The sequence below is a fragment of the Anguilla rostrata genome, chromosome 6, assembly GCF_018555375.3.
Source record: "Anguilla rostrata isolate EN2019 chromosome 6, ASM1855537v3, whole genome shotgun sequence".
In the NCBI taxonomy this organism is placed as follows: Eukaryota; Metazoa; Chordata; class Actinopteri; order Anguilliformes; family Anguillidae; genus Anguilla; species Anguilla rostrata.
In genome coordinates this window covers 45401528-45545706 of record NC_057938.1, presented here as the reverse complement: position 1 = coordinate 45545706, position 144179 = coordinate 45401528, and the positions used below count along the sequence as shown (strand labels likewise).

General features: G+C 42.4%; 3 protein-coding genes across 4 annotated transcripts; 1 reads left to right on the top strand and 2 right to left on the bottom strand.

Annotated features, from left to right (window-relative positions):
• Positions 1-51587: 51587 nt before the first annotated feature.
• marcksa (myristoylated alanine-rich protein kinase C substrate a) lies at positions 51588-55297 on the top strand. The gene is made up of 2 exons (XM_064339990.1): positions 51588-52014; positions 53259-55297. Exons 1-2 carry the CDS (start codon positions 51919-51921, stop codon positions 53976-53978), a joined length of 816 nt encoding a protein of 271 aa, XP_064196060.1. The 5' UTR covers positions 51588-51918; the 3' UTR covers positions 53979-55297.
• Positions 55298-58913: 3616 nt separating this feature from the next.
• On the bottom strand, positions 58914-71622 carry LOC135257353 (histone deacetylase 2). Of its 2 annotated transcripts, none has more exons than XM_064339987.1 (14): positions 71452-71622; positions 69477-69589; positions 68929-69046; positions 68548-68622; positions 68082-68220; positions 67688-67829; positions 66034-66126; positions 65337-65445; positions 64829-64969; positions 63297-63405; positions 62696-62826; positions 62101-62256; positions 61284-61341; positions 58914-59360 (listed from the first exon to the last, which is right to left on the bottom strand). In XM_064339987.1, the coding sequence occupies exons 1-14, from the start codon at positions 71504-71506 to the stop codon at positions 59330-59332; spliced, it is 1470 nt and encodes a 489-aa protein (XP_064196057.1). In that variant the 5' UTR covers positions 71507-71622; the 3' UTR covers positions 58914-59329. The 2 variants fall into 2 exon arrangements, with proteins under 2 accessions (XP_064196057.1, XP_064196058.1); XM_064339988.1 differs by lacking the exon at positions 71452-71622 and adding an exon at positions 70731-70750.
• Positions 71623-74484: 2862 nt separating this feature from the next.
• Positions 74485-126487, bottom strand: LOC135257352 (heparan sulfate glucosamine 3-O-sulfotransferase 5). The gene is made up of 3 exons (XM_064339986.1): positions 125609-126487; positions 77193-77334; positions 74485-76649 (listed from the first exon to the last, which is right to left on the bottom strand). Exons 2-3 carry the CDS (start codon positions 77297-77299, stop codon positions 75719-75721), a joined length of 1038 nt encoding a protein of 345 aa, XP_064196056.1. The 5' UTR covers positions 77300-77334; positions 125609-126487; the 3' UTR covers positions 74485-75718.
• Between the last annotated feature and the right edge of the window lie 17692 nt (positions 126488-144179).

Here is a 144179-nt window from a genome sequence, read left to right as displayed (position 1 = left end):
GGGGAAATAGCAAACTTTGCCACCCCTGCGGATAATTATCCAAGTTTTAGACTTCATCTTGCACGGCACTCGCATAACTCTTCTGCACAGCTCGCTGCTTTTATTTACAAAATGCATTTATCCCGAAAATACAAGGCGGTTTCTGTAAACTGCGGACAATTTCTGAACTCACAATTTAAAAGACAGCAGTCTCATGTGCGCTTGCAGCGGCGGCACATATACTCATCTGTTGCGCTCACCTGGAATTCAGAAACTATTTTCTTCACCACGGGCTAAATTGTACTACAGGAGGGCTAGCACCAACAGGAAGACAGACTCATCTCTGCTGATGACAAAACTGGTAGACTGGGAGCCAGACACAATATTAATGACCTTAATACTGTAAGTGAATGACAAACACTGGCTCACAACTCAGCCCCGCAGTCTAGCTTGCAATGATGGCCTGTTGACTCAGAAACATTTCGACATATTTGTGCAATGAGTCTGCGTGTGTCTCAGCTGATTTTTGCTGGTATCATGAAAGTGACAACAGTCACCGAGTCAGTGGCTAGAAATATATATTCCTGCCATTACATATCTACATTCATGCCGCTTTCTCGATTGCCATAGAATAGATGAATGTTGATGTAAATATACAGCAGAATTAATTGGGGAAAGGACTGCTGGACAATGTGTCCGCTTTGCTGAAGAAGACAAAGCGGTCCCTCGATGTGTAACTGTTTTGTGTAGCCGTTAATCCTCTTATAGCTCAATTATTCCGTATGAAATTCTTCTGGGCACCTTAATGGTGGAAGACAAAAAAAAGCTTTTTTTCATATAGTGGGAAATGTTTCAATCTGCATTCATCAAACAGTGTTTCATGGCTTCGCGAGCCCTTTCAGCTGCGGACGGCGCAGAACATGCCTGCCTGTTGCACGGCGAAACCTGGCAACACCAGAGCCCTGCGTTGGCAGAGGGGGTGACGGGAGGAAAAGAGGAAAACAACGCGGAGCGCTCTTCCACATGCTCTAATTGGGCACCATAATTACAGCCTCCCGTCCTGATGGGAAGCAGACGTGCAGCGGGAGCTTTTAATAGCTCCCCGAAAAAAAAACCCCGGGCGCGAGGAGCGTTCGGCTCCCGGCTTGCCGAATGTGCGGGAGGCGTCCGCTGCGGTTCCCCCCGCGCTCGCCCCGACGTTCCGCGTGCGGCGGGCCCTTTCGTGGCCGAACCCCTGTCCCTCCGGAGCCCGGGGACGGTGAGGCCCCCGCGTGGCAGGGGAGGGGGGGGGGGCGGGTGGAATTTCGGATGGGTTCCCACACTGGCAGAGGCCCCTGAGAAGGTCTGAGCTCCGGAGAGCACGGCTTGTCAGTTCTGGGAGTGACTTTGTGATTTGCGGGGTCTAAGGAAAGGAAATGAAAAAGGACAGAGTGCTACCGTTGCGTTCAGGCTGTTGTAAACACATCCATAGCGCTCACAGCATTCAAATGTTTTCATACATTTACCTCCAATCACATAACTGAAATTAATGCGTAAATAAAGGGGTAATTTATAACACTCTACAGATTTTCCCCCAAAAAAACCATTTGAATAATTGTCATATGTGTGCCAAAGCTGACCATTCATGTTGTGAGAGCTGACATGATTAGCATCAAAGTCTCTCTGATGATCTTTACCACCATCATACCAAACTGACCTTCAGACACCTTTTTGTAACTTTTAAATATATTGCGAGAGAAAGGCTGGCTTCCGAAGTCAAGTGCAGGGCATTTACATATGAGTCCTGTCACATGAAGGAAACTTGCGTTGTTCTTGTTTTTATTTTAGGAACATCACGGGTGCCAGGGCACCACAGCCATAGCTGCAACACCATCTCTGCCATTAGCAGGGAAAGGAAAAGGGGAGCAAGAGAAAACAGCAACGCAAAGTTCTGTTTTCCTTGCACAAACTGTAATAACAGTTGTTGGAGTCATAAGCATGAATATAATTATTTTTTTGTTCATCCTGTAGGGAAAGTTCCTTCGTAATTACAGAGGTAGCAACACAATTTTCCTTTGCTGTTTGTCCGAATGAATTATTCCAGTCGTTCTATGAATAGAGAACATGGAAACTACTTGAGGAATCTCTTTATGTGGTATCTTTTAGCGATTTGTTTTTCCAGGGCAAGACTCGCTGACCAGTTTTGACAGTGCATCATTATGCTGATATTAGAGTCTGTTTCCTGAGAGCACTATTTAGAGTCACTTTGGAGTGAAGTAGAGACCAAAGGTCTTTGCCATAACTGTTTTACATTAAGCTGACATTTTGTGAACCATACTTATGTGAACAAGCGCACAAAGGTGTAATCATCTGAAAGCCGATGCATGAGTCAATGCCACGTGATACACGGAAGCATCCTTTGTTTGCAAATTGGTAAATTTAGCAACCTTTTTATGTTGCGCTGCTATCATACAGAATTACATAGCTCTCAACAAAGAAGACACAGAACAGAGTAGGTAGCTCAAATGTGTGTGTGTGTGTGTGCGAGCGTGAGCATGTGTGCATGCTTGTGTGTGTGTGTGTGTGTGTGTGTGTGTGTGTGTGTGCGCGTATGTGTGGTGTGCACATGTATGCACATAAAATCTGTGTGTGTATGTGCCTGAGTGTTCATGTATGCACGCATGTGAGTGTGTTTATACCTTATTTACAGCATCCAGACAATATCTACAGTGGAACGAAGTATGTGCGTGGAAGGGCTAGTAGATGCATTGTTGATTCTTATCTCATGGGCAGCTGTGGGCAGAGCCAGTGTCTAGAACATGGCACGCCAGTCTAATAGATAACATACAGCACTCATCACATGACATCTGTATGCCAGGGAAAGTTGCAGCAGTCCAGGTAAAGGAGACATTAACTTCGATGGAAGGAATCTGCACACCTGGCAGAACTGATTGCAGACGTGTGCTAAAGGGCGACTGACATCTCCCACGCACATGCATCTCGCTGGATGTGCGCTTCATTTAGGCAATCGGTTGACCTCTCCCTGCCCTTTTGTCTTCTTTAGCAAGGCATGCAGGAGCGATGCTTCTAAGGAGCCATCACTTTAGTTCCGTGATCACTCGCGTTGCAATCAGAAGAAAATGTATTTCAGCGGCGGTCTAATAAACACGAGAGCATTTATATTCAAATGTGAAATGTTTATTATGCACTTGGAAACCAATATGTGATGGTAATGTAGACATACAGCTTCATTGTTATTCTTCCCATTATGCATTTCAACAAGCTGTCCAGACACATGTTGCATTCATTAAAATAACGGACACATAATACTGCATCAAATATAGCGCCACAGATCACCTAACTGCTGTGAGGCTTTCTTTTCTGTTTTCACAGCTGGTTGTTCATGTTTGAGGATTAAGGATGTTTTGAGTAACTCTGGACTTCAGTGTCGCGGTTCTGAAGCCAAAACAAAGTACCTGCTGTTTTTTCTTCTTTCTTCCTTACTTCCGTTTACTTCCATTGATCTCTCTCTGTTCTTCCTGCCATTGGCTTGGATGATGCTTGCCACATATGGGTTCATATCCACAGAGTGAGTAAAATCCCAAGTGCTGAAATTTGCATGGTTTCTTAAAAAGGAACGCGGCTTTTCTACGGTTAATAAAGTGCCGTTAAGGTGGATCGTGACGCGTCCGTTTATTGGGGCCATTACATTACATTACATTACAGGCATGTGGCAGACGCTCTTATCCAGAGCGACGTACAACAAAGTGTATAACCATAACCAGGAACAAGTGTGACGAAACCCCTAGAGAGAAGTACCGGGCCAAACCGGAAGTAATCTTGCCATGTAAACAGAGGGAGCCACACTGTTCCGTGCTGGCAGTATTAGTCCTGACACAGCACAGCCTGACTTTACTCAGTTCTGTTAGCCATTGGGCCTTTTTGCCATGGGAGAAACACGAGGGGACAAAGGGAATTTATCATAAAAAATGATATGTTGTTTCTTGCCATAAGAACAGTGGTTGGAGTTCTGTTAAGTGACAAATCAAATGCTGCAACTATAGTTTTCCCACTGATTTCTTGCTGTGGTCATAGTGAAGTTTGGTACTTTCCTGGATCAGTCAATAAAAAGTATGTCGGTTACACACATCCAGTTCTGCTGTTGTCCAAAGTGCACCTGATACCTGCATGGCTCCATACTGGATAACAGTCCAACTGATTGTGAGAGAAATTGTTGGTGTGGGCTTTCACAATCCTAGGGCAGCGAGAAGGATGTGACTTCAGTATGTCAGGCCAAGGCACAGGATGTGACCTCACCATCCCAGCCAGGAAAAAGGCTATGGCCTGTCTGTCTAAGGTCGGTGAACAAGAAGCATTGCGTGTGCAGGTCGAGACTGTTTCCTCCCACCCTACTAGCTCCTAATGCCTCTAGCAGAATTAAAGTCATTTTGCTTTAAATAGCAATGGTGTGGTCAGACCCTCTTGTGTATCGGAGCATCATATCATATAAAGACAGAAAACACAGGGGAGAGCACGACAGGATTCAGGGTTTATGCAAATCCAACTTCCTGTGACTGATTACAAGAATGCCATAGAGGGAAACACAGCAAATGTAAAAAAAAATATTCTTTTTAGAGATCTTGCAAAGTGGGACCTATGAACTAGTAAACAATTCAAAATTAAACAGGAATTGTGCAATGGTGGCTTTTCTTCTTCTGCAAGGAAATCACCTCAGAAGTTGTGCAGAACTGAAAGTTTGGCCTCAGCTGATTTCAAGCACTTCCTGTTGGCATAACCACAACAATGCTACAAATCAGAGACCTTTTCTTTTGCTCCAGTTCTCAGTTTATCAGTCTTTAAAATCTTTGAGCATGAGTACTTACCCCTGGTACTGATGTCTTTATTGTCTTCTACTGTTCTGTTAATATTCTGGGCAGATACCAATGTCGTAAATCACTATGAGTGACAGTTTCTACCCTTGACATTATGAAAGGGAAAGAGTAACCTGCCAACAAGACTATCATGACATTTTGCTTTTATAAAGGACTATTATTTGAGTTAAAAATAGATTTCCACCAGGAGTTGTAGATGACAGAGTGTAATTAAGTTTTGTTGTAATTCAGATGCTGATTCGCAGACATTCCAACAAACAGGGATTGATTGAAGTTGCAAGTTTATTCAGAGCTAATGGAAACGTAGAAAATAGAGACCAAAGATAATGCAACTTTGTTGCATTACCTTCAATTCTCCTTTAGCTGTTTGTACAGAAAGAATGGCAAACGTTTTTCTGATGTCCTCAGCAAGAATTTATAGAGTGAGAAAGATCCTGTAATTTCCGAACTTCAAGTGTATACACAAGGACACAAGTATACACACGCACCATATCAGTTATCTCTTTCTCTGAAGTTTACATATATCTTTGAAATCAGCTGACCCAGAGCCCAACTGGTTCTACTAGTTATTGGTATGCATTTCTCTGTGCCTGCATTGGTGAATCACCATGCTAACATTTTGTTACGGTAAATTGCACTTCAATCGACTTCACTGGAAATTACCTAACTTTTCTCTGGACATCTTTAAAAAACTCCATGACATTCCACAATCAATTTCAACTACCATATTATAGGATTTAACCCGTACATTAATATGAGACTATGAACTATCAAGGATTAAACCCGGTTCAACCTTATTGTGCCAGAACACTACGTTTTGAGTTTTAAAAGTGAAGATAATCAAATTTGGAGAATATGCCCAATGCAGCTGTTTCCATGCCACAAACTCTCTTGATATTTATTTTGATTTACCCTCCTGCTGGTTTTAAATATCTTGCCAGCAATTCCTCTTTGCATGGATAGACCAAATGTAACCCTGAAACTGCTAAGATGGCACTTTAAAGCATTTATCTTTTCCCAACTTCTCATTTCCTCACTCTCTCATTTCTCCTTAGATAGTTTTTGTGGTTGGAAATAAGTTAGAAATAACTTGGAAATAACTCTTGGGCAAGAGATTCAGATATATAGCCAGACTGATTTGCAGGTCAGCGTACCCCATGACAAAAAACGTGGGAGGTGTTCATGTTTTGGTTAAAGAAATTTAAGCATTCATTGGTATCTGGCCATGCTTACATATCTTAGCCATTTTTGGTGGGTTGATCCAGTCCCTCAGCATAAGGTCAGCAGTATGGTTTGTCACAGTGGAAGGAGGTTGCTGGGATCAGATCACGGAAGCCAGTGGAAGTCACAGATGTGCAGATAAGTGCCCTGACACACATGGGGTTTTGGGGAAAACAAGCTCACACAGCTGACCTCTGTGCTTCTGGTAGCAGGGATGTCTGTAGATTGACCATTCCACAGAGATGGCCAAGGGTGGCCAGGGACCAGTGTCAATGAGGTTTTCGCAGGCATAATTTTTTCTCCACATAATTTTTTACCAATCAGTCTCTATACTTTAACAGCTAAACAAAGTTTGATTATATATTTAGGCAGGACCAGTTCTAAGCACAGGCGATGTAGGTGGTTGACTAGGGTGCCACCCGTATCACGGTGGGTTTGCTAACAATTCTGAGGGGAGGGGGAGCACCAAAGGAATGAAAAATATTGTAAAAAATAGGGAAATGGAACGTTGCGTTGCATTCTTGATCCCCCCGCCCCCCGCGGTCTGTGATCGCTACTGACCCCACCGCGTAAAAACCACCAAAAGATCTGACTGCAAAATGCTGAACATAAAAGTCCACAATGTAAGCTTCCCAAATCAAACCATTCAAAGGTCATTGCAGACTCCCATAGGTTTCTGAAAGAAGCAGTAAAGGCACATAAAGTGAAAGTACGCAGCAGGACGCTGGGAAGTACCGTGCTTACCTGGGACGACCGATCCACGTCAGTCATCAGTCAGCATAACAAATCATTTGGCACTCATGTCATTAACTGTCAGAGTTCACTGCCCGCCTGTATTCATACCAACGCTTTCGCTGTCTGTTTTTAAATTGGTTCATTTTCTAGCACTCAATACTGTACACTTTCACACTGTACGCTTAGTTTATTTTACTAAATACATGTTTTAGATAACCCTGACCAGGAATATGCGGATATAGGTAAGGTATGTTTTTTGTACCCATTGATCAAAGGGACCAAAGATTTTGGATGGTTTAATCTATAAACACTAACAAACCAAATAAAAATACAAGTACAAGTCAGTATTGCACAACAATTTTCTATTAAAAATTTCTATTAAAATATTGCTGTGCTGCAAGTGGAGCAGCTGGTTGTTGCTTTAAGCTATGATTCTACATTGTACTCTCAATTATCGGGCTAAATTGTGACTCCTCCCTCTGAAACTATTGGAACTAAAAATCCTATTATATGAGTAGAGACTTAAACACTTGTCGTGATTGAAGTGCTAATATGTGGTAAAAAGGCTTTAAAGAAACACCTTAATTAGATTTTACCGGATGGATTGGCTGTATCAAAAATCTGACTGAATTGTTCCTTCACAGCTGCAACAGAAAACAAATTTATTTGTAAAACAAATAAAACATTTATTTGAAACAAAAACACAATTTATTGTTTTGTTTGAGTTTATATTTGCTTAATTACAGCACAGTTATGTATATTTGTTTATACATAAAAGGCATAAAACAAAAGCACCACTTCAGTGCTTTCTTACATTATTTGTATCAAGCTTTTTCAACAGCTAATTGCTTTGCTATTACTCGGATGCCTTGTGTACTTATGTTCAGCATGGATTAAAAATTCTTTATTGTGAGCTGGTAATAGATAAACAAAATCATATCTGTGAACAAATGAAACAATATCCCAGAGGGCTATTGTTCTGTAATTAGCAATCCATTAAAGAATTTCTGCAACTATTACAAGAGTTTTGTCATTGCAGATGATCCATGTGAAATCTAAAGATCCATAGCTCTGTGACATGTGAGGACTACTGTTATGAGTCAAATCAATACTCCTGTGAACCTGTGACTAAAGCACCTATATTTAGATTTCAACACTGCAAGTGCTTATGGATGTGACCCTGGGGTTTTCTCCATGAAATATGTTACATTAATGGGTAAGCACCAAGGCCCTTCTTTTCTCCTCACCTGCCCATCACATTTAATTAGCCGATCAATGAATTAGTTATGTCCAGGGCCTCTCACGGAGCCCAAGGTGTGAATTTGAAAGAGCAGACTTTGGGAAGGGTCAGGCTGAAAAAAAAAGGAGGGCTGAAGGAAAGCAAGTAACTGGTATAACCAGGCACTTCCATTACTACCATCATTTCCTTCAGTGTCTAACCATTAAGGACTTTTCATTACATTTACACAGTAAAATGTCCACTGTTAATTCAACTCGAACAGAGTATGTATGTCTACAATTAAAATTAAACATTTTACTGTGTACCTTTGTTTCAAGAACTTAGTGTCATAACACGTCACGTTTTCTACAAAATATAAAACTGATACATTTGGTCTAATTGATTATCTAAATGGCTGTGGCCAAAGAATGATTAACACTGCTGGAGTAAAACCTGCATTTGAAAAGATACATTTTTTCTGATGATGAGACAACCTGAATGCTAAGCTCAGTATCTCTCAGTTTTGAGGACCTTGAATTTAACATGCATCCCCCCCCCTTAACCTTTATTTTTTAGTGTTATTCTGAATATGTATCTTAAACCAATAAAAGCCTAGTTTGGTTACATTGCTGAAACAGAGGGATCACCAGACCTCCTCCAGTCAAGGTGTGCGTGTTCCCAGCTCTGCCCTGTTTTTGCACGTCGGCAAAAAAAAGCGGCGGCACTAATTAGAGAGCGAAATGAATGACATCATTATCCCAGCATCCCAATTCTGACGCACTTGCATGCTGGTAGATCAAAGTGCTGCCCGGGACGCCGCCCACTCCATCAAAGGCAACTGGGTCTCTCATTGTGCGAACCCAGCTCTGGATAAAGGGCCTGCAAAATTACAGCTATTTTTACTAAACGCAGCCCATAAATCTGCGTGATGTATTAAGCTCAGGCCCACGGTTCCATAACCAACTGACCCACTTTGTGGAAAAATTGGTCCGTAAAGGTAAAAGAAGCCACCGCAGAAATGATTACACGTTTTCATGCATTTAGAGGTGTATGGCGGTTGATATGTCACAGGAGTACCAATATAGCTACCCTGTAAAAAGTCATTTTTACGTCCTCCTACTTCCGCCTAGAGCAGCAAACTTGTACTTTTCATTGGCTAGATCAGGTCCATCATAGAGCCAGCAGAACCAGGACAAGACCCTCCCTAATATACAATCAATTTATTCTGGGAAACAGTCTGTGAGCTGTTGTAGTGAAAACAATGTGTTATAAAAATTACAATCATAATCTCCTGTTGCATTTTTGATGACTCCCAGCTTATAATTTTGACATACACATCATGCATCTGCAAATGATTGCCTGCATTCTCAGCCTCACACTTTAGCGTATTAATTTAAAAAAATTTTGCAAAAGGTGCAACTAATTTCAAACACAACAATCCTGTCCCAAGAACAAATCCATTTCAACAGAGGCTGGATGAAGACAGGTTTACTAGCTCAGGATAAGGGCGTGCCTTCGACTGGGTACCCCTGCATACAGAGGAGGAAAATTGCAGTGGGAAGCGCTTGGATGTCATCGTACATAGCTGCTGGGTTCACCATCTACAGGCGGACCGTACGCCAGCTTCGTCCGTTGCCACCGCTGCTTTTGGGGTCCTCGGGAGGAGAGTGGCAGGGGCAACGAGCACCCTTATCTGCAACCTTTCAAGAGGACAACAGAGCCAGCTGTCTGACGTATGCCTGCACGCAGACTCTGTCCCATTGAAAGCATGGATAATGCAGGGGAAAGTGACACAATGCGAGAGTCAGATCTACATCCCGTCTCAATGTCAAGTGTTGGCATCGTTTTATTCACCTAATCCCTTTCTGAATATTTGTCCTTTTTGGTGGGGTTGGGGTGGTGTGGGTGAGGGTGGATGGGGGTGGGTGGATGATCCCAGCCAGGGTGGAGGGCTGTTGAGGGATTAAAGGGCTAAATACTTCTTTTTAAATCATTGAGGCAAAATGAAAGAGAGAATAAAAAGAATTGGAAGAGTGAAGAATTAAATGGTTTTGGGGGAAGTACTTTATAGTTCAACTGGATATACAGATTATCCTGGTGTGCACTTGCGTGTCATTTGGAAACTTGTGCTTCACATTTCTGTGGTACAATCACAGCACAGTGGCTTATGTGCCTTCCTGTATGCAGAGATGCTTGATGATGACAAAAGCATGAACATGTTCTTTGAAATGCAGACAGGTGCACAAATAATTCATGAGCCAAGCTCGAAATAACCCTCTATTCAATGTTTTAATACAGCCTTCTGCGCAGTCAGGCTGTGGTCCAGCCTGACAATGTCCTATTTAGTTAAAATCAAGAAAAAAAGAAAAAAAAAGAAAAAAAAACTCATGCGCAGCCAAAAAAAACAAACAGCGAGCTCATCTATTTGCACCCAATGTCTATTAATTCTGTTTGTTTGAGCAGTGCAACTGGTCCCTTCACACCAATACATATACTACCTCGAAAGGCGACAGCTTGCTCGGACAAAGAATGGCGAGGCTTCACAGAATGCCTCCTACCGACACTCTGCCTCCTTGCATTGTGCGGTCTTCTGGGCACAGGCCGCTGTGGCAGTAAGGTTAGTCCGTCAAACCTGTTTGGTGGGAATTCAATACCGCCGGCGCCAAAGAGCGGCGGAACAAAAAGAAACGTTTGCTCGCTTGCCAAAGAGGAGCGACTGCTTTCTGCTTTAAAACAAAACAAAACAAAACAAAATTGCAAAGGCAAAGCGCCCACATGTTGGACAGGGCTAACGGAAACTCTGGGAGATGTTTGAGGAGCAATGGGGCTGAGAACCCATGACCTTAAAGAGAAGCTCCGAGTCTCTCAGGGTGTCGATGTAGAAGAGGCCCCTTAGCAGGAAAGCGCCTATTGGGAGGTGGCGGAGGGGTAGTGTGGGTTGGAGCCGAATGGGGGTAGGGGGTGGCGGGCGTGGTGGCTGAGATCACCTCACAGGGAGAGGATTACGATTAAAAAAGGTGAATAAGTCTAAACAAACAGAGGAGCGGTCGCCCCCGGGCCCTCCAAGTTTGGGGTCAAGGGTTCAACCTCAGGCTGTGCTCAGCTCAGCCGACCCATCACTCGAAATTGTTTTCAAGGGAGGGGCCTGGCACTGGGCAATGAGGGAGGGGACAGGCGAATGACAATACAGGTCAGGGGGGGGGTAGCAGGGGGAGCTGCTCCCTCTTATTGAACTCACTAGGGGAAGAGAGAAGTTTCTCAGGGTGCACACCAGCAAGACAGTAGCAGAAGACTAGCATGGTCTGCAGACTCACATTGTACATCAGGCCTTTAAAACTATGGTGACTCCAGCCTGTGCTCTAGCATGTGTGGCTGCCGTGTGAAAGTGGTAAAAGTTCGGTAGCTGTCAGCACCTTGCGCCTCTGGCTAGTAAGCTCGTTTATACGAATTACCGTGAGAGGGGGATGACATGCTGGCAGGTGCACAGAGACACCCCTGCAACGAGTCTTTGGCCAAGGAGTAACAGTCTGCTAGAGAGGCGAATGACGGGCATCACCTGCCTGTTAGTATGTCAGACTGGTATCTCTCTTCAGGGATCCCATTGGAAGATTCAGCACAAATGCGGGACTTACAGTGTAAACCTTTGATTTACTTGCCCAGGGATATTTACATGTGTGATGCATTCACAGGTGTTCACTGACTCTAGCCCCTACTGATAGACCTGGGATAGGGGAAAGAGCTGACTCAGCTGTCAAAACCTATTCATCATGGCCGTTCCTCGGTAACTGACAGAGTCATGTACCCAATAGTCACTGTTCCTGATTCCTCTATGCTCCCCCTTTTGTGCTTCCTTCACTGACAATCAGTAATTCAGTGAGGAAATCAGATCTTTCAAGGCATGCTGAGGCTCATATATAAGTTTGAATATATATATATTCAGTCGCTATGAAAAGAGAATCAGTGCCATGCCTATTACAGTAATTTTATTTCCTTTTCTCATGAGGCGGCAAGATGGATCATTTGACACTTGAGAAGACTATGCAGGAGTGTGGTAAATGGGAATGATAAATGGATTCACTGATTCTTTTCTTAGTTGCCCTTTAAGATTAATCATTGGTCTATAATACAAGTCATTGGCCTATAATACAAATGACAGTTATCCCAATGCTGTTCTGTACTTTTTGCTGAAGTGATTAACAATCATGAGCGATCTCTTTATAGCAGCATGGTCCTGACAATATAGAGCATTGTTACACTTTGACTAGATGAGTTCTATAATTAGGAAAGCTGACAAGCATCAACAATAGGAGATACTGAGCTATTGTTTGTCACACTTGCCAGAAATTTTGTCTGACAAATCTGATTTGATTCGATTTGATATCAGTTATGTCACTTAAAATGTCTCTGGAGAAATAAAGGATCTCTTTAAAAAATGAATGTAAAATAAAATCTTCCATAGACAAATTTATTTATTTATATTGAATATCAGAGCTACCCTGTTGAATGTGGTATAAATAAAATTAAGACAAAATTCTGGGTTTGAAAAATGTTCAAATCAGTGGTATATGAATGTAAATAGCCACAAAAGACTTCAGACGATTAACCTTGATAGTCACTGTAAATAATCATAATACATGAAAAGGCAGTCTAAACATCACTGTTCATACATGCTTGCATGCTTTGAATGCTATGCTGTGCAAATCTCTTGGGTAAGACTCAACCTTTATTATGACATGTCAAGAAAAGTAAAGTCATCTAAAGGAAAGTAGTATTTGTGTGTGTGTATATGGGAGTATCAAGATCTCTGTGCTTCATATTTAAAGCATATTTAGAAACTCTGAACATTTCCTTGCATTAAATCATAGGAGATGTCTATGCTTTTAATATACTGATATTAATATTATTGCCATGGTATGAATCCATTGGCATGGACAAGCCTGTCGAAGGACAAAATAATGGCAGAGACAAGATATCAGGAAGTTAACACCCGGAGAAGGCCAGAAGAAACTTAGAACAGGCTCGTTGTAAATCTTGGTCGTATTTACACACCAGCTGAACTACGACAGAGGTGTGAAAGCATCACAAAAGTAATATTTCAATAGAAGTGTGAATCATGCATTCATAATTGGTGAAAGACACAAGAAATACTAAACAAGAAACTTCCAGATCTTCCTTTTACTGTGACTGCTATACAAAACACTGTTCCATTAATCTTATAATCCTGTGTGATAATTATCACTATTTCTCCATAATGCAAAAATAACAGCAGTAACAGCGTGCTAAATACATATGAATAACTCTAACAGACACAAAAACACAATCACAAAACACTTTAACAAACCAACGAGGTTGAGGTCGATGTACCTAATAAAGCATTTTGAAACAAAGTTGTCCTGGCAGCGGAACTCATCAGAACGGGGACGAATGGCAGCAGCACTGTTCATTACTCAGAGCGGCTCGCTGTGCTCTGTTCCCATAACGCCCTGCGTTTCTGAAGGTCTGGGTTCAGTGACTTTTTACACGGAGGCCCCGCTCGTTTCTGAAACTCGTCTCCATGGTGAGAAGCACTTTATTAATAGCCATGGTTACTGGAAAAACCAGGATCTCGCCGCCCGGGTTTCTCCTGGGGGGCCCCGGCTCAGGGGCGTCTGCCCGGCAAAGGTGTTGGCGACCCAGAGGCCGTTAGCCGCGCCACGGACTGGCACGGCGGGCATTCTGGAGCGGGCACGGGCAAGACGGAGCTTGTTGGCCATGTCATCTGACCCCGGCAGTGGCAGTTGGCGGGATTATTTTCAGCCAGTGTAAACACCCAGTGACAGTGTGGGATTGTGATAAAAGTGACGCCGGGCAGTTTAATTCAGCGGCTGGGCTGGCAGCGAAGGAGCACTTGGACAGCGTGGGCCAGCCCTGTAATGAGAGCTCAGCCTCTGGACTGTCCTCTCTGGTTTGCGCAAACAATGAGAAACGGCAGCGGTCGGGTGAAGTTGTGTCCTTTCTCAGAACTTACCGCATCGCTGCCAATAAATAGCTCCCATTACAATGAGGCTTTTAAAGATGTTTCTTTTCTCGTCAAATAGTCCTTACACATGATATCACATAATAACTCTCTTGGGCTATTTCTGGCAAAGACAAATGTAAACATGGTGATGAGATGCAGTTTCTCTGAAAGATGTTTAATTGATTTCTGGGAAATTGTTACTTCGTGTCTGTCTAACTAAAACGAATCATTAAATGAAATAATTTTCATTAACACATGGTGAAACTCCCAACAGTTTTGAATGTAATAAACACAAGTGTGTTTTTTTTTGCTGGTGGAGGTGGCAGTGATATTCATATTCAGAATGAATCATCGGTAGCTGACACCGTTCACGTTAAAAAAGATATTTTAAAGGATTGTTTTTTTTTCCTCCAGCAATTTAACGTATGGTTCAGCATAGAAGGTGGAGACTTCAGCCTTAAAGCTGCTAGCATAATTCAACATGTGAGGGAAAGGAGAGAGAAGAGAGAAATGAAAACAGTAAACATGGCTGGCAGAGCAGCACAGGAGCATATGGCACGGGAGGAGGAGGGAGGGGAGGCGAGGCGGGGGGGTGATCCGCGGGTGATCTGCTTAAGAGCGGAATGAGAATTCGGGACGAGAGAAAGGCTGAGCCTGCCGCGCTGTCGCTTCGGAGGACACCGGAGCCCGTCTCCCGTTCACACGGGTCCGACTGGTCTCGGCAGCCGCTACGCCATATTGGAAACGCGTCCGAAGACACGTTTTAATTATTTGCAAAACAAAATGGAGGATGCCGGGCGAATGAGAGAGAGAGAGAGAGAGAGAGAGCGAGGGAAAATGAGAGAGTGTGGGGGGGGGGGGCAATGCAGGAGGGGAGGGGCCAACCATTTGGTGCTCTACAGGTCGGGAGATGCGTCCCCTCTCCCCTCCTGTCGCCCGCCGCCAGTGCATCGCTGGGGCATTGTGGAGCGGTTGCCATGGAGATGTGGGTCAGAGCACTGATGTGAAAGCACCCTGTGGATTTCAGGCTGAAAACAGCCCAGGCTGGAGCCGGCAGTAAACTCCGGTAGAATCTAGGTCACTGGGATTCTCAGCAGAGGCAGCAGCCCGAGTTGTGCGGAACTTGGTGGGGGGTGGGGATGATGGGTAGGTGGAGTGCAAGGGTGCTGCTAAATCACTTAAATATATACTGAGGCAAATGATACGTGTTAAATCTTTCTTTCAGCGTTCAGCCATTTCTCTAACCTGGGGTTATTTGAAGTTTATCGGTTACCGAAGGACGAAGGTGTTTCTCAAAGAGGCAGATGCTTGCGACGAGAGTCACCGTTAATGCCAGAACGTAAATGGTGCCCCAGACATTCACATGAGTCATCCTCTTTTTTTTTTGCTTTCAGCAGTTCACGGCTGTATCTGTGAGCTGTGTCCCCTGACACAGCTCATAGATACTAGTTCTTCCTTGAATCAGCCAACTACCGAGGCTTGATTTCACTACGATGCTTGTTGTCAAATAGTCATTTTTTGAAAAACTTTTTAACTTTAAAAAGATGCATTAAATAGTAAATAACTTAAGATATATTTTTAATTGAATTTAAAAATCTCTACAATTTAAATTTTAATTGCACTGGTGTGTTTCCAACCCTGTCCACGTCAAATTTTGGGGGAAAATGCATCAGGGCAAATTTAATAGACTTTAAGCAAGCAATGAGACCACAAGTCTGTTTTTATTGTTTTTGTGACATATTCTTTAAATATTTGGCTAAATGCCTCCCATATGTTCATATGTTCTAAATCACTGACCTAAACTGAATTAGTAAAGAAAGCCTCTTTTTACTATTATAATACACTGTCGACTGTGTTTGTAAATTAAATGAAATATTTAAATCACTATAGTCGTCATTAACAGAGGGTGGGAGTCACACAGATAATGACAATAATTTATATAAGTTACTTCAGCAGGTTTTTTTTTACTAAAACCCTTCATTTCATAACTGAAGACTGAACAAATTTAGCATCATTACGGGGGAAACATGGGTGCTGTACTGTCACAATCAAGTGCACCTGGCCTGTATTGGGTCGGGTGGCTTTGAGCCTTTCAAAAATGGTTGTTTCAATTTCCACAGGTACCACAGATCCAAGATCTATAAAGGTCAGTAGCCAACTGCTACTTTCTCTAGTCCTACACAGCAGAATGGTTAAAGTAGTGTGATAGGGTGCACTGTGTCTTATATAAACACCATAGAGTTGAATTAATACTGAACATGTTATTGTGTGCATACTTTCCTTTTTAAATTTTGTAAGATCTGCTGTAGGAACAGAGCAGAGCAAAATTCAAGTGTTGTCATCCAGGGTTGCACTGCATATGGAAGGAATACACTGCAGTGCTCAAACAAAAACATCCTAATCTTTCTCTTCATAGTGTGACAGTGTCACAACAAACAGACGCCTGGTTCTACTACTGATACTACAATTACTACTTCTACTTCTGTTTTTTTACAAAGACAAGAAACAGAAAGTAATGAGGTAACACAATAAATCTGGCAGAACCCTTGAACTATAGCTGTAAAAACTGCCTGTGTAGGAAAAGTAGGCAAAAAGGTAAATGGACTTCAAATCCTGCTGAGCTGTTCCATCAATCACAATACATAACCTGAATTTTATGAGTAAGTAAGCTGCGAAAGTAATCTGCAGAACTGCAAGTGAGACATTTTATGTAGATTTTATTTTATTTTTATAGCTGGATTAGCATTTTGCCTGTAGAATCACAGATTAATGAGCTGGTGATGGGTTCTCGGTAAATGGCCCAAACAGGCCTTCATTTAGAAAGAGTGTTTTAATTTAAAAACAGGGGCATGTGTCTGCTCATGGATAAATTACTAGTTACAATGAGTTCTTACTGTGTTCTTACTGTGTATTGGTGCATAGTGTTTGCAGTCATGGCTCAGTGGAGAGTATAGGTCAGGGTTTCTACAAGAGTTTATCAGCGTCTTCATGACGTTTTCATTGTGATTGTCTCTTCATTCGTATATATTTTCAGAAATGGCAGAGGAACAGTGAGCACTTGGAGAGAAACATTTTATCCCTAATTTGGTCGTTATGAAAATAAACAGCTAATGGAAATATGTGTACGGGTCTAAAACGCCTATGTTGCACAACCCTACATAGGCATAGGCTAAACACGACTGAAATTGCAAGAACATAATAAGGCTGTGCCACAAAAGTGGAAATAAGGCATAAAATATTGCATAATGTACCTGCAGAGACTGTTGACAGGACAACTGAAACACTCAATATCTTGCCATTTGGAGATTTGGGGGAATTCACATTGCAGAGACTTTCATTCTTCTTCTCTGTGCAGATTTTTTAAAAAAGAGAGACTTCCTCTCACCAAAAGGTCAACTAAACCCAAGAAGCCTGGTCTAATTCCAGCACAGATTGAAACGATACGCTGGCTTAATTCCTGCTTTTATGTCTAAATGTTAATGTAGGACATCAATTACTTCTTTATGGGGAGAAACGTGATCACTTAAAAAGATCCCAAACATGAATCTATCCTGTGAAATCCCCCCTATAAACTGGTGCCCTGGTACAAGGGATGAGGTCATGATTCAATATCTGTGTCTAACTGAATTGGTTGAGCATAAATGAAAAGTGGCACAAAGTTTAATCAGTACTCCATTATACCTCCAGCATGGGACTCAGAGTTTGCTTTTTTTAACAACTTGGCTTCACATTTCAATGAACGACAAAGGCATGCATTTTTTCCTGTTTCCTGAATGACAAGAATGATTTTGCTGTTGTTGTTGCTTTATTTCAATAAATAACATGTGTACGTGATGTGGTGTGATGCAAAACAGTGAAAATCCCAGAAAATCTCATTTTTCATAATATCACATAGAATTTTCACCCCCGTGCTTCAGTTAGCAAGCTAATTTGAAATAATTTCACTCCAAATGTGTTGTCATTCTTTAAAAAACACACCCGATTGCTACCTAAAATATACTCTGAAATCCAAGCTGTAGATATCACAAACACTTTGCATGCTGATTTGCTTTATTGTGGAATTTGCATCCATTTTAGCAAATCCCCAGACAAGCCCAAACAGCCAGAAGAGATGCTTCACAGTGTTTTCTGGGGCTCAGTGGACAAGAATGAAGTGAGCCGGCTTATATTGGATTTATGTAACCACTTCCTTGTTTTTCAGTGTTCTTGCATACTAAGCAGAATTGTAATGCATGATATATTACAGTTTGGGGATTTTGGGAGGTTCCCTTCTAAACTAGTTCTTGAAAGTTAAGGGTAAACAGCATGGTTCATTGATTGGGTCTCCACCTTAACTGACCTAAGTCTCTATGAAGTGGTTATTCATTCATTTATCTTCCTTCTTTCTATCAGCTCATCCCTCTTTCCACCAAGGTTACTCTCTGACACTTTAGCCAATTGGAAATAATTGACTTTATTTTTCTCCACTAAACATCACAAAAAGAAGGTTGCATAACAAATGAATAGGCCAGTGTCATGGACGGCTTTTAAGTATGCCCCCTTTCCAAAAGAAAGAGCACATCTGTGAAAGAGCAGTCCAGGAGCTGGGCTGGACGAGGCATTGTCATGCTGATGTGCCACCATGAACACGAGGCTAATTGAGTAACTTCTTCCAAAAACTGGTCATTTGAAAGAAAAAGAAGCACACTGCCATGTATTATTAGTCTCCTCCTGAGTGGCTGTTGTTTGCGGTGTAAGTTAATTTGCCTTGGAAATTTTGATTGCAACTGCACCCTTCAACTTGTACACAGGGGCACATATTAATTTGGGTAAAACATAACTTGGTCTTTAGGCATTAGAGCACTGCTTTAATGATATATACTTAAGTGTCAGATATATAGATGTGGATGGATATATAGATAGATATATCAGATATAAAGTGTTTAGTTTGGCCCTTGGTTTGATTTGTGATCTGTATAACAAAGTAAATTATATCCTGATGGTTTATTTTATAGTTAATGTGGTTTTTTTCAGAAATAATTTAAATGAAATTCAGGCTTGAATCATATAAAACAGCTGTGTATTTAAGTTATAGAACAGCTGTGTAATAAAACTTGTGATCATTTAACAGCCATACACGCTCTTTCAAATGTAGTAGAAATGAAAAATCACAAAGAAGATATATACTAAATGGGAGATACAAAATGATTAGTCCAAAAAAAGCTATGTAGAATTCGGCGCTCAAACAGCTCAGGATTTGCATGTTATTGCTGGGAGAAAGAGAGCCAACCATAGTTTGAATGTGCACAACACAATGCAAAATACATGCGGAAAAGCTCAGATCATTCTAAAGCATTGCTTTCACCTTTGACTCAGTCTGTAGTAAACAAGGTATTGAGTGTTGTCTCAGAAAGCCTGTGTTGTCCTAAAAATAAGCACAAGATCAATCATCTCTTTGGTCTCTGAATAGCACAGACTGAGGAACCAGCATTAACAAATGTTTGCAGATACTAGTGTTTGCTTTTTTCATGTTTTCAAATTTCCTCTCAACCAACATTATTTTTCCTCATTCGCAGAGAATATGCAGTACAGTAGGCCCTCTTCAAGAGTGGGATAAAACAAAAATCCTATGAAATATCAAAGTTAGCTGTCTACACTACACTACACTACATTAAATAAAAATGTTTATAAATGTTACACGTACGGACTAATGCAAGTATTGTGCTGAAAAGATAACAACTAATAGCAATAATATTATTTTCAACAGTTTATTTGGCTAGCAATGCTAATAACCTTGCTCTCTAAACCAACACTGGTGGAACCTTCTACATGGTGCATCTGGACCTGAACAATTAGCAGACGATGAGTGGCCCCTCTTGATTGGTGCCTGTTCTTCTCCACAAATGAAAACACAGTGGCAAACATGTCAGTGATAGAAATGTTAGCATGCAGATTTGGACCATGCATTTCGAACAACAGACAGCATACCATTACTACAATGTGTATAAAGTGATTTAAAGCCCATATTGCATGTAGGACTGCTGCACAAAATTGCAGACAGATTTACACCCAGATTCTGTCTGTCCTTGACCTGATCAAGTGTAGCTTTCTTCACTCCATAATTCAACATTTTATTTCACTTCTGTGACTCTCAAAAGCATAACTTAATCTAAGGAATGAAAAAATGTATTTGGTATTCTTCACTTCATAGACGACTGAAGCCTAGAACACAAAACATTTTTTACAAGTCATCTATCTATATTTTCCCCTGATTCTTGTAAGACACAGCCACAGGAGCATTGTGCTGCTGAATGGTTGTTTTTGATGGATTGATGCCAGTCATTCCTTGCAACTCAGCTTGTGAAAACAGGCAATAAACATAAAAAAAGAACCTGCCACATGGCCATAGTTGCTCACAAGAGCTATTGTCATAGCTCATTGGCAACTGGCACACATCGATCCATGCCCTGTTTTGCTGATGTTGGCAAACACAACAATAAAAGCAGCTGTCATGGCTTTTATGAGAGTAAAATCACATTTATGATTTATACAGTTGTTTGTCATTAAACTATAATGTAAACATTGTTGAAATCCAAATCTTGTCTTAGTATTAATATTTTACTGGTAGTACTCTTATAACCGTCTTCTAGGAATTATTATAGTGTGTAGTTTCATGATGCCTGATATACATTGTATATATACAGAAATAATACAGCACATTCATTCTCCAAAGGATCCTCACTAATGTCTTAACTTGTAATACATTGCTAATAAGCCTAATCACTGTGAGGACCTGACAGTCATATCCTCTGTGGTACATTAAACGTTGCCAGCTGCCACATTTAGTTATTATTCATTTTCATTTCAGAATAAAAACAAAAGGATTTACATAAGCACAATGTCAACATCCTTGTAAGAACAGATTCAGCATCTCAAAATATCTTCACCATGGAAACTCACTGTTCTCCAAAGAAATAATAGTAATCATAGTTAATATGTGTAATGTCTACCAAGATTCTTAAGTTGCCTAGTAACTGGAATGGTATGGTTTCATGATAGCTTTTGGAAGAGAATACTGTAAGATATTGGTTTCAGAAATAGAATTCAAATTCAAATTAGAACGAAGATTGCTGAATAAAACATGATTTTTGTCAATAGGATGCCAATATGTGGTCACTACTGGCTGATGCTAATATTTTTAAATCTCTCTCTCTCTCTCTCTCTCTCTCTCTCAGAGCAAACACAAGCAATCATGTACACCTCACCCAACAATCCTCGAAGGACTCACATCAGATAACTGTTAAGAGAGGTCAAATTCAGATCAGAATTCAAATTAACAGCTCAATCAAAACTAATTAATTAGACAGACTGGGTGAAACCCAGCAGACACAGTGGGCCCCACAGGACCAGGATTGGACGAGGGAAGCAGTGTTCAAGAAAAAATGACATCATTTTGCCTGAGAGGAATAATCTCAGGAAAATGTATACCTAGGCACAGCACATTTACAGTCTTGCACATAAACTAAATAAGCACAAACGTACAGTATGCATGCATATTTGCCCCCACTCTACAAATCTGTGCTCTTGGGTCTGCAAGTTTTCAACTTAAAATCAGCACCCATTTCAAACCCATGTTACCAGCTGAAGTGATTTAGTTGTGAGGTCAACTGCTTTATTTGATTAATGAAGTACAAAGTAACAACAAAAACCAGCAGAGCCTGTGGCTCTCCAGGACCAGGGTTGCAGACCCCTGTTATAGCTGTTACCGCAAACTCATTGTCATTCTACTGGTCCACAAACCCATTTAAACCCAGCTGTTCCGCATTTCCTTTTTTGCAGACAGTAAATAATTAAATTAAATTAAGCAATGTCCATCTGTTGCTACAAGCGTATACATCATTTAGAATGGGACCTTTGCTCTCAATTTTTAATCTTTAATATCAAACTAATAGTTAAGGTGTAAATTGATCATTGACCAAGAATATTGTTATTGCTTTTTATTTTTTTTATTTTTTTTAGATTTACTGCCAGTGATGTTTTATGTTCGGTCATGTTGTAAACCAACTGTCTGGCGTCACCCAAGCTTGACCTTTGCTTCAACTTTGCAGCCCATTCAGTGAACCTGAGTAAATCTACACCTTCACGAGAATACACAGCGCGTCAGGCGAAGAACAAGCGCTCTAAGTGTTCTCACATTAGTGTGTACTTGAAGAGAGTGGCGTGTCACTTTGTAACTGATCCGCTGACGGTGTGGGGAGGTGTACCGGTTTCACCCAAACAGCCAGCAGGTGGTGAGGAACAGCAGTCATTCCGGAGAGCGCGAGCCGTTCCTCTGGGCGCTTTGATAGCTCGCTGTTTTCAGGTCAGGTAGCACATCTGGTGGCAAACGTGCTCCTGCGCTATAACCTTATATAATGTGTCCTCGAGGGCAATGCAGTTGAAGCCAGCAGGCCTATCACCTGTTCTTTCATTACACAGGTTGAATTTCTTTTTATTCTTTCTGAATTTGATCCAGACCATAAGAAAAGGTCTTGAGACTTTTTTTTCATGGTTGCCTTGAACAGTAAGCTCCTGCACTTCTCCGATTCATTTAATGAGGTTGATCCAAGCAGCGCGTCTGTGGACTCATACATGCGGTCCCGTGTTCCCGAAAGAAACAGATAAAGTTATTGAAGTAGTATCTCAATGACCACTGAGATTAAAGGTGGTTTTGGCAATGGATGACAAAGCAGACCAGAGCACCTTGCCTGCACAAAAATAGAACATGTTCAAGTGGCATATGAGCAAATGGAAGCATCATATGTGTGCACGTGTGCCAGATTGGAATGTACCCACATCTTCACATCATTTTTCCTTTTAATTCTCTGTATGGCCATTAATGAGAACTCCTGGCTTTCTGTTTGAACAATGAACCCTATTTTCATAGGTATAAAAAACAAAGTTGGCTTGTGTAAACGCTGGGGTTTTAGAGCACTTGCACTTTGGAGTTTGCTATTCACATGCGTTTTATAGCAGTTGCACTCGGTTGGTGTTATGGGAGCTGGGTCAGCCATTTAAAGTTATACACAGTAAAATTTAATTATCACTGGACATTTTACTTTGTAGTTTGGTGGAACAGTCTTTTTAACTGAACCCACATTATTTTCACATTCATTCAGGTAAAGGAGGTTTGCTATAAGATAATATGTATACGGGTAAACTAACAGTTTTAGATAAAGCATATGAGCAACACAAATTATTAATTACTAATGTATGTTGTGTTATGTTGTGTTGTGGTATACAGTGAAATTTCTACAACTGTTTGTAACCTTATATGTCAGTGTAAATGTCAAGTACTGGAGTGGCGACACACTACATGATTCGCAATTTTAAAACTTTTTTGGTTGTCACACTGACAACCCTGATCCTGCCGTTTTGGTTAATTTGCGCCTGTCACCCTAATTCTCTGTCAACTCGATAGCAAATTACAAAACTCATGTAGTACTTTACATTACATGAAGTCCACACAGGCACATCATGTAGTCATCATCTTGTAGTCAAGGCAGCTCCCACAGAAAACATTTGAAGAAAATGTACCCAGAACACCTTCTAAAAGTGGACCTGGTAGAGGTCATAATTTATCTGCCATCTTAAAATAACAGCACACACCCAGCCTAACACAAATCAGTGCAATATATTCTGACAGAACAAAGGCACAGCAGAGAATGGTTTCAGACAAATTGTCCAAAGCACCACCTACAGCTGTAAATACAACTTGTTCTTCGATCTAAAACATTCTGCTCATGCAGAATTTAGATATTTAAGTCTTTGTGCCGATAGTTCTGTCACTTACAACTAAATTTCCCTTTCAAGAATTCAGTATCTAGTGACGGGCCTATCACAGGAGAAACCAGGAGTCTTCTCATTCTGTTGGGCTACAAAATCTCTTCAGGAAAAACAACCCATAAACCTTGATACAAAAGGTGATGGTCAGCGATGAAAATTAATCCAGATACCTTTTTAGGACACACACAGCCCTAGAGGGATATTTAGGATAAAGAAACTTCAAATGAATGCTGTTTTTTCCATTGCTTGTTATTTGTAAGGGTACTATGCACAGTGCTTTAAACCTTAATCAGACCCTTTTTTGTTCAGTAGCACCTTGCAGGTGTGCTATATGGGCATTACATACATTACAGGTTAAAATGACACAGCATGGCCATATTATCACACAAATAATGTCAGGGTCTGCTCTGTCATTGTGGGCAACTGAAAAAATAACCCTGACTATGAAAAACGACAACAACAACAGCGACAACAAAAATGCTATTTTGACCAAGCAACAGTGTAACAGTAGTGGGACAATTATAGACGAGCACCTGTGAACTTCAAAGAATACTCTGCCTGCTGCCAGCTGCTACCTCTTTTCATTCTGCAGTCCACCAGCTGAGCTGCGCAGAAATAGCATCAGGACGAGTACACTTTACGCGTAGCTGGCACAGGCAGCCTGGAGAGGCCTAACTGACCAGTGGAGTCACTTGTGTGTGATGAAGCGAGGACCCTGCCTCCTTGTGCGACTCTATGGTAATTATGTACCACCCTGTGGGCCAGCTGGCTTCAGCTGACGCTGAATTCAATGCCAGGATTGAATGCTAGACCACAGCACGAGCCACTGCAATGAGAAACAGTGCCTAAGCAGGTCACGTCACACAACAACCTCAGTTAGCATTGTGATGATAATTATTTCATTAACACTTTTTATAGAGGGTCTTGTGCAAATAAAACCGGAGTCTGACCAGACTTGAAAAGTACAAACGTATATAAATATTAGTATTTCTAATTATACACAAGTCTAAAATAATGCCACTTGAGAGGCAAAATTGCATAACCATAACAGTTAACACTCAAAAATAATATACGCTACAAACCTAAGAGGCATATGATTAAAGGTGTGAATTAATCAGAACTTATCCTTAAACCAGACATGAATCACAGGCCTGTTTCTCCCCACGGATTCCCTGTAGGACAGAACCTACATTTCAATTTGTTTTCAGTTCGGGTCCATGTTTTTCAATTCTGTTAAAAGCACCATCCATTAAAACGGGTGGTACTTTTTAAACAAAATTTCATGCACCAGTTTTTCTACTATGTTACCCCTTGTCCAATCTGACACTGTTTGGCCCACTGATGACTTTATTCCTTCAGGGACTCAAAGAAGCTTTGATTGGAGCATTGCTATTCTTCCCATTGATGCATGGCCAGGGCAATTAGTCAGCTGTCAAAGACCAAATGCGGAGGACCTGGGGAGATTTGACTCGGGCCCCTTGCTGGACCCTTTTCGAAAAACCGTTGAACAATCGGCATTTGAAATTCCGAGGATGTGTATGTACTTGCGCCTATGGCGATTAACAGTGTTAGCATTCCTCTGCGTGAACAATACAAACCAGTCTCTGACAGGCAAAGAGTGGACAATCGGCCCTGATGTAGTATAAGAGAGTCCCAGCCGCTGTCTGGAGGGGAAATGGTCTAATTGGGATTGGGCCTTTATTCACAGGCCATTGAAAGAAAGCACTTCATGTGTATAAAACATGTATTATATTGGCAGGGTCCATGAGAGGTTTCCCATAAGGTGTTGGGCTGTGGGTTCTACCATGAGACTTACCCTGGCTTATGTAAGTGTGTGTGTGTGCGTGCATGCATGAGTGTGTGTGTGTGTGTGTGTGTGTGCGCGTGCATTCATGAGTATGTGTGTGTGCGCGTGCGCACGGGCGTGGGTGTGTGCGTGTGTATGTGCGCATGGGCGTGGGTCTGTGCATGCGTGTATGTGTGTGTGTGTATGTGTTTGTGTGTGTGTAGTCCTTCCCTCCCTTCAAAATGAATCATGAGTGTGGCAAAACATAATGCGATCAACCAGGCAGAGCTTCAAATATAATCTCAATGAGCGTGTTCGAAGTTTGACCCCCATAACTCCACCTGTGATACGACAATGATTGTGTTCACAATCACTATTTAACTCGACCAACAAGCAGAGAGAAGCTTTTATTCCCCTGTGCCTGTACCCATAAGAGCTTCTCAAGTTGTACATACTGCATAGGGAATGGATCGGGCTAGTGGGAACATTTAGTGCCTTACTGCCTTAGTCAGGTGGTATCACAGTGAGCACTGACAGGATGAAAACACCACTAACTAACCAATGGTTGAGGGACAATTTTGAGGACGCAATTCGTGGATCAACATTAAGGCACGTTTTGTAATTGCCAGGAAGCAAATGCCTATTACATATCATCCATGGGGCCTCTCCCACACATTGCTTAATTGATACATAATTTCTTTATAATTCATTCAGCACAATGAAAACTAATCAGGCAGTGACTTAATTACGCGTGCCAGTTTGCAGAGGCAGCTGGAGTGTTATAGAGTGAAAGTTGTGTTTTTTTTCCACTTCTTCAAAACAAAATATGGATAGCAAATGACCTGTGAATAACTGTGTGAAATATGGGCTCTGATACGGCATGTGCTGTGGTGCAATGAAAACTCCCAGTCATGGTCCAGGGGATCCCGTGGAACTGCACCTGTGGCCTGTTGCTCTCTCACACATACCCTCTGCCTCAAGGTGGATGCACATTCTCATTACATAACCACCTTGAGGACGAAAAAAAACCTTAAACCGAAGCTTCCGTGATTGGAGGGAAAGAAGCTGGGCGTGCCGTGATTGGATGAAGGACATTTTCCTCTCAAAGCCGTTTTCTTTCGGAATAAAGAAATGTGAATGCTGCACGTGATGTCTTAAAATAAACACAACAGTCAGTGGGCGAAGAGATTTAGCAATGCAGCCACTTCTGCTGCTGCTCCTTTGTGGCTGATCTTCCTGCAACTGCAATACCATTTAGTTACATTTTGCTGTTCAGACATCTGCAGAGATTCATAAAAATCATTTATGCGAAGCTTGCATAAAATTAATCTTCGGTTTTATTGATACACTTTTCATTCGAGGTTTTTCCTCCTTTTCGTCCTTGGATTACGACGGCCTTGATGCAGCGTACACAATTTACAGCTTAGTCATTTGGCAGACACCAAAACGATGTAAAAAAAAAAAGGTGCCTTTAATATGGTAAGCAAACACCGCTAGTCAGACACAGGCAATGCTACAATCAAATCAGTGCCACTGTCGAGTTGCATGTCTCAAGACCTCCAAAACAAAAGGAACAAAAAGGGGGGGGGGGTTCATTTTCATCCCAATTTGCATTCTATGCAGCACCTTGAAGAGCGAGACGAGTCCCTTTCTCCAGAGAGGATGCCAGGCAGTCACGGTGGCGGTTGCACAGGGTGCCCTGGGTACCATGAGCTGGCGCCGCCCGCCTGGTTTCGTGGCAAAGCCGAGACTCACGGAGCGGACAGTCTCATAGGCAGCGCACGCCAGGACAGACGAGGCACGTCGGACAGGGAGACGACAGGCCGGCACTGCGTCTTCAGGGACAGGGAGACGACAGGCCGGCATCGCGTCTTCAGGGACAGGGAGACGACAGGCCGGCAGACGGCTCGCCGGTGTCTTCCGGTGGAGCTGATTAGACGGTTTTGTCTCGTTATTAAACCCGTTCCCCTCCGCGGTGCCTCGTGCCGCGCTGACAAGGCTATGCAACTTGACTCCTTAATTCGAGAGGCTGGCACCTCACCTCCAGCTCATTAAAGTGCACCGTGAGCAGGCTCGCTGTGGATATCTTGTCATAATTTAAAGGTTATCTTCAACCTCCTTGTCTCTGTATTTTCTGGAGGAGAGAGAAAGTCTTATCGCATCCTGTCTGCCAATGGGAGAATTAACACTGAGTAATTCCGGAAAGTTATATGTGTTTGTTTATGAGGGTAAACACATATGGAAAATTACAAAGGAGACAGTGTACCATGAAGCATTGAAGGCGATGGCATTTTTGGTAGAGGAATCCCCACTGGTAAAAAAAAAAGAACCATATTACACAAGATTGCATCATGAGGGTTTTATTCTCTAATCTTTCCATGGTGAGCTCACACAGTCCTGTGGCACTCAATTCCTGTCCTGCCAGCACGGACGTCGACTGCCCATCTATCTCTTGCCATCTCTTCATCCCTCCGGGCCCACCCGTGGCTTTTTAGCTCTGGTGTCAGCTTAGTATTGTATAAGTAACTGCCACAGAATGCAATGCCTATAGTAAGCCAGCAGTGAATAATGCACCAGCCCCCCCCCCCCCCTTGTTCCATGCACCCCAGCCTGTGATGAGATACATTTCCTTGTAGCTTTCACACCTGGGATGGTGTGAAAGCTACAACCCCACCCTTTTCCCCATGGTGGAGTGGGTCATTCGAGGTGAGTGTTTTATTTCAGCGCACTTTTTCAGCAGTGACTATAGAAATAATTAATGGCTCTTCCCGCCTTAAACAAAACATCAGGTCATCACATGTCCTCAGATGCGCTGTTGGTAATAATCTGATGGAAAGTGAATTTTAATAGATATGATATTATTCTTCTTGGGAAGATGAACTTAAGACCCTTATATCATGTGAGGCTAAAACATAAAGCACTTTCCATTCAGTTGTGGCAAATGGGGAAATTAGTAGATGTGGTCTCTCCTGTATTTCAGAGAAGACATTCACAATTGAATAGCCATTCACAATTGAGTAGCCATTTCAGATTATGAAATACATTTATGAAATTTATATTCCTTTGGAATTTATTTGGTTACATATATCTGTCAAAGCCTGTAACAAAAATGTAACTTCCAGAACAGGGGAGGGGGGGTATTTCAGTTTTTTCTGAAGTGTAATATATTTCTTTCAGTGCTGTGAATGATTTTAAATTCCCTTTAATCTTTGCAGGGTCTATTATTCATTATTTATGCCGTCTATAGGCTCTATCGTGAGGAAGCATAGCGTGTAGTGTTGGGCTTTCCCAGGCTGCCTTTATGATTGACTCATTAAAATCCTGAGCTTTCTGGCTTTAAAAAGCTTGAGAAACAATCATCTTCTTGAGCAGGATTCATGTGCTGATATCTATCTTTATTCTTAGATCACACGAGGCTCAGTACAGTGTAGAGGAAGGCATGATTGCTGCCATTGCGTGAAGGTCGCCTTTTGAAACAAGTCCGTCGTCTTAAAGTTGTCAGCAGGAGGTGCGTTTGCAGCAGGCCCATTTTGACACATCCCTTGAAAGTCAAGGGCATCCAACCCAGCAGCAGTTAGACCAAAGTATCGCTGGCCAAATCCATTAAACAGATCTTCCGAGAATAAGATCTTAGGGGCACAGTAAGCCTTACGCTGAACCACATGACTGCGCCCTTTGAGTACAGACTCAAAAATGTAGCTCTCGGATTCAGTCCCAAAAAGGAAGGTTCGCTGACTTCTACATTCCGCTCAGCGAAGTCTACACGATGGACATCACTAACAGTAACCAGCACATGCCAGTCAAAGTGCTGTAATTCCATCTGCAAATAATGGGAAAGGCTTCCGTTTGTCTCAGCGTCGTCAATCGTGTGACGACCAAGTCACTTTCGATTGGGTCAGCAATGAGCAACCGAGCTGCGATTGGCAGTTTTTATAAATTTAATGAGCGCTGCGGTGAGATGGCCGACTGCAACGCGGCCTAAGATTCTACTCCACATCGGGTGGCCACCTGGCCCCTGAACGACGGCTGCGGAGCGACAGGGCGAGATTCTATCTGCCCCTTGATCGGGAGAAAGATGAATGAACGGCGAGATCAGAGCTGACGCTGATGGCAATTAACCAGAGTGTTCTCTCGTGCCCTCTCATCTGTCTGCCTGTGACGCATGGCCAATAAAAGGAAACATCTGTAATTGATGTAAGAAGCTCTAAAAATGTGGAAAGCACCACTTACTCATTAAACTGCTTCGACAAACCGTGGCCGCGTCAGTGTAAACTATGTGATATATGCACTAATTCAAATTCCTCTGTAGGCCTCTGGGACACATTATTCTCTGTAATCACTTTTATCTCACATCTACAATAAACAGCCATGGAGATTGAAATAAATGCATTATTTCCTGACCTTTTTAATAGTAAAGCTGATTTATTGCTTTCCTCTATGAGGCTAATTGATTCGCTCGGTGGACAATGATTTTGTACCACGTCAGAAGTTTCAAACAGAAGGCAACGGGCGTTTTGAGGGGGAGGGTGCTCGGCAAACGCCGTTGCCTTGACAAACGCACGCAACACTCTCTGTTCTAACTGCCTGACGGGGGAGAAAAGAAAAACGGTACGAGTGAAGACCTGGGAAAAAGTCCGTGTCCTTGAGCAGTCCACGGCAAATTGCACTCCAAAGCTCTTCTGCAGACAGCAGATCCGGTGGTATAAAGAGGTGCTTGACCAGCCGAACAGAAACAGATGTTAAACGAGGGAAAGAGGCGCTTTCCGAGCTCTTATCCGGTAAACTCCGGTGAGGTATAAGCTCGCTACTCCCGGCTTCGCTGCCCCGCGCTAATCTACTCGTGATAACAGAAAATCCACTGAACCGTCCTCCGGTTAGTCTGAAATGCTCTTGTTTGCTTACCCCAACGTTACGGCCTGTTTGATTATTCCTCGGATGAAACTGGCCGTATGTACACACTGTATGTGATACAGGGATGTTTATCCTCATCTATAACACAAGCCTCACAGGATGAGCCAGCTCACCATGATACCCCATGGTAAACTGATCAAAATCCTCTTTGACAGGATAGTTCTGCAAATATAATAAGGGATGAGGGTAACAAACTCTCTCTCTCTCACTCTCGCTGTCACACTCTTGTCTTTTTCTCTCTGTCTATCCGACATACCCACCCTCCCACAAACAAACACACACACACGGGCACACACACAGACACACAGACACACACACGCACACACACAAACACACACACACGTTCTCACCAGCCTGGCGTCTTACGCGCAGATTCAGTCGCAGAGCTGAACTAATTGCAGGGGTAATCTGGGATGATCTGTGCTGTCGGCAGTGAGGACGGTATTGATCCAGCCTGGCAGGCGAGTCCCTGGGAGACTCTTCCTGCATGACGAGCCTGTGAGAGACGCTGTGTGCAGGGTGACACACGGGCTCATTGTGTAGCATTACTCAATCACGTTTATTTGCTTAGGTTACTTCCCTGAGATCCGCGAGCATTCATTAGTTTGACTCATCTGTCTCCATTAATCGTATCAGGAAAGACTGACTCCTCTTAAGAAGTTTCAGTTACGAAACGTACAGGTGTGCCAGGCCTTGAAGCACATTTTGGATTCATACACTGACAAATCCATAACAGTGAGCTCTGTCTGGGATTATATTTGCCCCTGTTTAGATCATTTACTACAGCAATTAGAGCGGTTAATTAACCATTAGCGTAAGTTAATGATTTTTGAAATACAGTTAAATGCAAAATAATTGGGACAGTGGCACAGTTTTTTTTTGTTTTGGCTCAGTACTCTAGCACATTGAATTTGAGGAAACCAAAGGAGGCTATTTTGAGGAAAGTCTTGTCTAAGATTATTTTTAAAGAAGTCATGTTTTTGTGTTATTGTAGGAAGAAATTGAAAAAAAAAGTCTGAACTTTAGTTTCTTATTCATGAAATGTGCATATATTAAGTGAATTCTTCTCTATCTAAAGTTTTAAAAGAAACTACAGGCAGCCAAATATTATGGCCTGTACTATATACAGCCTATGTGCAAAAGCAATAGAATGATCTATTTAGAATGATCAGTCTTAAACATCATAAACAGTTAAACATGCCATATTAGAGGCTGGCAAGGCAATAGTTACAAACCTCTTAAAGGGAATGTACAGTACATATTGACTTTGGTTTTATGGTTGACGCAGAAGGCAACGTGAGAAAAAAATAAATAAAGCCTACTGTTCACATTGTTAGCAGAGCTCAGTGTCTTATAAGGGCAGTGTATCCAGAGTGAGTTATAATCTACGATCTAAGCAATTGTTTGCTATCGCTAGCAGGCAGGCTTTTCTGTCGTCACAGTTTTAGATTTCAATAACAACATGGATTTTCCTGAACAATTAAATGTTTGATTCAATATTGTTTGATTCAGCTGTGTAATAATTCACCAATCTAATAAGACCAAACACTTGGCTAAGTGTCTGCATAAAAAGACGACATGAATACAACACACATACAGTATGTATATGCCTTCCTCTTTTCGGCCTACGGTTTGTGTTTATTTACTCCTTTTGACATCTCTGACATTACAGCTGACCCATTACAGTGATATATTTCAAGTGATCTGAATGTGTTATTGTGTTCAGGTGTATTAATATCATGCAACCTGAAAGTCATCATGAAATCCATCCATCCCAATTGCAACAGAGATGATGTCATCCCTGCTTGTCTAAGAGGGTGACATCATTTGCTTTTTTTCTAATCATTCCTGTTTTGAGACACAATTCTGCTCAGTTTACACACCTGACAATCAATCCTTTATGAAATATGGATAGCTGAACAAACAAACAGGAAACAATTCAATATATTACGAAACTTACTGGTCAGAATGGAAATCAAATTTAATGGATGGAATAGCAAATGTTTATGTTAGCACTGTTACAAGCTTTAATTGTTGTACAACAGCATCGCTGTGGTGTTTGCACATTGTCTAGTGCAGAAGATTAACGGCCTTGTCTCTAGCTTAAACATGAAATCCCATTAACAGAAGCACATTGGAATCAGATCTCAATTACCTGTGAGTAAACCAAGACATGGATCTAATGCTGATCTGGATTTTTTCATTACGTGTCATAATTCACCGTGCACTAATGGCATTTATGTCCCTTTTGATATTCAACCCTTTCATGCTTGATCGAATCGGTTCCACTGCACGTCGACTAGTTGATATTCTTGTGATATTCAACCTGTCATAAAGCAAGAGACTCATGTGTGCTAATATAAAAGGAAAGATCCTTTTGGTTTATTGTGCAATGCCGCTGTTTAATATTTCTTACTCTGATATATCTTAGGTAGCCTAATCTATGGCTGGAACATAATGTTTTGCCACTAAAAATGTGACATATTGTTGTACGTGTGAACTGCACTCACCAACTATTTGGGTGTGATTGCTCAGTAACTTTATTTTACATCAGTACCTCAGTGTGTGAGTTGTTAATATGTTGTGGATAACATTCAATGTTAGGATCTACGCAAGAAGTTATATGTTGAGATAGCTCCTTCCCATTTAAAAAAAAAAACCAAAACTAAACAACTGAATTATGCCCTGGAAACTAACTCTCCTTGCTGCCTCACTCCAACCCTGTACTGTACAGGATGAGAGCCAGCTTTACAGCATTACAGTGAAAAAGTGAAACAGTCGACTGGGTCCAATTTTCACGGCTGCCGGTCACTGCAGGCAACTTGAGTGGGGGTGGGGCGGGGGGAGTAGGGGTGGGGAAGGGGGTGGGAGGGGGGGGGTGAACAACCTAAACAATCACTCTAGTTATAAAAACAACAGGTGCTCCAGAGCAGTACAGGGCCTAGCACTGCTATCCAGACAGTTGCCTCCACCACCCAAAACAATCTCTCCAAGGTGAATTCGGTGCCAATTTGAATGACTGCCAGTAAGTCTTTCCTTCCCTCCAGGCCACCCCCCGCCACCCCCCTTCCCCCAGCTGGGCCTCGGCAACAGCTGAAGCCGGGTGAAGGCTGACCTGATAGCAGAGTCCCTCAGCCCTGGCCTCCTGGAGTCCGCCCCCACCCCCTCCCCCCGTCCCCCGTCCCCCCGCATACCCCTGTCTCCTCCCATTCCCTCCCCTCCCCCACGTCCACACTCCTCCTTCCATACCATCCGCTGCTGGGACAGGCGCCTCCCGTCCCCAGAGGTGCCAGCGGGCCGGACAGAGGTCCCGGGCCACGTTGGGGTCACTGACCCAGTGGGCCGGGATAGGGCCAGGCCCAGCTGAAGGAAGCGGAGGGGGGATGCACATGTCAGTTTGTTTCTTTTTTTTCGGGGGGATTAGCGGATTTAGCGCCGCAGCACAAATGACAGGTTTAATGGGCAAAGGAATTAGGGGCCTAACTTGTATCTAAATGGATTGCAAAGTGCTACAACACACCGCTTTAATGCTTTTTGGTTTGTTTGTTTTTTTTTCGGCCATCCGTCAAAAGGAACAGGAGGCGGAAAATGCTTCAAGCCTCCTGACAGAATTCTGGAAAGTGTTTTTCTCAGTCGTAAATCGGCTTTACGGCGATATAGCCCATATGCAACGCAGCTTTGCCTCCGCAGTCAGAGAGAAGACTCACAGTGTATTTAAAGCAGTGTGGAAAGTGGCATGTTGGTTAGATCACTGGACCCATAACCAAAGTGCAGGGTGCAAGGGTCGGCTAGCATATGGAACCTTGTGGTGGAACTTCAGATGGAATATACCTGTAAATACCCATGGCCAATATAACACACACACACACACACACATACATACATATTCAGTTCACCATAAAATGTAAATCCACGCATAGCCTTCTAGGTCTTTCTAGGTTCTCGAGTGCGTCTTGTGCATCTTGGAAACGGCGAGGATGAGACCCAGACTCGCAGGGTCAGTGTGACAAAACTTTTTGTCAAATAAGGTTTTTTTCTTTTCTTTCTTCTCCTCCCTCATAAATAAAGGGAGGAATGCGGTGGGAGAGAGGCGGCGGCGCTCCAGAGACCGCGGGGTCAGACCGGCTGCAGCTGAGGAGACTTCCTCATGTCTGATATCAGGGGCTGGAGCGCATTCGGTCCAAACAAAAAAAACCCGCCTGCTGCACGACTTCCTATGGGATTCTCCCGTGAGGCCGCATTGGCATCGCTGCTCGCCAAACGCGCGCTGCTCTTGGCAAGCGACGCTAACGACAGAAATAATCACAATAGATGGTCATGAATGTGTATCGTTTGAGAAAACAATGGCGCTTGCTGCTTTTCTGCACGGGAGGAAGGCTTTCAGAGGGAGGCTTTTTTTAAAATGACGTAGGATACGCTTTACGTGCAGCCGAAACGTAGGCGTGCAGATGAAGCGTAAAACGGTAAATTCACAAAAATGGTTCTGCTCGTAATCACTGGGGCTGCGGCTCAATCAAAGCTCGTCGAGAGCTCTCCTCTGTCAGAGGGAGACAGTCGTGCGCATTTTAATCAAAAGGCTGAGGCAAACAGGATTGTTTTGAGATGAACTTTGCGACTGCAGCCACTTCCTGTTTATGGAGAAGGAGGAACTCCTTTCACATCATGTTTGGCTGTTTTGAAAAGCAGCCTTCCTACCAGATAGGCAAGGGAAGTAGGAAGAGGCCAACAAAACATTTGGTTGCGCCTTCTTTTTTTTTTTTTTTTCCAGCTGTCGCTATCACCTCTCCATCCGATGTCACCGTTGTCATTGTCAACCTGCATTCGCGTTGAAGTGTACAGTCATAAAAAGGGGACAGAGACAGACCACGCACTGCTTGCGAATCGCCTTCGCAATTGAGACGCGACCTTTGAAAACAAGGGGGAAAAGATGGAGGCTGTAGAATTCCGTGCGCTGTCATGGAAGCTGCGTATGTTCTCTCCAGCTGAGTTTATATGGCTCCAATAAAAACCGATACAAGGAACTCTTTCGCCAGGAAAGCCATATAAAACATGCCCGAAATACCCCATCATTGCTTTGACTGAGGGAGGCCATAAAGGCCAAAGATTGTAATGGCGGTGTTCTGACTTTTGTCTTGTCATATATCTTTAATTAACTCTGTGTTTACAGACATCGCTGATGAGGTGGGTGCCGCATCACTGCCGGTGAGTTACTACCTGACAGTTGCTGCCTCACCGAGCTTTGCGAGCTTTTCTTTATATAAACGATGCTAAAATATATTAATGAAAGTCAATATAGCGGCACATGTGTTCAGCTCTCAATGTATACATTTTCCAGGTGGATACTTGCGATTTTTTTCCCGATCTACATATATTTTCCCTCTTAAATGACTAAAGCACAAAGATCAGGTTCTGGTTGGCTGATGTGCAGTTGGTATAAAAATCCTTGCCTGTGTCATTCTGCTGAGAAGGTGTAACTGTTACTGTTTAGACTACACTGAAAAGAGAAATTGCTGTTGATCAGAATGTTCTGGACAAGGCCATCTATTCCTGTTTAAAATGTGTAACCGCAAATAAATAGTTCATCACCATCACGTGACGACGTTTTAAACAAACCGTTGTAAAGCAAAGCGTCTCACTTCCCCAAGCTTCGCCGGTATTTGCTTTTTATTGTTTCGGTTCGTGTTGCCAATGTGAAGAGATTGCGGAATTCAAGCTGTCGTTGGTAATGCGCCTTCGGGGGGGAGGAGGGGGGGCGGGTGGGACGCCCGGGGCGACACGGCACTGACAGACGAGGATGGATTGCGAACGCGACAGCTCCCTCCGCGCTCGTTGTGATGTAACGGCTTTCGCTTCGCGGCCAGGCGGCGAGGGCGGGGCTGAGGGCAGCTGAGGGGCTGCGACGGGCGCGCGCATCTGCATGCACAGCTGCAGCTCTAACGTCCCCGCTTGCTGCCCTGTCACAGACCCCGCGTAAATCAGGGTGACTAGGACAGGCCAATGAGCGCAGCTGCGCTACTTAATCGACTTCGCTGGCTCACAGCACCTTTTTCTTTTACTTATTTATTTATTTGAGCTAAAAATGGACAATGGACATCATTTAACACGTTGCCTGAAGGCATAGAATGCCAGAGGTGACTGGACGGCTTATCAATTATGTTGCCGTTTCTCTATTTGCCCCAATTTGAAAACATTGCGGTAAAACAAAATCAAAACAAAAATTACCAGGTGCTTCTCTGCTCTTAATGAATTTGCATTCAGTACGACAACATCAGTTGAATAGAATGAGTTTATGTTTTACCCAGGAGGCAACTCTCAAATGAATGGAAAGTAGCTGCCACAATAACAGCCAGCGACATGTACAGAATTTTCACACGAGACTGTGTAAACAGAGCAGTTAAATAAGCATACGTGACACAATAAAGGAACAATCGACCTGGCTTGTATTTGTGAAAAGCAGGCCCTTTGGACCTCTCCTAATGACATAAATATGTGTCTGAATTTTCGCTTGTGAATCCGACATGGCTGCAGGGCTGGAATGCCTTGTAGTTCGAGGGAACGGAGGGTCACACACTGAGCACTTTGTTCACGTTCCTGCGCCCCCCGAATTCCAGCTTTAAACGCCGCCGATCCCACGCATCACACGCAGCGGCAGTCCTGTTTACAGAGGTCGAAGGTCGGGGATCCTCAACACGTGTCGGCCTTTAATTGAGAGCGACCGCGGGCGATGAGCAGGGGCAGGGGAGAGTCCCCGCACCGCGTAAACAGACCACTCCCCCGTCCCCCCGCACCCCCCTGGGAGCCACCGACGAGGTGGCCGGATCCGGAATGTCGGCGTGCGGGAGAGGTGGCAGGGGTGTCGCCGCCGGCCCCTTCGAACGGAGCCACGTCGGCGGGCCCGGCCTTTTCATCTGCGGCTCGCACGCCGACCTGAAGATCTTGCACAACACGGCTCCGCGCTAAGGAGAGGAGCTCTCATTAAAAACTCATGCAAATGCTCACGGCTTAAGACGAGGGCGGAATCCATCATTAATGCGGGCGCTGGGGCTATGAGCGGAGGGGGAGGGGGGGAATAAGCCCCCAATGCAAAGAGGAAGAAAATCAGAAGCTTCAAGCGGAATTCCAAAAACAAAAAAAGAGCTCGTGCTACACCCGTCTTGCGAAAAAGCCTACGAGGTTCACTGCCCCGCTCGTGAAAGGGGAGCATATGAGGATTGATGAAAAAGAACACAGTGTTCATCCAGGTAATTTCCATTCTCTGAAAATCAGACTAAGTAGTGCTGATTTTACATCAGAACCTATAAATATGCTACAGGACAAAAAAGAACAGCACTGCGTCAATGCAAACACAGTACAGAGAGCGCCAACCAACATGGGGTGGACACAGTATTATTTATTGTCTTACTTATGCGTGCAGGTAAAAGAAGGATTACGGAACGATACTGACAAAATTATGTGAGAGGTGAACGCAATAGCAAAAGGTAAAAAAAAGATAAGACAATAGTGCACACGTAATTGAAAACAACCCTATAGTCCTTCAACTAACCCCGTGGGGCTTAAGAGTGCTTCCTGTGGATATTAGCAGACATGACCTGCGGAGTATGTATCCCAGATGATGTCTACTGATATCCACAGGGCCCTGACTTATGGGGATCTGCCCACAAAATAAGATGACAGAGAGGCTACATAAAATGATTTGAAGGACACCCTCCTATTTACGATATCAGTCATAAACTGTGGGAAAATATTTTTTATGGAGTTTCCAACTTCAAGCCAAGTTCATGTCAAGAGAACACTTTGAAATCTGCGCACCTCCAGCATAAAATAAAAGCAGTGAAAGGAGAGAGAGACCCCCACCCAGACTCACCCGGGAACACTAAAACCCAGATGAAATGCACTCAGTGCACCAGGGCTATACTTTAAGGAGAAGCTATGGCCTGACCGGTCACCAATGGGCCTGTAAAATGGACAGGCACATTCCCACATATGTTCATTCATTCATGGCGTACAATCTTATTTCCTGAACGAGAGTACCTGATCATTCACCGGCGCGGATATTTATGTTAGGGATGACGGGCGAAGAATCCGAAACACGCGAGAATGAGTGGAAGAACAGAGAAACAGCTCCCAAAACTCCCACACGGACACTGTAACCACTGTAACAGGTAATCCATTTGTAAGCGATACGCCTGCCTACTGATTGGCGCTAGCTGTCCTGTAGTTCACAGTGTGACTTTTAGCACACTAAAAAATATTAACTGACTCAAGAGCAGCTGTATTTTAAACATGCGCCTGAGCTGCAGTGCTACACCATGCGGGTGTGTGGTATTACGCTAAAGACCACAGCACAAGGGTGGCCAGCCCTGATCCTGGAGAGTTATGCTGGCTTTTGTTACAAATCAGCATTTAACCGACGAATTAACTCTGCATTATGGAGATTGATTAAAGCAGCTGATTACGCAGTTAACTCGGCTCACCTGGTTTCTCGGGTCTGCACTGGCAACTGATTTCGAGTGACAGCGATTACCAGCAGACCCCAAGCCGTCGTTCTCCAGGACCAGGGATGGCCACCCACGATGGTACAGCACAAATGGCAAATCCAAGTGGGAGAATGGAGGGGAGGAAAACCATAACACTCGACAAACTGTAGCAGCGACCCCTGCGGCGGCGAAGGCACGCGCGAAAACACGACGATCTCACAGCGCGCGGGAAGACGGACGGCGGCGTCTGGCAGCAGCCGGGCGCCCCCGTAAATCACGCTGCTTTCAGACGGACGGCTTCGGCGGGCGCGTCGCGGCCGTGGCGACGGCGGCGCTCCACGTGGCGCGGAGGAGACGAGCCCGGCGCGCTAAAGCACTTACTCAGCGAAAAAAAAACACATGCCGGTTCTGTTCCAGAGCATCTGTCCGCCGGTGGCGTTCCTGCGGCCGGAACCGGTGCTGAGGCAGCGGTCCGCGCAGACGAACGTCTGATCGACGCGGCGCGCGGACGACCCAGCCAATCCCCGGGAGGGCCTGCTTTTAATCAATCGCGCCTCTTCGCGAGGGTGGCACCCTGAGTAGCACAGAGGCATGTGGCAGTCGTGGTTAAGCACACATATTGAGCTCCACATATTTCTGTTGCATAATTATATCGCTCTGCTGGATAGCTTCTAAATGCTTTTTCTTTTTTTTTTTGCTCGCTTTGAATGACAAGTTTGAATCTTAGGACATAAAGAGTGAGTCACAGTGTAATGAAAAGAGACAGGAGAGATAGCATGGAGTCGGTAATCATAAAAATGTTGATAAGTTCACGTAGTAAACATATAAACTTTTTGTACTTTGGAATTTTGTGCTTACGCTTGAAAACGCGGCTTGCTTTTAAAGGCTTTTCCTGTGTTCCCTAATGAGTCACACCTCACGTCATCGGCTTGGGAATGTGTGGCTATTGCTTCCAGCTGCAAGACATGCACACGAGCGCGCACACACAACTGTTACTGAATTTTAATACTATGAATTCATATTTGCCTTAAGGAGGTATGGAATTATAATGCACGTGTTTTATAATGCTTTTTAAAGTAATAAGAATTTAATTGATTTAACATTTTTAAAAAATATTTATGGAACGATACTACATTTGTTACAGCCTATAACACATACTTTTTCAGTATGGAGTGCTATGTACCCTGAGATACGACTGACCTTTAAATACTCTACCAGGGAATAATTTTATACAGACCATACATGATTAAATATGTAAACATTTATTTGAGGTTATAGTTCACATTACTGTATTTTTTTCCCCAACTGTGCATCGGATCAGAAATCGGCATGGGAGAATAACGATTTTCCATAATTATTATCACAAAGCCTTGAGCATAAATGAGCAGTGAGGTGGTTCCGTCTGAATTTCAGAGGAACTGAACGCAGTTATTCCCTGTGCTGCTGCGCTCCCACACACAGATGTGGAAAGGGCTGCAGCTGGCTCAAATGGTCTTTAATAGGACCCTGCATGTGAATATAATCGCCGCATGTTAACTGCTGGGGTCCAGAGGGAAGGGAGTGTGGGAGTGTGCATTCTGTTGCACATCCAGATCCCCCCATGTACCCCCCCCCCCCCACCCCCAAACCCCACACCCATGCTCAGTCCTTCTCAAAACCAGCACCACACACTGTAGCTTTCCAGATCACATTGCTGCATGTACATACACCTGTAGCATTAAAAAGGTGTTCACAGAGGCATGTATGCCACACGTTCCTAAAAAAAATGGATCCATCACAAATTATTGATATCAAAATGAGTGAATACTAAGCTGTCGCCACAAAGTTTCAGTCAATCTGACGAAGCACTTTTCCTGAGAAATGTGACACATTGTTTTGCTACAACACAGGGTCATGTAGTTCGACCCTTTGTTTCTTTGTCTAACCAAATACATTCCTGTGAGAAAGCTTGAAATGTGCAAACACTTTGTGCTATATAGGTATGGGGTATGCCCTGCCAACCCTGGCAGCTGATACACCAACCACAGCAATGAATGGTAATACCATTTGGAGAGGTGTAGAAAGTCTATGCCAGAGGCAAATCAGGAATTGTGTGTTACTGTTTGGACCTTAATCAACATTTGGGCTGGAATAGAGGCACACCCAAAACAGGAGATTCTCCCCTCAATGGCCCAAAGAAGGTGGGGTGGTGCCCAGAGGAAGAAACAAAGTGATGAGAACAAAAATTAAATAAAAAGAAAAATCAGGGCTCGACCAACAGAGGGGACTGAAGGCCTGCAATTATACAGGAAAGCAGAAGCCGTTCCTCTCCCCCGACACACAAAACCGAGGCTTATAAAACACATATCATATTTCCCCATCCTTTGTGCTGTGGTCAGTATTCAGTTCCCCCGCCTTTTGTTCCAGTAGGCGTGCGTACAAATCTCATTTTATAAACCCGCGGCATTCGCGTTGGCCTTCCCACAAAACGCAACGCGGCACAATTAATAGGATTCCCGAGAAGGGACGAGAAGCTGTGAGCCAAACATGTATGATCGAGGAAAGACCGAGCCTTAAAAAGGCTCCATTTACCGTCTGTCCTGAGCCATTTAGCCCGGCCACTGAGTGCCTCCCTGCTGTTTTCTGTGAAGCCTTTCACAGCACACAATCACTCAGCCCCTCTACTTATCTCCTTCGCTTGTTACTCTGCCTCCGTTTTGTTTAATTACCCAACGTTGACCCTGAACAAATGTACTCTGGCGTTCCTTAACACTGGAAACAAAAACTTGAAGTTCATTGGCTAGTTGATTTCTTTTTCCCCCCTGCCATAGCAGAACAACAAGCAATGAGTTCACAGGCGAAATGAAAAAAGGTACATTATCATTCACAGAGCTATCCACTCTTCTATGTATTTGACAACAAGTGAGAAAATACTGAGTCTTATCAGTTAGTAAATATGGACTCCAGTCCCTTATCAGCTCATACCCAATATGGTGCATGTTATGACTCATTCTGAACACGACTGTACTAACATCGATTCCAGTTTAACACACCTGTACACAAAGCTATTGACAGACAAAGCATGACGGACGGTCACGTTGAGAAGGAAAACACCCTAAGCCAGGAAGAAGGGCAACTAACACCACCACAATGAAGAGTGCCTTACACACATGCATGTTTTTCCTTAACCTCGCTTGTGCTTCACCTGTACTCTCCCTGATTATCCACACTGAATCTGCTGTTGCTTGCCTGAACTTGAAAGTAAAATGAACGGTCAATGCACCTGTCTCGGTTTTCCACAAAACCGGTTTACATGTTACATGTATGGCTCGCTTGGCTTACTTTAATTCAATGGGAAGAACACACACATACACACAAGAACATATTCCCAAAATGAACGTAACTACCCACAATATGCTTAAAGCTTGCTGGAATCATATAAATAATAGAAATGACGGAGGGGATTGAATTCTGCTGGTTTTCTGTCTGTCTTTTTGCATTTTTATTTTAAATGTAGATTTTTGGAGTTCTGTCTAAAACAAGAATGAACATACAAGAATATACAAAAAAAAGCATCAGTTAAGTAAGTCATTTAGGACTGGTGGGTCTTTTCCAGAGTGTGTGTTGCCATCGTCATGTTCAGAAGATGCAGATCTGACTGGGCTCTGTCCCTCTGTGAACCAGGTGTCATGGAAACATCATACGCCCCCTCCCCCCCACAAACTTTGACAGAGCTTTGTGGTGAGCTGTGAGCTTAGGTCATGTCATTCAACCACCCCCCTCCCCCCCCCCAACCCCTGACAACTGCTACACTGACGACACTGATTTGCATAATTCCAGAACAAAAGAGCTCCTTGTAATAGACTGCTGAACCGTTGGCGTTTACCGCTGTGAAACAATTACCTTGGCTCACCTGTACAGTAAAGTGTCAAGTTTTCTGAGGCTTCTGCAGACAAAAATTCACAATTCTTAGATTTAAGTTTGAACAGTCCTGTTCTGGCATCCTGGCTATAAGGCATTTGGTATATCAGATCCAACAAGTAAACATGTTTTGTTTTAATGGGTTGGCCGTTATTCAAGCTTTTGTTTACATATTACCCAAATTTTTGAGAACCATGGGATTGTTACGGAATGCTGAGCAACACCGCAATCAAAATCAATGACAGATAAATGTTGTGCAGTGAACCAGCAACAATTTTTTCAGCAAATTCCAAACCCTGGAGTATCATGAATCACGACTCACATGAAACATTTCAAATGTGCCGGACGAAATGTACAACAGTGAGGCTTCCTCTAACCGCTTAGAATAATAAAGCTGCTGTTGATTCATATAGTTGTGTTAATGGCTGCACTGACTGTAGTTCCCACTTATCTGCCGGTTGAATACTCGCTGTAACTCTAACCAGCTACGAGTTGATGTGCAGTGCCATTTTCCCATGGACTGGGGTAAATAGTGGCTTTGTTAGTGCAGATAAGGATTTGAAAAGGTTTTTCAGTTGTGGTGACTTTTCAAGGAGGAGAACAAACTGGATCAGCAAGACCCGGGGTAAAACCACATCAGAAGCCAAACGAAAATTTTGAATGACACAAAAAACTACACATCTTCTCATCACATTGGTTAAAAAAGTAGCTACAACTCAGCAGAGATAATAATCTAAATTATGTAATGTAAACTGGAATAACACTAAACTTGGATAAGCTCTGTTTACACAACGGAAAAATATATATACTCTTCCAAGATATGGCTGGAAATGAAAACATTTGATACTGCATATCTCTTATTCTCAGCACGCCTTTCCGATTTATTTATTTATTCATTTTTATTTTGGGAAATTTGATGCTTAATGGGATTAAAAATCAACTGTATCACTATAGTTGGTGTATTACAATATATTAAAAGTCAAGTTGGTGACAAACCATAGGGTGCATGTATATACCCAACAAAAATTGATTACTATTATCAGATAACAGCCTGTCCATCTTATAACAAAATGATACAATGTAGTGCTCACTTTGGAATGCAAAAAAAAAATGAACTGTAACAGTGCAACAGGAAAACATTTCCGTCCATTATTCCAGCCAATTAACCCTTTATGTATATCACACCAATGTATCCAATCCTGCAAACAAACCTATCTACAACCACAGTTCCAACCGGTCCCCTCACTGAGAGCTATACAAGAAAACCTGCCATGTCAGCGGCAGTGGTGAAGTTGTTATTCAAGTTTTACAAGCTGCTATTGAGCAAGACTCATTAATAAGAAGACACACAACTGACAGACAAAAAGAAGTCAGTCATTTTCAATAGAATTGCTAATTAAGTAACTTTTTTAAAAGTAGCCTGAAAAACAAGGACTTTGACAAAAGGCTTTTGTGAACTGAATGGGAAACTATCCTGCTAATGTGTGCTCTGTCTATTTACTTCCTGCAGAAGCTAAAATGATCCACTTCCCACAGAAGTTGAAACGGAGTCCTTCAATATATCCACCCAACAGAAGGCGTTACAGTTACCTTTCACAATGTTGCTGTAAGGCTGTGTAAGATTGTTGTGAATATGCACGTTATAACAGTGTTTTAGCAGTGTAATTTTTTTTACTTGACCCACACAACTACTCCTGCACCGGGTCCAGACAGCTGACATTAGGAATCCTTGCGTCGGTGGTTTCGCTAGGCATAACTCATAAAGAAATATAACTCTGCATGGAAGACGATTCATTTTGCATGGTGCAATTATGAATTCTTGGGAAGGTTTTCTGAGCTTTGCATTGAGCTTGGACACATCGCATATTCTTTGCATGTGGCAGCTGAAAGCTGCTGGGTGTTTGGTTAACATGATCCATTGTGGCAGATCCACAATCAGCACACCTCCAGAGTTAATGTCAGTTACTCAAATTTGATTTCATGCAAATTGAAACTTGAAGGTTTCTCCACAATACTTATCTCTGCACATATGAAACTCACCTCAGTAGCTATCGTACCAGAATGGTTATGATTTGATTGCTCGCAAATATGTGAAAAGAAGCGCTGAGTTTTTGATACATATCAACATGACCTGACATTTCCTGTCTTGCATGAACCTGTAGAACGCAACTGTAAATTCAATTTGATAAACATCATTATCAAATATACCCAGTCTTGCTAGTATACAATGGTAATAATACAAACACACAAGCGTTTTACTGGAGATTTGGTCAACAGCAATGACAAGAACATAAAACATTGCACTAAAAATTCCAAACAAGTTTGGAGTTCTCAAGACACTGGCACTATATGATATAAAATTAATGCCACACATTGTTCTTGTTTATTCAAAATAAACAAGATTTGGTAAACTTTTGATCAAACTACATAGATATCAGTAATTCTCAAGTAATCCATAAATGTAAATCGAATTGGCAGTCTCTTGAATACCCAGAATAACATACAAAGTATATGTATTTATGTTCCCTGGCCAAAATAAAATAAGCAACGAAAAAGAAACACAAGGAAATGCCTCAACTAGGCCTTGTATCCAAAGAGAATCTTGGTGTTTTTCACCCTTTATCTTTTGCACGTAGTGCAACGGAACACTGCTCATTCTGTTTTTGATGGATTTGCATTGCAAACTTCGTACCCGCTTCCCCCTGGGCGAATCGCTTAAACGTGTCAACAGGCTCGCACATCACGCTGAGGCCTCTGAGAGACCATTTCCTGTGTTTGGCTCTGGTTCCCGCTGCCCTGTGGCTGCAGATCGGTGGTGGCTATGCTGGCGATGTGGGTCTGAGTGAATGATGTGCGTCTGACTGAATGTCGTGGTTTTGACTGAATGCTGTGTGTCTGAGAGAATGCTGTGGGTCTGAGTGAATGCTGGGTGTCTGAGGGAATGCTGTGCGTCTGAAGGAATGCTGTGTGTCTGAGGGAATGCTGTGTGTCTGAGTGAATGCTGTGTGTTTGAGAGAATGCTGTGCGTCTGAGTGAATGCTGTGTGTCGGAGGGAATGCTGTGCGTCTGAGGGAATGCTGTGTGTCTGAGTGAATGCTGTGTGTCTGAGGGAATGCTGTGTGTCTGAGGGAATGCTGTGTGTCTAAGTGAATGCTGTGTGTCTGAGGGAATTATGTGTGTGTGAGGGAATGCTGGGTGTCTGAGGGAATGCTGTGCGTCTGAGTGAATGCTGTGTGTCTGAGGGAATGCTGTGTGTCTGAGGGAATGATGCGTGTGTGAGGGAATGCTGTGCGTCTGAGAGAATGCTGTGTGTCTGAGGGAATGCTGTGCGTCTGAGTGAATGCTGTGTGTCTGAGGGAATGCTGTGCGTCTGAGTGAATGCTGTGTGTCTAAGTGAATGCTGTGTGTCTGAGGGAATGATGCGTGTGTGAGGGAATGCTGTGCGTCTGAGAGAATGCTGTGTGTCTGAGGGAATGCTGTGCGTCTGAGTGAATGCTGTGTCTGAGGGAATGCTGTGTGTGTGAGGGAATGCTGGGTGTCTGAGGGAATGCTGTGTGTCTGAGGGAATGCTTTGTGTCTGAGTGAATGCTGTGTGTCTGAGGGAATGCTGTGCCTCTGAGTGAATGCTGTGTCTGAGGGAATGCTGTGTGTGTGAGGGAATGCTGGGTGTCTGAGGGAATGCTGTGCATCTGAGAGAATGCTGTGTGTCTGAGGGAATGCTGTGCGTCTGAGTGAATGCTGTGTGTCTGAGGGAATGTTGTGGTTCTGATTGAATGCTGTGTGTCTGAGGGAATGCTGTGGGTCTGAGTGAATGCTGTGTATTTGAGGGAACACCGAGCTATGGGAACGCTGTGCGTGTGGAGATGGGAATTTGAAGGGCCCTCTGGCAGCTCTATCCTTGGGCTCTGCGGCTCTGTTTCGACAGGTCTCGTCACCCACCACCTGCCCTGCCCTTTGTGACAGAAGCAATACGAAAACAGACAGTATTGGTACTATCACCAGCCCATAAAACATGCCATCCTTCCCCATCTCTAAACAGGCCCGGGAGGGCATAAGGGAATCAGCACCACTCATCATCTGAATGTATCTGTTCCCCATTACCCATTTTTATAGAACGGGTTATGAATCACCAGTGCATACAATATTTAACCTTGGTGAAATTGTTTGAATGAAATCGTATTTGAAGCATGAATGTTTTTGTTGTTTGAACTTTTGTTTGAAGGCATTCATATCTGGTCATATTACAGATGCCATTGTTCTGTGCTTTCCTGGAGTTCGGTGGTATCGAGCCACTCTTATCGACCTGTGGAGCCTATTGGTATTGATTTTCTCGGCTCTGTTAGAGTGTGCACGACCATCTTAATCATGAGAAATGTGCCGTACAAAAAAGGAGGCAAGAGACCCGACTCCATGACAAAGTGAAGCTCAGTCGTAAATCCTTAAAAATGATGTTTCCTACAAACCCGTTTCTTCCACAGTGGACGAAATTGGGTTTTGTCACCCAGTACCAGCCCAGCAACATTCGTTCCCATTTGGGAAATTAGGCCAGGCAAGGCTCTTGAGGTGACAATCATTGCCTCCCCCTTGACAGTGATACGTGAGCTGAAATCACTCAGTTGGCGTGGGACAAAGAGGAATTAGGCTTATCCTCAAAAAGACAAATTAATAGAACATTTTCGAATGAGCATTACATCTTGACAAATGGGTCAGATGACATGATTAGGATGATGTCAGCTGTGTAGTCTCACAAATCTCTGTATGCTGCCATCAAGAGCACTGCACAACTGCCAAGAATGTTGCTTGGCAGTACCGAAAAAAGAAAACCTTCTTGGGAGGAAAACCCCTTCTATTTGAAAGGAAACCCCTTTTAAGATACTACATGTGTACAGGGTGGCAGCGAATTCCTTTGAAAAGGTAAAGGCAAAAAACAACTTTTACGAGAAGGCATGCATTTTCTACCAATATTGTTGATTAAAAAAGGTTTAAGGGTGATAAAAAATACAAAAAAGCGCGAAGGGATTTTTCCTGCATTTATGAAACCTCTGTGATAATTTCTAAGATCAGGGAGACTGCATGCAATATGATTCGGAAACCATCCATCCCACCAGAAAAGAGCTGGTGAGATCATTCTCGAGTTACCAGGTTCACCACTCAAGTAAAACACCTTTCCAGTTCAGCCTGAAAAGTTGCCCTCTGGGCAGAAAAACGGCTCGACTACTCGTGCTCTCAATTTTCACCCCTGGCCTCATTAATCCAACCTAGAATTACATTACGCAATTTAAGGAGCCCATTAAATTTATATTCACTGTCAATGTCAATGGCACACCCTTTGCCTAATCTTTTTCAAAACTTTATATCCTGCATGACAAAAAAGAATGATGAAATAAACTGCAGTATCCCTGTGCTATATTTCGATTGCACCACTGCAGGAGTTTTAAAACATTTCTGCCCGAATTTTCCTATAACTTGCATGGTTTTTATAAATATTCAGGCCACTAATATTAAGGGCCATTATTGTCATTTTCAATGTCCTTTACTTTTGTAAAAACACACCACTGTGAATCAAGGAAATGCCTTGCTTGTTATCAAGCAAGTCAGTGGCCAGAACACAGTGGCAGTGTATCATAGTAACCGGAAAGTCGGGACCAATCATCCAACAGACATGTTGCAGTATTACGTGAGGTACTACTTTTTCTTATTTTTTTATTTATAAATTTGACTTAAATATCTAGCTTTATAAATTGATTACATTTATATTTTATGATATGCAAAATACTACATGCAGGATTTACTACTAAAGCAGGATTTTTTTAAATTGTACATTTTTATGAAAATCTCTGCACTGGTTTATTATAAAATGATAGAAATAGGACTAATGTCTGCAGACAGATGGTGTTGTCTCAAAATGATTTAGGCAATATTTTGATCTGTTAAAGAGATGGAAGGCTGCTTTAGCTCTTATTCCGTTTTTCACTCTCAGAACAATTCGGTAATTAGGTATAACCTCGCCACACATATGAAGTGTATTCTCTCTCTCTCTCACACACACACACACACACACACACATATCACGCACACACATATCTTTTTCTAGTCCCAGATTTTGCAGAAGCAGACTCACTGGCCAAAAAGGGAAGTGCAAGGTGGATTTGGCTAAACATACATTCTGTTTTGCATCTTTTAATGGGCAAGCTATTATTTCGCATTAAGCTCGGAAAAAGAAGAAATAAACCTGTCCCAGAAACAACGTTAAAACTGTGCAACATTTCACATTTAGAAAAATTCTCTGATAATTTAAAATCACAATAAATTACGTATAATACTGAGGATAAAAGAGGAAACTGAGGCGATAAAATGATGTACGGCGGTTTCAAAATTCTGCTTAAGGCTTTAACGTTACGTAAAAGATACTGATAAAGGTGGACTGGTTTAACCAGTTTTTGTAACAGTAACCGTGTGTTTACACGAAACATGCACTTCATATCTACTGGCTACTTAGGTGAAACCAGAGCTTCTTTTTTTTTTATCAATACTGCTTCGGGCAACAGCTATTTGATTAACAGTCCTTTCCAAGCTTTGAGGGCTTAATGTATTGGCCTTTTAATTTATGGGAAATGTTCAACAAATCAGTATACAAACATCTATGACATGATCAGAAAGGAAAAGCTGGGAAAAAATCACGGAGATTTTAAGGTTCAATTCTTCACTAAGTGTGGTTAAAATAGGTATTGTACACAAAAAAATCTGTAAAACAAGCAGTATTTTTATTCGTTTTGAATAAATGTTACTATTTGGGCAAAAGAGCCTACTCATTATCCTTGGTCTTAACGCAATAATGATTTTTTTTTTTTTTTAAATGTAGAGACCCATCGAAATAAAGACATCCAGAAATTCCGGAAACGTAAAATCCCATTGGCATCGTAGCTAGACAACTAACAACATGACCCAACAGGGCCCCCAGAAAAGTTTGAAATGCAGATTCGGTTTGGATGATCCCGCCACGCCATTTATCCAGGAGGAACTTTCATTTACCTAACATACCATACTGAATGTCTGTTAAGGCTGTAAGTTTCTAGTTTCGTTTATCTGCTCTTTCTCTTCTCTTTCCATCCAGACTCATATCCCTTTTCTCGACTGCATCGTTTTCCTGCAGCCCACTGGCCTCCTACTTCCTTCCCCTCAGTAAGTCACAACCACTCTCACTAAACACATAGCCCATATGCAAAACGCTTTCTTCTCCCTCTCTAGCGTTTTCACCATCCCACAGACCCCTTTACATTCTCTTCGTTCCTTTGTTAGCCTTGCTTTTAGCAGTTGTTGCGCCCTGTCGGCGCGAGGAGATCTGCTTTGTGCACGTCACTCCTCTCCTTACTCGCGCTCCAGCCTTGGCTTCACTTCTGCCAGTGAAATCACCATGGAAACCACATGATTCCCAGCGACAAGAACAGAGAAAACGAAATAGCGTCTCTACTGAGGAAAGTAAATACTCCTACACATAGTCGTTTTCTGTAAATATATTCCGAAATTTCAATTATATAGTATACATCACATCGCGCAAACATCACATACAAGAGGGCTTAAACCTGTCCTTCAAGCCTTAGAAATGAACGTTTTTATTCCGTATTCCATTTTTATATAGGCTTGATTTGGGCTCATCGCCCCTCCCTCTCTCGTTCCCTTTGGTAGAAATAACGGGTCAATATTATTCGTTCAATCTATTTATTACGTAGTTTACATAGCTTATGTTTTAGATTCGAGGCAAAACTAGCACTCAAGTGTGAATCTTTACAGCGCCATTTTCCCCAACCAATAACTTTTCATTTTAATTGGCTACAATCACCAAGCTGTCAATTGATGGGAATGCTTTTTAATGCACTTGTCATTATGGGGTATGATGGTTGGTGTTTCTTCAAATGGTGCACAGATATGATAGTCCCTTTTTTCAAAATGGTGGGCTAAACGGTATGGGTATCGGTGTCTCTTTACCACGCCACGTTTAAATTCTTAATCCCCATTTTCATTATCTCAACAGACAATCGGCCTACTCAATTTAGATTAAAGACGAGTGAAATACATATCTGGATAGAAAGAGTAAACAGACATATATGCAAAAGTGGCAGATGTGTAAAATATGTTCCTCTCAACAATTAAAGTCATTTGGATAGGATCTGAAATCAAAACAGATTCCACAGTTCACACCATAGAACGGTTTACGCCTATATCCTACGAAAATTAGCCTACAGTTTGGCACTTTATATAGAAAACCGTTCTCCAAAAAATCTTTGATTACCACACATATTTGTCTCTGCTGTGAATCCTTCACCAATTGGTTTTTCATCGAAACAACCTCCCATAAGCATCCAATCACTTGTAATTAAGAAATTACAAGGGGAAACATATCATGCAATTAAAACAATAGGTTAAATGACGAGTCAATAAAAACTGAAGAATTACAAAATGTGTAAAATAAAGCTTTTTCGTATATCAGATAAATCCAGATTTGTACGATAATTGCGTAATTATTTGCATTGATCAACTCTGTTGCGTTTAACTGGTCGTTTAATTGAGGAAAAAATGTTGCTGGGTCTAGTTGATTTTTTCAGGTTTGTAACAATCTGCTCAGCCCCATTGTTCACTCGCTTTCTAAGCCTCGCCCTCTTTCTGTCTGGGATTTTTGATTGGCTAGATCCGAGTGCAGATGCCGTCATCGTTCGGAATGCCCATTCATGTGTGCACTTGGGCGTTGGACTCCGCATCTTATTAGCAACAAGGGAGATTTCTCCATTTTCCACCCTGTCTACGGCGGCACAGCCACAAATCTGGGATTTTTTATTACTTCTCTTAACTTGGCAGGCTTTTTGCGATTTACCCATTTTGTTCACTGCAACTGGACTTCGATTTCTTCTAGTGTAAACTTTTCAAAGGGGGGCCAATTAAACTGATCTTGCGCATAAGAAAGAAGCTTGTGGTCTTTGTTCGTTTTTGGATAGGCTGAGTTTCTTTGTTGGACAGAAAGCATGGGAGCGCAATTCTCCAAATCCGCTGCAAAAGGCGAAACCGCAACTGAAAAGCCAGGAGAGGCGGCTGCTTCACCGTCCAAGACAAATGGCCAGGTAAAAACAGTTTAATAACATTTTGTATCAGTTTTTCGTTAATTGTTTTCATTTCGATGTTTTGCGCCATGGTGCGCTCCCAGCGCGTTATTGTCGGATACCTTACCAAAGCGCACGCCGGTCTCTCCTTACTTCGCTTGGATTAACGTAGCATTTTCTTTTTGAAACCGAACACGTTGGTGATTAGATTTTGACTGAAACTGTCGATATTTGTCCCATTTAACAATTTATTTACCGAGTTTGTTTTATTAAGTTTCAAGTTTTAAATTATTTGAAACTTGCACCTTAAACTAGGTACTCAAGTCAACGATTTTGGACAGTTTGTGTTATCAACACATCGTGTCAATAGTACGGGGGTCTAACGCCTCCAGGCTGCTTTGTTCAGGGCAAGATGAATGGATGTTAATCCCCGATTGAAACATTCGGAATTATTGATGGATATTGGTTATCCCCTAGCATATGTAATTGATTTATGGTAAAGGAACATTCGGATGGTAATTTTACCCGGCAGGTTATTTTTTTGCCTCCAACTAACGTTTTTGTGGGGCAACTTCAGATGTAGCGTGGATGAGAATCTCTTTGCGCGGCTGCAACAATGGCTTGCTACTATTGAGTTTACCACGCCTTTTGTTGGAGGCTAGGGTGAGATGCTTACTACAGCGACGGACAGTCACTCGGACCTATCCGTTTGTCTCACCTGTTCTGTTAAAAAGCCTGAGTATGGAAAATTCACATTTTAAAAAATCTTTAAGTAAATGAGGGTCACAACTTGGGTCTGCGACTGAACGCTGCTCTGCGTGATCGGTTGTATTAATGAGCATCTGCTGTTTTAATGAGCATCTGGTCTGAGTTGGCGCTATACAGTTCACCAGTAGCCGTGGTAGCTGCGTATCGCCTCCTAGTGGGGTATCTGAATATTACCCGGTGAATTGGTTTTGCAGATGTCCGAAAAGGGATTTCCACATTCCGCCTGGGTTATCTTTATATCTGATTAATATCATAATATTGGCGAGCGCTGAACACGAAGACCCCCCCGATCAGTTCACTCGCTAATCCACCCCGCTTAGGAGGGAGGGTTGTAGATGTTTAAAATTGAAAATGGGGGGTGTAATCGGAGCCATTTTCCTCCGATTTTGTGGTGTCTGCTGCCCCCTGTGTTACGTAGTGGTAGTATTACGTGTAGAATCTTTAATTCATGAGCCGTTATTTTGCTGCGATATTAAGCGCTTTATGTTTTCCTGCAGGAGAACGGCCACGTGAAAGTGAATGGGGATGCCTCTCCTGCTGCAGCAGAGGCTGGTAAGGAGGAGGTGCAGGCCAATGGTAGCGCCACCGCCGAGGAGAGTCCAAAAGAGGAGATTGAGAAGGCAGAGGCAGCTCCGGCAGAAAAAGAGGTAGCAGAGGGAGACAAGGAGAATGCAGAGGCTGCCTCTCCTGCCCCTGAAGGGGAGGCTTCTGCGAAGGCAGAAGAAGGCGCCACGCCCTCCACCAGCAACGAGACCCCCAAAAAGAAAAAGAAGCGCTTCTCCTTCAAGAAGTCGTTCAAGCTCAGCGGCTTCTCCTTCAAGAAGACCAAAAAGGAGACGGGCGAGGGCGGAGAGGGCGAGGAGGCCAAGGCTGAGGCCGCGGAAGCGCCCGAGGCCGCGGAGGCCAAGCCCGCTGAGGAGGAGGCCGCACCCGCCGCACCCGCCGAAGAGACAAAGGAGGAGGTGAGCTCCTCACAGGAGGCCAAGCCCGAGGAGACGCCAGCGGAGAAACCGGCGGCGGCGGCGGCGGCGGAGGAGGAGGCCGCCCCCGCCCCGGAGGCAGAGGAGCCCAAGGAGGCCGCGGCGGAGGAGAAGCCGGCCGAGCCCGCCGCCGAGGAGGCCAAGCAGGAGGTGCCCCCGAAGGAGGAGGAGCAGGCACCCGCGACACAGGAGGCCGCCTCCAGTCCGGAGGCCCCGGCGGCTGAGGCCGCAGAGTAAACGCCCCCCCTCCCCCCGACGTCGCCAGAGAGAAAGAAAACGAAGAAAAAGGAGGAAAAAAAAGATAATCAAAGACCTTTTTTCCCTGTTTGTATGTTGGAGAGGTGCCAGGTCCTGGCTTTTGGAGAACTTGTCTACAACCAGGGATATTTTAAAGCTTTTCTCTTTTTGTTTTCCCTACCCCCCCTCCACAAAACCCATCTCGGTCCATTGTTACTACCATTCCAAGGGGCAGAGAGGTGGGTGGCTTAGATAAGTAATATGGGAAAAAAATGCATCCAAACTCTGCCATATACCTTTTTTTTTGCATCAGTATTAAATGTTCTGTTTTTTTTTTTTTTTTTTTTTTTTGCATATTTTGCATTTTTATACAAAATGTAAACTTGTCAAATGTATGGACATGCCCATGGTATGAAGGAGGAGGGTGGTCAAAGTTAAGATGTAAATGAAGGGTTGAGGGGGTGGGGGGGTGGGGTGGGGTGGGAGGGAACAAGGGGGCGCGGCACCAGTTGTGGCACTTTTGTTCCGGGGAGACATGCCACAGCTTATGATGTAAAGGGTAGTCTTTTAAAAAAAGAGAAACAAAAACGATGAAATTACAAATGTCTTTTGTGTACCATAAGCGTACAATGCGGTTTACAACACTAAGTCATTTTTACGATGAGAAGACAAAGTTAAAATTCCCAGAACTAGGTTTAGGAGGTCATTTTTTTTTTTAAAAAAGAAGAAAAAAAACCATAGGAGCTTTTCACTTCTCATTAGCTGTACCAGTCAGTGATTCAGTAGAAATACAAGTTGTATAGGCTTTCTTGTTTATTGCTGGTTTTATGACCTTAATAAAGTGTAAGTATGTATAGGCGGGGTGTTTTTAACTGTGATTATTGTACAAATGAAATCTTGATCTTAAAGAAGCACATGAAGGTTGCCGCTCTTTCCACCCTGCTCATTTTTGTAAGATAACAAAAAAAAAGTCATCCTGGAAGACCTTTTAAGCAATTTTGAACTCAAAACCAAGCTGTGATAAGTGGAATGGTTACTGTTTATATACTGTGGTATGTTTTGATGACAGCAGACAATGCTTTTCTTTCAGTGGTCTTTGACAAATTAAGGAATCTTTCAGATGCAATGTTTGTGTAGCATCTTGTCTCTTTTTTTTTTTTTTCTTTTCTTTTGTAAATACTGGAGAAGCTTTGACCAATTTGACTTAGAGATGGAATGTAACTTTGCTTACAAAAATTGATATTAAACTCCTCTGCTGAAGGTGTTCTAATTTTCTGTGAGCACACTAAAAGCAAAAATAAATGTGAATAAAATTTGAAGATTTGTCTTTTGTCTTGTCCTAAGGAGGAATGGTGTGCCTGGACGATGAGGTTAATATGAATGATGGGATGATTTGCCAACTGCTTTAGGTGTGTGTGGAGGGCGTGGGGGTGTTGGTGGGGGCTGGCTGTCAAGCAATTACTTGCTCTGCAGAATCTAGCCAAAATGGTATGCTAAATAAACCAGTAAACTGCCACATCTCAAGACTTTGCATGCTTATTTTCCCTCAGTAAGGTCCACAAAACAATTTTCAAAGGGTGGTGGTGGTGGGGGGGCAGTGACAGTGACTGACGATAGTACTTTCTAGAGAATACATAATACTTATTTCACTTGTAATCTGTCATAACTCAAACTGCCAACTAATTCATACTGTGTTTTTGTACATTTGGTACATAGCTACAAGAGTCCTTGGCACCTGTGTGTGATGAACGGGCAATAGGGATTGTCAAGGCCCATCCTCGATTGGCTGCTCCGATTAATATTTTCCTAATATTTGAATTTGCTGCAAAATAATCTTTGTTCTCAAATAATTGTACAAAAATTTTAATCTGTTTCTGCAGTGCAGTTCCAAGTTTTAAGAAGAATATTTAGCTTCACTGACAGTGGCCTTAGGAAGCTGAAGCACAGTAGGCTGTCTGTATGCTGGATCAGGCCCAGCATTGAGTTTAATAGCCGCAGTGGGCACGTGTATCCTACTGGGTAATGACCAAGAAAGACTTCACATCCACCCCTCATTGAGTTTGTCGATGAGCACTTGCCCAGCTGAACCTGAGTAATTACAGTAACAATTACTCACCTTTACAATTTACATCTGCGATCAATAGCTGTGAACGCACAGAAAAGCCTTTAAAATGAAAAAAATAAAATAAAAACATGAATCAAAGAAAACAACTACAATGTAACAGAATGATCAAATGTACTTCCTTTCATCTATAAACTAAGTTTTTTATGCAACTGACAACCTCGGAAATCAATTTTGGAGCTGCAAGTTTTCACGATTCACAGCCACCGGTAATAAGCAAATGTTCCTTGCAGCTCAGTAGCGACAGGTTGAGCAGCATCCAAAAAGATCATGTGCTGTTTTCCTGTTCCGATTCAAAATAAGTGGTTCTACAGAGGCTGGAGGGGGGATACTGGAGCCCACTCTCCACAATGTGTGAGGCCCAACAGGCAACAACACAACAGCGTAACATTGATCATCGTGTCACGAGCAGTTCTGTCTCAACACCCCCTAGACATACCTGGTCAAACGGTTCCTCACAAACCAGACTGGCAACCATAGCGCCTGCAGGGTCAATGTAAAATTAACATTCAGGTAATGAATATGATGATCATCCGATTAGAATGGGAAATTTTCAAAGTTGGAGCCCAACCAATGAGCAGGAGTTGACCATCTGTGAATATCACGGGCACTTTGACATGTTTTGCTCTGTGGATAATTTTGTAAGATTTACATGCACCTGCTACTATTAAAGGTAAGGAACATCATGTCGAATTATGACTTCATGCATTTTCCCCTTTGGGCCACAAACAACTTTGAACTTGAAATGCCCAGGGCTTTTAGAAAGAAAAACAATTCATGGACAAAACAAAGGAGGTTTTTGCTTTCATGCCAATTGCCTTGGCGGACAACTAAACGATTGCTCCAAGCTACTGCACAAAGAATAAATACTTAAAAATAATTTAAGGCTAGGCCCCAATGTCATCATGCAAGGTATACGCAATGACTGTGGGTCCTCTACATTGCTTGCCATTTAGCAAAGGTTCGACAGTCAAAATTTCCAATTCATCATAATAACGATGTTGCTTAGTCAACATTCCTCCTCGGCACTTCAAATGCGAAGCGCTATTTTATCGCTAGCCTGAATGAAAGCCAACGTCTAGCAGCTATTACAGGTGGAGTTTACACCAGAGGCACCGCCATCTTCAAGGCCCCTCAAACAGGCGGGGCTTCCAGCGGTGGAACCTGCTTCCATTAAATAATGCCACTTTTAAGGGAACATTTGAAGTATTGCAGCCAACTGGCCGAGTTTTATTGATTTAGGTGTGAATCGTTTTCTCGAAATAAAAAATCTCCCACAAAAATGTTCGCCCTGTTGAAATGCACAGATGAAAAAGATTGCATCAGAACACACCGTGCGCTACGATATTTGCACTCGTTAAAATTCACCAGGCTTGTCCGTCGCCATTTCATCCTTTAAAAGTCATCCTATAATGTGCTTTAAAAACTAAAACTGTTAAAATCCAGGTCAACAACCTCAAGAGGACTGAAGTAATGAGCCTTGAATACACAATTGCTGGAACGTCTTTGCTCACAGGCCTTGTGGCATTCGATTTCCGCTTCTGCGGACCACTGGGTCAGAACCCACTACTGGGTGTCGGTATGCAAATCAAGGTATTCAATGTCTATCGGAATAATACAATCATAGCAAGTCACTGTCTGCAGCGAGGCATTCCTACAGTCCTAAGGCACAATACCCATAACTGTGCAACAGACCACATCATTACATAAGAACGCCAGCTTGATAAAATAAAGCAATTTTTCTGATCCAAACTACTGTCAATTAATAAGTTTCCCGTCATAAAGCAACTCTTCTGAAAATTCTGCAGCAGAGAATATGAATGCAATTGGGCAAACTTAAATAGCATAGAAACAGGTAACTAAATCCATATCAGAACAGCCTAGTTTTAGTATTTTTGTCCAATTATAATTTTGCATATCAAGTGGGTCATACTTCGTTATTGCAGCATAAGGTGACTTGCATATTATCCATTTGCACAGCTGGATGTTCCACAGAAGCAACTGTTCATTAGCACAGAGTGGCAGTTGCTGCACCTGGTCTTCAAACCAGCAACATTTAGGTTGCTCGTCAGAAAAACCTAAATACAGCTCTTCTGAGGTATGAAGCTGCGTAATTATGTAGCGATATTCATCAGTCAAGATGAAAAAGGAATTATTCAGACATGGGTGAGTACAGAAATGCTACTGAACGTCACATCAGGACTACGAATCGCATCGTATTCATTATTGCCACCGAAGTTGCTTCTGGTTGGTTGTTTTAAAATGTAAATGACTCATCCTGGGTAATTAGCTGCAGTTGCTATTCAAATGGTTGGGTTTATATAGAGGGGTCCGGTCTACAATGCATGGACAGTGCATTTAACAGACTATCAAACAGATTAAGCTTATACAGTGTCTTCGCTGAAATCTAAGAAAAAAAACATACGCAGCCTTTGTAAGCAATTTCATACTAAAAATAATTAATGAAGCAAAAAAAATTTCATGGGGGAAGGGGATTATTGCCAAAATGTATATTATATAAATTATTATGGGGCAGAATACTTTCTGAAAAATTGCAATGGTGCAGTTTCTTGCATTCTGAATGGTAAACATTGATATTAAGTCAAAGTAATACATATTTTAAAAATATCACATAACAGAATCATAAAGTACACGACTTTCCCAGGCAACCCATGGATTACAATTCCACTGATGTGTAGCACCCTCTTGAGGCAGAAAATATACTATGCAGCAAAATTTACAAGCCAGTCAACCTAGTAAATGGTTCATTAAAAAACAAATAAATATAACCTATAAATAAATAACATCCTGCCTTTGTATAAAAACAATTTTAATACGTAAATGCAAAATACCACATTTTAAACATATGAAGTCATTGTAGGTTGTCATAGTCCTAAGGAACATACATAATTTTTTTCTAAAATAAACATTTAATTATAAATGGATATAAAATGTAAAAAAACAAAAATCCCTTGCAGTACAAATGTTTTCGTACAGGGTATCCAAAGGAAACAGCAAACACTTTCTGGGGACAAAAAAACTGACACTATTACAAAACACCTGGGAGGAAAACTAATTGTGTAATAAACTTACACCACAAAAACATCACATCTACATCACAGACTCAAAATAAATATGTCTTAAGGTGTGGAAGTCCAATTTCTTGAGAAGCCGCTCTCTCTCTCTCTCTGGCCTGCCACATCCAGAAGTGCTCCCCCTTGTGGTAACATCAGGCACTGCCCGTCTGCTCTGCCTTCACACTGTCAAGTCAACAGAAAAGAACATGAGCTTGAAACGGCAGAAAATACTCACAAGTGAACGTTTGGGAACATTTGCCTTTAATGGATTTCTTCCCGGCACTGCATATTAATAACAGCTGAGCTAACAGGATGAAAATATTTCTGAATCTTTCAATTATTAACTACGTGTTAATATTTAAAATGCGTCTAAGCCTAAAGAGAGCAGATTTCACATTTCTAGTCCTTAAGAAGGAAGCAAAAGAGAGCCTTCTAGGCTCTACAGCCATAATGAGCCAAAGATGCAAGCTAATTGATTAAAAATGTTTGTTCACTCCTACAGAATGTAATCATTTTAAATTCAAATATTCTAAAATCATTCGATCCTATATGCAGTTTTCTACCAACTGACAAAAACGCCATACAACTAGCACATGAGAAATATGACCTGCTGTTGCTACTGTGTAGGAGTAAGGCCGCAGGAGAAGCTCTGAGTTACTCGGTGTAATTCTGCACTCAAGCGTTGGGGCAGGTATCCCAACACCTACACGAATAACCAGGATGCTAACAGTCCCACGCCTCACATCGCATTCCTCTGTAGCAGAGCCTCAAAAATAGAAAGTCTAATTGCCTGTGTCAACAGTGCTCTCTAGTGGGGGAAAAAAAGATGACAGATGACATTTTGCCTCGTGAGATTTGCAGCAAAGATTAGAGCACGGCAGAGATGCGTTTGGTCTCATGGAGCGCTTATCTTGCGAGTCTTGGTCACTATCTTGAGACCTCGCGTACGAACTAGCATGAAAAAAAGAAGCTGACGGTTAAAACCACCTGTGAGATGATTTAAGGATTGGATATTTCCACCCTTTCATAGTTTGTGAGCGCAGTCAAGCAAACAGATAAGCTGTTATCCCAAATTTTATACCAGAGTACAAATCTTATAATATAATCCCACTGCATTATACTTGTCATTGTGACTTAAACTCCATTATAACTTTCTCTCTTCACACTGAGTAGCATTACATTTAATCCCTGTCCAATCCCCTCTGCATGCATATGCTATAAGAGGTCTTCAGGATCACTTCACCACTAGTAGTTACCGTAGAGGCAAGAGTCGTTGGCTTACTCTCACACCTTTCTGTATTTAAAGAGCATGAGAGTCTCGCAGCTGCCATTTTATAGTTTTTGCTTCGGATCCGGCCATTACTGGCCTTATTTAAGCTGTGTGGGGGAGATCTGAGCACACTGGTCATGGAAGAGGCGGTCGGCCACTGTCAACCCCTTTGCAGAGTCTTGATGTTTTTAAAGGGACAATATTTAAGTCTTCAAATGGAAATTTAGGAAATAAAAGAAAAAAAGATTCCAGGTCACAGGGACAGCACTTAAAATTTTAGAAACTGTATACCAAGTAAACAATTCCACAGCAGGTAAGTGTTTTATGTTCTGCACAGAAGCAGAATATTCCCTGTTCTCTACTAGCGATTCATATTTCAGAACTAAACTAAAATCTACTGCAACGGTAGAAAAATATGTTGTTTCTCCCTCTCAGCGTCTCTGGAAACATACAGATATAGTGGCTCATGCTCTAAAATGAGGTCTCCATACATTTGGCTGGTGCTCATTTCTACTGCTGGCACAAAACTACTTGGAAAAACTATTTACTTAGAAAAATTTGATCATTTTTGCCTTTCCTGATTTCCCTTGTTTTCATACCGCTGCCCGACGCAGAAACACAGAGAAAAGGAAATGCAGCCCATCGGCTTTTAAAAAAAGGCATTTCTTTAGCTGAAATAGCTTTTTGATTTGAAACTGCGAAACCTTCAGCTCTGTCCTAAGGGCCGGTACTAACGGGTGCAAATTACTCCGCAGTCGTTACACAATTAACGACAAAAGCAAAACGTGGCCCGCACACACTCTGCTTGGACGGGGTCGCACCGGGCTGGCCCTCACCTTTTCGTGTCCATCTTTTCTGAGCTGCTTTCCTTCGATTTTTCTTCCTCTTTCACCTCTGTGGAGTCATTTCAAAAGATTGCGTTACTTCGCGGCCAGAGGTCAAAGGTCTCCTCTTTTAATGAAGCACACGCATCACTTCCCGTTTAATCACCTCAAAACAAATGATTTCCACAGACAAAAGTCGATTCAACTGGTTGACTGGTTGGTGGCCATGTCCTTCAAAATGATGGTACGTGGCAAATGCATTTTATTGCTTCTGAAGGGGAACCCAGCAATTACAGTGCAAAATGTTTTGCAAAATGTCAACAATTATTTAGCCTTGGTAGTCACACAGTATGGTGAATATACATGTGTCCTTCCAGCCATTTCCCTATACATATATACCTCTTCACATAATGGTCATATCATGGCAAAACATTAATAAATGTGAAAACCAGCTGTAATATCTCTAAAGAACACTGATCAGAAAGCAAAATTAATTGCAGAGCACAGTAAATGGTGCTTCAAGGTTAACTGAGATCTCATCAACCAGAGACACAGGTTATATCCCCAGTAGTGGACAGAGAAATGCCCTTGTTATTCACCATCTGTTGCAAATGCATTCACTTAGTAATGCACTTCAAAATGTAAAGCCCCTTCACAACAAACATTTTGAAAAACATTGCTTTCAGATTGCTAAACCATGTTGTTGACACGACCAACCTCTCACGACTTCATGTCTTCTACAGTTTGTATTGAGAGATTTTTTAACATATGCTGCTTCTGCTAAATTCAACAGACGGGACCCCGAGCTCCCATGGCCCACAGTGCTCACCGGTTTTCTTCTCCTCCGTCTCCTTCTTCTCTTCCTCCACTCTGGCCCTCTTCGTGCTCTTCTTGTGATTGGCCACGTTCCTTCTTCCGCCCTCTCCCTCGTCCTCCGAGTCGGAGAACTCTTCATCGCAGGCTATCCTCTTGTCAGAGGCCCGGACTGAGGTGAAGGGGGACACGAACAGTTATCAATCCCAAAAAACTTTCTTATGAAGCTTGAAAACTGCAGAACGTAGGACTGGTAACTGCTTACAAATTTCGTCAAAATAAAAAAAAGGTTTTGCAATACACAGGGCTCCACGCTAACATTTCTGCCCAAGGAACAAATGTGTTCCTAGGATTTTGGAGCACAGTAACACATCCCAATTCCTACAAAATGTTTTTCCCCAGTTAGCCCAAATCAATTTTCAACAGCGACTGCTCCTGAAGGTGGAGCACAGGTAAGTCCTGATTATGAATGCGGGGGAAGCTGTGAACACAAGCGAGTGAATGGGATGCTCGATTCCACAGACGCGATAGTGAGCCGCGGGGAAAAGACAGCGGGAGAGGAGACCGGCCGGGAATAAACCGCAGATGGGGGGGGGAGGGGAGGGCCTTACTGGACATGCGCTTGTCCGGGTCCTCCACGTCCTCATCCATGGTGTCGTCCGGAATGCTGTCCTCGGGAATGGCCTGCATCTGAACCCCGGGGGCGTGGGGGAGCATGCGCAGGTTCTCAAACAGGCGCTGCCTGCGGGAAACACGCACGACTGTGAGTAATGCGCACACGCGCGCACACACATGCATGCACGCACACACACGCATGCACGCACACCAAGACCAACTAAGCTAAAGCATGTTCAGCACCTAAGGTTCTCCAGTAAATCTACCTCATCTTGGTGACACTAAAATTGAGACTGACAGTAGCTACAAGAATCCTTTCCCATAAAAAAAGAATTATGTGAATTTTTTATTATATTTTTTAAACTTTCTGTTCAAAACTGTCTGGCCAGGGTCATACAAAAAGAATGGTGGAAACTCAAGCAGGCATGCACACACTTGTATAATACTAACGACCAGCATGGACATGAAATGCTGAAGCATGCTGAATATGAAAATACGCGATTATGTGCACTCCTACACCATCTCACATTCAACCACACACACTGTAATAGATTTGTATCATTCAGTGTGTAATGCAACACAAGGCTGTGACCTTACTTGATCTTATCCATGTACTCCTGCGTGTTCTGGTTGGTCATGTTGGACGGACTGATGTGCAGCTTGAAGTCGGGCCCGAAGTACTCAAAGTAATCGTTGTAGGGCAGCTCTGCGAGAACAAGGACGACGGGTCAGTCTACAAGCGCGAATAAGCCCCTAGCAACGAGGCTCCAGACACAGAGGGCAACGGAGTGCTCAGCGGCAGTGGACGGGAGCGGGGGATTCTGTGCGCCGTGTTAGCCGCGTGCGCTGTGCGGTGGTAATACCCTCTCGGATTCAGGGGCGTGCTGACAGGCTAGCTCTGTTCGCCACAGAGAAAAAGTAATCACCAACGGCCAGATTTTTCTTTTCTCGCCGACAGCCTCTGCTCTCACGGGTCAGCTTGAGGGTAAACTACAAAGAAGCTAGCTGACTTTATTGGTTTCCCAAGGTGTGATGCTCTAAACCGGTAACTCCAGGCAATGGGAGGCCGCTGACTGCCGAGACACAGATATTATAGAGAGACCAGATGGTCAGCTCCTACGCTCTGGTTAGTAAGCTGCCAGTACATTTGAACATGCACTTATTGTACTGCTTCGTCGCAACTTTTCAGAAGATGCGTAATATTTCCATGTTCCCGGAAGGGAGATGGAACTTTTGGCTTTAAGAATGCAGAGTCAACCATCTGGTTAATCTATAGAGTAATATCTGTGGCTGAGCAGTGCCACTGAGGCCTTTTTTTCATCTACTGTAACTGCCACAACCACATTTTGATGGATGATTTTAAGTGTGTTGTTCTGCTTTCTCAATTGTAAATCTAATGTCTTAGATACGGACATTACCAATGGCTGGTTTGCCATCTATATGCGTAATGATAAAGGTGGTAATGGTGATGCACTGAAAGACAGCTAAATGCGAGCCAGTGGCATATGAGAATAGCCAAGATTTGGGAGTTTCTCATTCAAGCAGGTATCCCTGAACATCAGCTGCCAACGGATTCTGTTTCATAAGCCAATTCTCTCACTGCTAATACACTTAGAGGTCTCATCTTTCTCAATCAGCCGCGGTCAATTATGTGAGCACATTAGCACTGCGCAAACGCTCCCATCTTTGTGCAGGAGACTGGTCGGGCATTAAATTACTGCGGCTTAAACGCCGTGTGGTTTTAGAAGAGGAGCGTGACTCCGATGTTCATCCCACCCTTTTGAGAGAACCGGCAAACAGACTAACATAATTCCCCGTCCGTCAGAATGCACGACCACTATAATCTTTTGAAATATATACTGTATTTATATTTTTGCTTTTTTTCTAGTTTTCTAGCAAGGTTTCTGTACAACATTTTGGACTTTTTTTCCTCTTTGGAGTACAGCTAAATCCTTTCCCCGTCGGGAACAGCAGCAGCGCACACAAATTTCTCATTTCAGCAGCTGCTGAGCTCATAATGTCGAGCACGTCGTTAATTACGTTATCAAACAGTAAAAATCGAAATTCGCGCCGGTCGTGCTGGACCTGGGCCCAGGGCTCCCGGGAGGGCGCGGCCGGGCCGCCCGTACCGTCGGGGATGTCGGTGTCCAGCGCCACGGCCGTCTCGTAGGTCCAGCAGCGGGCCACGTTTCGGATGGTGTAGCCCCCTCCCCCCAGCATCAGCAGCGGCAGGTTGAAGGACTTCATGTACTCCACGCACTTGGCGTGGCCTTGCGGAGCGCGGCGGGGGAGGGGAACAAAAGGCAAAGCCAAAAATTCAGGGGGTGCGCTGCGGGGCGCTCGGAACAGCTGACAGTTTACTAATGTTTTTTGTGACACTTTCAAGGAGACATTTTTGGCACCTCCTCCTTGGCACTGCGGAACACTGCCAAGTAACATTTGAGCACGCTCACAAACATAAAAACAACCAGCATTCTGACAACAGTGTCCTGTACGAACACAGTGGAAAGACAAATACAGGATAGGTGCGGGGTCTTCACATGTTCTCATGCTCTCACAAGCGTGTGGGGTGGACGGCTCTGTAAAATGTGCGGTCCGGCCTTACGGGACAGGGCGAGAGTTCGGCGCCCCGTTTACCTCGGATGGTGAGGTTGAAGCAGCCTAGCCGGTCTCCGGACAGCGAGTCGGCCCCACACTGCAGAACCACCGCGCTGGGCTGGTACATCTCCATCACCTTGGACATCACCTGCCAACGACCACACGGGGAGATGGGTTCACAACCGAACATGACCGCGGGGAGCAGGACAGAATGCGTTCCTAACTGTCAGAGCAGAACTGAGAGTCTGCCAGCCTTAAAGGAATAAAACACCCCGTGCACTGTTTAAAAATAATGAGGGGTTGTTTTCCCCTTGAATTTCGAAGGTGAGAGCAATGGGGATTGTTCAGCTGAAAATAATTATCGACTTGCTTGTGCTATTTGACCATTAACATGCCTGGCTAACCTGCGTAGCCATCCTACCTGGGAATCGTGTGCACAAAAACCCCTAAAATGTGCCTCCGTGCACCTGCGCCAGGGGCTCAAATTAACTCCCGACCCCGTTCGAGACGCTTACCTGGTTGATCCAGCCAGCCGCATATATTTGTCCCAGTGATTAACCACGCATCAGTACGCAGAGCCAGAACTGTCAACCGACAGTCTTTCACAGTCGGGCCATTGCGCAAACTTTATGCTAATTAAGCCCCTGCTCCCGAAACGCACCGGAGGTTTTTCTGCATTCCTTCCCATGATCCCCTGAGCTCCCGATAAGCCGGCGGCGCTGGCGCACGAGCTTACCGGCTTGAATATCTGCTCGTAGGACTCGTCATCAATCCCGTCCCTCAGGGGGAAGTTGACGGCGTAGTACTTGCCTTTGCCGGCGCCGATATCCTAAGAGGGAGAGAGTTGATGTTAATAGGCTTATTAAAGCGGGCGCGCCCACACCGCCACGCGGCCGTTTATCTCCTCTGCTGCGGCAAAACATTTTAATCATAGTTTACTGCTCCTCAGGAGGAATGCCTACTGCAGCCCTGTAAGGCGAATTAAACAATGCATTAAGAAGTCATATAAAAACTTTATATTTACAATTCTGAAACAAGCCGCTGAGTTCCAAAAGTGCTCCTCCCCTAACATATCCAGGATATGATAAATATAAACATCAAAGCGCCTGTGATTAAAGGTCTGAAAATACTTAATTCTGTATGTATTAGCGATTTCGCAGCAGACATATGACATATGACATATGACATATGACATACTATTAAAGCGCTGTGGTATTCGGTCTGGCAGTGAACCGGATTGATCTTGGCAACACCGGCTGTTGGAGAAGGCACATGAACCTGGGTTGTGTCAGCTCATCAGCCCAGGTGCTTGAAGGTGTGTTCCTCTCCAGATTTCAGGGCCGAGATCGGGAGAACACACCGAAACACGCTGAGAAAGTAAACCGTCGCTGAAAAGCAGAAGGAGCTGCTCATCTGAAAAGCTGGTCAGCTACGAGCAGCAAGCTGAAAAGTTGCCGCTTGGTTTTGCTTTCTTTTGCCTTTACTATTTTAGTTTGTTGTTTTAGCTTATTGTTATCACCCGGAACCGTGAGGGGGAAGGGTGAAGGTGTTTGTTTATCTGTTTTTGTGTTGGTGTGGGCGCGCTCTCTCACTCTCTCCATGCGCCACACATCTGGAACTGCCGCACCTCCCTCCCAAAGGTGTCACACCAGCGTGTGGCAAGCACACATTGGGAGCTTAGCATCAGACATAGAGCCTATTTGTCCTGAAAGTGCTTCTGAATTATGAATCCCGCAAAGAATTATGAAGCGTGGGCTAGGAATCAATCAACAATTATAAGCAAGAAGTATTTTTGTTTTCCTTTTACAAACAGTTTGGCGACTTCATCAAAACTAGCCAGACTGAGCATGTGAAGAAAAAGTGCAACACTTCCATTTAATTATAAGTTAAATTTAGGAGTAAATGTAGCCTGAATCTGTATTAGTTACCTATAATGAAACCCTTTCTCCCTCCATGTCTTTTTCCACATATTTACTTGAATACGGAGCGCTGAACTGCAACTGTATGCCTGTCCACTGCTGACACTAGAGTGCACAAGATTATATTCCGGACTGTGGAGCTCGTCAGAGCACAGAGAACCGCTAGGAGTAATGTAAACATCCCAGACCACTGGAAGTAATGCAGACACTCTAAAAACATAGCCATACAAAGATTTAGCTAGAGCCGAGTTTGCGTGAACGTGCCACTGGTGTTCAAATAGAAATGTGAAGACAGGAGAAGTAACAGAGAAATAACAGGATCAACACAGCCACGCGAGCCAAACAGATTTATGATTTCTCACGACGGTTCGCGTTCAGCCTATGAGGTCTCTAAGCCCCCAGGAGTTCATACTCCACTCTTAAATAAACCATCACCGGGCTCAGTAAGGGCAGCAGAAGAGCCGGACTCACTCTGAGGTCTCCAGTCCCAGGGAAGTACTCTCCGTACTTGTGGAAGGAAACGGTCATGACACGGTCAGTCGTGTAGAACGCCTCCTCCACGCCGTCGCCATGGTGAATGTCAATATCGATGTAGAGCACCCTCTGGTGGTACCTGAGGGCAATGTATAAACAATATATGGTCAGTTTAACAAAAGCATAATTTACATGACCTTTCATAATTTACATGACTTCGAACAACAGATCAAATTTCAGTAAAAGATGTCGTAAGAATTGGATGCTAAAAACATGAAACACAGAGATATCACATTTATCTAGCAACACACCATCATCGCAATAGAAATTTCTCTTTCTTTTCATATCGAGAAGCCCGACTCCTCTGCATGACAGCAACAGACAGACGTACTTGAGCAGCTCGAGGATAGCGAGGACGATGTCGTTGACATAGCAGAACCCGGAGGCCTCGGACTTCTTGGCGTGGTGGAGCCCGCCAGCCCAGTTCACAGCGATATCAGTCTGCTGCCTGTTGAGCTTCACTGATCCAGCTACATTATTGGCAGAAAAGAAGCTGACTGCATTTATCTTTAAGCCAAAACAAGTACACGTATTCCTTTTTAAAAAATTATCCCTCAACCAGGACCTTGCGTGTCATTTAATGTACTTTGACCCATTTGTTAATCTTTGTTCAAAACAGCTCTAAAACAACGCTAGTATGTTTAATTGTGTCCTCGCTCATAGACCAAAGCATATGTGTAATTAAGAACAAAGCTCGCAAAGGAACGTTATGTTCCATAGTTGAATGAGTCCATGGCATCATGTAACTTCAGATATTATATTTCAATTAAAATATTAACATTTCTTTCTGCACTCACCAGCCGAGCCTCCAGTTGACAACTGACAGAACTCAAATAAGCCATCAAACACTGGACAGTCTTCACCAACGTTAACTATGAGGGGGAGGGGAGTTAAAATTAATTTAAACACCAAACATGCATATTGTTGTCCACAGTTAATATTTACCCATTATGTTATACATTTCAATGAAGCTGAGGCTTGCTGTCAAACAGACATCTCCTTCAGTCTTTCAGTCTACCCATACTGTATATATGATGGCCCTACTACTAGAAGGGTTCTCATTGATCACCCTACTGGTAGTTTAGGCAGTTTGTGAATCCCTATGTAAATTCCATTTACATATCAGCTGTCAACATCTTCTGCACAGACTGCCACATCTTACAGCCGACTGCACTTACATCTTTGCATTTGCTTGCTGAACTCTGACATGTTGTCTGGGCGTATGGACCGTAGGAACTTGATGTAATCATCACTGTGGTACTTTGTCATTTCCTCTGCTGTGGCTTTATGTGGCCGCTACGGAAAGGAAAAAAAAAAAAAACACATTTAATAGCAAACGTGACATTCACATGGCTGCTTCAACAAACTGCATTTCCAAGTATCCTCTTGAATCTAATGCAGTTTCACCAGATCAGAGATTCTGCCTAGGTTCAAAGAGTTCCAACAGCTTTTTAATAAATAAACACTGATGGACAAATTAATGATTCTTTTTCAACAAGGCTGAGGCATTTTAATCTTCATAAACTAATGTTGTTACCAGTTGAGTTTCGAAGTTTCACATTTTATACTTCAGTCTTTTCGGATTCTTTTTTTTAACAAAAAGACTAAACTGAATGGCTAGGCCTGCCACCAGACACCAAAAAGAACTACTTAACAGAGAAGTCAAGAAAGAATTGTACTGTGGGATGTCCTGCTGGTTTAATATTTCTCAATGTTATTCACTTACATATATTTCCATTTTCCTGTAAAGTCCATAGTTTAATAGCAGGTTATGAGTCATGCGGATTCTGTGAGGTTTCATAGGGTGTCCTTGTCCATAGTAATAGTTACCAATGTCACCTGAAAAAAAAAGAAATGCTATGTCACGCAAAATTAAATTTAAAAAAAAGTTAATAAAAATTAGAGCTCATTAAATTGTTATTGCCAATCTTCTTCAGAAAAATGTAACATGCACATACTGTACACCCATAACTATGTAAAAATAGAGAAATTGTTCTTCCTCTCTGTTCATGCTTAATTCCTCCATCTGTAGTTTAACTCAAAAGGTCCACAGACAATTTAGGCCAATATCTTAAGGTTGTTGAAAACATTCTCAAATAATTTTCTCCTTTATCTTTTCAACAGAACAAAGGTTCGGCCTGTTGCTTTAGATTCGCGTTGAACAGTTCATTTTCAACAAATTATTTAGTTTCTGTGAGCAGGTGTCCACAGTTTTAGCAGCCAGTGATTTAATTTGTCCATCTATACTTTAATCAATTAAAATAGCTGATTATTTTGTTATTGTTATAGCAGATTTCAGTATTAGTTCATACGATTGATGTAGGCTAAATCCTTGGATATAAACGCAGGGCAATTATTCATGAAATGCATAGTAACTTCTTAAATGATGTGTCCAATTAATAAAAATGATCAGCTTGTTACAATTGTGTGGTGGCACGTGTGGCCGGAATGAAAACAAGCATGCACAGTAGGCCCCGGGATTTATTTTGAGAACACCTGCCATAGACAGTAGGCTGGGTTTCTGATGAAGGCTATTTGTTGATGAGTAATTTCATCACAGATCCGCCCGGCATGATCACACTTAGTTAAGATTACTCACACTGAATTATCCAAAAAGCATTGATAGGTCACCTTTGGTAAAATCATAGCTTAATCAAACCACCCAGTTCTGTGTTCAAATAACGTCAGCCAGGGACACGTATTGTTACCGGACATAATCAGCGATTATACAAGATCCCAATTTATCGTTATTTAACGATAATTATGTAAGGAGAATATCTGAGTTTATATGATTATTTGTTTGCACGGTGCAGCTACTGCTTGGAATTTTGAATTATCGATAAATTAGTTTGCACAAGTATTTGTGACTTTAAAACAACAAGGAATAACAGTTCAATTAATCTCAATTAAGAAACTGTTAGCTATTGCTAACCAGCTGTGAACTATCGTTTTCTAAATTATTTGCTATACAGCTACATACATTAGTTTCCCCCAGATTTGCCAGCTAACAGATTAAGCTAATGGGACGGTTTTCATCCTCAAACGGACGATTACTGTCGAGTGAGATTGGTGATCATGCGCATTTATGCACAGTTCCTTTTTTATCTCCATTGTGGGCCTCGGCGGCAACTATTAGCTAGCCTGCTAACATCTACCCCAGTTCCAATTTCTGCAAGCATTAGCGGGTTAAGTAGGCAGCTTTGAATCCCATTCGATGGGCACTAGGTATTTCAAAAGCTTATTAATCAATCTACATTTGAAGTACTAAAACCTCAAATGGAAAAAGAAACTGAAATGTCGAACACCGATGCGCTAAATATGGCTATTAGCTCTATCTAGTTAGATGCCCTGCTAGCAATAATTTATACATCCAGAGCTGCCGTTTATTGTGATAGAACCTGAAAAGCCCATGTGCACCACCAATTGTTTTGCATCTCCAAAGTGAAAATTTTTGTTGTACCTTTCATTTTAGATGTGCATAAATTTGGATTTTGGTAATCTGAACTAAACACGGTTATATTTCAACCAATTGCCCGGTTAGCTACCTAGCTAACTAGCGCGTGTCCCTTCGCTCGCCTAGCCACAACAAAACTAGCTGCTAACCTTGTCGGCACGTTTCTAAAAATCGCCTTGTAAAACTCAACCCAAGTCAGTTTTACACTGACATCTACCACTGCTTAACGGAATATGTAACTTCATACCGTCATAATAGTAGCAAACCTTCTTCTTTGTACCGCCTTGAAGAGTGTATGCCATGGCTGCTTTAGGCTGCCAAGCGGGTCGGCTGGATAAAACGACGGACAGACCAGCCGGTGAATGAAGAAAGAAAAGACGTGGAGCGGAGAAGTGGGAGGCGCACGCAGCTAACTACATGAAAAGAAAGGGGGATGATTCCCAATTGAGCGATATTAGTAAACGAACTGTGAATATATTTTGTGGAGAAAAATCATAAATAAATAAAAATACATCATAAATTAGCTTGCACAGCATGCCGTGCAGTAGCAGTAAAGAGAGAACTGAGTTCGTGAACTGTTCAGTCGAACAAATACTGTTACTAGTTTGGTGCATTGGAATAAACGAGATTGTAGGTTTATCGTGACATTCACTCGTTTGATGTATCTAACGGTTATGTATTATTTTTACACTTCCTTATAGGTATGTACTGTAGCCTATGTTGTGAAGGTAGGCTACTGTACAGTTTTGGAGAGGTGTTGGATGGACTGCAAAGGTTTAAGATGTGCATTGGCAGCATAATCTGTTGTCTCCTTGGAATCCATCCATCCATTATCTATACCTGATTGTCATGGGCATTGAGCAGGGTCACAGGAGGGTGCTGAAGCCCAACCCAGCATACATTGGACGAGAGGCAGGAATACACCCTGGGCAGGCTGTCAATCTATTGCAGGGCACACACCATTCACTCTCACACTCATACCTATGGGACATTTAGAGTTTCCAGTTGACCTACCTGCATGTCTTTGGACTGTGGGAGGAAACCCACACAGACACGGGAAGAACAGCTCAGCAGAAGTTGAGCTGGGCAATGATTTGTTTAGCCTGTCAAACTGATACTACCTACACATACCCCCACTCAGCTTCAGCTGTTTTTCAAAAGAAAGCAAATGGTTGGCAATGATGCATCCATTATGGTTATACTTTTAGAAGATTAGTTAGGCATGTAAGGTTAATTGAGACAAGGTGGTTTCACATGATGCAGATGGCACCTTTCAAATTATATATACAATGAACTACTTTTATAATGTGTCCTGACACCTTTTCTTGTGATTTATGGTTTGTTTACTTGGTAGTCTTTTTTGGGCTGGCCGGTCAGTCTTGTTGAAGACAGTGCCAATTCAAACTGTAAATTTGTCTTACTTAAGCACCTATGGCCATTAGCAGTTTGGATGATTATTAATCAACAGGTGATCTACAGTAAATGCCCTGCTGTCTAATTGTTTTCTCAGTATAGTATGATTAATTATACTTTCATTTGTATTCATTACAAATAATTAGGGTATTTAGCTTGTTTTGTCTGCTTTTCTGCATTCTGGAATTATTTTAGAAAATAAAGCTCTTAAAAGTTATATGCATGATAAAATATCAGCCATATTCATTTTTCTATCATAATTTAACTCGAGGGTGCACATCAAAACTGGCCATTACTTCAGCAATTTAAAGAAATGTATTAAGTGTGACGGATTAAAAATCCTCATCAGACATAAAAACCTTTGCCGTGAGATTCATTTCTTTAATGCCTGGTGTAATTACCTACAATTGTGGCTTTTGTTTGCATCTGCTTTAAATTAGGCAACAGAGACAGATTATTATATTTACTAATGCAATGCATTCTTGTTTTTTTTTTTTTTTTGACAGTTTAGCAGTAATGTGAGCAATTACATATAATTGCTTTTTAATGTGAGCCATGCATTTGCGGGCATTGCACAACTGATGCAAGTCTTCAGTCAGTCTGTTTTAATATTTGCAAATAATATTTTAATGATTTGCAGCACCGATTGAAAACGTGTTAAAGGAGAATGATGTTAAGCATTTAAATAGGAATGGGGAATTTTAGGGATGAACAATATGGAAATTCTCAGGCCGATATGAAGAACCCATATTTGTCTGGCTTCATTGTCCAATGCCAGTTGCTTACTAAGGAGTGCCAAGTCGTGCCATAGAAATATTTAACAAAGATCCCTTTTGACTGCCCAGTTTCAATTGTATGGTCAGTATCAATGGCTCCACAAAGTCGAGGCTGATTTAACAGCACGTAACCTACGGTTATGGATTGGCTCAGACAAGTGCATAATGTTGGGTAACATTTACAGAATTTAGATTCACTGTTTTAATTGTTCATTCTATTTGGTTAAAAAGCTATGGAAATTATGTCAGCATAGATTATGTGCTATTTTTTTGTCAGTTTGAATCTGTCATTTTTGGAATGATATATCAGACTGATGGCCTGACTGTGAAGAGCGGAGGATTCCCCTGTGTCTTTGCCACATTTTAATTCTGGCTCTCTGAACCTAGCCATGTTATCATATCCTAGTTTTACCAGGTGTCTCTCTTTATTTAAGATGATATTTGGTGAACCATCTGGTGCAAAATGGCTGCTGTGTGTCACACGTGGGTGCTACACACCGGTAATGGTTTACGGTGAGTCAGCCCTCCGTGTGCAGTGCTCTGAGAGTGAAAATCATTCATAAGCTCACACACAGTACTGGGGAAAATTTATTTTTCTTGTTGGAGCCCATATTTTCTCAACAGTTTGGATTGCACTTTGGAGCCATCGCTGTGCCCTGTGCACCTTGCACAGAGAGCACTGCAGCCGAAGTGTGTGGACTCATCCAGTGTACTCTGACCAACTTGCTGATTGTATCTTGCCACTGTGAACACCAGGCGTAGTTGCCTGCAGGCATAGCTCAGGCATTGTATCTGCAGTGTCTGTGATGTAAACCTCTGTAATGGTGACAAACATATTAAGCGACTTAGTCACTTGAAAAGCTTGCCTTTAGCGTAGCTGAGTGCATGTGTGGATCTAATGTCAGTGTCCAGGGAGAAATGGTACCCCTTACCACAAAAGGTACATATACTGTGTGTGTGTGTGTCTCTGTGTGTGTGTATCCCTCACACCTGTACTAGCAAGATGAATGATGGCTCCACTGCACATGCTTTCAAGCCTGAAATTGAACTGTATGCCAGAAAAGAAATATGAGGTATTGTTGGCTATAAAAGAAATTATATTAACCCCTTTATTTGCTAAAATGAGAACACACAGTACTGCTTTATGCAAGGGCTTTGAAATGAAAGTAAGAAATAATGACTCAACAAGTTTAGTGCTTAAATGTGTTATTTTTATATTTTATTTGTAGCCTTTTCTTCAAAAATGTTTATGACACAGAGAAGGACTATTGGTACATATCTTCCATTTGCTTCAGTTTGTTCATTGTAAAAGAAAACCTGGGTTAAAATGAGAGATGCTCTGGATTTTTGGCCGGGGGTAGACACAAAACAGTACAAAGAAATCATGAAAGAAAGTAACCCTGTCATTCCCTTGTAGTACTGTACATTTTCGATGTTTTGATTTTCTGAAGGCGTAAATAATCATCTAAGAGTCAACACACTGCATTGATATGTTGCCCTTACTTTTAACACCCTTTTGCAACTTCTACACATAGTTTGTAATCAAGGGCACCTTCTCTTGATGGAATTATTAAAAAGAAAATAAATAAAAGAAACAGGGTTCTATAAACACATTATATATTATTGGTTGTCACTGCTGAATAAACCAAATTCACCTTAGTTAAAAAAAGTTTTGAACTCATTGGTTCACAACACAGTAACTTCAGAGTACAAGTACTTTGGGATCAAGAGGCAGTGATTTCCTTCATGAGTCATACAGTACATAAAGAAAATAGCATGAGGTGATCACATCTGTTTGGGATGCATTTCTGTGTACCACAATCAAACCGCAAAAACAGAAGAGTGCAGAACACTTCAATCTAACGGGCCTGACGTGAAGATGCTTTTACTCAGATGATACGATAGGTTTCACGTACCCTGAACATCGTTAAAAACCAACATCTATCAATTTACATTTCTCAATGCCTTCAACTCGCACTGGAGGAATGTTCCTTTGATACTTGTTATGGATAAACATGGCTCATGATAATGAGAATGTCAAATTCATTTTTTTCTACCTGTCATCATAAACAGGCAATGCATTACATAGAAAGAATGGGCACTTTCAAGTTGTTGCGAAAGACAGCTCACAAACCACTCTGTCCTTCACTTCTACGAATAAAACATTGATCCCATTTCATATTTGGTCACTTTGTGATACTCTCAAGTCTTAAACGTCAGTCAAAGTGCTTCTAAATATTTTCCAAAGGGGCATTTTTATGAAAGAACAGAAAGCTGACCGTGGTGACAACTCCAAGAGTTTGTAAATGTTTCTCTTTGTTTCCTTCAAGGCCAGTTGAATGTCCTCCCAGTGATCTGGTAAAACTTCTGATTGAAAGGGTGGAAGAACCTGCGCAACTTGGCCACCACCGCGGGGTCCACCTCCGGGTGGGTGCGCCCCTTGCTGCCTGCCAGGCACTTGTTGAAGACGATGTTGAATCTCAGGCAGTAGAACCCGCGGGTGGCGTTGAAGTACAGGTTGTACTGGCTGATGCGGGACGGGAGGTTGAGGAAGCGCTCCACCAGCTGGAGCTCCGGCAGGGGGTCCGAAATCAGCCGGTCCCCGTCCACGATGTGGAACTGCTCCACGGGGAAGTACTTGAGCCAGCGCTCCAGGTGTTTGGTGTAAATGCTGGTCCGTACCGCCTTGTACTTGGTGTTCACCTCGCAGGTGTTGCCGTCGATGGCCAGCTTCTCGAACTTGTGGTAGGTCTTGTTCTTCCTCTCCTTGCCCTCTAGCACCTGGGTGTAGTCGGAGACGGCGCGGGTGGTGGGCTCCCGGACGATGATCAGGAGCTTGATGGACGAGTTCATCTTGAAGATGCGCTCGGGCACCTCCTCCGTAATGAAGTAGGCTGGGCTCTTCTCGATGGTGATCTGGTGGGGGAAGGAGAAGGGCATCTTCTCGCGGTACCAGTCGATGCCCCGGGCGTAGTTCTGGTCGTTGTCGAAGAAGTGTATCTCCTGCGAGGCCTTGACCACGGCCGGGTGCAGGTTGAGCATCTCCAGCAGGGCGCGGGTGCCCCCCTTGCGGACGCCGATGATGATGGCGCGGGGCAGCTGCTGCACCAGGCTGTGCAGGCGGATCTGCTCCTTGGTGGCGTTGCCCTTGCGGAGCTCGTGCAGGACGCCGCGCTTGTACTGCAACGTCCTCAGGGGGAACGGCCCGGGCAGGTGAGGAGCCACTCTGCTCTCTATGGGGCAAATAGGCTGCAGCCTGAGGACCAGAGCACCACAAAGAGAGGGGGAAAGACTTTAGCATTCTGTGTTAGCGTTACCTTAGTTAACTTTCAGGATACTTCATATTCTGAAGGCAATTTCTTTCCCCATAATACTGTTACTTGTACAAATCAATTATTTAATTTTTGGAAGCCAGAAAACAGTTTGGAAAAGAATGCGCCCACACTGGTCCAAATATGACAGCATATACAATGAATATGGATAATGGAATCATAACTAATGGAGCCATAACTAAGAAAACTGTCAGAGTAAGCTTTTATTACGAACCATTTGTAGGCACTAAAATTTTTTTTCAATTTATATATTCAAATATAAATGTAATATATAGATATATCGGTGCTTTTAGGAATAATCTTAATTAATGCTAAGAAACCACTTACTTATGCAAGCAAAGCAAACAAAGCAGCTCATTGACATTGACAGCTCAACCCGTTATGACATATTACTAGTAACTGATATTTCATAAGACACATTTGACAATTTCGTGCACTTCATTTGTCCTTCAGCACATGACACACACCTATCCAAGCTCCCAACTCTGGCCACTAGATAAAGGAGACTCCCGATAGCGAGGCTGCCCAACACGAAGAGCTTCTGTCTCAGCAACGCCTGCTGTTTGAATGGCATGACCCTCCATCAATCTTCAGGACTGCATCTTCAGCCTAGAGAGACAGAGAGGAGAGAGAGAGAGAGCCCAGCACATAAACCACTAATCACTGTGAGGAGGAGATGGAGACAGCCTAATGTTTATTAACACACACTCCATCAAGCCTTACAAGTGATTAAGCCACGCTCGCCAGGAACTTGCTAAGTGCCGCAGAGCCATTATAGGAGGGATGGCAGCTTTACGCAGCTTTTATTTAATTATTTATCTATAATTTATTCATCTATGTCCTGTGTTTATACGTGTTCCTGGATCTGATTTGACTGAAATGATGGGGGCAGAATGACTATTGGATGGCATCGTTTTTTTTATTTTTTATTTCCAGCTCATGAAGCCAGCACTCTTGTGTTTTACTTCTGTCTAAACGAGCCTGTTGTGGAAACTTGATGGTCTGGTCTGGTCTGGTCCAAATCGCACATCAATAAGGTTTGGCTGCTAACCAGTCTGAGGAATTACACCAAGAAATATGATGTTTTAGAATGAAATTAATCCATTAGAATGTGGATTTGGATGTAATGAAAAGAAACAATTCAAGGACGTGTTGAAGCGGCAACACTGATTTTTCAGCGCTGACAGTTTAAAATGAGAGAGATGCAGTTGCGTTAATACCGCTCACTTCAAAGGGCATTCGATTCCCCAAGCAGACAGTGAATTCAATGGCACGACTAAATGCTGTAAGCCTATTATTCCACATCCGACTCTAATACCCAGCAGTTTTCGCTTCCAAGAACCCAGTGAGACGGTCGTATTTCTGAAAATAAAATGTCACTGTAAAAAGCTGCTTAATGGGAACAAAATAAGTGATCAAAGCAAACTGAGCCGTGCATTTTTCAACCTAATCTCTTGTTTTTTTTCCTCCCAAAAACCATCTTTTCAGGGGGTTGGGATGTTGTTTTTCTGTCCTTGTAAGCACTCTTCTCTGTCACATACAAAGAAATACAAGTGTTTTTTCTTCACAAACACAATTTGGAATGTTATAGTAACCACTGACTTGTTTTTGGATGGGAAACAACAAAACCTCTACTTTTATAGTGAATAGACACATGTTGGCTGAATCCAGGCCAAGTACTTTTACAAATTACTCTGTGTTCTTGCAGCGAGGGACAGTGTAATAAATATGTCATTGCCATATCAGATTAAATTGCTATATATGATATATGGTTTACTTCAGTCTCAACAGACATGAAGCAAAAAAATAAAAAATAAATAAACATACATGCTGAAGCTGAGAAGGAAGCTCATTGTGTATAGTTTGCACATAGCTCCTAAGATCTCTTCAAAAGAAAAGCAAATGTATAAACCTCGCCAGCTGGGGGCAGTATCTCCCTGCTTTACCGGTGGCGACCAAAACACTCTTTTGGCAATGAACGAAACATGCACGTCTTGTTTCTCTGTGAGTCATCTTTCCTTGAGTGAGAAGCAAAAAAAAAAAAAAATCAAATCTTACAAATGTGAATTTTTGTCAACATAAGGCCTAAAGCTCTTTCAGGGCAATGTGAAGTCAACCAGGATAAAAAGAGCCAGGATAAAAAAGACACAAGATCGAGGCCCTAGGGGCCTTGTTTACATGTAGAGCCACGATCCTGTAGGTCAAACCCGAGCGCGTCCCGCTGTGGTCTCCACCACGGGGGGCCACCTTCTGAGCTCGTGCGCTCCGGGAGCCGGTCGGTGTTCCCTGCCCGCCGCGACGCCTCGCGGGGCTAATTCAGTGAAGTAGAAACAGACGGCGTAACACTGATCTCGTGAGCAGGAGCTGTTTCGCAACACCGCCGTGCCCACTTTCCCCTTGCCTTGAATGGTGACCAGACTCTTCAGGATGGCACGGCTGAATCCTAATTGAGCCCCTGCCCCGGATCGCACGCGGCGATTAATCCACCGTTTCCTTCTACACGGCCACTTGTGCTTTAACACTCCGGAACTATCTTTTTAAAAAGTCAACCGCACATAGCTAATATCATATCTGCTGTAATGTATTCAGCTTAATATACTGTATAATAGGCATGTAGAGAGGGGTTTGACTCCAGCAGTTATTGAAAAAGTAAGCAATTTGGCTCGCCTTGGCTTTTGAAAGGGGGACTGCAATTTTATCAGTATAACAATACATTCAAATAAATCCATTTAGCCTGGGGCAAGTCCCTTATTTTGTAGGCTCCAATTTTGAAAAGGAATGTTTTTCATTACACGGTCTGTCTATAAAAGGCTTGTGACTGACTCAAAGGTTTCAGAGACGCAATTTCTATGCCCATACTGCACTCTTTGGCTGAGGAATGGCGTCATCGAATAATACAAATATTTAGTAGAAGCGACACAGGTTTTTGGATTGTGCAGAATGTCAACAGTACTGTAATATCCCTGTGTAATCCCTATGTAAACCTGGTTTTAATCAATACACGTTTGTAAAAAACATACTCTGGTCCTGTAAACCACTAAGCCAGCTTTTAACTATGGGAATTCCTTAGTCCTTGCAGTAAGACCTCTTCAACTCATAGCAGGTAGCCAGCAATGCGGGCCTTCCTGAAAGTGTCAACGGTGAAAGAGACTGGTTGGAATTTTTGAGGAATTAAAAAAATCACCTTTTCTGGCACCTGCACTTCTAAAAGCTCTCTCCCTGCCAGCGTAAGCACTTTTTTTCACCTTACTTTCACCTTTATTTTTTGCTGCTGCAAGTGAATTCCTGCTGATGTGCCAGAGGGGGGGTACTTACCGGGCGTATAATATGCACACGATTCATGCTAATATTATCAGCACACCGTCAGACTCCTTTATCTCCTGGCCCATGTCTCATTCTCACATCGAGCAGCCCATTGGCAGCTCCGCTGTGCTCTAAAGCATTGCTCAAGTGTAGATACAAACAATATTTTCATGCTATCTATTTCACGTTGGGGAGCTAGAGAAGGGTTTTTCTTTGGGAAGGTGGGGGGGGGGAGGGTTGCTTTCTCTACCCTTGCTAATTCTCTTATCCAGGGGTGGTCAGCGAGCTACAAATAGGGCATGCAAGGTAATTGGCTTTGACCTCATAATGGTTCTAGCCATACTTTTTCATGATTACCAAGCAGGCCAATTCTAGTAAGGGTCACCTACAAGCAGAGGATTCCTTTTCACTTAGCAGTGTCTAGTACGGTGGCATGGCCACTGCCATTGTGTTATTTATATGACATCAGAAAAGATATGGATTCAATTTAATAATTTTGATAAAAGAAAAGTCTGGAGATTGCTCTATAACTTATCACACACATGCTCACGTGTGCACGTGCATGTGCGTGTGTGTATATGTGTGCGCGCGATATATGAGATGATTTCATGTGGAGTGCTCAAAGGCAAAAGTATCATATTAGATGCAATCTAATGGAATGAATAACATAATGACAATCCTCACTTAAACTGCGGTGCTTGTTATTCATGCATAATAATCCAGAGCAGGTACAGTCATTATCAGTTTAAGTTCTCCATCTTCCTGCTTTGTTGCTGACAGACCAATGCTCCCGTAATACATCATGTTGAATAGCCTGTGACCCACCCTGCCTGTCCAAGAAACAGGGTAAAAAACCTCTGCGTATGGATATTTCAAAAAGTGGCACATGAATATTGCTGAAGTGCATTTTTCAGTGCCGCATAGCCCTTGTAATACAAATTTTGAAAATGAACTAGTATATCTCGATATTGTATACAACATTGTAATTATGGTCCTATAGCACTTTTTATGTTTCAGATAAGACTGTCGGCATACACTTATTCTGCAACTTCAATCACCATTTATAAAACCCATCTTCACCTTCAAGAGGCAAAATGGCAGAGTAAATGAGCAGACAAAAGTTTCAGAAGTTTTAGGATTTGGATTGGTTTTTTACAAATGATAGCTCTGTTTTCCAACTTTGGAGGTAATAAAGTGAAGACAGTTTTCAGGCAAATTTAACAGCCAACCACAGCAGCCAAATCTGAGAAAACAATCACATTCCCTAAAAGTTTTTAGTCTTTGTAAAGTTTAACTTTGTAAAGAGTAAAAAAGTGCAGCTTTCTCTTTGACTCAAGCCTGGATCCAACTGAACACACAGCTACATAAAGAACAGAGGTTTTTTTGAAATGAATCCAGCACACATTTACATTACACAGTAGCTTTTACATCAAAGACTGCATATCCATTCTAATTAATTTGGCTATTTAAATTCCTCGCTGTAAAGTATTTTAGTCATTGACACCCCACTCACAGAACTGAAATCCAGATCTGCTTCTGTTCCTCACTGCTGCTAGGTGTTTGGATTTTTTCCATACAGAGTTTAAGTATATTTTGTATGTAAAATAGCGTGCTGAACTGAGAGCTCAGTGTCATTAGAAAGGCAGGCATGACAAAGTGTGAGAGATGAGAAGAAGACTCATTGAGGTCACAGTGTGAGGTAGTGATCAGGGAGCTGGGAACAGGATATTGCAGGTTCAGATCCGGACCGTGCCACAAAGTTCTTCAGTAAATATCCGGCTGTATGAAATGGCTGTATGCGAAATGGGAGCTGTTTCAAGGCATTCTGGATGAGGCAATCCATGAAGCAAATGAGTAAGGCCATGCAACACAACAGACACAAACAATGCAGCCTGATGTAGGATTATACCAAACCAAGAAGCCTATAACTAAACCCTTGCATGATAGACTTTATACCTACCTATTGCAGTCTACAATTTTAAAATTCATGCCGGAATGGTCTGTCCACTCCAAACCACAGACAAATACATTAAATCAGCTCATTTTACATTTCTTTCAACAACACATTACTCACCAAGTAAGGTTAATCAAATTTAAGCATGGCATTTTAGAATTTACAATATCCAATATATGACATCCTGCCCAAAGCACTTCATTTCAGGGTCTCCAGCATCTTCATCAAACATTGTCCTTGATGCTACTGATGAAAACGTGATATTTTATCCCATCCCAGGCAAATGAGAATTTAGCCGTTTGCCTCTGCAATGTCAAACTCTACATTGACTAGTCTCCCATTTAATGTAGCATATCACAACACAGCATGTCTATATCCATATTTAGCACAACGGGGAACGTGGAGCTAAGCTTGCATTTTGCTGATTCCAGTCTCCTAATGTAACGCACAATGATGCTGCATAATACAGTTCTTGCTTGCTGAGGCGTGTGCTGCGCTCAGCTAATTACCGGGGCCTTGTGCCGTTCTAATGCTCGGAACGTCACGCTGTGGTCGCCGTAAAAATAGATCCGCGCAGCTGCTCTCCGCGGACCCCGAGTCGCCGAGAATGCGCCATCGGAACACCTGGGCGCCGCTGTTTTACAGGAGTCAGAGAGAACGTCCCCTGAGCAGGCCCCGCGACCTACGGAGCAGGGCGGAGATGAACGAGCGGGCACTGCGGAGTGCACGGGCACCGATGCCGGCGTCTCTCAGTCTCAGAGGGCTACGCCACATCGGCGTGCCCACGAAAACCCGTGGCAATTTAACAACCTCTGAGAAAATCTACAAAGTCATCGCAGGCAACCTGAGAACTGCGTACAAGTATTCCCGTTTGAACATCAGATCCATCGGCTGTTAATTTAGCCACTGTAATATGTGCTTTCTACACCCTCTAACCTGATTCACTGCTTACACAGTACTTACTCATGGTTATGACAGGAAGTTAAAACACCAAATAAGGGAAGAAAATGAAAATGACATTGTTCACCATATTGAGCTGACATACTGTATTTGTTAAATTACTTTATTCCTCTTTCCCACAAGCTATTTTCTCTCAGCCAACAGACTTCATAGAAAATGCAGTAAAGCAGAATTTCCCTTCTCATATCCCACATCTATTCAGTTTTGTCTTACAGTGCATATTGCTGTTTGCATATTTTATGCCATGTGGTTGCTAATTGAGAATTAAAAAAAGATCCTTGGTGACGGTCTGAAATGTGCTCATTTCCGATGCAAATGTGCATCTCAGGTGTGACATTTTCTTGTGTATAAAAGCTACTGGTTTTGGTGTTCAGGTCTTACATCCATTACATGCAGTTGTCAAATGCCGTATGAGAGACTAAAACACAAATTTAACAATTCCTTATATCTTCAAACAAGATGGAACCTTTCTAAAGATTTAAATGCCTGGACGGCGGTCGTCTTGTCCAGCAATCTCCAGCCGTGTCAGCTGCGGTCAACAGGAGGGACGAGCGAGGGGAGATAAAAAAGAGAGAGAGCTAATGAATAATGCAGCGCCGCACAGTTTATTATTATTATTGATCTATGCTTTAAGCGCCAAGGAACGATTTTGACTTTCCAGCGAATGCCCCCGCGGCTGCCTCCCTGTAGCGCCTCCATTTTGTGATATTACACCTGCATAATTTATCACCCGGTGCGACGGTGCCTGTGTCCCGAGCAGCTCGTCTGGCTCCGCTGCGTCTGTGTGTCCAGCCACACGGCTGTGCCTCTCACCGGTGGGACGACAATGCTGTGATCAGTAGGCTACCGTATTCACGTGCACTACGTATGAACACCCCGTTACACACACTGCTCATTACATGGACAGTCAGCAAATTATGTAGTTTGTGACGTTTACCCGCACAATTATTTTTGACAGGTCTTAACATATATTATAAAGCTGCACAGGTGTACATTCAACATCAAGGCTATGATAAAATAAGCACTTGCGACACTGCGCATACATAATTCTAGCATAGTGTTTGTATAGTTAGCTACTTTTGGTGTAACTACTGCTCGTCCGCTCTGTGCCTCTGGCTTCATTTCTATCTGAAAGGTCCCTAACAATGCTGAGCAGGGTCTGGAAGGTCCAGCGTGGTGCTACGTCCAGCTGCAAAGGCTCTTGGCCCTTCATAAAAAGCCGACAAGAGCGTGTTCACACAAGGGGCAGATTTATCAAAGAGCATATTTGTAGCTGCTAATTGTGGTAGTCGACGCGCGCGGCCATTTCGGCGACGGCGGCATATTTATCAATAACGCTTATGCTAATGACGGCAGCGGAAGACGAGCAATTTAAATATCCCTCATCGTAATTCAATTAGACAACCCCCGCGGTGAAGCACGCGATTTGCATGTGCCACGGGCAGGTGAATGAAGCACAGCCCCACCACAAGTGGTGAATGCATGAATGTCAAAGGAAATTAATTGAAAAATTCCACCCTCTGGAACTGAAGGTCACAACTGATGGGATAAACACTCGTGTTTTCTACGAGAGCGCAAAACAAATTAAACACGGGACGAGAGGGGAGAGAGAATTCATTAAGCTGGAAGCACGAGAGGGACTTTCAAAAGACGCAAGGACATAATAAGTTGTAGACGAAAGGAAACCACTTTTAATGAAGCAGGAAGGAGAGGTGCGGATCCTGCCGTTCGTTAAGTTCTCGCCGCTAAACCGTTAGCTCAAACAGTGTCCCCTAGGTGAGGAGCAGGAGGCAGGTTGAGTTTCGCATGGTTGTGTAGCAGCTTTCTAGGCCTACAGCAGGTGTAGCATAGAAGCATATTCAGCACATTTGTTCATGGACCATCTGCACTCAAAGTTTTTCAGGCAGGATAAGGCTAAAGATTCAAACGTCTCAGCACACCGTCTTCACCTGTGAAATGGCATATATGCTGATGCCAGTCTTTCTTACATGCTGAACTCCAAATTGTCATCACAGGTGTACAAGATAGCAGGAGAAGAACTACCAATCAGAACCTTGTTTCAGGGAGGCTCTGAGGTAGAAATATAAATACAAATTGTTTCATGTTGATAACGTGACTTCTCCAGTTGGTTAAAAAGAGAGTCAAATGTGCAGCATCTTTAGCACTCTTTAAAAATATTGTGACATATTACACAGCTGAACTGACGATGCTGCCATACCACACCAGACCATACCATACCATACCATACCATACCATACAATACCATACCATGCCATAAGATACCATACCATGTTAAATGTTTACACATGAAGCTGAGCTGAGAATCTTCTTCCTGGACAAAACTCAAGATTACATCAGATTTACTTCATTCATTCGCTGAGATTTTGCATCCCTTTTAGAAACAGAAGTTAATTAAACTGCTTAATCAATGACCAAGCATAGAGAACATAATTAACAAGGTTTTTAAAAGCCACTTGCGTATTTGAGTACAGACAACGATGCCTTTATTAGAAAATAAATTGTGGTCTATTTCAGTATTTTTCAATAACCATTCCAAAATGTGTTGTTCAGGGGCATTAGCAATATGCAGTCTCCTATTACGTCTGTTACTGTTGTTGTCTCCGATAAAACGATTTGCGTCCAATAGAAGCAAGGGCCGTAGTCTTTCTGTAGATAACAGCATTAGGGCCTCTGAGATCCACGCATCAAATGCAACAATAGCAACAACAGCAGCAGTCACCTACAGTAAACACTTAAAGTCACATGATCTCTAAGGCATGAGAGGACCTGACGTGTATTGCACATGGACTCACTGGTGATGATGTCATATCTGAAATAAACACAGGACCATTGTTCATCAGTTAAAAATAATTCTTTGATCAGCCTGAACCACTTCATTCACCCAGAGATGTGCAACAAATTGGCACAAATAATGCATTCTAAAATTCATTACCTGATCAAAATGAATGCTGACAACCTCAGCGGATGCCCGCATGAAGAGCCTCACGCCCATGCCTGATGTGAGAATGCTTTACAGAATGCTTGTGTATGGACAAATTTTCTATTCCAAACATTCTGGCATGGAAAATCAACCCAGGGTAACGTGTTTGAACTCATGCAAGTCCTCAATCTACCAAAAGAGTAGCTCTTAAAATGCTGCCCTTGGACAACCAAAACATAAACAGAGACATGGATGCATGTCAGATTATCACACTGCAAAAACATCTGAGACCAATGTGAAATGCAGTTCTGGGTGAACATCTTTCTGGTAGTGAACAGTGAGCCTGCTGAACAGAGAGCATACTTGAATATGATCTTTCTTCAGTAGACTGACACACAACCGTCCTGTATCTATTAAGATTGGGCCTGAGAAGCATAAATAAATAAACACAGCCTGAGAAGCCAGTCATCATTTCCGCGAGCATTGATGCATGCCCCTTATTTTGGCTCAGACAGTGCCTCAGACATCGTGCGGGTGATCACAGATTGATGTAAAAACACACTTTGTGTGACTCAGCCGGGCGGGGGAACAGGGGAGCGAACGTTTGGGAAGGCCCACCGAGTATCCGAGCGCTCGGAGGGGCTTGTTTAACGGAAACCAGCAGCCCCCCCCCGGAGGGGGCCATCATTACCGCCGCACGCATCTAATTGCAGACACGGCGCTTCTCCCCCTCTCCTCATTGACTTCCAATGCCTCGCAGGGGAGGAGGCAGGTAATTACAGAGGAGAGATTGGAGAATCCCCGTCTCCAATTAAAATTTTGAAGAAGCCTATCTGAATGCCCTCAATGCTCAAGGGTTTAGTGAAAAGGCCCACCCTTGTTTCAAACCCCCCCCCCCCCCCCCTTCCCCCATCGCTTCACAAGGCTTCTCTTCTCTGAACAATTTCACGCAATGTTGCCCACAGGTTGCGCCAATGGAAATACGAATCCCGTTTGACTGAGCCTATGGATCTGTGCAGCGGTAGGTAAGAAGGCTCATGTGATATCGGTACTGCGTACAGTGTAACCCCCCAGCTGAGCTCATTCCCTCCCTTTCATACCCCAGTTTCTGCCCTGCTTGGCCCCTGTACCCCAGGGAGAGCCTGGGCCACAACGGGCAGACACACCTGGTTGAAGAGAGGACCCTGAAGCAGATGCTTTTCTCTAACAGATGTGCCCACCTCCCTCCTCTCCACCCCCCAGGGGAGTCTGCTGTCCTAACAACCCACCCCCGCCCCCTCCCTCCCGGATCCCACTTGCTTACACCCCAGCAGATAGACAGCCGTGTGAGGGCACAGCTGGGACACGCCCTGCCTTTCAGGTTGTGTGCTGTGGTTAGTGAAGCGACAGCCTGCTGGCATCGAGGCACCAGCAGAGCAGAAGAGCTTACACACACACCCACACACTCAAACACACACGCACACACACACAAGCATGCACGCACACACACAATATAATCTGAAACTAAGCACAACTCAGTACAGTATAGTACAGGGTAGTGCCAGCATGCAAAGTTTCTACCTGTGTTTTTGGTGGGAAACCTTGCTCAAGATCCCTACTCAATGAACTACAGAAGATGCAAAAGGACCTGATTGAAAACATCACACAAGTAGTTCAGGCTTTTTCCAACCAAGGATGTAGATCTCATTGAATTTGAGGGGGGACAACAAGCAGGAAATTTCCTTGTGGAGACACTAACAGTGCCACCTAACACAACATGATAATAAGTTGGGGTGATGTGTCTCTCCTTGTCCCCTCCTGTACCTCCTGAATCTAAGTTCACGTTTCCGACTGAATACAACTACACAAACACACACTCACCATGACCTGAATCAGCTAATAAAAATAACGCACAAAGGCCTAACAGCTTTAAAATCGGGCGTTGCAAGGTCTTCTGGGATTGCAGGAAAGAAGGTGTTCCTGGAGGTCAATGCTGACTAATCTGTGGGAGATAAGAATCGGTGTCACATGATACCCTCTCGAGGGAGGGCGGAACTGTCCCACGCACACAGAGATCCGAGAGATCGCAGCATTACGGGTCAGCACTTCTCCTAACGTCTTCCGCTCGTCCTCTTTCGTCTTTGCCCCTCCTGTGATCTCTAATGCCCGTTAAACTGGAAGAGGATACACCTTATGAAGCGTCATTCGGCAATATGAGACGCAAAGAAATGACCAAAATGGTGGACGGGGGGCATTTAGGCTGCTTGCCAATCAGCCATTTTGACAAACTTTGTCTTCTTCAGGCATCAATATATCAAAGAAAAACAGACTCACCAGAATGGCAGCAGAAGACCAGCACGCACTAAGACATGACACATACAGTCTCCCTCTTCTCCAATTGCATTTTAAAACATACAACATTGGCAACCACAAATGAGGTTTCCAGTCTCTGTGCAATTACCCTGAACTGTTTGAGATAATGAACTAATATTCCATTTATGGACAATATCACTTCAGTAGAAAATTGGCTTTTGACTACACTGTATTATGCTGATCCATGTTCAACACGCAATTGATAAAGAATATCAATACTAACCATATTACAAGGCACTAACGGGAGAGTGGGAGGTCTTTATTTTCTAGTTCTTAAGAAGGTTGACATTATTATCAGTACCGTAAATAATACGGCAGTTGATTGTAGTATATCAAACACCTCCGAGGTTGCAGTTCTGTCGCAGTAATGGAGGAGATGAGGAGTGCCGGAACACGCGGGTAATTGACCACGTCCCTCGGCCGACGGTGCCAATTCCGCCTGCCCCCCCGCGTTCGCCAGGCTAATTAATCCGGGGCGTCCCGTGCGGCCTCCCCGCCCCTTCCAGTCGAGTGCTCCATGCTCCTTCTACCGCGTGCTGTGCTCTACCACGCATACAGAATGGACGGCGACTAAGTAGCGTCCCTCTCCCTCTCTTCCGTAGACGGTTCCTTTACTTCCTGCCCGTCAGCATACGCGTCCCAGCAGGCTGCGCTCCATTACCGCGGCTAACCCTTCCGCTGAAGGCTCGCGGCCTGGACGCGGCCAGACGGGCTCACCTTTTGCTCGGGAGACGCCCGCGTCCCCACGGACCGCGACGATGGACTGGCCTGAATGAGAAATCCATAGCAGCAATCGGAACTCCTCCCATTTGCATCGAAGTCGATCATATCTAATCTGGCACAAATCAATAAGACTCGCCCTATAGACTAGTGCAGCAGTTCGTCCCTCACAGGAAGCGGGAACTTTCACTGCCTCGTCTGAGCCTCTTGCATTTATGGTATGTCTTGCCGAGTCGCGGCGGGCCGCCTCGGCAACCAGGCTGCCGTGCATTGATCGCGATTTGCGCTCGGTCGACTTCCTCTTCAGACGCACTCCATCGCTTTGCTGACTCAATGTTGTGCAAGCAGGAAGAAAAGAATAATAATCGATGTGAAGAGGCAGCCCGCAGATGCCAATGATATCTCCGATCCACAGTCACTTCGGCCGTCGGGAAGGATTTCCGAGCAGCCTGACTTGCGATGGTTTGATCGGGCCAATTGCGCATCAAAACTATTTTACCCTGTTTTCAAACATTGCAAATGACTCAACAGCCGAGCTGTGCACATCCACGGGGGAAGGTGGTGGAAGTGCAATTGCTGATTTTCAAGTTTTGCTCAATGGAAAAAAAAAATACATCTGAGAAAAACAGAAAATGCATCCCTGGTCTTTCCTCGAACTGAGAAAACAGAACAGAATGCACATTCTGTTTATGCTGCACATTACATTTAAACGTTTACCATTTCACCATTACAATTAGGTACAAATGAAGATAAAACACATATTATAAAACTGAATTTTAAAAAATCATTATCAGCCTATAATTGCAGATCAGAAAACTCCTTTACGATGTGCTTAGTTTTTAACCATTTCCTGTCACTTCTTATGAATGTTTCTACTGCATGAGCCCAAAAGTACCATATCAGCAATATCCTTGACAGACACAAAAAACGAAATAACCATTTATTCATACCACCCCCACTGCTTGAGTTGATAACAGTGTTTTGTCACGATGATTGTCAGTAATGTTTACATGATGTATCCTGACTCATAACAATCCATTCTTGTTAGACCCCCTGGTGTCCTGCGATCACACTCCATCAAATCATGTCAATGTCTCCAGTCAATCACAAGCCGGACTGTCTGAGCATCGGCTGTGCTGATTGGTAGACCTGTCACTTGCTCCCAGAGGGGCAAATGAGCACCGGAGAGACATAAAAATTGACCAAAAGTGCTTTAGTCCTGGGACAGGACAGACTTATGCTGAGGCAGACATTTTAAATGGACTGGATGCACACAGATTCGGAAGGATTTGGATCATCTTGTTTCCAAACAAAGCTTGTCTCAGCCATCACTCCAGTTTAAAGGTGTACCATGACAAAAATAAGAAACCAACAAAAGCCAAATGTTGATGCCCTCAGCTTGTCCCAGGCATATTTCCTTGGGCATATAACAATGGCATGGATTTGTGCTTAACTTGCACTTAACTTTGTCAACCATGTTTTCTTTATTTCTGTCAAAAACAGCCTATCGATTAATTTTGCTGATGAACTTGGGATGGTGAAGAAAAACGACAGCCTTAATACTTGCATTTAATTATGGGTAAATGCTGTCAGAATCCAACCTGGTGACACATGTATACACCCCCTGTAATTGCAGGGGCGAGTGCTGATTGGATGGACTGGGTGTCCATGCCGTAGTTGCTCCGCCCACCCTTCTGCGCATGGGGCAGGGGAGCCAAACTGTGGGCTCACGAGCAAATCCCTTTCCACCGCATCACAATAACCCCGTTTCTGCGGTAACCTGGGTCTCCAGATCCCCTGACCCTACAAAGCAGGCACCTCATCCGAGGAACTCCATAGAAAAGTCACAGAATCAGCCACTCAGAATACTAATGCAATCAATTCTGATGCCTCATTAATAATTTATATGGCATATACGTATATGCAGTTTATTTATTTATTTATTGCTCTTACAATGTCACCTCTGTGCAACAAATTAAATATTTATTAGATCCCTAGGGTACTCAGTATTTTTCAGCATTCTTATAAAAAAAAAATCTGCATTTTAGTTCAGAATGAGTCCTGCAGGTATCGGCATACCTTTTCTGGTTGCTTGTTCTACTACTCCTAAACACTGGCATTTATTTCTCCTCCGAATAAAAATAATAACAATACATTTTTCTTCCATTGAATAGCTTTCACCGAAATGCTGTGTCTGTACCGTGGAAAGGAAGCTTAAGCTTCAGCTTCAGCTTCTTCCGACACGTGACAGCATCTATTCTCCTACTGTTAACAAAACCTGGGCGGATAAAATCTGTTATTCAGTTGACAGGGATAGCAGGAACTGCTATCATGCAGAATGAAGGCATTGAGACCACAATAATATGGGCCACAAGCTTTTAAATTAAGCTTGTATTTATTGGTTAACTGTATGAGATTTTTGGACCTGCATTTGTGCCCTTTGTTTGCGCATATCAAATTCATGATAAGAAAATATCTATTGCTTAATTATTTTGTGTTTGCAATACTTCACAGCAATTGTCACCTATCCCACACATTTTCTTTCAACCTTACTATGAAACATGAAATTAACCTCCTGTGGCTATTTGTAATAATGACAGGATTTTATGATAAATCTAAGCTAATGACTGAGCACCAATTATTCAAAATTTGTAATATTGTCTTTCCATTGTGCAAACCATTTTCATTGGTCTTGGTTTCAGTTTTATTACATATGGTTAGCTGAAATTGTCACCATCCCTCCTGGGCCAATTTTTTTTATTTTTTTTTGTTCACCGATTAAAAGCTTATCCCTACCTGCATATAAAAGAGCCAAAATGGCAGGTCAAGTATGCCTGCAATAACTCAGTCAGTGAACACATTGACTACATTGTCTTTTCTCAGAGCCCAGCTCTTGAGCAGCAGCACTTGTCCTTTGCCCTTAGAACTATTATAGAAATTTGTTATGAAAATAATCAATCACTTCTGCATGGAAAATAAAATGATTTTAAAAAGGCAGAAGGAGAGTGCGTCTGAAACCAATTTTTCAAACGTAGAGAATATGGATTTAATTCATGCAATGAAAAAACCATTTACATTTCTCCTTGATGCCATGTAGCACAGATAATTCGGTGAAATATCACTTGTGCTCATGGAGAGGAGATTCTCTGGGATTCTTGTTGAACAATTACCAGGTATTGAGTAAGCAGATCCAACATACAGTATTTCACCTGAGTAATTTATAAAGGTAGCCCATTTCTATATGATTGATTTGCCTTATAGCACATTGAATAAAGCATCAGCTAGTCTGACTACAGTACAAATTCTGGAAAGAGAATATGGAACATTTATTCTTCATAGTATGCATAGCATTTCTGACATAATGTGACTCAAGGGGGTAAATTTTACGAAGACACAAACTTCCTAATTTCTTCATTAAATTGTTATAATTAAGAACAAGTAAGTGCTCACTCCACTTCAGGGGTTGCAACTGTGGAAGATAAAAATAATAAAGGGGTTCTAAGAAGTTTGCGAACCCATGTTTGAGAACCCATGACTTAGGGCAGGGGTCCTCAATCTTATCCAGAAAGGGCCGGTGTGGGTGCAGGCTTTTGTTCCATCAAAGCAGTTACACATCTGATTCTACTGATCAACCACTAGAGTCTTTGCTAAGAACCTTGATTAGTGGAATCAGGTGTGTAACTGCTTGGTTGGAATGAAAGTCTGCACCCACACCGGCCCTTTCTGGATAAGACTGAGGATCCCTCATGCTTCTCTGCCCTCAATGAACCGTATTCACAATACAAGGCGCATTTCAGTGCTGGACAGACTTGCAGTGTGTTCTTTTGACACCAAAGTGTTGTTGAAAAGCAAATCCAATATGGTCCAATATGGTCTCAAGTACAACACCAATACTGTCTTCATCTCCACTCATACAGTATTTAACTGTCAGTTATATTTTTTTCTGCTCCTCCTTATTGAAACGATCATTGTTGTTTACACTGAATAATCGCCTGATGAAAAAAACATCAGTGCACGAGGCAACACACTGAATTTTCAACAAAGACAGGCCAGATCTAAAGTGGCCCGATCTCCAGATAACCTCAAAACCTCGCCACAGATGCGTTCAGCCCCTCTCAAGACACATCAGCCATTTCTGTAACGTCAGGGAGCGCTGCGGAAGGAGAGAGGCCATAAAAAATGAAGCCGGGGACGCTCCCCTTATTACGATTAATTATTTATACGGCCACATTAGCGAGGCAAAACCCGGCGACTGCGCCGGGAGGGTATGTGGCCACTGAACCAGAGACAGATGGATTCAAAAAGCCATGTAACACGAAATGAAGACCGCACCGAGCACATAGCGCATAAATAATGGATTCGGCGTGGAGCTGCCGGGCGATAAAGTTCCCGCGCCGCGCCTGGCGGGATGCGCGTACCGAACGCGCTCAAACCGTGCATTCTCCGTAGGTGTAGTCTGAAGGGGCGTCACCGAAAATCGAATCAGTCAAGTGTGACAATGATACACCTGCTCTTGCCGCTTTGAAGAGTTTTGACAGATGCATTTGCGACTGGTAAATAACGTGAATTTTAAATGAAAACCCGGGAGAAGTAGCGTCTTGCTTATATTTCAAATTGAACTGTACGGTGATCGATGTTCATGAGCTTCAGCTCTGACCTACGGAATGATGAATCCATACTTCATGGACGTCAGCCTGAGCATTAAGGACAATACAATTTAGAAACAAGAAACCTAACCTTTTAAATCATCATACTGGGGATAGTTCAGTTTCCCCTGACAATTTCTGAAACTCATCACTAGGCTCAAAAAGGTCAAACTAGTTAATGGAAAAATAGTCTATGGAAATGAAAATGCTAGATTGTAAGATATGCACTTCAGTGTTTGAAAATGTGTAAACAAAATTCTTCAGAATTCACTAAAAAGGAATAAAAGTGGGGTTTTGTTCAATCGACTGTTCATGAATTTTAATTCTATTGAATCTAAAACGTGATTATACCCTGAATTTTAAGGGTGGTCATTCTTCTTTTAACTTGTCAGGCAGAACAAATCAATTTCCCGCAGAGCTAATTTAGTAAGAACACATCAGACGCTAGCTACACACATCAAGTTCTGGGTCGGATACAGCTTCATGTGTGAATTCTTAATCAAATACATCTTTCACATGCTATGAATAAAGGCTTGGGAACTGCAGAGCTATTTTAAAGCATTTCTATTATTATAACAAATTAATGCATGATGCGATTGGACAAGGATATCTCTCATCCCACCATTTTCCTGGTGAAGATAACCAGTGCATTTCATCATTCAGACAAATTGTATTCAACGTCTTTTTGATGAAAATGGGACTGGGGGTTAGCACCCTTCATTTCTGTCCCTAATACAGTTTCCTTCTGATGGTACAATAATGACATATTCAGCTACCGTGTTTGCAAATTGTGGTCATATGCAGCCACTGTATGTTCCCTAACCAAGGATCTATACTAATGTTGAGAGACACTGCATCAGTGCAAAATCAGGCTGAATTTATTTCTAAAAAGAAGAGGCAACAATTCTGAAGAACTGAAAAAATAAAACAACAACAAAGGCATTTATTAAAATATATATATGCACAATAGTGCGTCATTTCACATCTAGTGTGTAATTATTTGTTAGCGTTCTGAATATAAATGAACGGTACTTATGGTAAAGCACTGGGTCTCCAAGCTGATGCATCCAGAAGAACTGTTGGCAGTGACATTCCCTACTGTCTGGAACTAAATATTGACCATGTCTGTGGACAGGGGTCCCAATGCTCAAGACTTTTTTGTTTAGTTTTTTGTTCTTGTTATTATAATATATTTTTTATTCATATGAAAGAATGTATAGCATACTGTATGTTGTTAATTGTATTTTGAAGTTTCAGAATTCATCTTCATCTCTTTGCAGCAATAGCCTACATGCGTGTTAGAACTGTTCCAACGCACTGTAGACAAAGCATTGGTGGAAGGTCAATAGTCTGTGTATCCATTTTGTTTCTGTGTACGCTGCTGGTCGCACTTCATCATGTGTACAGTAAAGGTGATAGCGGGTGCGCGGCCGTGCCACTTGGCCATGCACCGGACGCGCTCCGCGGATGACCTTTTCCCGTTCCTCTCATGACTTACACATTGCGCCTGTCTTTTAATATCAACTTCAATTAGGGGATAACACATTGAAATTGCCTGCCAGCCAGCGGCGACACTATAAAAGCACGTCGCCCAGAGCGACTCCCATGAATACGGGCTCCGTGCCGGCTTGAATGCCACTGTTTGAATTTATGATGCCACAATAATAATGAAAATATGGACAAAACTCCCAACTGAGAGCATGACTGGAAACTGGTCCAACTGGACTTATATATATAACAGTTTCCTTTTTTCCATGGAACTCTCAGTACTTTAATTATCTCACATTGTGGATTAACGTAACATACAAATTGTGTGTTGCAACGGACGCTGGAGTGGTGGTTTCTGCACTCTCCTCTTTGGGTGGTTTACAACCATTGGACACTTCTGCTGCACCCCATAATGCACTACCACTTTCTGGTGATTATACTGAATTCAGTAACATGAGCAAAAATTCATGTCACGTTGCTGAGAACTGTAACAAAGAACAAACTGGGTTCATCTGTTACAGTTTTGGTTCCAAGAAAAATGTTCAGTATTAACTCAACTCAGAGTTTATGTGAGGTCAAATGGGATCAAATGTGCTCTTTCATTGTATTCTAACAATGTATGTTATTTTGTGAAGGTTTATTCAATAGGTTTATTTATTGTTTATTTTATGAAAGATATTTTTTGAACCCCTCGTTCAAAGTACTCTTCCTCAATCAACCACAATTCACCAAAAATACAGTTGAAGAGAGGGATACAACGCGGTTAGGCTTGGTCTAATGCTTTAAATTGCAAGGCATTGGGAAAACGTCAAGAACAGACAAAACTCACCGATAACCTGGAACCAATAAGAGCAAAGAAGACAAGTTGCGTGTAATTGTGCCAGCAGAGCCACCATTTAAAAACATTATAAAGTGTTGTAATTTAGCCTCGGATTCAGGAACAGGAAGATCGAATTCTGCACCATTTTGCGCCACGAATACAACCTGCATTTAACTAGTATCCAAAGAGTAATTTTCCACCTTTTTCGACCTTTAACCAGCCTGCTGTTATACATTTCTAACTGCATTTAATTACCAGGAGTCCGCGATACTGCTGTTCCCATCGCAGGCCCAGAGACCGGCTATTGATTTCGACTTGTCTTCTGCCTCATTAGAGCGTGGCAGCGCGCTGCCCTGCAAGCTAAGAGGGAACCCGCCGATCCATAAATAAGGCGGCTCCGCGATATGAAATATCACAGGGCCCGAAGGTGAGAGGCAATCAAGGGCGCAGGTGTCAGAAGGTCCCTGGAAATATTTAGAACTCAACGGCGAGATTCTTCAAACGCGAATCCCTAATCGTTTCGTGGACCGAGGTCAGGGAGTCACGTGTTAGGTAAACGGAAGCGGTTTGGCTGTACGTGCAACGTGTGCGAAACGGCCTATTCAAATTTGAAAAGAGTTTAATGAGAGAATGCAGGGATAAATGTGTAAAACTGCAGGGAAAAGTTTAGTGTTATGTAATGCTCACTGACTATGACTTTTAATGATCGCCTGTTATACAGTTAGCAGGTACATGGAGAGGTCATCTGCACTAGCTATCCTTTGAGCGGATGATAGAAGAGGAGCAGTTGTGTCTCTCCCAATTAATTCAGCCGTATAAAAGCAGGTGGCAAATGGAAGAACAGAGATGACAAAGCCATCAGTGGCCCATTGTCCTTCACTTAGCCTGCTTTCAGTATCAGTTCATGCAAATATTGTAATTGGTGTAAATAACGTTTTTCTGTCAATATAATTAGAAGCAAGCTGTTATCACACTTCACTCAAGACCAGTCATTCTCTTCATTTTCAAGGTCGGGGTTTGTTAAAAAGTGATTGTACATCTGCTTTGATTTGAGAAGCCCTTATCAGTGTTTGCACCCGCAAACAATATTCTCACTGCTTAAATTCTCTTTTTTTTCCCGTTTTGTTCTTAGCTATTCCATATATTAATATGAATACCTGCTTTCAAAGGGAATCGCTAATGTTGATAGGCAGGCCTACATTTCAGACGACTGTATTGCGCACAGAAGATGAAAAGGTGAGCGTTCCAGTGGAGGGTCTGTGAATTTAAATTGCAGCCTCCTGAAACGTGGCTAAATCCAGGCTGACAGGTGATAAGTCAGTAAGGCCTCAGCAGCTGTTTAGTAAAAGGCTGAAGCACGACGGGGTTTATCCGACTCTCCTTCAGTGGGATCCGCACTTATAAAATTAACTTCATGCATATTCAGGTAACTTAGAAGTCATCCAGTAAGCAGTTTTTTCTCTCTCTCTCTCTCTCTCTGTCTCTCTCTCTCTCTCCACGCTTTCACATGTGCAACACTGAACTTTCCCCCTGCTGAGACCCCCACAGCAGGACCGCCTTGCTCAGCGTCAGATAAGATTCCACTGGGAAATTCAGCTCGCCCGTCCTTCCATCTCAATGTGGTGTTTCTCTAAAGTTGCTACAGCTCTTCTGGTTGTGATCTGTCAAGTATCGCTGCACGGTAAAGTCTTCAACCAAATGAAAACTCCAAGCATAATTTCGGCATTTCAGTACTGTGCGTTCCCTTCAAAATGGCGGTCGTGTACACCGTTCATAAGCAAATGAGGACTGTAACCAATATTCGCTCGATGCTGTTCTACTCTCCATGCTGTTTTATGCCGTAGGGGTCCTCGTAGTACATCTTTGACTATTTAAGATCCTTTTTTTTTCAGAAGTAAGCAATACCATTTTCATTTGGAGAAGACTAAAACGCCATTATCACATTAGTATAATAATACTGCACACCACACAATATTATTTGATTACTTGATTGCCACTGAGACAACAGCCAACCAATAAATGATTCACGATCAACGAGGAAGGAGATTTGTATTTTGCTTTTATTTTCCAGTAAACATTTTTGTTATTTATGCACATCCTCCGTCTTAATTTGGTCGATATTTTAGAGGAAAGTGTCACTTCATTTTAAAATGAGTCCATAAAGCAGGAGATTTGCTGACACATCAGTGGAGATATGAGAGGGAGGATTAATCGCGTACTTGAGGAATTGTGTAAACAGGGACGTTTCTCAGCCTGTCTTTATGAGAGAGAGAGAGAGAGAGAGAGAGAGAGAGACAGAGAGAGCGAGAGAGAGAGAGAGAGAGAGAGCGACTGATAGATGCATGTGGGTAAGATTTAGTGCAATGACACACCCAGCTAAGTCTGGTACCCCAGCCTATCTCAGCCAGGGCAAGAGAGTTCAGAGGCATTTTTTCACAGCTCAGCCATTGACAAGCAAAGGCACAAAGTCACCATCAAGGACAGGCATGAGAGATTGTACCCTGCCATAAAAAGGAGTGTGCATCAGCCAAATGGGAAAGGCTGCCCCTGTTCTTGTTTTGCGCAATAATTCAGCCCAATACTCTGTGTTATATGCATACGAAACATGAGATCCATCCGAACCTAATATCGATATATGAGCTTTTATAATTGTATTCTATCTTCAATTTTTTTTTGTTGGATAATGCACAAAACTGAGCTATTCTGTCATTATTCTGTCAATATAAGTCATTTTTATCACTAGTGGAAATTTGGCTCTAAACACTTAGATACTGACACATATACAGCGGACCTACAGAAGAATGTACTTTGCGGTCATACCCTTGAACAGGATCCTTTGCCTAGTTCACTCCAGTATTCATCCAGCTCTGTAAATGTGTTACTGATTGAGCATGATGCACAATTTCAAGTTGCCTTCGCTAAAGGCTACACAAACAAATCATCTAATGTTTGTGGAAATCGTGGAAGCACTTCCCACACTGACCGAATTTAAATGAATTGGGTTTTTTTTCTCCCCACTGAGCATTAGCTGAAAAATTAATGGACCTGTTGAATGAACATTGGAATTGTGAACAGTTGCAGAACCAGATTCCCTGCATTAAATTAAAACCCAGACCGCTTTAACGCTTTTTTTTCCCTGCTCTACCAAAACAATCACAGATACTCAACGTGGCAACACGGCACTCAGGAAATAAAGGGGGTTTTAAACGTAATGAAAATTTGATGTTCAAAACCAATTAAGTAAATAAATGGGTTTTGGGTGGTTTCAACCACGGGCGTACGGCCTAGCAATTACCGTCCCCATCACACTGAGCTCAAATGACCTTCGTACAGGCAAAACGCTGAAAACGAAAACCGTTGTGCGCATTCCTTCAGACGAAAGCGAGAAGCCTCAGCACAAAAAAACACCTCATTATTATCAGGATGGAATGACCAAAATGTAAATAAAACGCTTTTTTCCCCCCCTCTGTTCAGTTTAGATATGTGCACTTGTGAAACAGCCACTGCATTACAGCCTGTTGTGGCTGTTGGATAAGTGAGTAAAACTTGAACCGTTTAATTAAGGTGGTGATCCTCAAGCCCAAGGTGGCCATTTCAGGAGGCCTCGAGATTTAAATGTTTTGGAAGCCCCCCGCCCTTGTGCACGGTACTTACTTAAAAAAGCGCTGCTTGTGCAGAAATTGTAAGTGGCACCGAGGACCCATTTTAGCATACAGTAAGCGTTGCCGCTAAGAAAGTACAGTGCCGCTATGAAACTGGTGCACACTGCGAGCTACAGATCTGTGGTGGGAAAAATGTGTTTGCTTAGCAGCGCAGAACAAATATTCATTTAACTTATGCAAATGTAGACACGAGCAGATCCATTCTGATAATCCAAACAACGCTGCATGCAACAGATTGTCATGCCTGGGTGCTCACTGTAGCCCAGACCTCCCTAATTAGGGACTGCTGCAATGAACTTTTGTTCAGCCAGAATGCAAAATGCAAAAGACTGGATAGGCTATACATCAAATGTACTGAAGTATTGAAAAGAAAAGATCCTGCATAGAAGGATAGAAGCATTGCATCCGAAATGCCATCATATGTTATGATTCATTCAATATATACGCTAAACGGATTTGTATAAACTGCAATATATGATATTTACGCATTTCAACTTTTGACAGATAATTGGTAATGAAGAGTTTGTGGTTCACACTTTTGATTCCTGTATAAACAGAGAGCATTCAGATAGCCTTCATTAACAATGGCTTCCAAGAAGCTCAACAGCCGTTGGGTACAGGACGACCCCCATTGCCTAGATGTCGCGAGCGCAAACTTGCACAGTGTTGGTAGTTGGCTGCGTCTGGGAGCCAGTCAAAAACAGAGTGGAGCTTTACGCTTTGTCAGAGGAAGGTTGGGTTTAAGCCAGCTAGATTTTGTTAATTCCCTTGTACGTTAATTTTCATAAAACACAGCAGATGCCCGTAAGCTATATGTACCAGCTGTTGTCAGTGAATCAATTCATCCAGGAGATATGTTGTCAGTGTCAGAGAGATCGACACTGTCCTCTGATGTCCTGTAGTGCTTTGTATTTGTATTTCATCTCCTGTAGTGCTTTTGTGGCCTCTACTCACTGATTTTAAGGTCAGCACAATGTTCCATGCATGGGCCCAATTGGTTATTCTAAAGTGGGGAGAAATAAAATGACACAAGCGCCCTTTGACCAGTGAATGAAAAACTTGATACGTTGACCTTCCTTGTTTGCATCTGTTTCCTCTATCTTTCTAGTTAATTGAGTACGGTCCTTCAGCTCCTAAAACAATCCCCACCTGCTTTGAAGTTTTAAATCAGCTCCTTGTACGGAAGTTTGTTTGCTCATTCGTCTAATTGCTTTCTTGCCGTTGTGCCACGCAAATAATTAAGAATAACAGATGGAAGTACTGTCTCATTAGTCTTTATCTGCCTGTCCACCTGGGAGGGCACCTAGCGGGCTGCACAGATATGGCCAGTACTCTAACAAAACTGGGAGAGCAAATGCTAATCCTTTTAATTTATACGGTGACCTGGCGGCGGGCCAGTTCACCGGCAGAGAGGGATTGGGTGAGTAACTGCAGTGCCATTTTGCGAGTCCACTTTTAGCCCCCCTGCATGAAGTTACAGTATTTATGTGCTGACACAGCCCAAGGAAACATTCTTGAGCGGTGGTCTCTAATTATTAATGAGCAAAAAAGTTAACACGCGGTTTATCCTAGCCTGCTTTATGGCTCAAATATGTGTCTTGACCACTCGGTGCTGCAAGGAGGTCAGCTTGGAGTCAAAGAAGCGCAAAGCAAACTGAGTTAAAAGTGATCCGCTCTCTCCCTCCTGCCTGCGACTGAGTCCGGAGGAGCTAGCAGACAGAGGAGAGGGGCTGTGTTCAGGAAGATTATCCTCTTGTAAACCCTGAATGAACCTCTGACATAAGGTGCGAAGACCATTGATCACTCCATGAAGGCCCGTCTCTGGGGCAGAACGTGACCATGCAGAGCACTCTTTTAAACCTGTTTTCAGAAGATTGATGTATCCTTTCTGCAATATAAAAAAAGAGAAATTGATTTTAAAAAAATGGACACACCTGAAAACAATACTTTCATAAGCACTGCTGTACAACCTTGGTTTCCCTTATTTCATAAATATATCTTGAGAATACAATATCTGATACGTAACCTTAATTCTGGCAGCAGCACAGCATAATGGGATATTACCAAGCTGAAATAGGAAGTGGCCATTGAAAATTAAATATCTTTTATTGCTGCGAATATTGTGAATATGAGCCGCATCAATGAGCAAGTAATGCAGCTCAATCTTGCAAAGAGCTGACACGGAATCTAACGATGTCATAAGCCAATAGATCATAATGCGGCCAGGAAACTGCTAGAATAAATTGCAATAACCTTTCAAAAACTAGCAGCTTTTAAAAGTATTAATTTCTACTCCAGATAATTGGATAGGACACCTTGGTGGCCGGGCAGTATTTTTTATGGGATTGCCCTGTCAGTAGTGTAGATTGTCTTTTGAGGCAGAGTGATCGTTTAGTGCGAAATGACAGTGAATCTTGGAAATGGGTCTCCTTAGAACATTATTTGCCATAAATTACCGGGCGGAACTCTCTTCAAGGTCAGCTGTAAAACTGACAGCTCTCACGCGGAGGAAAAGTAAAGTCCGTGACTGGTCCCCGGGGGCCCCGCGGCGGTGACCGTTGTTTATCGGCGAGTCCCGGCGTGGCGCTGGTGCCGCGGGAAGCGAGCGGGTAAGGATCGAGTCTAACATCACGGCCTTTAAAGGTGGCGCACAGGTTGGCGGTGTGGGAAAGTGGTCCCTCCGCTGAGACTCGTTAGGAGAGGCAATTACACGCTGTACGCCGTAAAAGGACTTTACGGCCGGCGTTTGATCGAGTGTTAGCCTGACTCGCTTGCCTCGTATTTTAAGGCGCTTTAAAATATGGCTATTGTATGCACACCCATACGTACAGTATAATGACAGTGGAACGTTGGGGATTAACATAAACGACTTGGAGCCCATTGTTAATTCTAAAAAGAGTTAAGGATCAAACAGGGCTGTTTTATGAAGAATGTTCAGTTTGTAGTACAGTGATCACTTAGCATGCTCACCGTGCTCATGTTCATGCTTTGAAGGTGTCTTTATGGGACTGGGTTGATTTAAAATTTCTTCTTACTTGATGGTTAAAGACAGATTTGCTGAAATGAAATCACCTGAATGAATTGATTCCAAACTCATGCTTCTAGTTTAACTAACCCTTGGTAGAGAAATGTACAGCGGATCTCGTTTACGGGAATCAGTTCTTTCTCTCAAATGTCCCTCACCTATTCTCCACCTTACTTTCTAGTGTTTGGTTTCCGCGTATTTCATTTCAGACTGTTGGGGGTGGGGGTGGGGGGGATGGTACTCATAGCCTTGTCCTTATAGTCAGTCCCATCAAACTCTGAGCCCACATTCCAACATACCAAATGCATAAGATTCACTGTGTGGAAATTGTCACAAAAGCTTCATTTTGTCAGGAAGTTGTGTACACTAGTGCTAACTTTACATTCACGATCGACAGAAATGATAATAATACCACTAGAGGCTGTTGGCCACTTCATCCACAGCTACATATTCAATAGTACCGCCATATTCCATATTCACAGCAAATCTTTTAGAGAGAAAGATTATATCTGGTGTGCAGTTTGGGTAGAACCCACAGCGAGGCTGAAAGCTAAAAACCACAGAGCTAAATGTTTACGTATTAGCCTGAAAGAGGATGGCTACATAGCAGAAAGGATTCTGTCAGGATCAGACAGCTGAATGGCACACATCAAGCTAATCCACAGGCGGCTACAGGCAGGCAGCGTGCTTTTCTTATTTAAAAAAAAATATACAAAAACTGTTGGCCCTCAGTGATCATTTCCACCGGCCGCGGGCTCGGTCACGCTACAGCGAGCCCGTCACCGGCCCTGTCACGGCCAGAGCGGCGGGTCCGTGGGGCCCGTCACTTCTATCTGACAGCCCGGCCGCCTCCGCCGTCGAGCCTAAGCGCGGGCCCCCGTCCTCCCGCCTTCGGGCCGCAGTTCCTGCACGTCTGTCCCGCACACCGCGCCGCTGCTGCTGCTGTCTGCCGGTCAGAGATAGCCTCTCCCCGAAAACCCATAATCATTCCATTTCCAAACTCCATTTGCCCTTTTACTTTGCTGTGCCGGGCTTGCGTGTGCCACAACCTGATTTCTGCTAAAGCTATTTTTCTATTTTTTATTTGACAAATTTGTGTAAATTAAATGTGGATGGCACAGCTAGGTGTTTCAATGTTAATCAATCTATAATAGTAAATGTGAAAAATAACTAGTTACCTGAACGTGGTGTTTCTAAATGTTTTCTAAAGCAATTCCTTGGCAGTACAGGACACAAATTAAAAAAAATTGTTATCATTTTTCTTCAGTGCTAATTCAATGGTGATACTGAACATAGCAAACTCCTTTAAATCAATTGGTTTGGAAAACAAAATCAAATTTGTTCCTATTCTTACACGGAAGTAATTCTGTACACAAACAATGGTTCACAAACAGCAAAGAGTATATACATCCACACACAATGCTCACATGTGCACTTACAAACACACAAACACAAATGCGCATGCACTTACACACACATGCACACAGTCATAGTCTCTCTCTCTTTCTCTCTGTCTCTCATCAGCAATGTTTAGTTTCATGGAGAGGCAGTTTTAAGTCCCCACCAAATTTCTGGTCTTTGTCCTCAGCATGATATAAAAACAAGTGCACACACACACACACATAAACAGGACTGTCCTTGCTGATAGAAGGAGAAATAAAGATTGCTTGCTGGATGAGGAGAATTGTTCAATCCACAGAGGAATGGAGACATTGTGAGTGACAGTGAACTCCAGAGAATAGGATCAATATCAGCGTGAGATGTGACTGATAAAAGCTCTCAGGCAGCCCCTTAGTGTCATCACACTAATTACTTGTAAATAGAGCTGATCTCTGTAATCGCTCTCATCATTTGCTCTCTTTACCCCCAAAGCATCCCTTTTTTTGGCACATGCAACACTAATAACACAGAGGCTCGATCTGATACCTGAGGAACCTTTCAGATGGATCGAGCCATTTAAGTGTGCCAGTGCAAGATTTATGTTTGCGTTTGGCTAAACTAGAGTATATAGGCCAGTGTTAAGATGGGTACCGTATACTTACACCTGTTGCGCCTCGGCAAAGCTGTCGCAACTTGCTTGCTTCCTCGATCCTTTCTTTCCATCGTACACGGAACGCCTCGCCCTTCGCGGGTAAAAATCATCGGCCCTAAGCCCGACAGTCACTTGAGTGACTTTCGCTGATCTTCAGGAACAAATCAGCTGTTTACCGACAAAGACGGCGAAACCGCGAAGAGGACGCAGGGACGCTCGAGCGTTGGCGCGGACAGAAACGCGGACGACGGCGGGAGTGGCAGAAAGCAAAACACCAGCTTGCCGCGTTCCTCCCGGGCCGGCTCGAAAGGTTTTAGAGCAGCAGCGAGTGTTCATTAGAGATAAGGCAGGACTGTCTGCCCACATAATTACCCCGCTTCAGTGGCAAGCCGCACGTGCCAGTCAACCATTACCGCCCTGACAGGAAGCCATGAGTGTCTAATGGCGGCTCCCGTTCTCCGACATTTGTGTCTTTTTCACTCATTAACTCATCGCTTCTATCGCATCAGATGTTTTGACGCAGATGGTAAAAAGAGCAACCGGCAGCCATCATTAAATTCTCATAAATTCCTGCTTCCGTAGAGTAAATGCTATTGCACGCATACACACAAACGAGTGCGTAGCCTACATCTAGTCCCCTATAGAGTCCCTTGCAACCCCAAAGTCTCATCTGCTCCAGGATGTTACATCACAGTCATAATCATGAAGAATCACAGGGCAACAAATCAATTTTATCCTAGTCTGTACAAGGCTTAACAGGACATTCAAATTTATATTTATATTTTCAATTTTACACACCTCAAGGCATTATAAGGTAAATTATGGCATGAACCAAAACTAATATTTCTTGTAAATTGTTTTTCAAGACTAGCATACATATGCAACTGTGAGAAGAAACAGTCGTAATTACATTATTCCACAATTTGTCATGGGTTTCCATAATGTCATACAATCACAGGCAAGGTGTCTGTTACTTTGAGGCTTTAACTTCCTTAACCGTTACCTCAACATTTTTGTACTTTTTAACTGGGAAATGGTTTCTTTCTACAGACCAAATGACACATAACCTTGGTGTGTTTTCTAACCAGTTTTCAGTGGTGTATCATTACCTGAAATCCACCCGAACAAAACATTCATCCCAGGCGATGTTCAGGGAAGACATGGAAGGACAGCTTTTTCCCCCACTGCACATGCTCCGTGGGCCCCATATTCCTCCGTGGCCTGTGGGCTCAGTGTCTGGGCCAGCTGGAGTGTCACAGACCCTCCGTGTCATTTTCAAAGAGCACGCTTTTTTTTGTTAATTACCTCGCTCTGTTTTCCAAAGCTTTGTGTAGAAAAAGCCCTGCGTCAATTCTCCAGAGACTTCCAATTCACCTGTTTTTTCTCTGTCCTTGATGACTTAAGTAGTGATATAACAGGATTATGTCACACATTATGTCAGACATTTTATGTCTGTCTGATTTGAAAGTTAAACAACAGATCAACCGGCACAGTGGGACAGTATACGAAAGTTACAGTGGTATGCAAAATCCTTTATGCTTATGTGTCTTACATTCAGCAAATAAAATGTAACTGTAAAAAAATTGGCTGCTTGGATGGATTTGCTATTGGATTTTATTCTGTTGTACAAATCTCAAAATGTAACATTTTCCCAATGTAAAAAAACAGATTTATTTTCCTGTATTACTGTAATACTTAGAATGAGTACAGAAACATTTTGTGTTTCAGTTTGTTTCCTGTACAGTTTGTATTAACTTTGTTTTACTTAGAAAATCAACAAAACATGCAATTCAACCAGGGCTGCATATACACCCCTGTAGGTTATCCAGCTTTTAAACACACAATTCACATTTATATTTATGTATATCCTCACACGTGTTTTTGGTAAGTGAAGTCAAACATTTTACTTTGATGAACATTTGCAAGCGGTAAAAATTAACTGGCACACTTGTTCAGCTAGTAGCCATGTGCGGCACAGCATTTGCGGCTTCCGTCTTCAGTGTCCAAGCCCCGCTTCGTGCGCCATAATGGCTGACAGATTTCAAATGCAGATGAAGCCATGAGCGGTTTCTGCTTGGGGGTGTAGGGGGGGAGGTGGAAGCCAGCCTAGGCGCTGGCAGAGTCGCCGCGACAGACCCCGGGCCATGTGTGTTTGGCCTGGCTGGAGCGGGATTGGGAACAGGGGGCATCGGGCAAGCTTAACTCTGACCGCGGCACCAGGTTTTAAAATGGAAATATGGGGGGGGGGGCTCTCCATAGGACATCTCAGGCCAGACATTACTCTATGGTTGAGGAGCAAGTGACATTCATCAAGCTGACAGCAGACCCGGGAGCCGGGGGTGGAAAGGGAGGGCACGCGCCGGCCAAGCCCTGCCAAAAATAACTCGCTCCTTGCTTACGGTGGCTCCTCCTGATCAAAGGTGCCGGGGGAAGGGGGAAGGGGGAAGGGGGAGAGGGTCGGAAGAGGTGAGCGGTGCGTTTCGTTTCACTGGCTCCGGGGCTGCTTTGGCATCGGCGGCGTTGCTGCTGAGAAAATGATAACCGGAGATGGCAGGCTCGCTAAGGGGGGGAGGAGCCATAGCTGCGGAATTGGGGGGCTGACGGACAGGAAGGGCGAAGCTAGCTCGACGCGGTGCAGGGGTGCGACCCGCTCCCACGCGAGCAGGGCGGGGACCGGCGGGGAAGGACGCCATCTGTTTCGGGCAACAGCGAGCCCCTCGAGTGCGCTTTGTTGTGACTCTGGTTGCCAGGGCTGGGGGGATGCAGAGAACTTCTTTCCGCCCCCCCCCCAAAACCCCTGCAATGAAGTGTTTTGACAGAGGGCTTAATAAACCATACAGAGCCTGTTAATAAGTAACGCTCGCGCCGTGTTGACAAATAACGAGGGTGGAGCGTCAGCTGGAGATGGGGGGAAATCTAATCACACGCTCCGCGAAACGTCCCCGTCGGATAGAGAGCGGCGGCTCGCTCGGGGAAAGCGGCCTCCTGCGCGGGAGACTGTCGCCACCGCAAACAAGAACCGCGCGGAACGCGGGAACCGAGCCGAAGAAACTCGACGGCGACGCGTGAACGTCTCTCGTCTTTGTCATGTCTCAGATCAGGTGCACTCTCCCAACTACTCTCTCTCTCTCTCTCAGAGGATTTATGCACAAAACACTCCTTTACATTTCAACAGCAGGATGATGTCCTTCGGTTAAAAAGTTGGAAGGGAAGCCACTGTTGTTGAGAGAGATTTCAAAGGAAGTAAAAGTCAATCCCCGCTTAGATGAAAAGTTTATTGAAAGCTAACGTCTGCAGGGAAAGTTATCTTTTATTTGTAACTGCGCTCTGCAACACTACTTCAAATGACATTCTACCAGTTAATCCCAATGCCGATGCAGTGAACCTTGGAAATATTGAGAGGAGTTGGCTTCATAAAATGTGCCCTCTTTTATGAAAAATTAATAGGACATCACATTTTTTTATGAAGGCCCATCTACCCACAACTGCTCTTGTCTTGTATTTACTACTGAGCATAAAAGCTCATTCTTATCATCGGAGCTCATATAAAAGCCTGTCTTATAATAAGATTCATGATAGCAATATATTTGCTTTTAACAGCAGTCTAACAATGGGTTGTCTGCAGATTTCTAAAAACAGATCTGGGTAACATGTTTTGGATAAGACACATTGATAAAGAGGCATTCTGCAACTGTTATACAACAGTGTGTTATGTATGTCCCGAGGGTCTTCCCTCAGATAAATCTATGGGGATTCTGCTCAGAAAAATGTATTTACGCTCCCAGTGTGGCTGAGATCAATCTTAACACAAGTACGACGTTCACTTCCGAATTGCAGCGAAACACGTCGGGTATTTACATCTTCAGCTTGTTATCGATAATCTTCCATTTTGTGAAAACGGTTTAAGAGGCTGTTACCTGTCACACAATTCATAATTCATATCCATTTGGCTGCTTGGATGGATTTGCTATTGGATTTTATTCAGTTGAACAAATATCAAAATGTAACATTTTCCCAGTGTAAGAAAAAAAAACTGATTTATTTTACAGTGTTACTGTAATACTCAGAATGAGATTCTTGGAAGCTATCATTAACTGCAATATCTGTCAAAACCACGTCTGACCCTGATTTATGTGGATCTAAACATCATTACAGCAAAATTCAATTGCCATGCAATAGTCTCTATGGGATATGCACAACTCAGGGCCTTAGTATCTTTAATGAAATAAATAACTCTATTTCTAAATGAAATCACTTTCATTTCCTTCTTGGCTGTGGTTTTATTGTCTTAACACTTCTCACATTTTACTGGACTGCAATTCTGCAATTTCTAATCTTCTGGCAGAACATCATCACCATGGACAGCGCCTATGTGGACTCTTTTGTATCTCCCTCATTGTATCTCCTATGGGATACAATCTCCCTCATTATATCTCATACGAGATGTATTTTACATGGATTCATTCTGCAGACATGAATTCAAGGCGTAAAGGTTATATAACAGTCTGGATGAATAATACATAAATCATCTGTAATTAGACTGAAGCAATCTTATTCCACAAACTTGCTACAATAAACATCACATGAGAGAAAGGGAATAACTGAAACTGAAAGCTGTCAATGTTTCTACAGCCTCCACTACTGCTAATACTTCTGCTGTGTGTGTGTGTGTGTGTGTGTGTGAGAGAGAGAGAGAGAGAGAGAGAGAGAGAGAGAGGCAGTGTGAGGGTCTTATGAACTCATAAAATACTATGCTTGAATATATGTGTATAAATAATATATAGGAAACACTGTAGCATGTATTATTCATATGCACATGCATACACACACATACACACACACACAAACATATTACACAAACAATATTCCTTATTTAAATTTCTTATTTATGCAAAACTGTCATAATATGCCAGGCAGCATTTATGTTTCTGTAACATACAGTATCACAGATTGTCTTGTTTTGAAAGGTGCTTTTGTCATAATACTGCAGTTTAATAGCCCCCTAATATTTGTTACCTAATCCTGTTACTCATTAAGTTCTAATGGGTCCAGCACTGTTCTGTTGAAAGAGATAGCAACATAATATGATGCAATTAAATTTTCAAGTGCACTGTAGATGACGTCGATGTGTGAGCTACAACCAAAGGTGCTAATGATGTCACAGGTGGATTAATTAAAACAGGCGTAAAGGTGGTGCTTCCATTAAGCACGAGTCTGATCAGCCATGTGGAAAATGATTAAACCTCAGGGACAATCTGTTTGTAAAGGGAGCATATTGTTCATACAAAAACATGTTTCAGTGTCAGGAAATAAAAAGAGAGATAAGACAGATCGCCTCCATTTCTGCCATTTTAAAGTAGAGAAGCACAGCGAACGCCTCAAGGTTAGATACGAGTGCTAGTTACTGTCTTCACATACACAGGTTGAGTTCATTTTGATGATTGCTACAGAACTCTTGCACTTTTAAACATTTCCATTTAATTGAGAGGTATGGTTGACTGAATCCTCAGTCAGATCCTGCCTGTATGAATTTACCAAGGCAGAGCTTTATGTTTAATTTACGTTGATTTACTTCCAGTACAAACATACTGAAAGACCACAATTTCACAGTCAGTAATTCTTACTGGGGTTACAAAGGTGACAACTTTCACGTGAACCGAAAATGCTGAAGATTTATGGGTGGAAATTATGCTCCATTATAGCCTTTACAAGCAAAAGCCAAATGAGAAATGCAATGCCAGTACAACAGCATTGTCTGCATATGAATTAATACTTGCTTATAAGTAGAGGGCCATGCCACTCATGCTTGTGTCTGAGGGGGAAAGGGAAGTCAAGAGTCTTCCGAGATGAGTAGCTGCATAGGCCATTTTAAAACCCCATAAATGATCATTAGATAAGAACTCAGGAAAGTGTAAGAACAAGAAATTTGGGTAATCTAAGCTTGCCATTGTGTCAGTACAACAAAATAGTAGCCTATCCTGGTCTTTAACAATTCAAGGGTCCTTAGGGCAGGTCACATGCTTCCTTGGCCCCAGCTGGTCCTCCCCCTTGAGGCCACCAGTATTCTGGCCCCCAACTCCTCAGCTGTCACTGCCACCTTGCCCTCTGCTCTTCCAGAGGCCATCCTGGCAGGGGCTGCCCTTGCTTGCCAGATCGTGTGGAAGAGGTGGAGACCCCAGGGGAACTCCAGGCATGATGTGGTGCTAGATGCTGCAACACTGCAAGCCCCAGCTGGGTACTGGGCACCACTAGACAGGGCAGCCTGGCACCCCCTGGCAGGCTCACTGTTCCACACATTGATAACTTACCGTGTGAAGAAATACATCCTGATATTTGAGCATGATATATTTTTACTCATTTCTACCAATGCATCCTTGTTCTGCTGACAGAACTCAACCTGAAAAATCTATAATAGTTTACTCAGCTATCCCTTAATTAAAAAAATTCTCAATGAAATTCCCACTTAAATCAAAGTAAGACTGCCCATATGGGCAGAAATTAGTGCCAGCAGAAATTAAATTTGAATTGCATATCTTGAATTTGTATTTCACTGAATCCAATTGAATGTAATGGTTTGAAATTGAATTTGGCCTGAAGGCACTCATTTCTTCCCATACGCCTGCCCATGCTGTACAATCTTGAATATTTATGTGCCCAGATATTGCTGGAGTTCCAAAAATCGATTTCCCTCCGCCGTGGACGTACCCTCTACCCCCCAACCCGCTGTCTCCGTTGCGTGCGTGAGGTGCAGAGGTCACCCCTAATCACAGGAGAGTCGTTCGGCTGTTTGAGCCGGAATGGATGCCGTCGACACAGAAGCAATGCTCCGGTGACCTATAAAAGCATTTGGTAACCCTTCGGTCACCATATGCTCTGCTCAAGACAAACGGTTACTCTAAAGGCTTTTCCCCGGCCTTCACCAACAGAGCCATGGGAAATGGTTGAATATGGCCACGTGAATAATACATAGATCTGCCAGTAGGTGCACTTATGTGCTCAGCACATGCGATTTGAGCGGTAGAGCCCTGAAAAGCCTCCCATATTTATTCACCGCAAATCTTAAATTTCAAATATGTTATTGAGCCGCTGTTTCATTTTTATTTGAACATGTTCTAGTTGCTTATACTGAGTTTTTTGCATTTGTTTTTTTCAAATTTGGGATCGATGCACATTTGCATAGGTTCGTTTGTTTTGCTTATTGGCGTGAAATACAGTATACATTCCATGTGTAAACCACTGAATTAAATCTTAACCAAATACATACTTATTTATAATTTATCAAGCAACCTGAAAACAATACATTATGGCCTAATTATTTTTAACCCAGCAGCTTATGCAATACTGGACGTCATAAACAGAAAAGAAGAACTCAGCAGTTTGATTCTGTAGGCTGAAAACACAAATCCCATGACACCTCCTTTCAACCTTGATAATTGAGACCTCTGAGATTTCAAAGATCTCAGAGAAATGCTGCAAAGAAAAAAAAATAAAGACAAACCACCTACTGAGAACGTCCTCCAGTCCACAACTGAGAGGAATGCCTATGCTAGCATATTTACTCAGGGAAAGTCTAGGATCATACAACTTCAAACTGACTGTATCCCACTGTACACAAATATCTAATAATAACTTCAAAATGGCTACCATGAAGATGCTATAAAGAAGCACTGGAAAATAAATACAAATAGACTGTTTTGGGTTTATTTCTGAACAAACAGCATTTCATAAAATTTGTGAAGAATTCAACCTTTACTTCCTATTTATGTGATAACAGTGCAGTATATATACATCTAAATGTGTGAATCTGTGTGAGTGCTTGCGAGTGGAAAGGAAGGACAACAGTGAATTTCAAGCAGCAATCTATACTAATATACTATGCTTGCCACACATTAAAAAAACTGCTGCTGTTGTTTTGGTATGCTGACTGCATCTTTCCTGTCAGGAGTCTGTTATTGTCTTAGTCCTGGCATCTGTGTAAGCTGGATTGCTTCATTAAGTAAAGCAATAACACTGTCTGTTTTAAGTTGGGGGTTGTAAAGTTTTCTTCCTGAGAGAGAGAAGAAACTCTCTCTCTGAACATTATACACATCCCTGTGTTCATATTCACAGAGTGTAATAAATCAGGGAGGGCCTTTGATTTTATCTCAGCTTGCAGCTATAAGCTAAAGCTTTATGAACTTTGTAAGCCAAAAGTGACAGTTTTTTGCTTTCAGGATCATTTTGATATTTAGGAAATAGGACATGATGTCAGAATGATTTCATTTGCGGCTGTAAAAACTGGCTCTGGGGTTATTACAAATTGCTGTTAATCTCTTCTCATTTATCTAAATTTAAAGCATTTCTATTTAAATCATAGAGTTGTATGTGTGAAAGTTTGAATAATTTCTTTTACAAGAATTACTCCCTGAAGTGCTCTAATGAAGTATTATATTTGCTGTTGCTATACACCTTTATTGAAGAAAAAACCTGTGAATAATTTAATGATGCCCTACATGCTAATTTTATATTTTTTTAATCAGTTCAAGCGGAAAGAATTGTACAGGCATTCTCTGTCAATGTGACAAATAATTTTTTTTTTTTTAATTCTCAAAAAGATCCATTGTGTCTCATTTCATTTTGTATGCATGTTATCATATAAAGTTGGAAGTTACATGATATATATATAGTGGTGCTTCTTTATCATAGATACAAGATGTTGTTGATTGCAAGCATGAGTTTATTGCAAACATTTAATAGTATTGATAAAAACTGCAATGGATGCTATCCTCCTTGACTCACAAGGCAGCTAGGCCTCACCTCCGTTACACTAATTTTATAATGTCTAAATGAAATACATATGAGAACATCATGAGCAATGAGTTACGTTTCTTTTCATAACTTAGTTGTGCTTCAAGATGGCTTACAGTTGTACGTTAATTAAAAAAATAAAATAAAATGCACAATATCACTCTGCATCAGCTGTCTCATGCGCACCAAAATTGTTCATGAATGCAAAACAAAGCAGTAAAGCTAAGCTCACTAAAGTGCTATGTGTATGTATTATGAATACCTTAAATAAAGTCAAATATGACACCCAAAATAATTTGGTTTTTAGAAACCAGAGAACACTGAAATATTTCTTTACTGTGTAGCCTAATATTCCGTGAGTATCATCATTTATGCAGTTGGAGAGACAGGTACTGTAGTGGTGGAACGGGGGTTTGTGATTAATTGACACTGCAGTTTTCGATGTTGTTTTTCGTGCTGATGTAATCGTCGGTTCTGTCACTCGATCCGACTGCTCTTCGCTGTGGGATAATTGATGACTATTGCAGCCTGGATCTGCTGTGGGAGGGAAAATTGAATATTAATGGGATTTTTTGGTATTTTGACTGCAGAAACTTTCTAGTTTTTCACCCTTTGTGGCCTCTGACACGTCCCTTATTACACCTCTTCGGGCTATTCGAAGATGACCTGAATACGGTATCAGTGCGGACTCGCTGTCCTGTGAGAGTAATAAACTTAGGAAGATAAAAGTCTGCCCCCTTCCTGCTCCGAGAATGTGCTATGCAGGCAATCCATTTAGAAAGTGGCCAGTCTAAAAAATTGTCTGTTCATAAATATGTATAGGGTTCAATATATCATACGCAAAATGCAAATATGACCACGCCATTATCCAGAGATCAAATCCTATGCTAAATGCCCACCGCTATTTGCGATTGTAAAATATTCTCCCTTCACAATCTTACGTGAATTGTGATTTCTTGAAATGAGCAGGTAGAACATTTGTGTACAAATAACTTGTAAAACTGTGTGTACTGTTAATGAATTTTACGAGTCTGTCCTCCGGAGCGGCTCAGTTGGTTAATGTGTCAGTTAATGTGCTCCCTACAAACACAGGCTGAGCCCATTACCTGGACATCACTGTGAAAAGTCACAGTGTTCTTTGTCATATGTTATATGTCACAGTGGTATATGCCATATGTTATATGTCATATGTTATATGTCACAGTGATATATGCCATATGTTATATGTCATATGTTATATGTCACAGTGGTATATGTCCGCCTACTACGGCAAGGCCCAGGAACTGAACCTGAAGAATGAAGCAAGACCCAGTAAAGTAATTGACAATCTTACAAAACCTAAGAAAATAAGAAAGGCTTTATTTGCTAATCGTCACACAATCTTAAAATGTAGGATTACATAAGCAGGGGATCATGCTGATCCAGGAATTTACAATACATGTTCATAGGCCAGGATTTTGGTGTCTTTGGTAAATGGCAACATGGTTTTCACAGAAGGAGATATGCCAAATATATCTGGACTTTGATATTACTTAATGTTTACTCTGTGTGCCTGCTATTATTAGACACTGCGTATACCTTTAAAAATTTGTTATTCATTTTCTGCAGTTTGAACAACCCGGATCACCAGCCTCTATTACTCAAGGTTTGTTGTCTATTTAATAGCTCCAGATATGCGTGCTAATTTCCCTTTTCTCATGGTTTAATCAGACTGTGAATTTGTTTACACGCAATCAGGGAGTTGACAGCACAGTCATCAAGGGGACGTTAGATACCAGTGTGTCAAGGTCAAGGTTCTGAACAGTGTCAGCAAAGATCCCTTCTCTGGTGGTCATTTGTTCAGTCTGAAGCCTACACCAGTGTTGTATCACAGGTGTCTGCTGCATCTAGCTTGCTATGCTAACGTGGGAGGCTGTTAGCCAATGAAGCTGACATACAATGTTACCATTATTAATGTCTGTTATTTGTACAGATCTGTAGGTCTGTATACTTTTGTTGTCTTTGTACTCCTATGTCCTCTATGCACCTTTGAATGTGTATGAAAGGCATCTGTAAATATGCTCTGTCTGCACTTGCGGCATTATGTGGAGTTCACTCAATGGTTTAGGTTAGAATATATCAAAATACACATTGACAGAAATCCCCCTTATTTGGTTTGTATTACAGTAGTGGAGAAAGTCTAACCACAAATAGCGCTAAATCAAAGGTTACAGAGAAAAACAAACAAAATCTGAAGCGGACGGCAGTTCCAGTCCCCGTGCTGTCAGAACAGCAGCTACCAGGGAGACACGTCTCATCAGCGCATCTCTCCAAAAAATCTTACTCTGCTTTCCGCTGCCACGTGAATTATTCAGTCCACCCCCCCCCCCCCCACCCCCACCCCTCGCCCCATTATCCGACTGTCAGGCAGCTTCTCTTCACCGAGAGCTGAATGTGAGCGCTAGGCACCAGAGGAGCACGGTGCAGTCGAAGGCAGACCTGGAGGTGACCGGCTCCCGAGCACTCACTCTCCTCCTCACAAAACACTTAAATTCTGCTGGCCGGGCACTGTTAAAGTTACAAGAGTGGGCGCTCATCGAAAAAGGCACTCAGGGTCTTTCTCTGAATAGCTACCAAACCGTTTTTTTTTTTTGTGATTATGATTTACAACACATTTCCGTTTCTGATATTTAATCTGCCCCGCGACCCTGCCCAGGATAAGTGGGTACAGACAATGGATGGGTGGACGGATGGGTATTGAATCTGCAAATTAATTTTGAGCTCTGTATACAAAGACAATAAAGTCAGTGCCTGAAAGGTGTTTGCCTGAACGTACTGTGCCAAGGGCAGGCCAATAACAGGACGCGCTTATTGAGCATATTTCATGATCCTTTGGTACAGCCAACTGGAGTTCTTCCACAGGTTCGTTTTTTTAATGGACCCAGTCCAGATGCCCTTTAACTAAGTCACATTGCAAGTTCTATCCAAAAGTGGATCCACGGCACTAAGGTGCCAGGAAAACATCACTACCCTTGTCATTACCCGTTTTTACTGACTACTTAATTACCTTATTTACATTTTTACGAGTTTACCCATTTGGCCAATTAACTATTTAGTTAACGCCCCCATCATGTCAAAATGACTTACATCCAAGACATTTATAGAATTTCAGTATTTTTACAAGACCAATTAGCTCCAGAATCTCAGTCATGTCTGAAGTCATATTTCCATGGAAACACAGCTAAATATTATAGACACACTTTTAAAAAAGGCCCAACATGTCACAGTCATAGGCGTAGGTTTCATTTCAACTTTGGGGGAGTCACAGTGCTGGACCACCCAGCCTCATGTCAAACGTCAAGTCTCAGAAGCATACTAGCTAGTCTAGCAATTAATTCATATGAAAAAAACGGGGGTGGCCTGTCTCCCTGTCTCCCCCCAAACCTACGTGTACGGTCACAGTCAATGCAGAACGGTTTTGTAATGCAGAGCCGAGCCGAGCCAACAGCGAGAGACAAATAAACGTGAGCAATGCAAATTAAAAAGGGATGTACTCTCCCCATTAATTTCTGTAAATGATTATCCTGTCAGTTTCACACCAGTGTTTTATTTCAGCAGTTTCCTAAAACCATTAATCTCCCTTAGCAAGGCAAACTGATAAAAAATGAGAACTATAAGCTTGTTTGCTTCGTTCAGGTCGCGTAGCCCCCCCCCCCCCCCCCAATACTTATCTGTGTGCAGGCAATCTCTAATTATGTTCTGCCTCTTGTTTTTTCTTTATTTTAAGTGTGTCTGTTAAACCTTAATTACAAGGGCCATCTCTTTGAAAAAGGGAGGTAATTGAATACGGTTCGGGTCATCGCATTTAATAGTATGACTCATCATTAACACTCTTCTATAGAGATCAATACGACGTAAGTGCAAGGAATACTCTAAAACAAAGCACAACCAACAACTAAGTGCTGCATCAGATAAATGTCGCCAATAACTCACATTAGGCAGGGAAGAGAGCATTTTTCTCAGTACGAGGCTGGCTCAGATTACTCTTAATCGGCAACGCTGGAGCCAGACGGACCGACAGCCAGCATTCCAGGCCCAAACTGGACCCGGTCCAGGAGAAGAGGGCACGACTTGTTAAACAAAGGTCGCCATTTTGGGACAATATTCTCTTATTTCTCCGAGGCACTGGCAGCCAGATGCACACCGGGCCGCACAGGGACAAATATTTGGCCAAAACCTTGGGGACTGAACAGAGAAGAGCTGGACTGATCTAATCAACTCAGCCATCGCCGATGCCCAGCTGTAACTCGGATACCCAACACCTTAAGGTGCTCGCTTCAATTTAGAAATCCGAAATTTGATAGCAGTTATCTTTCCAATGTGGGATTCTGAAAAGTCACCCAATCTACAGTCACTTGCAGAATATCTTGCAGATTTGCTCATATTTAGAAACAGGACAAATGCAACTATTCCAATCCCTGGGATTGGCTAAACAATAGGGACCACCCTATTCTCCGGACGCTAGTCACTATCTCACACATCCACCAGCCATCAGTGGCGTAGCTTGAACCAGTAAAAAGTAATTTATAATTTAACAATGTGCGGGAAACATATGGCGCTTTCTGTCACCTTGCAAATCACCAGCCACTACCTCTCTGAGAATATCCTCTATAAGTAGCATTAAGCTGAAGGTTGCCAAGTGGAGACAGAACTAAGCCGGCATACTGTAGCACGGCCAGACCAACCCAAGCATTTTCCTCTCATTGTTTCCATCCCTGGGTGCATAGCATTTAGAATGTCCTAAATCAGATCCGTACAATAGTGTACTTGCAGCATTCCAGCCAGTAACCTGCAGGGTGAATGCACGGTACTGTTGGATACCCGTTGCCATGGTAACACTCCCAGCTCCGCCTATAAACTGCTAATTGATAGCAGCAAAGAATTAATCTCATTCTTGCCATAGCTTTTTGTCAGACTGGGTTCACATTTTCTTCCCTCATACTGGCAAGCAGATATCCCGCGAGTAAAGTCCACAGCTTTATTCGTTTTTGTTCTTTATAGGCTGTGTAGCTGTGAGGGAAAACATCTTGGCAAGTCTTGCAAAATAGTAATTTTAAGAAATCATAAATGAAATGGTAATAATAAGAAATCCTTGCATTTATATAACCCTGTTCTCACACTGAAAGCGCTTTACAGTGATGGGGGGGAGACTCACCTCAATCACCACCAATGTTTAGCATCAACCTGGGTGGTGCATGGCAGCCATTTTGTACCAGAATGCTCACCACACATCAGCTGGTGGAGAGGGACAGAACAATTTTTTTCGCTAATTCAATCGGGGGATTATTAGGTGGCAGGTTGAGAGAGCCTGGTTGGGAATTTGGCCAGGACACTAGGGAAGCTCCTACTCTCTGCCATGGGTGTCATGGGATCTTTAATGACCACAGAGAGTCAGGACCTGCTCTCATCTGAAAGATGGCAACTCCTACAGCACAGTGTCCTCATCACTGCACTCGCCGTTTATTTGACCACAAGAGAAGTTAACCCCCTACTTGCCTACCAACACAACTCCCAGCAGCAACTTTGTTTTCCCAGGTCTCCCGTCCAAGTACTAACAGAGCCAACAATTGCTTATCTTCAGCTATTCAGCAGGAGCAGGGTGCATGGCGGTATGGATGCGAGCAAGATGGTGCATTCATTTCCCTAAATCTTCCTAACCAATAAACTACAACAGATTGATCTCCCCAAATACTCTTATCCGCTAAATGTTTTCTCTATCAGGCAATTAGATTTTCACAGGAAAAATTCTATGAATTGCCATGCGTGCTACACAGAGATCAAGGATCGAATTGGGAATTTTTAAAATGCATTTCATCAACATGCAAACAGTGAGAAATGGCCGCCTTCAAAAGCCTTTTTCCCCCTCATTCCAAAAGCCCAGGGGGGAAGGTGCTCTACAATTGATGAACCTGACTCTCGTTTAGTTATGCCTGCCATTACTCTGCACAGCAGTCAGGGAAAATGACTTAAGTAAATCAGCTTTTCTGTTGAAAATATAATTAGAAATGATTTTTGTATTTAGTACCGTGGCATTATGTCCGAGCACATCAATAACGCCTCAGCAGTTTATCTTTTTTATAGTCAGTTTCAGCAGGCTGTGTGTGAAGACTGAAAACACACAGCCCCGACGTGGCATTCTCTTTCTCTCTCTCTCTTTCTCTCTCCCTCTCCCTCTCCCTCTCTCTCCACTCCAGCCCTCTCCACTCTATCGCTCTCCAGCTCTCTGAGGTAATGAATGTCGGCAGTGATACAGAGCAGACAACAAACAGACACTGGTCCGATCATCATTTCTGTCAACAAAGGGTCAGCCTGGCCACCAGCACACTAAACAGTGTGCTTAGCAGAAGAAAAGAGAACAGCCAGAATTGGGTTTTTATCAAGTGATTTACAATAACAAGAAAATAACTCCCAGGCCATTTTTTCGGGCAATCAGACTGACAGACAGCCAAAACCTCCCAGTCTTTCACTATTTGAAACATTTTCTTTCTAAATCAGCGAGAAACAGCAGGATGTTTGGGTGTAAGCTAGGATAACCAAAATAATACCGAAACATCCAAAGAGTAAGCTTCTAGGCCAACAAGATAGCAAAGGCAAAACGGCCTAGCCAATGACATAGCCCATCCATTAAATTTATAACACTGGGAGCTTAATATCATTTTTTATTTTCTTTTTATTATTACCAATGAATGCTAGGATAACCAATAGCTACACAGCAGAAAGATTCTCATGTCTGAGTGGGCAGTTTACAATCTCTGCAGGCAAGGTAACTCGTTGTAGTTTGCCCCTAAAATCCCCCTGCATCCTATAAATGTATAGTATAATATAATGAATCACTGAGATGGCTGGTGGGCTGTTTAAGTGAAAGCACTGTAGGTTACTCCAGGAATGCTCTCAGGAACAAGTTCATTTATATTGTATTTTACAGAGCAATTTAATGCACTGCCCTATTATTCGGACTAGAATGAGAAAGCAGGCCTCGTTTTTTCTAATGACTTTGACCCAATTTAGGCCTTCGGCACATGGATACTTTACTTGTATTTAGCAGATACTTTTATCCCAAGCAACTTGCCATGCAAACACAAGTCTGTGATATATCCTGGAAACATGGTGGGCTTCTGCTAATAACGATGAAGAAACCATTTTCATTCAGAAGTCACCAAATACACCATCCAATATAAACCCATAATGAGGAACCAAGTCAATCGCACAAACCGTTCAATAGGCATTGATTATTCATGATCAGCTTATCCAGCACATATTTCTTGCAAAACAGAGGCATTATACTATAGATCAAGACTTTCACTGAACTTTCAATCACCTGGAAGAATGTTGTTCAGGCTCTAACTTAGAGTAGTTATATTACAACTTTACAAACGTCATTTTAGCAACCTTGATATTAATAATCAAACAGAAAGGTCTGCTTTTAGTTTTTAGTCTGTGCAGTCTTACAAAAGAAGATTTGATCTGCTTGCAGATTATCTTCTGAATTATTCATGTACAAATCTGTAAACATATTTTGAGTTAGCACCTAGCGAGGGGCATCGGTGGTTTCTTCCCCCAAAACGTAGTTCCACTTCCTTCTCCAGTTTACATGCAATAGTAAATCCATTTTATATACTGTATGAGAGATAGACACTCCACTTGGTATGCTTCCCAGCGCATTTCAGTACCGCAGTTCAGAAACATGAGTGAGAATGTCTGCTACAGAAGGTAACATCACCCTCCAGAGCCTAAGAATGTGTGATGTATGTATGATTAATTCCTTATGTGGTAGACCTTGGTGTCTTGACCACAGCAAGGTAATCATATTTCTTGTTGTGCCTTACAAACATGGTTCAAAACCTAAATCAGACACATTCTGTGCTTTGAGAATAGAAAAAAAGGTTCTCTTGTGATAATAAGCACATGACTGTCTCTAGCCAGCTGTAGGCTTTTATTACTGTTTAGCGTCATGCTCTGTCACATCTTAATTACCGCTCTGCAACCAGGACCCCGTTCTTGTAACTCTTATGACATTGCTTGGTGTGTTGGTCCTGAAAGTTGCTCTGGACATATTCTATCAGGTGATGCTGACGATTATTAATATTGACTTTTTTTGTAGTAGTAGTAGCAGTAGTAGTGACAGACTTGTTTACACTGAAAGGCCCACGCATGATTCATACTTACCAACAAATACATAATGCTACTTTTGTGTGAGTAAGGCTGACCCAGCATCTGAGCTCAGAACCGTGTGTCTGCAGGCCTGCCAGATGGGATGACTCACTCATTCTTCAGAATAAGCCCATAATGGATGCAGCACCATTCAGGATACATACCCTCCATGCAAGCTATTGTAATATTCCCCTGTTCTTTATCATCAAATGCTGCTACCACAGGCAAGGATTAAAGCACTGGACGGAAGGAACACTTAGCTTACATTTGAGAAGAAGGAAAAGAAATGGAAGCTAAGCCATATACGTGCATTCCACAAAAAATCACTAAGAATGGGACACTGTTTTCCATTCACTTGCAAAGAACCATCTTTATCTTGCTATTTGTTCTCCCGTTTTAAGGAGATGAGCACCAAGCTTATGTGTTAGAATCCAGAGACACAGAATCAAACTACCAATCATAAAACACTCTGATAGTCTCATGGGCCAACTTATTATGCCATCAGACCAAGATGCTATTTATAATGTGCAATAAATGTGCAATAAAATGTTAAATGTATTGCTTTAGGTTCTTTTTCACTTGTCATGAGCGAAATCTACTGAAATTATTTCCAGGAAGGATAACAGAAGGTACTTGAGTCGACACAAGAGGAAGCCAATGTCTGCAGAACAAGAAAAACAGCTCATCGGTCCGTGAAGAATGATCACGGTCACCTTCGCAATACATCACAGGCGACAGGCAGATTACTTAGATATGGATGTCAGCCGAGAGGACTGACACTTTTCTGAGTAAAGAGCCCGTACATCCAGCACTAGAGAACATATCCTTGCCCTGTGTGCAGAGTAAGCAAGCAATTAGCTAAGAGTTGAGTTTATTACTCCAGCTGGTCTGTTCACCCTTCAAGTGTTGTTTGCAACAGGCAGAAAGTTTACTACAGATAAGCGTCATTCAGGATTGACTGCAAACACCTTCTTTTTGAATACATGTCACCGGAGGGCTGTGCATTAACACTTTGGTTTTGGAAATGTTGTTGGTGGTTAATTTCTCCTGTTCAAACACCCAGCAATGATGCAGACAATGACAACACTGTGATAATGCGGACAATCTCTGATATGACATTTCTCAAATACAATATTCCAACACAAAGTTTACTTCATTTAAGCTGTACAGGCTTTCAAAAGATGAAACAAACATCTTAACAAAAGCTGTTATATCGTCATAAGTGTTATGATGAAAATTGATCATAGCACAAAGCAGAGGAACACTCACTGGCTAAATGCTAAGTACATATCAGTCAACACAGTCTAGATAATTGATGTTCCTTGCAGAAACACAAATAATTAATGCTCATTTTTAAATTGTGTGTTAAACATGAAAAATTATTGCCCACTACAACAGTAAAAATTTGTCCTTAAACTGCACACCAGGGCAAACCAATAGCAACTCAAAATCTTTAAGTGCTAGACGATGGCAAAAGACAAAGCCGCTGTTTTTTTTCTTTCCTGAATTATAAGATCAACTGCGAGTTTTTGAACTGTGATGAGCAGGTCAAGGCCCTAATTTGCTCCCAATCCAGGTTTCAGATGGTGTGAAGTTCCGATGTACAGATTTTATTTTCTTCTTCTTTTCTCAAGAGTTTTGCAGTGCCTGGCACCCCTGCCATGGCTCGGCTGCCTTCCTCAGGGCATTCCATTTTACACTCTGTCCCCAAAGGTCAGCCCACACTGCCATGCTTCCAGAACTTTCTTTTGACCACGGTGCAGCCTACCCCACAGTGTCATCACGACTAATAGAACACCACGGGACTTAGCTTTTTTGCTTGGTACGTCGCTATCATATAAAACGATGACATTTACCACCACTGCTGTTAACCTATGGAATTAGACCATCGACAAAATACCAACTTCCTGTTTAACCCCCAGTCCCGTTGTGGAGAGCTATGGTGATGGTGTGGGAGTAGGGCTTCGTTCCTATCTATAATTAATCACATGAAAGCTAGGATTGAGCTTGCCCAAGTTTTACACAGGCGACATGGGGCGGCTCTTTAGTGAAATCTAGTGGTGGAAAGGGAGGGCGAGGAGGCAGAGAGAGAGAGAGAGTTTCCAGATGTCTCTGTCTGTTTTTCAGCCTAAATCATTCAGTGCAGTCTACTGCCATGTGTAGGTTTGACTAATCTGCATAATTCCAACATTTATCATTATTTCAGCATTGATCGACATTTTATTTATTTATTTTTGGGGGTTTAATAAATGAGGTTAGGGACTCACTAATTACAAAAACTCTTATTAGAAAGTAAATTCAGAGTAATGGTGACAGCTGGATGCTCACTACAAATCGCATTTGTAGAAAGTAATGAAAGTAAATGATCTCTCTTACAAACACGCGCGCGCGCGCGCACACACACAAACACATACACATCATTCGGTAGTTTGACACAAACCTGCTTGTATATGTTTCATGGTACGTTTTGTTTGCTTTAATTGAACCTTTAATTGAATTTAATTTTTAATGTTCTAAAGCAACACAAGCGAAAAGATCACATCACATCGTCAAACTAAAACAAAACCCAAATCTTGTTATGCCCGATATCGAATCTGAATAACAACAGTTACTCCAAAAAATAATCCCTGCTCACAGCATTCCTTCAAACAATACAAAGACATGTCCTTTACACAAAGCGACCACTCCTCTTGTCCTCTGGATCATGTTATATACCCACTCCCATTAAAACATCGTGTTAAAGATCATCGCATGCCTTAAAGTGAAACAACTCACTTTGCAGCGGAGTGACACGAACAGAATACTGAACGATACAGCGCCCCGCTTTAAACATCAAAGATATTCTAAAAGATGTCAGGGATCCTTGTGATTCTATTGATTTTTCTTTAGCACGGATGAAGATAAATACTGCGAAAAACAGCTGGATCTTCGTGCAGCTGCTCACCCGCAGCGCGTCCAGAGAACTTGAACAAAACATGAACAAACGATTCTGGTCGGAAACTGTAGGAAAGACAGCAAAGCTAGTTTCGATCTTTATCCGTTATCAGCAATATTTCGTACATTTATTTAATAGATTATGTTGCCGATTCACGAAAGCTCGTGAACAATGCACATTATTATTATTATTATTATTATTATTATTATTATTATTATTATTATTATTATTATTATTACTAGGCTATTACTATTATATTTGTTGTTGTTGTTGTTGTGATTAGGCTACTTGCTGTAGTTTAATTTTCTATTAAGCATATACACTAGGCTATAAAGAAATGGGACTTAAAAATTGTTTCCCATTTGTTATTTATTTCCCTTGTAATTCAGCTGTAAACTGCTGAATTGTACAAGCTTCATGTGAAACACTCGGGTAGCCTACACTGAATCCGACACATATCTGTAATTGCTGCAAATTGGCTGAAAATAGCACGCAGCTGCAACTGGTTTGCTTATTTCAACCCCTCTAGATATCATGACATTTAAAATCTTGACGGGAAATGCAAATAAACCTACATTAATCCATATCCTGAAAAAGAACAAAACTAGATAGGCTGTCCTACGCAGGAGAAATGTTTAGTGATATTGTATATGAGTTAATGTGTTGTGTGCCTCTTTTCCTATCACGAGAAGATTGTTCTCCCCTTTTAGATTTCTGGCCATTAAGAATGCGATCTCAATAAAGAAATGTGACTTTAGGAGAAAAAAGAAGTGGATTTAAATTTGAGTGGAATATATCTACTTTAAAATGTCCTGAACAGACATTAAGTTATGACTGCTGATGGACAGAAATACTGAGCATAATACACACGCATACACACAGTTACATAACGTACTTATACCTAACTTCAAAACATAGGCTACTCCTATATCCAGATGAATAACAGCCTTGTCATTCAGAACTCTCAAATGCCCCTTATAGGTTGCAGTTAATCACCGTCATTCCGTAGTCCTCTGCGACACTGTGTCAAGAAATAGATAGCTACTGAAAAGAAAAATTAAATCTTACCAGTTCGGCATCCTCCACGGGACACGGATATCCTCTCACCGACGAAATGCGCAAAATAAATGCGGGATACAGCAGGTCAGTAAGCTTTCCCCCATATCCTCGTGCGGACTGTCACCAGGTGTTTCTCTCACACTCAAACGCACACAGACGCGCAGTAACCAACGTACGCGCCAGCATTACAACTCGCTCCACTGTATTTTACTAAGATGTTTCTTTTTTCAAACTCTCACCGCCAAAAGAATGTCCTCCTTTTTTCGTCCAGCACGCACCCACACTTCTGCTACTCCACCAAGACAGGTATTCTACTGCGATAGTGGTGGAAGCTGCCTGCGAAGCTGTCGCATCACGTGCATCTCTGAGGGAGAATGGTGGCAAAGGTGAGGATAAAACTGCTGTCCTGGGAATTTGTTCGTCGGTTGTACCCGTCGCATTGCTTTCTTTGGAATCTGTTGGAATAACAGTGATGCGACCACATACTCTATCAACTGGGCATACTCTCATAAACGGTCAGATAGACTCTTATGCACGGGCATAGAAGACTACGGTCAGACCAGTCAGGCGACTGATGTTGAGTGCTGGGCGTGTTTCTTGGAAGGGGGCGCGCGGGAACAGCAACGTCGTACACAAATGGTAGTGACACAAATACAAGGACGGTTAATTACACTGATCGAAATCGTGGGTCTTAGCAAGTTGTTTGTCATACAACGTCTTGCCCCCTCACAGAACGGTTCAGGACACAAACTACTGTAGCACAATAAAACTATGACATCTTAAGTTTGAGAAATGCTGTAAGCTCTTTGTACTGCACATATGCGCCACATTTTCTAAATGATAGCGAAACCATAAAAACACTCTTACGACCGTACCGTGCCAACACTTTGGGAGCATTTGACCCTCTGTCACTTGGGAACATAACAATAACACCTGAAAATTGCTAAAAACATTACATATCGACTTTTTCTTCAATATGCACTATATTGGGATTAATGAACAGCATTATGGCCGATGGTCAGAAAAGCAAAAATCCTTTCCTGGTGTCACAAACACATTGCCAGCCATTGTCTTTACCCTCGCCCATCTGCTTTATCTTAAGAGGGCATGTGGGTTTCTGTGAGTAGGCAAAGAGAGTCTAGTTGGTAATTTGTCAACTCATGTGAAATTAAAACTTGTATTTCCAAAGACAAAGCTCAGTTTATCAGGTCTTATTATAACACCAATTAGCTGATATTTAGAGAAAGCTGTATAGTATGATTTGGCTCTGTGCACATGATTAAATATAAATGTACTGGTGGAAAGATCAAATAACAAGGTATGTTTGTCAAATAGCAGCATATCAAGTAATTAGCATGTGGGCAGGAGATATCAAATTTATTTGTGGGATACTGATAGCTTGGTTTCTCTGTTGATACTCTGGGCTGTAACAGCTATCAGAAGAAGTGTGGATCTTCCTGTGGCCTTCACAGCTGCCAGATGGTACTGTGCTAGAACTTTCAATTATTCAGTCATCCTGAGAACAGATTGAATCTGTCAAGCGAGAGGCAACTTGGCTGGCTTCTTCCTGTGCACGAGAAGCCTGTGCAATCTCAACTAGAAATTGTTTTTGATGGGGATAAATTAGTCTAGAACTAAATTAGACAAATAGATGTAATGTCCTCAAGTTTTACTTTTCATTGGCTACCCTGTTTTGCTTCTTTTTTGGTATTTGTTTGATGTTAAACAATGGAACTTAGCTGACAGTATCTGCCTGTTTTCCTCAAAACACTTGTTGGCTTTAATTGATTCATATCATAGTATTTTGAGTACCATCATGAGACATGTTCTTCTTATCACTTTAATTGCTGGTCATTGCTGTTTGTTCCATTTCTTGATGCATCATACAAAAGTCAGAACATGTCAAATGCAATTATGGAAATGACTTCACGTTGGGCAAGAATGTGTAAAATACTATTAAACAAAACATCATGTACTCCTGCAGGCATTTAATGGGCTACAATTACCATATGAGCCATTAGCTATATTAGATTGAAATGTTTATTGATCTGGCTGTATGATGACCATATCCATATATTCACAAGAAATCATGTCATATTAATGTTGCCATATTGCCCATTTTGACAAGGTGAATAGAAACAGGTTATATTTACAGTATAATATGACTACCCATCTTTTTGTTTGAAATAACATTTCCCCTAAATTTCTCACATTTCCCCAAACTAAAAAAATGAATCTCTGGTAGCTTGTGCTAATTGGTCTCTCATTCTTCCTTTTTCTCTTTCATAGTAGAGCTCTAAAAGAATAGAAACTATTCTCTTTGGTTCACAATGACTCAATAATTAACTTAAATTAATTACAATTATGATGAAAGATGAATGAATGGTATAATTTTACCAAAGCTGAGTGTCAATCTCTTTTGACAGGGATATGAAGAAACTTTTTAACAGAAGTGAAAATCCGAGCTACATTTTCTCTTTGTCACTGTGCGATTTTGAATCTTTTTTTATTAGAATGAAACACTTCTCTGGCATTGATGTTGTTCTGATTTTTACACTTTTGCCTGTGATGGTGTAATCCCGGAAGTGTTGTAGTAATCCAATTTAGGTTGCTAACGGTGATGGCTGTGTGTTGTCTTGGCTTTCAAACTCAAGCATTTTTTTTTTTTAATCTTAAGAGAGAGTCATCTAAGTGGGGCGATTACACATCTTGAATTACGAGGTAATCAGACCACAGGCTGCACTTGATATTCATATAAGTGGATATTAAACGGGGCATTTCTGAATGCACCTAAAAGTCCTTCAGAGCTTAAGCCCTATTATCTTAATGGCATGGGGACACTGCCTGAAGTGGGTGTCACAAGGCATCTTTGGACCGGCTCCATGCCTGTAGGATTTATATCACATGAACAGCACTTTAGTTCTTCTGAAACCCATATGGATCTGGAAGTCAGCGACTGGGCATTCTTCATACTTTCACTCCTTAATACCAGAGAACGCTACTGTACAAATGCAAAGTTCCGATGTGGACACAGTAGCATGAAGCGGACACAGAGGCATGTGCATGTTTCCAGGGAAACTAATGAGGGAAGATGCTGCATCTTTTGTGTACAGGAACAGTATCAGCATGTAGGCACCTGTCTGTGCTGCATGTATATAGTCGCGCGCACGCCGACTCCACAATTCAGCGAGGACGGTGCCTGTGGTTGATCCCGCCGCAGAAGGAGACTTTCTGTGTAAATATTCATGAGTAGCTGTCATCCCTCCTCTTCTGGAGGAGGCCCTGTCAGACCATTGATTTTTTTTTTTCTTGCTCGCAGCATATCCAGGCTGACTGGCTCGGCGATAACCATGGCGACCCGCGGCCCTGTCGGGGGGCACCCTTCCTCACACATACCCCGTCATCCCCCTGGCCTGCCCCAACGTCAAACCCATCTGCTGCCCCACAGTCCTTCTGAGAGTCTGTTTCAGCGGTGGGCGATGGGACAGGGGCCAACACGGTGGTTATTTTAAACAAATATACTGAATGATACTCTCCAAGAATTCTGTGATTATGTCTGGCATATTTGCACGGTTGGAACAGTAGCCCAGTATGGACTCTGCATTGTGTATCTCAAGTGCAGCAAATGGATGCCACCTAAGCAACATGAACACACACACGTGTATCATGTCTTTTTTCATACGTACATCGGGAGGTGGTGGTTGGAAAGAATTTGATTTCCTATTCGTGAAAGGCCTCTTAGAGGATGAAATCAGCCAGAGACGGCACTGTGTTTTCCTTAAAAGGCTGCAGTGGGGCTGGACTGCCGGCTATTCAATTTGATTACGCCCTCGTTCGTTCTCTACCTCAGAGTACAGGGTATGCGCGCTTCACGTCTGCAGCACCATGAGATGGGCTCGAACAACTGAGGAGGTCATTTCGGACAATGAACGGTGCAGTCAAAGGTTTTTTTTTTCTTTTTTGTAAAATTTGCCATTACATTCTTTTGACTCGCCAGAATTCCGAGTGATTATTGTCATTGATGTTGCTGCATGTTTAATAACATTGGAGTCTTATTAAAATCAATGTATTTAAGGCCTCGTGAGCTAGGCTTTACATTCTTGGTTCTGAGGTGTGACTTCTGTCCACAAAAAGAATGACGGTGGAGTGCATCCTGTGATTTGTATGAGGCCAGTATTGCCACTGAGTTGTTTACGTACTTTAATTAAAAAAAATATTGTGTTAAGTAATTAGAATTTAGATTCAGATTACTTAATCAACACATGATTCATTCTAAAATGCATTGCCATTATTGAATGTGCCCTGAGCGAAAGGTCACATTTGAAGCCGTAACAATGTTGCAGTATTACGGTATGTAGCCTCCAAAGACGCTACTGGTGATCATTTTGTGCTGTTAAACCATTTCTTTGTCATTCCTGTTTTTAATCATGGTGAATTAATTAATTAGTCAAAGAATCTCAATATCGCATCAGTTTATTATCAGGGTTAAGACAAGAGTTTGGGAAAGGCAGTGAAAAAAGTTCAGCATTTATTCCTACATAGAATTTTAATGAAACATTGCATAGGCTGAGCCTGACCATGGTGCGATTTTGAGTTTTTGAGAAAAATAAAGAGCACCTGCACACCAGCAATTGCTCCCTTTGTGGTTTATTCACAGTGCAACGTTTCGACCCCAGAGGTCTTTGTCAGGCACACAATCGCGTTTATTAACGTCTGAATGCTATTAAGTTCATCGTGCTCACGGTGTTAATGTATGCACACGTGTGTGTCTCTGTTCCTGTCTGCGTCTAAATATACTCCATGCTTCCTTCATGTGATCGTGTGCCTGACAAAGACGTCTGGGGTCGAAACGTTGCACTGTGAATAAATCACAAGGGAGCATTTGCTGGTGTTTTTTCTTTTTTCTTTGTCCCATTCTCAGTTGGGTGTGCGTATGCTATGTTCTTTTCCTGATTTAGAGTTTAAACGCAGTAATATTCGAGGTCCTTACCCCTTTGGGATCACTGAGAAGTCACTTTATACATGAGGACATATGGGTTATGAAATAATCAATGTGTGTGCGTATGAAGTAAATATGAAAAAGTTAATTTAAGCGGTGAAAAATACAGAGCGCACTCATCTCACCTCAAAGTCATTGTACTCACCTTCCTGTGATATTTCAGACTTCCTGTAATATTCCTCCCATGGCTCGGTGACATGCCCCAACACAAATTACCGTAATTATACTTCACAGTGACAAGTGCAAAATTACTCATGATTTTTCCGAATGACCACCCAACCATTATGCATCTCTTAATGTACAATGTGCAAATGAAACACAAAAAATAATTTGCGATATCAACTCCGCCCTCATTTGAGGTCACAGTAACCCGCAGCAAAACATGAGTCTAAATTAATTATATTTAAGAGTGCAACGAATTATAAACAAAATAGTTTTCTGGCAAACTACTGTGATGCCAGGGGATAACTCACATCAAACCGCTGAAACATTGAGCACACTTAAACACTTTTACCCACAGTCCCTTTGTCCCAGAATGTCTGCCCTCTAGCAACTTGAATCATATATATTTTTTTAAATACTGACCGTTAAACTTTAAAGCTTTTTTTAGTGCTTTGACAATGGTTACATGAAATATGCAGGTTCCTAACAGTCTTCCTTTGATTAAGCGTTCATTAGGGGGGGTATGAAAGACGGCTTAAAAACAAATAAAATCCTGTGCTGTGCTGTGCTGTGCTGTGCTGTGCTGCTCTGGTGTGCGAGGTGGGGTTTGGTCTCTGAGGCTGAATCAAACTGGTGTAACTCCATTTCATTCCAACAGAGGGAGTTCAGCATTTCAGCAATGTGAACAAGCAAATGTACCAATCTCAGTGCTTGCATATTAATGAGATATTAATAAGAGATAACTCCTCCTCCCAGTTTGGGGCAGCATAGACTTTTAGGCCAATAGGACAATAATTATCTCCCTAGAATTAGATGTATGGCTAGACATGTTAATGATTCACGCATTGTAGCTTAAACACCAGTTTCAACACCACCACAACTATTTTGCTACCAGCTAGATAGCGTCAAGCCACGTTATTACTTTGCATTGATTACAACATTCACTACATAACTGGTCACACCGTGTAACTCTTTATAGTTGAATTAATTCAAGTATGGTTGTCTTGCCAGTGCAGACATACAATGCAGTTTTATAACTGCAATATTAGGCGATTGCACAAGAACAAATCGTCCGAGAAAAGGTAGCTGTCAAAAAACACTGCCGAGACTGATGCGTCTCCACGTTGAGCACCCGTACAATACAAAATGCCTTAGCTGTTCTGCTGTAGCTGATTTGAAACACTCCAGGGTGCACTGGAATCCAACATTATACAGTAGATCAAATACTCATCTGTGGCCTCTGACCCATAATTTCTGCAAGCTAGTGGGGATGGGTGTGGGGGGTGGGTGAGCGTGTAGCCACATCTATTCTTTTATCCCCCCCACCCCCCACCCCCTCTGCAGTAGGTCAATGGCCTCATTGTGTTCCACCAGGCCCCATCATGCGTCTCGACCTCTGATGTACAGGTGTGCATTCGCCGCTGCGTCCTGGAGGCGAGGGGGGGGGGAGGGGGGGGGTGGTGCAGGGGGCTGTTTGCGGAAAAGATGAGAAATGAGAGCCCTCGTCCTCATCCTCGCCGATGCATTCATCCCACGTCCCGCCAGACAGCTCTTAATTGCTTGCGAATGCATTAAAACCTCATCACACGCAGACAGAGCACTGTGACGAGGCTGCACAGGGGTTGCACTGGACTATCGATTAACGGACCCCGCAAAACTTTTTTTTTCCTGTGAATTGATTTTGATAATGCAGATTTTATTCATTATGCCCATGAGTAGCTGTAATGAACAGAAAGGATTTCCATACCTTTATTTTCTCCCTACTGTGTCACCCAGCAATTCCTTTCAATAGGGAACTGAAGGCTGTTTTCAGACATGGCGTCAAATTCCAAAAGTAAACTTTGCGAACTTCTCTAGCTGGAATGAATAATTGAAAAATGCCTTCTAGTATTTTTCCACAAAAGAAATGTGCTTTCCATCAGCACCGTTCTTGGTGGTGATTCTGTGGAGTGACAGTATGATTAATGGAGGTGGCAGCTAGATTCATAAAAAGTTGTATTTTAATCCATAGAACCGAGCAAGTTAAAGACGTAATTTTCCAAATCCCATCTATATCCCACACCCCGTATCTTTCAGCAGAGGATTTCGGTTCAACGGTTTTAATAACATGCATGGACGAAGAATCTTTCTTTTTCACTTACTGGAATAGTTGCAGAGCTTTTTCCTTCTCCGTCCATGACATTAGCGAGCATTCAATGCCCAATTGCCTCTTTAATGCTTTCCGAAGAAATCAGTTGAAAGTCGGACATGTGTCAAGGTATACGTCTACACTTCCTCACACGCAACCTCTCAATTTTCTATTTAATGCCATCGAAAGTGTTCACAAAAAATAAAGACAGTGTTAGCTGAGTAATGATTTTCCATTTGCTCCTGTACTTGTACCGTGTTATTAGTTAGATCAGTATGGCGGCGAAAATTAATTTTCTTTTCACTTGGAAAGAACATTACCAAGATTAATTTTGCCAAGGAGTGGAGGAAACCGGAGTATTTCAGCAATTTAAGGAGTGAAATCAATTTGTCCCAGTGCGAAAAAAAAGTGGGGTGGAGGTGGGGGGGATGGTGGTTTGGGGGGGGGGGGGGTCATATAAACAAGTAGGAAATTACTCTCTCTGTCTTCTCCTCTAATAGAAAAAGAGCAGCAATTGCTAAGGCCCTTTGTGCTGAAAATAAGACCTCGTTTTATCCTTTGCCCATGAAAAGAGCATGAAATTTGAATTTACCCACTCTATTACCCGTTACTTCTCTTCAACGCCTCGCCGGTGGTGGCAAGGTCAGTTTCTAAAATCAATTTAATACTGGGCATCGCAAAAAATGTAACTGCTTTATGCAGTCCTGGCTATGTAATTACTTGTTTTTGTATTAATAAGAAGTCCTGTATTTTGAGAATAGCTCAATAAGTATACGATATTAACAACACAGAGGATGTATTGCATTGACCTGGCAGTTCGATAATGCTGTAGATTTATTTACTGAAGTGATGACTTGCCACGTACAGTATGGCCATTATTCTGACAGCGACACATTACTCTGTATTGTGGAAATTGGACAGCTGGCTTGAATTAAGTGAATTTTCATCATTAAAAGATCCCCTCTCGGCTGACTGGTCACAGCAAAAACATCTATGTCATGTAAAACATATATGCACAGTGGTGGTTTGATTATTAGATCACAACGTGTGCAGAAATTAATATCCCAGCTGTAACTGAAGCAGATGCTGCCCAAGCCTTCAGTAAATGTTGGTTCTTTCCTCTACGACTATGTTTTCTCACTCCCCCTGCTGTCCACCCTCGGAATTGTCAGTATAATTCCATCTGCCAGACCGAGCACTTAGTGACTCATTGTGGACACTCCGTGATTAATATTCCACCATGTTGTCTTTTTAATTAAATAATATTTCATAATTTTGCTTGGATGATACAGTGACACATACAGACAAGACGCTGTTTTCATTATTTGTATGACTCACCATGCTCATTAAACCAGGTGAGAATTTATACCATTTTAAGGTACAGCATGAATGAAATGGCTTGCCAAGGGCTTTTCATTCAGTATTTTTTTTTTTGTTTCACAGTCTTAAATCTGTATTTTAATCTCAGTTTGGATGGAGATTCAGATCACTTTCTATTTTAGAACTCTATTTTAGTTGGCTGCTGAACAGACCTGGGTCAAATATGTATTTGTTTTGGATTCAAATACTTTTCTATGCTTTACTGATCTTGTCTGGTGTAATGGAACCAATGAAATACTCTCAAAAAGTGCAAACCCCGCCTTCTGGTCATATTGGCAGGCTGAATTACACCAGGCAAGATCAACAGAGCACAGAAAATTATTTGAATCCAAAACAAATACGTATTTGACCCAGGTATGCTGCTGAATAAATGAATAAATGGCATCTGTTAAACCCATAGTGAAGTAAGCTCTGAGAATCACATCGCAGCTCTGACCCTCGTGGTACAAACCTAGCTGGTCCAAAAATTTCCGGGTTACACCCCCTGGAGTCACGATCACCTGTAACAGGATCAAGGCAAAGGGCGGGGTGCCAGTCCCCAGGGCGGGTGGAGATCTGTCCTCTGGAGAGACGTCTGTGATGATGATCGATTGGGGAAAATCCCGGTGACATTCAACTTCATCCCTTAAGGAAGGAGAGAAGGCCGTGGGTGGGTGGGGGTGGGGGGGAGGGTGGGGGGGTCAGCGCTGTCCTTGATCGGGCCAGACACCTGGTGTCCACCGACACCTGAGAGGGAATCAAGACAAATGGCAAGCGGTTCTCTCCATTTTGTCGAGTCGTAAAAGGCCTCTTCTGGCGCCTGATGAAGACTGATCCAGGCCCCGCCTGCACCATCCCTCAAATTTGCTGAAAGAAGACCACCTGTCAGCGTGGGTTTGGGGTGGGGGCGGGGGGGGGGTTATGTCCTTGACCATGGAGCTATTCTGTTTCATGGCCATGCAGATCTCAGTGTCATTCAGGATCCTCTGCTGATTGGGTATGCAAAGATGGTGGGCTGCAGGGTTTTTTTTTTCATTTTGTCACCTCCTATCCCACCTTCCGTGTTGATGGATGACAGTGTCAGCCTGCATGGGTGGTCGGATGGATCAATATGTCGAGAGCTGGGGAAATGTACTGACATGTTTCAGAGTGACCAGGGCTGTCACTGAGATCTCCCACTTCTCCTTGCACTCATACACACCTACACACACACACACACATGCATACACATATATGCACTCATACACACCTACACACACACATGCATACACGTACATGCACTCATACACACACGTATACACACACACACACACACACATGTATATACACACACACACACACACACACATGCATACACACACATATACACACACACACACATGGAATATTGGGAAAAACTCACAAAAAAATGTGAAGGTCTAATGTGATAAGTAATAATCCCCAGTGGAGAAAAGAGACCCACTCATACTCCTTCTTAACACGTCAGAAATCACCTTTTCAGAAAGTACCTGCTAAGAAAAATATGGCTACGATACTCTTTTCTTTTTATCAAGCTTTTTTTTCCTGCTTTCACACATCCTGTTTCATTACTTCTCAATGATTCCCTGTACTGTACTTCATTTGTTAATATAACCCATTTATGACAAAAGGTGCTGACACGTGTTTACTTTTGCTGAAGGATGATGCCTAACGCCTAATGATAATGATATTGTTTTCTGCTTAGAGCAGCTCAAATGTAATTGACAAAGGAAGAGCCGGCACAGACTGCTTAATGTTGCTTAGGAATACATTAACAGATCCTGGCGGAAGACAAAGGGAAGTCACAGAACAATTACATTCTCACACGAAGTCTGTCTTAACATTTAATTAGCAACTTTTGCACTGCCTGTTTGACAGAATAGAATGCCTGCACATCCCTCTTGACCAGTTCCTAAAAACTACATTTTATTCATAAATATCTTTTGTTATACTTCTCATATCTTACTCCTTATTGTGTCAACAATTTATTTTAGACTAATGCAATGAGAGGTGATTATACGCTAAGTAATTATTTATTTGTTTAGCAGACACCTGGAGCAAGGGCAATTTGCATAGCCCACATTTCATATATGATCCATTTACTCAGCTGGATACTTACTGAAAGGATGCAAGTTAAGCACCATCATCAAGGGTAGGATAGGAGTGAGTCTGAGATTCCAACTTCCAATTTTTGGTTTCTAGAACATTCCCAGAACATTTAGAAAGTTATGATATTTTTTTCCGTAAAGGAATATGCCCAGATTCCGGGATAGCCCTCAAGTGTTACCTTTCGGCCATCAGAAACATTTCATAAATGGCCTTTGAATGTTAATCAGTTTACTTATTCAGGTTAAAAAAAAACTTGATTAGTGGATTCCTGATAATGATATCAGGCATGTTTGCAATGTTAAACCAATCTGTTATTTTACTTTCATACAGAATATTCTTAATATGTCTTTGACATGCAAAGAATGTTTGGACGTAGCCAGTTTGAATGAGGAAATTTGCATGGGACATGCTTGGTATATTTTTCTTGGGTTTTTCTAGGTTTATGTCTGTGAACGGAACAGCATGGTTTGTCATAAAGGTACAGGCTAGAGATCTCAGTGCAATAATTCATAACAAAAATATAAAAAGAATAACTTAGAATATAAACTTAAGTATATATCTACGCTTCCCATCTCTCACACTTGATGTGTTTAACATTCACATTTATTGCGGTGGTTTACTGCCTGGCAAATTACCTTCATGCATTTCTCTTACCTGTCTGTCCATTAGATATTAAATAGACTGAACAATGAGGATGATCGCTGGGATTGTGGAATTTTGTTGCAGCCGTTTTTGATTCTACTTCGGGGAGTTTATGAAGGAAGAACTGATCTGAGTGGTTCATCTTCGCAATATTATTTAAAATGTAACAAAATTAGGTGGGGAGGGGGGGGCAGATAGAGGGTGTCCTCTGCTATTATGCAGGTGAATAATTAGGGTCGATGGCTGGCTTGCCTGCCAGGCTTATGGGGTAGCGGAAAATCTGCGGTAGGTGAACTGGATGTAGTCCAAGCAGAGTCACTGGAGATGGAGGAGGTGTTCCAAAGACTTGTATTAGGTTGAGACAACTGAAATTGCCACTGTGTTTGTGGGCAAAGGTTTCTGCTTTTCATCCGTAAAGGTGTCTGAGTGGCTATTTGTAGATCTCAGAACAATGGAAGAGGGGAGTTTTGTTAGATTGCGGTCAGGAAGGGTTCAGCTATGCGATTTAACATTGGAAACTTTTGTCTTTTTATGCAATATATCCTGGGCTTATATGCATTCGTTACCTGAGTGCCACAGATAGGTATTTGAAAGAAGGAGAAAATATGCAGATTATATTTGGTTGGTATAGAATCAGTTTTGCACGAGTATCTTCATACACAGATCTAAGGACACTCTGAATATGAAGTAAATGAATCCTGCTGCTTCAGGAAAGAAGACTTAATGGTAGCATAACAGTGGTCAGACCCGAATTGATGACAATATTTTCCCCCTAGCTTTGGAGGAGTTAAGCACCAGAAGCCACACAGTCAGCTAAATCCCAGGCTGGCCAATAAGTGGTTATTGAGAGAGGAGGAAATATTAAGGATGATTATTAGCAGGCTGTGAATGGGACACCGCGGTTTAAATGAGATCGCTAGCAAATGTACAGTACAGTAAATGTACAGTACATGTTCCAGGAAATTACATTTTCACTGAAAGAGACGTATTATAGTAAGCGCTCTGTAATAGGTGATTTCTAGATGTCTCATTTAAGAAGATGGTGTAGGGGGGGGGGGGGGGGGGGGGTTGAACCAAGAGGTGTTTGTCTCTGGGTTTGCTTTGCACTGCTGAGTGAAAAACCAAAAGACCCAGTAAAATTAATAGTCATATATTGTCTGTGTCTACCTTAGTAATTTATTCATTCATTTTTAGCGGTGATTGCATTTATTTCAATTAGATTTTTTTAATGATCCTCTTCTTGTGACTTATTTTGTAAGTTTCTTCCCCTTTTACACATGTCTGAGACACTTCAGGTGTGATTTAACAGCAGCTCCCCAATCGATTGGTTGATTGATTGATTGAAACTGACACTAAGCATTACTGTCACTTGAATTCAACTCGCTACTGGCTGGTCTGCCAGCATCCGCCATCAGACCCCTGCAGCTCATCCAGAATGCTGCAGCGCGTCTGGTCTACAACCTCCCCAAACATTCCCATGTCACCCCCCTGCTCACTGACCTCCACTGGCTGCCTGTTATGGCTCGCATCAAATTTAAGTCCTTGGTGCTTGCATACCAGGCAGCTAAGGGGTCAGCACCAGGGTACATTCAGAGGATCATCAGACCCTACACACCAGCCAGACCTCTCCGTTCTGCCACCTCTGGACGCTTGGCACCTCCCCCTCTTCGCGTCTGCACTTCCCGCTCCCGTCTGCTGTCTGTCCTGGCCCCTCGCTGGTGGAATGACCTCCCCGTGATGGTCAGAACAGCAGAGAATCTCACCACTTTCAAACGCAGACTGAAGACTCATCTCTTCAGGCTGCACCTCTCCCCACCCCTCCCTAGCCTATAGTTCAGCTCATTGTACCTAGCTAGGATAATTTGATTATGTTAGTGTATCTGGTAGGATTGTTTTTGTATGATTTAGGTGTGATTCCAGTGCTAGTTTGTACTTTGTACTTGGTAGGATTCTTGCTGCTGAACAAGCTTACTCTACAGGGTTGGAGTCCTGATCGATGTGGTCACTTCTGGCACTACGATCCTTACTTCACTCTAGTGTTTCTTTTGCGCCTCTACATCTTGAAACCTATGCACTTGTTGTACGTCGCTCTGGATAAGAGCGTCTGCTAAATGCCTGTAATGTAATAATGTAATGTAATGAATTCTTACAGCCATTTTGACAGATGCATACGACAGGAACATCAACCTGCAATAATGCTTTCTTCCACTGATCTGTAGATTGTATCCAGTTGCACATTTTTTGATAAAATGTGTGTTTAAATAACTGTTAATTTAAATAAAAAAACATGTTACCTGTCAGCTGACTGCCATTAAAATGGGACCTGACGTTTGTATCATAACGAGTGAATATTTTACTGTCAAGTGCATTTGTGGAAAGCCAGTCACAGTCATAATGGGTTGAGGGGTTTTGGTGAAGTCATTTCATCGATGTTCACGCAGCTAATTTAAATCAAGCACAGGAAGAGAAGGAAGAAATGTCTGTTTTGGCCCCCACCCATATTTCAACTTGGGTGAGTTAATGTCATTAGATCTCATTTCCATAACGTCACATGGTTGAGAATGAGTCTAATGGCTGCTTAGACCTTGCTGGACCCCATTGGTGGGAGCTATTCGGCTAATGAATGGATATTCACAGTGATTATATTGTCATAGCTCAGAATAGTGGAAGTTTATGCTCCCTGTGGACCCTGCAGTTTTACAGTGCACCAGGGAATGTCATGTTGCTGAAACTCTTCAAATCCAGCTACTATATTGTAACTGCCCGAATGATTTGTTAATGGATGCTGAATCCAACAGGTTCAGGGAGCTCATTGATATAATATAAACTGGGTAAATGTATATGCTTGACTTGTGTGCTGTTTGTTTTACAAATCTGGTTCCAATAATCTCAAAACTCAAGTCAGAGCTTTCCACTGCAGAAACCCTGCCCATCTTCCAATGAAGAAGTAAAAGTCACCTCTTCAGATTGCACCATGGCTACATGACTCCCTTTAGATATCCTTTCTTTCTTTCTTTCCTATAGGTCTGCGGTATTTCCTTTTGTTCAACCACAAATGGTTGTTTGTTAGATTAACAATACACTTATTGATTATGAACAGATCTCCTGTGCCTTCTTGGTGATACCTAATATTTGTATTGCTGAGACTGACGTTCTCCACTTCTATATGTCGCACCGGAAAAGCAGCTGCTCAGTGATGGTAATGTAAAATATGTTTACTGAATTTTGAAAAATATAAAAAACATAAAACATTGTGTTCAATCAGAGGTTTGACTGTGTAGCAATATATCATTCATGTTCACTGTCAGCCATTAAAGTGGCATGCTAATTAATGAATTTCATCTGAGGTCAAAGGCCTGGCCAAAACAAATTACTTGTGCACTGAATAGCACCAGTCAATAACCCAGCCCTGCTGTCAGGAGCTACTTGCATTTGATTTGTGGAGAGCCACCTGTAGTGGAAAGACATGTAAAAGCAGCTTCATTTTTTTTTCTTGGTGCCTACATCTGATGTAAAGATATAAATAGCCATTAATTAAGCCCTGTGATATTACACCCTGTTGTAACCTTAGAGCTCAAACTTCAAAACTATTTTTGTTCAGAACGTTAGAATTCATGATTTAAAAAGAGTCTCTATCTTTCTGCATTATCAAACAATATTTTTTTAATTCGCTTCGTTTTCATTAATGCACATTTAAAAAAAATCCATGTTTGCATTGTTTACTGAAAAAAGTTTATGTATATTTGGGTTGGGCGTGACCTTTTTATTCCTTCTGCGGTTATGTAACCTGCAGTGATGCGATACTGGCCATTGCTTTATCAGTATTGTCCGTTTAATCTGGCTAAATGTTATTGATGTGGATTTAAGGGTAGAAATTAATTACAAGCATGAGTTGTTTCAGTAACCAGCGCTGTCAGGTTTGGCGCATCACTTTTCCACGCCGGCACCCCCTGTCACTTGTCCCTCAAGAGTTATTGGCTCCTAACAATATTAGAAAGAAATACGGTTAGGAAATTGGTAGCGGGGCAACAGACCGTGACAATCAAGATCCATTTTCTTTCACCGCGGCCTTGTATACAAAGTAGCCGCCGCTGCCGCCGTGGACGTGTGAGGAATGGTGGCAAGAGCCTTGTGCGGCCGGTCCGTTCGCCCTGTCCTTCCCTCCGGATGTGTGCTTCTGTCGATTTATTCGGCCAACAGAACATAAATAAATAAATGAATAATGCTTATTCAATTGACTGCGGGTTGTGATCAGCTGCCTTATACAGTACCTCCCAGCTGCTGTAAAAGTAACGCTGCCAAAGACGTAGCCGGACTTTATTACGGAAAGGGGAGGGTGGGCGAGTTAGAAGCGGCAGAAGCACTGATTGTGCCCGCAGAAGTCAATAATGGGAACGTCTTCGAGGTTGTTTAAGCGCAGTGACAGATGGTTCATCACGCTGTTAGCACTCCGCCACGGCACAACAATCGCAAATAACAACACCCAAAAAAAGTGTGACGGTTTAATAATGACAGTTTTAACCTCAGTGTGAGGTTCCATCCGTCTCTAACCCCATCTCTAATTTAGCGACTCAGAAAAGTTGCCGTGATATCCGTCGGAGCGCGGTGTAAGTTCTTCGCGGAAGTTCTCGGGGCTGTTGTTTAAATCTTCAATCTTCCTAATAGTTCACAACGGAGCATTTTTCAGACCTGAAATGCTTTGCCTTACAGTGATTGCAGAACAATTGGCTTGAGCTTTGGCTTTAGAGTCCTGTCAGATCTTAAGCAAGATTTACAGCGCACAGTGTGCATTAAAGTGATGCCGGAGGTTGTTATCCTGACGATGGCGCCTTGCAATTCACTCTGAAAGAAATAAAGTATACGCGTGTATTTATTTATTTATTTATTTATTGTATGAGGTACATTACATATATAATGACTTGTCCCTGCAGGCACATGAAAATATGTAAAAGTACAGGGTGATTATACCAGAGTCCAAGGAGTGAAATGACACAGTAAGACTTTCTAAAATGTGTCAGTCAGCGAGGCATCACCCTTTATTCATCACTGCGTGATCTCACGCCGAGGGCTTTTTTTAAAACTGCGGTCCCACCTCACACGCTGGCCAAGCGCTCCGGCTGTGAGACCGCAGACTAACCCATGGCTGTACAGATTTAGGAAACATTGAGAAGAAGAAAACCTAATGGAGATTAGAAACTTGAATTCAGACTTTCTTTTTTTCTTACCTGGCAAGATTGTTTTGTTTAATGAAATAGCATTAAATGCCTCGTTTAAAGAAATCTTTATGTAAATCTTAAAGTAATTTTTTCTCACAGGCAGATAATTGTCCTTTTTATGGAAATGGAACTATGCTCAAACGCCACCCTGTGTAAATTATTATCATTGTTGTTTATCATTTTTGGGGGGCACAGTCAGCAATCAAATTGCATGACCGCTGCCTGTGGGGATTTGACCATCGCATTTGGTAATATCTTGTGTTAAGGGATGCTGTTTCCCTTTCAGGTATCCGTGTGTCATTAAGTAAATCACAGCAGCATGAACGTATGGAGATAGCGATGTAATGGCATGGCTGCAGCAAGCTGGGATCGGTAGCTACTGCTGAGAGAAACAGTGCCTTCCTATGCATCATACACTTACATTTACATCATACACATACCACCTACATCTAACAGAAACATTGAAAATTGGCAAAACTAAACATTAAATTAAGAATTCTATTTGGAGCTGTTCGGAGTGAGTCAGTATTAAAAATATCAGACATGTACTGTGTGTGCAATGATCACAGAAAGCAGAGTAATTGTTTGGCAGAGAGTACAGCAATTAATAATCAACTGCATGTGTCCCAATCACTGTTGGCTGATTTGCATCAAAATTTTGGAAACGGCATCATATTTTCTGTCAGCAGTTAATTGCATGCCTCCAAGAACAATTTTGATCTGCAAAGAAATATCTTTCACACCACACTGCTTTTGTATTATGTTTATGTGTGTGGTATGTGTGATTGAGTTTGCCCCATTCCCTGCTATGGCCCATTGAGAAACGTAACTGATCTCTACACCGCATTATGGCACCACTGAGTGTATTGCAGGTTGTGCATAACACCACTACATGCATGCAGCTAATGTAGGTTTACTGTGAATGTGCCCTATAAGGGACATACAGCATGCTGTGTTTATTATGAGGGATTTTGAAGAGGGATGTTTTGTACTACTACTGTAAAATGTAGCGGTACTGTCATGCACAAGCCATTTTACATTTACAACAAATGTATGTAACAGGACAGGTTTAATATATCGAAAAAATGTACATGTAGAAGAGGTTTTGAACTGTGATGCCGAAAGTATCATGAGGGATTGCGATAAATTTCAACCTTATCCGGTGAATGTGAAACTGAATGTTCTGTTTCTGTAAGAGCAAGAATCAGGGTATCCAGTACAGGCATGGACAGGGCACACGATTAACAGAAATTGAAAATCAGGAGACATGCACTACTGACATACACTGTAAACTGTGCACTATAAGGGGGAAATGATCTCACATTAATCCGCTCTTTAATTTTCCAGACAGGAAGGATGAAAGCATGTTGTATCCATTTCAGTTAACATGAACAGACCCTTCCCATTTTTTGGTCAATTAACCTGTGTTGTAAAGATGCATGCTAATTAGAAAATGGGGTGGAGAAATGTCAAGTTTTAATTGGCTCAGGGGGAGGGGGGTCACCATAGACAAGGGATCACATGTTCACAGGTTCTCCCACAAGAGCGTATGGTCGAAATGCCACAACGTGCACACAATTTTCAGACACCTGATCTGACTCTAAGAGCCTGGTAGAGGCACAGCATCGAGTGATGTCATTGATTACCCTTTCAATGACAATATGTGCTCTTCATTATAATGGACCCAAACAGCATCCTTTAGAGTGAAGTGAATATATAATCACTTTTTACAGTAGCCTCTTTGTATATAGCTTGTTATGTTGACTCCTAATATATGACATTCATACCGAGTTCTGTCATCTCCACCACGCACAAAGTGATTCCACAGTAGACTGAGAGAGAGAGAGAGATGTAATTCTATAATGTATATTAAAGTGCATATATCAATGAATTCATGTGATAGCCATTAAATTGGCAAGGAATGCACTGACAAATCAATAGCGGTAG

What these genes read in the sequence shown, in the direction of transcription:
- LOC135257353 (XM_064339987.1), bottom strand. Translation starts at nt 71,506, where the DNA reads ATGGCATACACTCTTCAAGGCGGTACAAAGAAGAAGGTTTGCTACTAT. An exon ending in ACGAGCAGATATTCAAGCCG is followed by an intron (nt 65,446 to 66,033) that starts GTAAGCTCGTGC and finishes GGTCGTTGGCAG; the next exon opens with GTGATGTCCAAGGTGATGGA. An exon ending in GGACACCGACATCCCCGACG is followed by an intron (nt 63,406 to 64,828) that starts GTACGGGCGGCC and finishes TTGTTCTCGCAG; the next exon opens with AGCTGCCCTACAACGATTAC.
- marcksa (XM_064339990.1), top strand. Translation starts at nt 51,919, where the DNA reads ATGGGAGCGCAATTCTCCAAATCCGCTGCAAAAGGCGAAACCGCAACT. An exon ending in CGTCCAAGACAAATGGCCAG is followed by an intron (nt 52,015 to 53,258) that starts GTAAAAACAGTT and finishes GTTTTCCTGCAG; the next exon opens with GAGAACGGCCACGTGAAAGT.
- LOC135257352 (XM_064339986.1), bottom strand. Translation starts at nt 77,299, where the DNA reads ATGCCATTCAAACAGCAGGCGTTGCTGAGACAGAAGCTCTTCGTGTTG. An exon ending in AGAGTTGGGAGCTTGGATAG is followed by an intron (nt 76,650 to 77,192) that starts GTGTGTGTCATG and finishes TCTGGTCCTCAG; the next exon opens with GCTGCAGCCTATTTGCCCCA.